General features: G+C 49.4%; 8 protein-coding genes and 1 pseudogene across 38 annotated transcripts; 7 read left to right on the top strand and 2 right to left on the bottom strand.

The window, feature by feature from the left end:
* The first annotated feature begins 16626 nt into the window (after positions 1-16626).
* On the top strand, positions 16627-20584 carry dact2 (dishevelled-binding antagonist of beta-catenin 2). The gene is made up of 4 exons (XM_056435582.1): positions 16627-17084; positions 17978-18110; positions 18193-18474; positions 18591-20584. Exons 1-4 carry the CDS (start codon positions 16641-16643, stop codon positions 20279-20281), a joined length of 2550 nt encoding a protein of 849 aa, XP_056291557.1. The 5' UTR covers positions 16627-16640; the 3' UTR covers positions 20282-20584.
* Positions 20585-41896: 21312 nt separating this feature from the next.
* lrrfip2 (leucine rich repeat (in FLII) interacting protein 2) lies at positions 41897-73503 on the top strand. Of its 31 annotated transcripts, none has more exons than XM_056434917.1 (27): positions 41899-42120; positions 43663-43792; positions 53543-53629; positions 54353-54412; positions 54931-54990; positions 55088-55126; positions 55240-55311; positions 55942-55989; positions 56074-56142; positions 56293-56382; positions 56920-57012; positions 60538-60585; positions 60694-60741; positions 61489-61587; positions 61884-61997; positions 62485-62526; positions 62778-62909; positions 63140-63211; positions 63764-63934; positions 64009-64101; positions 64312-64404; positions 65490-65579; positions 66046-66178; positions 68776-68943; positions 69028-69107; positions 71218-71322; positions 72900-73503. In XM_056434917.1, exons 2-27 carry the CDS (start codon positions 43703-43705, stop codon positions 73008-73010), a joined length of 2307 nt encoding a protein of 768 aa, XP_056290892.1. In that variant the 5' UTR covers positions 41899-42120; positions 43663-43702; the 3' UTR covers positions 73011-73503. The 31 variants fall into 31 exon arrangements, with proteins under 31 accessions (XP_056290904.1, XP_056290903.1, XP_056290907.1 ...); XM_056434919.1 differs by having other exon boundaries at positions 41901-42120; positions 56956-57012; XM_056434918.1 differs by having other exon boundaries at positions 41901-42120; positions 61516-61587.
* Positions 73504-74412: 909 nt separating this feature from the next.
* mlh1 (mutL homolog 1, colon cancer, nonpolyposis type 2 (E. coli)) lies at positions 74413-82106 on the bottom strand. The gene is made up of 19 exons (XM_056434951.1): positions 81732-82106; positions 81408-81498; positions 80845-80943; positions 80687-80760; positions 78935-79007; positions 78768-78859; positions 78637-78679; positions 78467-78555; positions 78286-78398; positions 78112-78205; positions 77878-78031; positions 77184-77494; positions 76535-76662; positions 76329-76437; positions 75693-75756; positions 75456-75620; positions 75304-75396; positions 75130-75234; positions 74413-75061 (listed from the first exon to the last, which is right to left on the bottom strand). Exons 1-19 carry the CDS (start codon positions 81836-81838, stop codon positions 74906-74908), a joined length of 2160 nt encoding a protein of 719 aa, XP_056290926.1. The 5' UTR covers positions 81839-82106; the 3' UTR covers positions 74413-74905.
* A 7327-nt stretch (positions 82107-89433) lies between these two features.
* fam83ha (family with sequence similarity 83 member Ha) lies at positions 89434-101755 on the top strand. The gene is made up of 7 exons (XM_056435747.1): positions 89434-91145; positions 93693-94144; positions 94226-94390; positions 96019-96143; positions 96254-99347; positions 99961-100884; positions 100977-101755. Exons 2-7 carry the CDS (start codon positions 93701-93703, stop codon positions 100986-100988), a joined length of 4764 nt encoding a protein of 1587 aa, XP_056291722.1. The 5' UTR covers positions 89434-91145; positions 93693-93700; the 3' UTR covers positions 100989-101755.
* A 3163-nt stretch (positions 101756-104918) lies between these two features.
* Positions 104919-106482, top strand: LOC130207155 (androgen-dependent TFPI-regulating protein). Its single transcript, XM_056435631.1, has 5 exons — positions 104919-105144; positions 105244-105369; positions 105429-105530; positions 105603-105691; positions 106275-106482. Exons 1-5 carry the CDS (start codon positions 104992-104994, stop codon positions 106480-106482), a joined length of 678 nt encoding a protein of 225 aa, XP_056291606.1. The 5' UTR covers positions 104919-104991.
* Positions 106483-113982: 7500 nt separating this feature from the next.
* On the top strand, positions 113983-122400 carry herc4 (HECT and RLD domain containing E3 ubiquitin protein ligase 4). The gene is made up of 23 exons (XM_056435859.1): positions 113983-114537; positions 114869-115028; positions 115189-115265; positions 115367-115588; positions 115705-115796; positions 116139-116269; positions 116369-116514; positions 117340-117416; positions 117621-117745; positions 117825-117884; positions 118440-118551; positions 118839-119028; positions 119107-119279; positions 119366-119485; positions 119554-119652; positions 119730-119897; positions 120320-120463; positions 120569-120735; positions 120807-120873; positions 120947-121029; positions 121216-121399; positions 121550-121652; positions 121725-122400. The coding sequence occupies exons 1-23, from the start codon at positions 114312-114314 to the stop codon at positions 121931-121933; spliced, it is 3135 nt and encodes a 1044-aa protein (XP_056291834.1). The 5' UTR covers positions 113983-114311; the 3' UTR covers positions 121934-122400.
* Positions 122401-122650: 250 nt separating this feature from the next.
* LOC130207670 (5S ribosomal RNA) lies at positions 122651-122759 on the top strand (annotated as a pseudogene).
* A 2541-nt stretch (positions 122760-125300) lies between these two features.
* Positions 125301-136414, bottom strand: ttl (tubulin tyrosine ligase). The gene is made up of 7 exons (XM_056434844.1): positions 135753-136414; positions 135157-135235; positions 134816-135048; positions 134513-134648; positions 131965-132234; positions 131483-131626; positions 125301-127734 (listed from the first exon to the last, which is right to left on the bottom strand). The coding sequence occupies exons 1-7, from the start codon at positions 135919-135921 to the stop codon at positions 127527-127529; spliced, it is 1239 nt and encodes a 412-aa protein (XP_056290819.1). The 5' UTR covers positions 135922-136414; the 3' UTR covers positions 125301-127526.
* Positions 136415-136702: 288 nt separating this feature from the next.
* fignl1 (fidgetin-like 1) lies at positions 136703-139721 on the top strand. The gene is made up of 3 exons (XM_056434837.1): positions 136703-136809; positions 137084-137237; positions 137710-139721. The coding sequence occupies exon 3, from the start codon at positions 137727-137729 to the stop codon at positions 139575-139577; it is 1851 nt and encodes a 616-aa protein (XP_056290812.1). The 5' UTR covers positions 136703-136809; positions 137084-137237; positions 137710-137726; the 3' UTR covers positions 139578-139721.
* The last annotated feature ends 2334 nt before the right edge of the window (positions 139722-142055 follow it).

Raw genomic sequence — 142055 nt, 5'->3', positions numbered from 1 at the left:
CACACATTTGCTGCACATTATCTCACAAAGCCTCCTCTTCCTCACCGCCTGATGATGAAGATGACTCCTCGGGGAGAGACGCATTGCCATGTTTCTCTCATTGCGCCGAGCCCGTTGCCAGATGTGTTGTACCTTACACGTCGACTTGTTGCTCTGGTCTGTGAGTTGAAATCAGGGAGAAGTTGTCGTGTTCTGGTGCTGAGTGACGGGCTCCAGAGGTTCTGGTGAAACACCTCGACCCAAAGGGCCGGCGCCGCTCCCACGCTCTCTCTGTTTGTGCAGAATCAAACTTCAATCTGCAGCTCGTGACAGATGAAGCCTTTGTTTCAAATGTTTATGAGAAGACCAACAACAGTCCTGTGTGGTCCGCCTCCACCAACACTCACACCGGCCCCGGGGCCACATCACTGCAGCACACTGTCACGAGCAGGAGGAAGAGGAGCAGGAGCAGGAGGAAGAGCATGAGCAAGAGCATGAGGAAGAGCATGAGGAAAAGCACGAGGAAGAGCATGAGGAAGAGCATGAGGAAAAGCATGAGGAAGAGCATGAGGAAAAGCATGAGGAAGAGCATGAGGAAAAGCACGAGGAAGAGCATTAGGAAGAGCATGAGGAAGAGGAAGGGGAAGAGGAAGAGCATGAAGAGGAGGAAGAGCATGAGGAAGAGGAAGAGCATGAGGAGGAGCATGAGGAAGAGCAGGAGGAAGAGGAAGAGTGGGAGGAAGAGCATTAGAAAGACCATGAGGAAGAGCATTAGGAAGAGCAGGAGGAAGAGTAAGAGGAAGAGCATTAGAAAGAGGAAGATTAAGAGGAAGAGCAAGAGCATAAGCGTGATGAAGAGCAGGTCCTCCTCCTCCTCCTCAGGGCCCTGCCAGCTGTGTGGTGCTGTCGGGCTCATTGCGCTCCGGTCCGTCTCCTCTGGGTCACATGACCTCGTGGAGGCTTCAGGAGGATTAGCGCAGCAGAGGAGGGCGAAGGGTTCAGGGAAAGTGTCCAGAGGTCGCCAGAGGTCACCAGAGGTCACACAGCTGACCTCCTCCCAACTACCTCAATGTGCTCTGATGTCTCACTGTGACCCGCGGGCCTCCAGCCATCAGGACTCACCCCGGGGTGCTCATCAGGGAGAGACCCCCTCCTCCTCTGAACTATGAAGGGGGGAGGAGGAAGGGAGAGGGGGAGGGAGAGTGGGAGGCACATTTGGCCCCCCACCGGTGGGACCTCTTCAGGTGATCCTGCAGAGACAGAGTCCTCTTGAAGGTGAGACCTGCACCTGTGCAGCCTGGTGACGCTCTGTGAATCCAGACCACAAGAGATCAAGAGGACCTCATGAGACCTCATGAGACCTCAAGAGGACCTAATGAGACCTCAAGAGACCTAATGAGACCTCAAGAGACCTCAAGAGACCTCATGAGACCTCAAGAGGACCTCAAGAGGACCTAATGAAACCTCAAGAGACCTCATGAGACCTCAAGAGGACCTCATGAGACCTCATGAGGACCTCAAGAAGACGTGATGCTGATCAGATGATCCGACATGAGGAAGTTTAGACAGCGCTGGTTCTCCTGCTGCAAGAAGAGACTTGCTCTGTCTTGACGTAGCTGTGGGTGGAGGAGAGGTGGGGTCCTTTTATCTCTCAGCCTCCATCTTGATAAACAGACGTAAACAGTTCCCAGTCTTTAGAGACCAGGTCTAAAGGCCTTTAAAGTCCAGGTCTACAGGCCTTTAGAGACCAGGTCTACGGGACCAGGTCTACAGGCCTTTAGAGACCAGGTCTACGGGACCAGGTCTACGGGACTTTAGAGACCAGGTCTACAGGCCTTTAGAGACCAGGTCTACAGGCCTTTAGAGACCAGGTCTATGGGCCTTTAGAGACCAGGTTTACAGGCCTTTAAAGTCCAGGTCTACAGGCCTTTAGAGACCAGGTCTACGGGACCAGGTCTACAGGCCTTTAGAGACCAGGTCTACGGGACCAGGTCTACGGGACTTTAGAGACCAGGTCTACAGGCCTTTAGAGACCAGGTCTATGGGCCTTTAGAGACCAGGTTTACAGGCCTTTAGAGACCAGGTCTACAGGCATTTAGAGACCAGGTCTACAGGCCTTTAGAGAGCAGGTCTACGGGACCAGGTCTACAGGCCTTTAGAGACCAGGTCTACGGGCCTTTAGAGACCAGGTCTACGGGCCTTTAGAGACCAGGTCTACGGGCCTTTAGAGACCAGGTCTACAGGCCTTTAGAGACCAGGTCTACGGGCCTTTAGAGACCAGGTCTACGGGCATTTAGAGACCAGGTCTACGGGCCTTTAGAGACCAGGATGGATGTCTCCTCTATGCCTTCACCAAGTACAAGACGTCTTTCAGACCAGGTTCTCGTGGTTCTGTGGTTCCCGATCAGACCCGTGTATAGACCACATCTCACCCCCTGACGTCCTAGTGGTGGCAGCAGGTAATACACATAAACATGATGAGCATCTCCACGGTTCCCCCTGAGCGGACCTCGAGGCCTCACTCGGGGGAAAGAACATTTTCCAGCCCGCTCCCCCAAGAGGTATGGACTAATTAAAGTCTGGCCCCCATGGGACCTGCATTCATAGGACCCCCATGGGACCTGCATTCATAGGACCCCCATGGGACCTGCATTCATAGGACCCCTAAACCACTTCATCCAGACTGCAGCAGCTCCTCGCTGAGTCAACACTCGTTTGTTCTGCTCAAATAAAATTTTATGAGGAGATAATTTTGCGAGCGTACAGCATAAAGGTCTCAGTCATGTGGACCCGCCGAGCCCCCAAGGAGTCTGAGGGGGGAGTCCAGCACCGGGGGGACACCATGGAGGAGGACAGGCCTCCTTATAACAGGACCAGGACCTGGAATGTTCTGGTCCTTAAGACAGGACCAGAACATCTCTGACTCCTTCAGACCGGACCTGGCTGACCCGTCTCATGAGCAGCGACTCGTCGTGTTCTCGTCTCTGACTTTGAAACAAGTGAATTTTCTGGTCTAGTGTTCCGGACTCTTGGACCAGGTCTTGCCGGTGGAGTGTTCTGGATTAGACTCGGGGCTTCAGACGCAAGTCTACGGTTTCAAAACACCAGAACCGCAGAGAGACGTCCTCCTGCACCCAGGGATTTATGAGCTGCAGATGAAGAACAGATGCAGCAGAACCTCAGAACCCGACTTCATCGTCTCACGGGCTCCGGGACATGTCCTCCTGGGCTCCTGTACCTGAGGACATGTCCCTCCTGTACCTGAGGGCATGTCCTCCTGGGCTCCTGTACCTGAGGACATGTCCCTCCTGGGCTCCTGTACCTGAGGACATGTCCCTCCTGGGCTCCTGTACCTGAGGACATGTCCCTCCTGGGCTCCTGTACCTGAGGACATGTCCCTCCTGGGCTCCTGTACCTGGAGCATCACTGAGCTGAGACACTTTGATCTCATCGTGTTGATGCAGAAGACCTGAGAGGGCCTCAATCAGGAGCCTGCATGGGAATCCCCTGACATACACACACGCACACACACACACACACACACACCCACACACACACCCACACACACACACACACACCCACACACACACACACACACACACACACACACACACACCACACACACACACCACACACACACACACACACACACACACACCCACACACACACCCACACACACACACACACACACCTCTGTAAAATCAGGCAGCATAACAAAAAAATCTATTAAATTAATATCTATTCCATTTATCAAATTTTCATTTTTCTTTAGCTAGTTTTTTTTTACTTTGTGGGAGGGTCGTTCTAGCATTCACAAACTGTGGGGCCCATTCTCACACACATTTACATAAGGTTTTTATATCTTTCAAGGTTTTATATCTTTGGCCCCGCATTTCTCATTTATATATCTTAGCAAGACACATTAATACTATCTGGAAGCAACCATGTTATCCATTGTTTTCCTTGCTTACCAAAGGCATGTAGCAGGACTAACCAGAGTGACTCTTAGATAGACAAGGCATTAACATTGTATTCATAGAATTACCTTATGCTCAACACTTTAAGCCATGAAACCTTCTCCAAATCGATTGAGCAGGTTTTTAACACACACATGAACAAACGTCTATTGGTACATGTTAACAAACATATTTAACAGAAAACTTAATTAGGACAAAGAAAACATGAACATGTGTCTATTGACACGTTAACCAACATGTTGTCGTCGAAAGACATAACTTGGGAGCACTTTATACAGTACACACTACACATTAGTAAAGCATGAACAATCACTGATTAATCATTTATAAAGCATTATTCAACATGAATCCTCATTAGTAACTCATTAGTATGCAATTCATAAACAGTTATAAATGTTTCATTCTTGTTTAATAAGATTGGGGTTGCATTCTTTATAAATGATGGATTCATTTGTAAATTAAAGTAAGGGCAAAGTGAGTAAATGATTTAAAAAGCAGCAATTCAAAATTAATTCAGGTAGTTACTCGTTAGTAAAGTATTAGTTAAGTATGTTCTGTGATCTAATCCAAAGTGAAGACTATCTATGCTTTGCAAAGCATTTCTAAGCAGTGCCTCAAAGCTAGCAGAACTCTTATATTTTCAACAGAAAAGGGAGATACACACAAGACAAAGTGATAAAAACATTAATATGATGGTGCTGGGAGGTCATGCCCGTCCGTGGCACAAGTGTTCCATAGTGTGTTTGCACATAGCTACAAACTCACCAGCTAGCAAGCTTGTCACTGGTCCAGAGAGGCACTGGCACCTCGGTTGTCAGTAGACCAATCCAGGTGATAGCGAGATACTCATTATCAATAATTTTACCAGCAGACTGATGTGCATATCGGTAGCGAAGGACCCGCTGTGTCCCATAGTGCCTGATCAAAATAAATCTGGCCAGATGATGGGCCTGAGACTTTCTGAACAGGCAACGTGGGACTCATCGGGTCTCCTAGAGTGCACGTGTGGACTAGTGCCGAACAGTTGATGTTAGCTGATGCACATCAGTAGCATGTTTCATAGTTTGTGACTCTCAAATGATTGATGAGTATCTCGCCATCACCTTTGGCCTACTGCAGAACTAAGGTGGCGCCGTGCCTCTCTGGACCAGTGTGTTATTTCATTCTGGGGAGCTAGCAGGCTAGCCAGAACTGGCGGGCCAGCTAGCATAATCAATAAGTAGCTATGTGCCAACAAACTATGGAACACTGTGCCACTGACGGCATGGCATCCCAGCACCATCATATTTACGTAATATGTGAATGCATATTCACATATTTGTCTTGTGTCTATTTCCTTTTCTGTTAAGAAGATAACAGACTTATGCTGGCTTTGAGACTGCTTATAAGTGCTTTAAAGCATAAATAGTCTTCACTTTAGAAATTAGTCCACAGAACATGCTTAACTATAATGGTAACTACCTGAATTAATCATGTGCTGCTTTTAAAAATTTACTAACACTTTACAAATTATTTCGTAATCATCTATAAGTCATACTATACTATAAATGACAGCCGATCCATCATTTATAAAGTGTGAAACCCCTTATTAATCAAGAATTAAACATTTATAACTGAATGAATGAATTGCATACCGAGTTACTAATGAGGATTCATGTTTGAATAATCTTTATAAATGATGAACTCAATGTGTATCTTTATAATGTTAAATAGTGTATTATAAAGTGCCACCAACTTTAATAGGTTCCTCAAAGAAAATATCAACATTAGTCTACTTTTCACTTTTACAACATTTTGTTTTCAGAGATGTTATTCTATTTTTAATGAAATACTTGACTGCTCTCCAGTCTCTGTCTCCAGGGCTTGAGGCTCGGCTGAATGCAGCGCTGACAGTCCATTTTCCCAGGAACTTTGTTAAGTAATAAATCTCCTTGAATGTCGCTCAACAGCTTCAACAGCTGTGGTCTCCAGTTTCTTTTTACAGCAGTGGGGTTCTAAAGTAGGCACAAAAAAGTTTATATAGGTCAAGAATACATCTTAATTAGAGCTGAAACACTATTGCATCGAAACAAAGATTATCCAATGGAGTACTGACATCGTTCAGAGAACATAAAAGACTCCCACAGTCACTGAGAAATATAAATAGTATTATTCTCACAACAGTTTTTGTTTAAACTTAATACATTCTCAACAGCATATTATGGCTTGCAAATGGGGCATGTTCAAATTCTTTGAAAATGAGTATAGCCTATTAAGTATACATTTATACCTCATATTAACTTGAGGTTAGATCCAAAGTGTTTTGTTAAAATTATATTAAGTCACTTATAGTTCAAAATAAAACGCCAAAACCAGGGCCCCACAAGGATAGGAAAGCAAGGATGTGTGTGAGGTTGTTTTGTCTCAACAGCAGACAGGCTCATAAATGGGTATGTTCAAAAAATTCTTTGAAAATGAATATTGGGCATACATTTATACCTGTATTAATTTGAGGTTAGATCCAAAGTGTTTTAAAATATTATAAGTCTTATAGTTCAAATAAAATGCAGGGGTCCTACAAGGCGAAGAAAAAAGGTGATGTGTGTGGTTGTGTTTTGTCTCAACAGTATATGGCCTGCAAAAAATGGAGCATGTTCAAACTTTGAAAAAATGAGGAGTCACAGCGTACATTTATATTACCTGTATTAACGAGGTTAGATCCTAAAGTGTTTTGTTAAAAATTATATTAAGTCACTTATTTATAGTTCAAAAAAAATCAGGGCCCCCCAAGGATAGGAAAGCAAAATGTAGGTTGAGTGTGTTTTTGTCTCAACAGCATATTATATTTCACAAAATGGAATGGATAAATACCTCTTTGAAAATGAGGACAGCTCATTATATATATATTTACATATATATCTAGTGTTGCAGCCAGAGAGACAGTTAATTACACACACACACATGTTTGTTTTAGTCCATCCTGGGGGGCTGGGGGTTGGTCTAAACTATAAGTGACTTTATATCTTTTGAAGAAAACATTTTAGATCTAACCTCGTTAATACTTGTTTTAACTTGTTTTAGATTAAGAAAACCCTCAATCTGAAGTCCATCGAATAACTCCATGAGTTAGCTGATGCATTTGAGAGCCTGGAAGTCATATCTGATGATTGTTGACCACTTTATTTGAAAACAGTTTCTTAAGGCACATAACTTAAAGCAGAGTGCATGGCATGCTCTAGAGGTCCAACAAGAACAAATAGGGAGCTGCACTGGTCCATATTCAAGATATACTTTAAAACATATAACAGCTCAGAGTATAACAATATATGCATGTAATAACCTGAGGTTAGATGCTGAAATGTGTTGTACAAATGATGTGAAGTCACTCAAAGTGTGAATGAGACGAGAGGGCCCTATAAAACAAGAAAAAAGTGTGTGTGCATGTGTGTTAACCATGAAATCAGTTTTATATGAGATAGAAATCCTAGGACCCCATAAGGATGGACCAGAAACAAATGTGTGTGTGTGAGGTTAACTGTCTCTCTGGCTGCAACTAGAGATATAATGAGTCTAGATTAAGGCGAAACCCTCAATCTGAAGTTCATCGAATAACTCCATGAGTAAGCTGACTGACATGCTGCATCAGAAAAGCAATGAGAACACATCCCTATCTTGATAGAGCTACATCGTGTACATATATAGAGACATCAGTGTTTACACTCCTTACCTGGTCTGTCGAGTATTTGGTTACATCCAAAGCCAGAGGTAGTCCAGTCTAAATCGTCTCCGTGTCCACCTGCCACAGCAGCTTGAGAGACATTCAACGCGGGAAGTCAGTCTGAAAGAGTTGTCCACCATCATAGCAGCAGCCTGATTGTTGGTCACCTGGGATTCAGATTGAAAAAAGACTGCATTTAGAACTTATAGTAATGATGCATGTTGAGATACTACGTTACCAAAATGACTTTATTTGAAACACAGTTTATTCAACGAAGCAATTAGTTGCATGATGCATATTCTAGAGTCCAACAAGAACATATAGGCTGCACTGGTCCATATTCAAGATACTTTACAACATATAACAGCTCAGAGTATAACAGTATATGCATGTAATAACCTGAGGATACAACCTGAAATGTGCTGTACAAATGATGTGAAGTCACTCAAAGTGTGAATGAGATGACAGGGCCCTATAAGGATAAACAAGAAAAGTGTGTGTGTGTGAGGTTAACCATGAAATCAGTTTATGTGAGATAGAAATCCAGGGCCGGGCCCCATGAACTATGAACACACATACCATGTGAGGTTTATCTTTTTATATGTATATTACATGCTACAATGAGCATAAGGATCAGACAAATGTGTATTCAGGTCAATACTGAATAACTCCATGAGTTAGCTGACTGACATGCTGCATCAGAAAAGCAATGAGAACACATCCCTATCTTGATAGAGCTACATCGTGTACAGGTCAACATATATAGAGACAACAGTGTTTACAATACTCCCTTACCTGACTGTAGCTCTATTTGGGTCACATCCATCAGAGGTAGTCCAGTCTAAATGCCGTGTCCACTGCCACAGCAGGAGCCTGATTGTGTGTCACTTGGAATTCAGATTGAAAAAAAGACTGCATTTAGAAATTATAGTTATGATGTTTGTTGAGATACTCACAAGTTAGCGAATTGACTTTATTTGAAAGTCTACAATGGCAAATAACTTAAAGCAGTGTGCATGGCCTATTCTAAGTCTAACAATAACATATAGGAGGCTACACTGATTCATATTCAAAATACACTTTAAAACCTAAAACAGCTCACAAAGTAGAACTATATATATATAATAACCGGAGGTTTAATGCTAAAATGTGTTGTACAAATGATGTGAAGTCACTTAAAGCGAGAATGAGATGACAGGGCCCCATAAGGATACACTAGAAAAGTGTGTGTGTGTGAGGTTAAATATGAATCCTTTAAAGTGAGAGATAGATCCAGGGCGGGCCCCATAAGGATGGACTATGAACTGTGTGTGTGAGGTTGTTATCTTTTAACAACATATTACGGCCTGCAATGGAGCATGTTCAAAATACCTCTGACAAATACAACAGCTCATTAAGTATACATTTACACCTGTTTTAACTTGAGGTTAGATCCTGAAATGTTTTGTCGAAATGATATAAAGTCACTTATAGTTTGACTAAAATACCAGAGCTACATAAGGATAGACTAGTTCAGACTAGTGTATATTCTTTAACACAGGTCAATGTATAGTACTGAGAAATGCAATTGAGTAAAACACTGGCCTTAAGACCTGAAACTAGCCGCTTTGTTGATATCAATGAAGCTGTCAATCGCTATATGGCTTAGGTTCTTGGCGATGCGTGTATGTGAAATTAACTGTCTCTGGCTGCAACACTAGATATATATGCGTTTTAGATTAAGACTCATCCCTGAATCTGAAGTCCATCGAATAACTCCATGAGTAAGCTGACTGACATGCTGCATCAGAAAAGCAATGAGAACACATCCCTATCTTGATAGAGCTACATCGTGTACAGGTCAACATATATAGAGACAACAGTGTTTACAATACTCCTTACCTGACTGTAGCTCTATTTTCCACATCCATCATAGCTAGTCCAGTCTAAAGGCGTCTGTCCACTGCCACAGCAGGAGCCTGATTGTGTGTCACCTGGAATTCAGATTGAAAAAGACTGCATTTAGAAATTATAGTTATGATGTATGTTGAGATACGTTAACAAAGTGACATTATTTGAAAAGTCTATTAAATGTTTATTCAATGGCAAAATAACTTAAACGGTGTGCTGCCTATTTCTAAAGTCTAACAAGAGAACATGTAGAGGCTGCACTGATTCATATTCAAAATACACTTTAAAACCTAAAACAGCTCACAAAGTAGAACTATATATATATAATAACCGGAGTTATATTGCTAAATATGTTGTACAAATGATGTGAAGTCACTTAAAGCGAGAATGAGATGACAGGGCCCCATAAGGATACACTAGAAAAGTGTGTGTGTGTGAGGTCAAATATGAAATCCTTTAAAGTAGAAATCAGGGCGGGCCCCATAAGGATGGACTATGAACTGTGTGTGTGAGGTTGTTATCTTTTAACATATTACGGCCTACAACAATATTACGGCAACATGGAGCATGTTCAAAATACCTCTACAAATACAACAGCTCATTAAGTATACATTTACCGGTTTTAACTTGAGGTTAGATCCTGAAATGTTTTGTTGAAATGGTATATAGTCACTTATAGTTTGACATAAATACCAGAGCTGCATAAGGATAGACTAGTTCAGACTAGTGTATATTCTTTAAAAACAAGTCAATGTATAGTACTGAGAAATGCAATTGAGTAAAACACTGGCCCTTAAGGGACCTGAAACCCCCATACCTTTGTTGATATCAATGAAGCTTTCAATCAACTATGGCTTGGCTTAGGGTTACAAACGATGTCTCTGGCTGCAACACTAGATATATATGCGTTTAGATTAAGACTCATCCCTGAATCTGAAGTCCATCAAATAACTCCATGAGTAAGCTGACTGACATGCTGCATCAGAAAAGCAATGAGAACACATCGCTATCTTGATAGAGCTACATCGTGTACAGGTCAACATATATAGAGACAACTGTGTTTACAATACTCCCTTACCTGACTGTAGCTCTATTTGGGTCACATCCATCATAGCTAGTCCAGTCTAAAAGGCGTCTCCGGCGCCTGTCCACTGCCACAGCAGGAGCCTGATTGTGTCACCTGGAATTCAGATTGAAAAAGACTGCATTGAGAAATTATAGTTATGATGTATGTTGAGATACTCACAAGTTCACAAATTGACTTTATTTGAAAAGACTATTAAATGTTTATTCAATGGCAAATAACTTAAAGCAGTGTGCATGGCCTATTCTAAAGTCTAACAAGAACATATAGGGGCTGCACTGATTCATATTCAAAATACACTTTAAAACCTAAAACAGCTCACAAAGTAGAACTATATATATATATAGTGAAATTTCAAAAATCACAGCAGCGGTGCACATCAGAGCATTAATTTATAAAACACAAAACTAAATACTAAAAACTAAATACTAATAGTGTTGAGTTTGCCATGATCTCCGAAGGAAGGACTTGTGGTTCCTCTCCTCAGACACGGGAGGAATCAGCCGGTGGCTGAAGGAGCTGCAGAGCTGCGAGAGTGTCCTGCATGGGGTGGGAGGTTCATCAGAGACGAGAGCTTTGCCATCATCCTCCCGTCCCCCACCTCCACAGCATCCACAGGACACCCAGCACAAAGTCTGCTCTGTCCCTTTTTATAGAGTGTGTGTGCGTGAGTTTGTTGTTCAGGTGAACTTTTACAATCCTCAATGTCCAGTCCCTGGATGCTCACTGGTACCGGAGGAGCATTTACCACGGTGAGTCCACCACCAGCTCCTTGGTCTTGGCACCATTCAAAGTCCTGGTTCAGTTCTCTGGGAGTTGAGATGGTGAAGAATGGAGCCAGAGCGGTTCCTTGTGGAGCCCCCGTGCTGCAGGAATCCATGGTGAGGTGGTGGTCACGGACTGCTCCAGCTGGTCCTCAGAAGCAAAGGCTGGATGGTGTTGAAGGCACTGGAGAAGAACATGACTCTCACAGTGTTTCCAGCCTCTTCCGGCATCGCTGCAGCAGGAAGATGAGGCGTCATCCACGATGCCAGGTGGGTCCAGCGATGAGCTCACCAGAGGCGGCTGGACAAGGACAACCTCTCCATCAGGTGTGATGTTAATGCCACGGCCTGAAGCTATTGAGGTCCTTGGGCAGCGGGGTCTTGATACTGGTACAGGAGGTCTTCCAGCTGGTATTTCCGCAACCTCAAGCTCAAGTTGAAGTGCTTCACCATCCTGGTCTGCACAGGATTTGAGGAGCCTTGAGCTGATGCCGTCTGGACCGTATATATATATATATATATATAATTAGATGCTAAAATGTGTTATACAAATGATGTGAAGTCACTTAAAGTGAGAATGAGATGACTTTAAATGTCTCTCTGGCTGCAACACTAGACATATATGCGTTTTAGATTAAGACTCATCCTGAATCTGAAGTCCATGACTGACATGCTGCATCAGAAAAGCAATGAGAACACATCCCTATCTTGATAGAGCTACATGGTGTACAGGTCAACATATATAGAGACAACAGTGTTTACAATAACATCCATCATATGTAGTCCTGCCACAGCAGGAGCCTGATTGTGTGTCACCTGGAATGCAGATTGAAAAAAACTGCATTTAGAAATTATAGTAATGATGTTTGTTGAGAAAAGTGACTTTATTTGAAAAGTCTATTAAACGTTTATTAAATGGCAAATAACTTACAGCAGTGTGCATGGCCTATTCTAAGTCTAACAAGAACATATAGGGGCACTGATTCATATTCAAAATACACTTTAAAACCTCTGAACCCCAGCTTTAGATCACATAATTCTAAGCATAAATAAGGTTCCTTTCATAGCGTATAGTAATCACAGTGACTGTAAGACAACTAGTGAATCACTGAATATATGCTAAAATATTGTGATATATTGTTCCATTACCCCAAGTCTATTTACATTGTGAGTTACAGCTGAACAAATAAGGCTAAAATGCTGTCAGACCAGCAACAGATTATTTTAATGAGAATACTCACGATCAGCACACACTGCTCATTCAATGACTTCAACTCAAAACAACAGACTAACTGCATGAGAAGGATGACCAGCCTCTTAGTGTATTCACGATTTAGACATAGAATATAGTGTTACACTAGCTTATTTGAGTCATGTTAGCTGGGAAACATCACGGCACGTTTAGCGTCACGTGCTCTTTGTTTACATCTCGCAACTCAAACCGAATAGAGACACGGAAACAGAGCGATATAACCGCAATTAAAACGGGTAACGCGTGAACAACACACAGCTTGAAGGTTTGGGACGCGAGTCAGCTCGTTATATCCGCTCTTCTTCGGCGATCTCAAACCGGAAGTCAAATGCCGCCGGAAGACAGCGGCAGTTATGTAAACAGAGCTAGTTTCAGATACAACCCGCCGAATTAAAACGGGTAACGCGTTAACAACACACAGCTTTCTTACGTGCTGTCAGAAGGTTTGGGACGCAGTCAGCTCGTGATATCCGCTCTTTCTCGAGCTCAACCCGAGTAAATTCCGTGAGACCGCAGCAGAGTTACATAAACAGAGCTAGTTTCTGAATGCAACCGCCGACATAAAACGGAAACACGTGACTTTCACGTGTATCATCGCGGAGGTTTGGGGACACGAGGAGCTTCTGATCTGCGTCGTGCATGGGACAGCCGAGAGCTCAACTGATAGCTACTATAGCTAGCATGCTAACGTGGCTGTGATCTTGTCTTATAAAGTAGTACCATCTGAATAACGGAGAAACGGTTTTTGCTACAGTTGCAACCCACGTGTGTTTAGGTAAAACACATATAATGAACTAAGTCATATTTAATAAGTAAACCTACCTTGGAGAAGAAGTTCATGAGTTAGACAGATCCACACGGCTTTGGGGAATCAGATCCAGATCTCGAACCACTGCATGGGACTTTACCTTACATCTCAGATTCGTGGACACATGGCGATCTCAGGCAAATCAGAGTTATTACACACACACTGCGGGTGTGTATACCGCACCCAGCACCATTCAAACATAGGGCACACACATTACACACTTTCCAGTTTTGTTACTTTATGGGACTTTAGTTAAAGCAACAGGAGTATCAGGAGGCTTCTGAGCCCATATACATCAGGGCCTGATTTTAGGGCCCCACGAGGCATAATTTATGCGCTGGTGCTCCTGTTAATAAGTGAGAATGCACACACACACACACACACACACACACACACATACACACACACACCACACACACACACACACACACACACACACCCACACACACACACACACACCACACACACACACACACACACACACACACACACACACCCACACACCCACACACACACACACACACACCCACACACACACACACACACACACACACACACACACACACACACCCACACACACACACACACACACCCACACACACACCCACACACACACACACACACACACACACCCACACACACAGGGAAGTACAGCTCAACATCAGCACATCTCAGGAGCCCTGTTTCCCTCGTCTCTGTGTGATATCAGATGTGACTCCTTTGAAGTCGTAAGCTCATGATGCCGACAGGTGAAACGTTCAGGTTACACACACACCTACACACACACTCTCTCTCACACACACACACACACACACACTCGCTCAGGCCCACATATGACAGCATGTTTACCCTCTGACTTCCATCCCACGCGTTTTGTTTGTTCCCAGGTGCAAACGCTCTGACTCTCTGACTCTCTGACTCTATGACTCTTAGACTCTCAGACTCTTAGACTCTCTGACTCTTAGACTCTCTCTGACTCTCAGACTCTTTGACTCTCAGACTCTTTCCACTGCAGCTGGTGTTCAAGAAGTAGCGTGGACACAATAAAGGATCTTTTGTGTTATTTCATTCTGGGGGTCACACATAACCTAGAGCTACACGTTGACAAAGAGGAGACACCTTCTTGAGCCCTGCTGATGTCACCCTGAGGAAGGGCTTTGAAGGGGATGAGGCACCCATTTACAATGCATCTTTGTGGCTCATTCTGGGGGGTCCGCAACCTGAAACTACACATTTGACAAGAGACACCTTCTTGAGCCCTGCTGATGTCACCCTGAGGAAAGGGCACAGAGGATGAGGGCACCATTTACAATGCAGCGCTGTGTTATAGGCCGCATGGGGAGGGACATGACGTCATCATGAGAGGAGCCCGCTCACAATGAGCTGTGTGCAGCCGCATCAGGAGGACATGATGTCATCATGAGAGGACTGGGCTCACCATGAGAGGACTGGGCTCACCATGAGCTGCGGGTGAGAGGAGCTTCAGAGGGGTCATGGGTCGTTCAGTCGCCAGGGTTAGTGTACAGTGAACACACCTGTGGTCGGCTGCGTGGTGAACAGGTGAAGAAGCTTCTCGGGTCATTTAAATGTACAGACTATATGAAAGTCATGAAAAAACCTCACAAGACTGAGAAGTAGTGTGACACTGCCCTCTAGTGGCGGGAGAGGAGTGGTTTTACATTCATATGATATCAATCAGCGTGTCACACACCTGTGATGCCCTGCAGCCTTTACCTGCTGCCTCCTCACCTGTGACCTGTGACCTGTGGTTATGTATCATCACATTGTGAACAAGAGCTTCCTTCATCAGGTGCGTGAGGCAATACGCTTGTCCTGTGAGTCATGTAGTCAGATGTAAAAATGTGTTAAATGAGGACAGTTGTGTGATTTCATGACTGAATATATATATATATATATATATATATATATTTACATATATATAATATGAATATATAAATATATTTACATGTATATATATATTCATATATACATGTAAATATATATATATATATATATAATATATATATATATATATATTTAAATATGAATAGAGTCTTTATTACAGAACCTCAATCAATGAATGTCTTGACACTTACCTTCATTCATTGAGCAAACCTGCACACAAGCTCAGGTCCAGGCGGTGTTGTCTGCGGGCGGGGCTATGGGCGGGGCTGTCTGAGGAGGAGCCGGAAGTGGGAGGAGCCTGTCTTGATAACACCTACATAGTGAGATTGAGTGCAGTTGAGGACCATCTCGTGTTACCTGCAGCTGGTTTTCTAGTGAAAAGTGAGTTTCTTGACTTCTTCTTGGTACATGTGTGTAACACCTACGTGTGTGTGTGTGTCGTATGTTAGACTACACTCACTGAAGATATGCACAATATATAACGTTGGTCTCAGTCATTTACATGTATTTATTTAGTTTGCACAATTCAAACAATAAAATAAAACTCACAACCGAGATAAATAAATATCACAGTGCAGGACGAGCCTTCAGGTTTCCCCCTGGATGTAGTATTCAAATGTTATATGTATATATATGTAAATATATACACATTTATATATATGTATATATTTACGTGTGTGTGTGTATATAATATACATACATAGTTCTTTTTACTTTAAAGCTATAAGTGCTTTAAATACTGTCGTGTGATCTCCTCCCAGAGTCTGTAAACGCATGTGATGTAGTTGTGTTTAGTTTGGATCCATAAGTTCTGTAACTCTGTTCCTTCATCTTTTGTTCAACTTTAACATCTCACGCAGTGACCCGGTGGACGTGCATCATTACAGTGTAGTACTCTGTCTCACCACCGGGGGGCGTCATGTATCTATCACTCTGCCACCACCTTCTACGTTCAAGTGAAAATTAAAAAAACTACAAAGAAATGAGTGGTTACACCTTTAAACCAAACTTCTATGAAACAAAATAAAGATTTAAATGGCCTCTATTTGTTTAAAGACGAATCAAACGTGTGGAATATCTTCTTCATGAGGACTCTGATGTTTTTCCGGTGACTAGTTTTAGGTTTTGAGTGATGAGAGAAACATGTAGAAGTTTATCCCCTGAAATGACCTCCAGTAGCAGCGGAGAGATCACAACACACACCGCTGCATGCCCGGGCAGCTCCACCAGGCCCGAATGGAGAGGATTACAACCAGATGTTCATTGGGACTCCGCGGCAGCCAATGGGAGGAGGCCGTTTGGTGTGTGGGAGGAGCTCCGCTGCTCCTCTGAGCTGGAGCTTTATTCTAACAGGTAGTTTAAAAAGCAAACAGGTCAGCAGCAGCCGGAGAGAGGACGCGTCTGGGTCTGGATCAGGATCAGGGTCTACGGCCAGCATGCTGAGCAGGAAGGGGTCTAGTGCCGGGATGAAGGGGTCTAGTCCGGGGATGGTGGGGTCTAGTCCGGTCATGGGCGCCGGGGCGGACCGCAGCCGGGTCGGGGAGCGGCTCCGGGCCGCCCTGGCCGGGCTGCAGGAGCTGCATCTGCTGAAGGACCGGCAGGGCGACATGGTGAGCTGGGCCCTGAGGATGGACCGCGAGGAGCCGGTCTCTGCTGGCCTCCCGGACCCGACCGGGGCCGAGGAGCAGCGGCTGGAGGCGACCCTGACGACCCTGAAGCAACAGCTGGTAGGAAGCCGTGAAGTCCTGTGTGTTCACCTGTTTATGAGAGTTACTCTTCTTCACCGTGGGAGCTCGGTCACTTTCTACCTCTTATTGTCGTGGGAATGAAATGTTCCGTCAGGTGACGTCATCCCGTCTTCAATTATTAGCAGACACACTTTCATGGCTCAGCAGGGGGCCGGAAGTAGGAGAGGTGTCATAAATCAAGGTTCACCGCAGGACCAAGAGGACGTGTGTCTCTGTCTCTGTGCGTGTGGTTGTGTGTGTGTGTGTGTGTGTGTGTGTGTGTTGACGCGCGCGCACTGCAGGGGGTCCATAACCCAATCATTAACCTCTAATGCAGCACAAGGAAAACACGGTGTGTGTTTAATGTGCTGTGGTGTGAGCCTGAGCGTTCCCATGAGCAGCTGGTCCCAGGTCAGTTCTGAACCCTCACAGGAAGCAGCCTGAGGCGTCATGGACAGCTCATGGTTCACATCGTGATCACAGGGTTACATATTTAAATACACATCTACACGGAGACGTAAAGGTCCAGAAACTGTTTCAAAAGACCAACTGGACGCTCTGGGAGAAGAGGACTTTAACTCAGCGGAGCCGCCTCCCTGCTCCTCCTCATCCTCCTCCTCCTCTGACTGTAACAGTACAGCCGAGCCCTCCAGCCCAACCCCCACGCTCTCCTCTGGCCGTTGACACAATGGCCCTCGCTGTGGGGGAGCAATGAGTTACCCACCACCGGCTCCTTTATGCTCCCTTGTGCTGCGGGGGTTAATCATCAGCCACAGCTGAGCGCCTTTGTGTTCCTGATGGCCGTACATTAGAGCCTCTTCATCCCCACCACCGGCCTCGTCTTCGTGACATTAAATGCGCCGGTCGGTAAGTCTCCGCTCCGTGTGTTTCAGTCTCGGCTCCGGAAGCAGGACGTGGGCCTGAAGTCTCACCTGCAGCAGCTGGACCAGCAGATCAGCGAGCTGAAGCTGGACGTGAGCAAAGCCTCCGCGGAGCAGCCGGAGAGCGACAGCCGGCCGAGCTCCGGTGAGCGGGCGGCAGAGCGCCTCGCCGTCACGTCCTCCGCGCCGGCGTCACGCGGCGGGCCTCACTGTTCTTCTCTCTGCAGGGTTCTACGAGCTCAGCGACGGCGGCTCCTGCTCGTTGTCCACCTCCTGGACCTCCGTGTACAGCGAGTGTCTGTCGTCCTCTCAGACGAGCCTCCTCCTCTCCCCCACCAGCCCGGCTCACGCCCACGTGGCGCCGCCGGCACAGGGAGACATCTGCCGCCGGCGCTCCGCCGATGAGAGCTCGGCCCAGACCAACCCGCCGCGGGCCGGCGGCCTCCATCTGGGCAGCAGCAGGATCCGAGCCGGCACCGAAAAGGCTCGGCCCAGACCCGTGTCCGCAGGTAAGCCGGTCCCTCCGGGTCTGACTCCAGGCGGCGCCGTGAGAGCCGGGTGGCGCTGTTGCTCGGCAACACGCCGTCGGTGATCTAAAGGTTCCTCTGTGTTCTGTGCTCATCAGGGGATCTGGACCGCATGATGGCTCAAGGGCCGAGTCACTACAAGCCTGTGGATGCAAAGAAACCGTCGGCGTGCTCCACCCTGAGGACCACCGCGGTGGACCCCAAGTTCCACAGCAACCTGGTGTCCCGCTACCCGAGCCCCCTGCACGCCGTCGCCCTGCAGAGCCCCATCTTCTCCCACGGGGGAGACCCGGCCACACCTGGACCTCTAGAGGGGCAAGGACCCCTCGCAGGGGGCGGGTCCGACTCCAAGAGCCTCGGTTACATCGACAAGCTCCTCCTGCGCAGCTTGAGCAGAATCCAGAGTGAGACCGGCCCGGAGACCCTGCAGAGGTACCACAGGAGGCCCAGCGAGGCCCCTCAGAGGGCCCCGTGGGCGCTGCAGCCGCTTGCAGACGTCCCTCCGCTGCAGAGCCAGAAGAGACGCAGCCCCGAGCCGGCCGATAAGGCCGAGCAGCATCCGTCAGCCAGAGCCCCGGAGGGCTCCCAGCGGTACTCCTACCCTGCGGCCACGAGGGATTACAATGTTGATGAGGTCACCGCCTTATCTCCGAGGAGGAATGATAGACCACCGGGAGAACACGCTCGGGTAGCGAGAGGCCATCCAGAGGCCGCGCCCCAAGAGAGAAAGGCCTCCAGGCAGAGGGCTGGGCCGGCCCTCAGCTCCGGCACCGAGAGTCAGAGCGTCGAGGTCTACACGACCTCCCCGGAGTTCGTCCATGCCCGGTTCGTCCCCGCTGGCTCTCAGAGGGTCAAGGTGAGGCAGGCAGACCGTAAAACCAAAGCCCTGAAACTGAGAAGGAAAAGCGGCGAGAAGCCTCGAGCGACGAGGCAGCACCACGGATCCTCCTCGGGGGAAAGGACCCGAGAGGCCGGCGGGGGAACCAAGGGGGAACCGAGAAGACCGGGGAAAGGACAAACGAGCCACAAGCTGACCGGCGGTCACTCAGAGGAGCGCAGACAGGGCTCAGGATCCGACTGCAGCCACTGCAGCCCGGGCCTCATGTGCTCCCACCAGGTCCCCCCGAGGCCACAGCCCACCCCGGCCGGCGCCAAGTCCAGCAGGAGCCGCCGGCCGCAGTGCGCCGGGTACGAGCCGCCGCCGGCCGAGCCGAGGAAGAGGAGGCCGGGCGCTGCCCGATGGCCGTCCGACGGGGAGATGTTCCACGCCCCGTGTGCCCCTCGGCGTGTTCAGGCACCGGGGGTCATGCAGCTGGTCCGCGAGCCCAAGTGGACCGGACCTCCTCGCTCCTTCCAGTCCGCCAACCCTTTCCTCCACAGCCTCAATGCCAGGTACCCCGCAGCAGCCTTCAGCAGCGCCGGCCTCTACCCCCCTAAGTGCGAGTCCGAGTACTCTGCCGAATGCGCCTCCCTGTTCCACTCCACCATCGCGGAGAGCAGCGAGGGCGAGATGAGCGACAACACCACCAACCGCTTCGGGGACAGCGAGTCCAGCCAGAGCGGCCGGTCCTCTGACTCTGAGGGCAGCCTGTCCCCGGACGAGGAGGACCAGGCGGACCGCCAGGAGGAGAGGGGTCTGGTGTGGGCCCAGGCTGCTCTGGGCCCCACCGCAGCTGGACAGCCCCCCCGCCCCGAGCCACCGGCCTGCCGCATCAAAGCCTCCCGAGCCCTGAAGAAGAAGATCCGTCGGTTCCAGCCGGCCTCCCTGAAGGTCATGACCCTGGTGTAGTGGTTCGCCCTGGGCAGTGAGACCTGTTGGGAGGACTCTGAGAAAAGCTTTCAAAGGGCTTTGAAACCTGGTGACCTTTGACCTCCACACTCTGAATCATCACTGTCGCTTCAATTAAACTGTTTGCTGATTACTTTGTTAAAATAATTTACAATTGAACATGAAACTAGACGAAGCTGCACTGTAGAACACAATTACACTTACTCTGTAGATATTGATTGTGTAATCCGGGTTGTCGTGTCTTACATGTCTGACGTTACTTGTATGTACCTGAGAAATAAAACACTCTTTTTACTTATTGCTCATACTCGTGTGTTTTCTGTACATTGGTTAAAACATCCATGTGTTCTTCTGATGAACTCAGTTAATCTATATTGTTTTAGTCTGAGTGTTCATCAATTCCTCATGTTTTTATCTTTTAGAGCCTGAGGTAGCACTCGATCTGGCGTTATTTGCACTTTTCTGCATCAGTAATTGTGCAAAGTTTACACATTTAACCTGCTAACGTCTCCTGAGAACTCATCAGACATGTTAGTTTGTTTTTTAATCGACAGATAGCGCTAATGCTAACGACTCCTCTGGTTCCTGTCCAGCTGCATCACGACTGTCAGTTTTAATGAGAGAAAGTTATCAGTCGGTCATTTAAATTTGCGTCAACACCCTAAAACACTCCCACATGCAGGTGGCTGCAGAGGAGCAGGTCTTTGAGGAGGTGTGCAGCAGTAAAGGAGCAGGTCTTTGAGGAGGTGTGCAGCAGTCGAGGAGCAGGTCTTTGAGGAGGTGTGCAGCAGTAAAGGAGCAGGTCTTTGAGGAGGTGTGCAGCAGTCGAGGAGCAGGTCTTTGAGGAGGTGTGCAGCAGTCGAGGAGCAGGTCTTTGAGGAGGTGTGCAGCAGTCGAGGAGCAGGTCTTTGAGGAGGTGTGCAGCAGTAGAGGAGCAGGTCTTTGAGGAGGTGTGCAGCAGTAGAGGAGCAGGTCTTTGAGGAGGTGTGCAGCAGTCGAGGAGCAGGTCTTTGAGGAGGTGTGCAGCAGTAGAGGAGCAGGTCTTTGAGGAGGTGTGCAGCAGTAGAGGAGCAGGTCTTTGAGGAGGTGTGCAGCAGTCGAGGAGCAGGTCTTTGAGGAGGTGTGCAGCAGTAGAGGAGCAGGTCTTTGAGGAGGTGTGCAGCAGTCGAGGAGCAGGTCTTTGAGGTGTGCAGCAGTAGAGGAGCAGGTCTTTGAGGAGGTGTGCAGCAGTAGAGGAGCAGGTCTTTGAGGAGGTGTGCAGCAGTAGAGGAGCAGGTCTTTGAGGAGGTGTGCAGCAGTCGAGGAGCAGGTCTTTGAGGAGGTGTGCAGCAGTAGAGGAGCAGGTCTTTGAGGAGGTGTGCAGCAGTAGAGGAGCAGGTCTTTGAGGATCAGGGTTTAGAAGGACTGAACCACAGGGGGCTCATTTCTCATCTGAGGAGATTAAACTGAGTTGCCCAATCATCTCATTTCTAAAAGCTGCCTCTGGATCCTTCCATTGAACTCCTGAAAGACGAGGTGAGCTCATGGAGGAGAGCAGGAGACTCACAGGTCCTGAGAGTCCACCACCAAGAAGATTAGAGACACCAACATGTCATCAGGTGTTACTTTGAACTTCGGCTCCAAACAGATTCAAACCCAGTGAAGACCATCGTGGATCCTCCATGGAGGAGTCATGAAGGAGAAGAGGCTAAAGGGTTACCTCTGTCCTCCATGGATCCTCCTCTCCTTGGAGGAGAAGAGGCAAAAAGGGTTACCTCTGTCCTCCATGGATCCTCCTCTCCTTGGAGAAGAGGAGTCATGAAGGAGAAGAGGCTAAAGGGTTACCTCTGTCCTCCATGGATCATCCTCTCCTTAGAGAAGAGGAGTCATGAAGGAGAAGAGGCTAAAGGGTTACCTCTGTCCTCCATTCATCGATCACGAGACGGTCTGAAGGGCCCAGACATCAAAGAGCATCTTTAGTTCGGAGAGTTGCTACAAGTGAATCCATTTATTAGGAGTGTGTACATCCAGCTGACCTTTGACCTCTGGGTGGGATTAGTGCTGCGGCTCAGAAGGAGCTGGACTTGTCTTTGATGTTGGGGCCATGTGGGCTGGCCAGCTGGAGGCGGCTCCCTGCTCCTGAAGAGAGGTCAGAGTTCACCTCCAGTCAAGACATTGGAGGATTGGGGCAGAAGCAGCACCTCAACTCCAGGATGTAATTGGATGAGGACTGAAGCTGATTGGTCGGGGTCGCCGCGGCAGCAGGATGCTGTACAACAGGTGCACACCTGGAAAAACATCTGGTGGTACTTTAGAGGAAGCTGAGCGTACTGAACTTTCTCCCTCTGGACGGCCGCCAAGTCCTCTGAAGGACTCCAGATGTCACGAGGGATCTGATTACTCACAGCCTCTGACATCACAGGAGAACACGTGGCATCCAATCAGGACCCTTCAGCTGACACCACAGGAGAACACGTGGCATCCAATCAGGATCCTTCAGCTGACATCACAGGAGAACACGTGGCATCCAATCAGGACCCTTCAGCTGACATCACAGGAGAACACGTGGCATCCAATCAGGATCCTTCAGCTGACACCACAGCTGCTGCTGGAGGTCTGAAGGTCTTTCAAGCAGAACACAGCCATGACGACTTGTCTGGCTCCATGAGAACTGACACCTGTTGTATACCTGTATACTACACCATGTTGTATACCTGTATAGTACACCATGTTGTATACCTGTATACTACACCATGTTGTATACCTGTATAGTACACCATGTTGTATACCTGTATACTACACCATGTTGTATACCTGTATAGTACACCATGTTGTATACCTGTATACTACACCATGTTGTATACCTGTATAGTACACCATGTTGTATACCTGTATACTACACCATGTTGTATACCTGTATACTACACCATGTTGTATACCTGTTTACTACACCATGTTGTATACCTGAATAGTACACCATGTTGTATACCTGTATACTACACCATGCTGTATACCTGTATAGTACACCATGTTGTATACCTGTATAGTACACCATGTTGTATACCTGAATAGTACACCATGTTGTATACCTGTATACTACACCATGTTGTATACCTGTATACCACACCATGTTGTATACCTGTATATTACACCATGTTGTATACCTGTATACTACACCATGTTGTATACCTGTATAGTACACCATGTTGTATACCTGATTAGTACACCATGTTGTATACCTGTATAGTACACCATGTTGTATACCTGATTAGTACACCATGTTGTATACCTGTATAGTACACCATGTTGTATACCTGTATAGTACACCATGTTGTATACCTGTATACTACACCATGTTGTATACCTGTATACTACACCATGTTGTATACCTGAATAGTACACCATGTTGTATACCTGTATACTACACCATGTTGTATACCTGTATACTACACCATGTTGTATACCTGAATAGTACACCATGTTGTATACCTGTATACTACACCATGTTGTATACCTGTATACTACACCATGTTGTATACCTGTATACTACACCATGTTGTATACCTGTATAGTACACCATGTTGTATACCTGTATACTACACCATGTTGTATACCTGTATACTACACCATGTTGTATACCTGTATACTACACCATGTTGTATACCTGAATAGTACACCATGTTGTATACCTGTATACTACACCATGTTTTATACCTGTATAGTACACCATGTTGTATACCTGAATAGTACACCATGTTGTATACCTGTATAGTACACCATGTTGTATACCTGTATAGTACACCATGTTGTATACCTGTATACTACACCATGTTGTATACCTGTATAGTACACCATGTTGTATACCTGTATACTACACCATGTTGTATACCTGTATAGTACACCATGTTGTATACCTGTATAGTACACCATGTTGTATACCTGTATACTACACCATGTTGTATACCTGAATAGTACACCATGTTGTATACCTGTATACTACACCATGTTGTATACCTGTATACTACACCATGTTGTATACCTGAATAGTACACCATGTTGTATACCTGTATATACCTGTATACACGTTGTTGTATACCTGTAGTACACCATGTTGTATACCTGTATACTACACCATGTTGTATACCTGTATAGTACACCATGTTGTATACCTGTATACTACACCATGTTGTATACCTGTATACTACACCATGTTGTATACCTGTATACTACACCATGTTGTATACCTGTATACTACATTTGTATGTTATATACCTGTATATACCTGTATACACCATGTTGTATACGTGTATACTACACCATGTTGTATACCTGTATACTACACCATGTTGTATACCTGAATAGTACACCATGTTGTATACCTGTATACTACACCATGTTGTATACCTGTATAGTACACCATGTTGTATACCTGTATACTGCACCATGTTGTATACCTGTATACTACACCATGTTGTATACCTGTATAGTACACCATGTTGTATACCTGTATACTACACCATGTTGTATACCTGTATACTACACCATGTTGTATACCTGTATAGTACACCATGTTGTATACCTGTATAGTACACCATGTTGTATACCTGTATAGTACACCATGTTGTATACCTGTATACTACACCATGTTGTATACCTGTATAGTACACCATGTTGTATACCTGAATAGTACACCATGTTGTATACCTGTATAGTACACCATGTTGTATACTACACCATGTTGTATACCTGTATAGTACACCATGTTGTATACCTGAATAGTACACCATGTTGTATACCTGTATACTACACCATGTTGTATACCTGTATATTACACCATGTTGTATACCTGTATAGTACACCATGTTGTATACCTGTATAGTACACCATGTTGTATACCTGTATACTACACCATGTTGTATACCTGTATAGTACACCATGTTGTATACCTGTATACTACACCATGTTGTATACCTGTATAGTACACCATGTTGTATACCTGTATACTACACCATGTTGTATACCTGTATACTACACCATGTTGTATACCTGTATAGTACACCATGTTGTATACCTGTATACTACACCATGTTGTATACCTGTATACTACACCATGTTGTATACCTGTATAGTACACCATGTTGTATACCTGTATACTACACCATGTTGTATACCTGTATACTACACCATGTTGTATAACTGTATACTACACCATGTTGTATACGTGTATAGTACACCATGTTGTATACCTGTATACTACACCATGTTGTATACCTGTATAGTACACCATGTTGTATACCTGTATACTACACCATGTTGTATACCTGTATACTACACCATGTTGTATACCTGTATAGTACACTATGTTGGCCTTGGGATCGCCTCAAAGACGAGCTCTGTGTACAGGGTGGAAGAGGTGATGACCTCTACAGTCACGGTGACCTCTGTGAGGCTCGACTGTTCATATTTACTTTGAGGTCCATCTCCATGTCGTCCGTGTAACTTCCCCTGTTGTCATTAATTTGTCCCTCTGGCTGCTCTTCAGGCTGTGTTGTAGAAGCTGAGGAGAGGATGTGAGATGTGGATTCACTCTGTTGACATGTAGGAGCTCAGGAACTCATTACCACCCCGATAAGAGAAGCTTTACTACCCACAATGCACCCCTGGAAACAGATGCAAAGGAGCTCCTGATCTTCAGTTGGACATGTTGAACATCTGCACCAACTCAGATCTACAAAGAAGACTTGAAGTCTCAGAGAGGACCTCAGTCCACCAGGGCAGCACTAGACTCACTGTGAGGGGGGGGGGCAGCTGACTGTACATATGAATGGACCCATGTCCACCAGGGCAGCACTAGACTCACTGTGAGGGGTGGGGGGGGCAGCTGACTGAACATATGAATGGACCCATGTCCACCAGGGCAGCACTAGACTCACTGTGAGGGGAGGGGGGGGTGCAGCTGACTGTACATATGAATGGACCCATGTCCACCAGGGCAGCACTAGACTCACTGTGAAGGGGGGGGGGGCAGCTGACTGCACATATGAATGGACCCAAGTCCACCCAGGCAACACCAGACTCACTGTGAGGGAGGGGGGCAGCTGACTGAACATATGAATGGACCCATGTCCACCAGGGCAGCACTAGACTCACTGTGAAGGGGGGCAGCTGACTGTACATATGAATGGACCCATGTCCACCAGGGCAGCACTAGACTCACTGTGAGGGGGGCAGCTGACTGTACATATGAATGGACCCATGTCCACCAGGGCAGCACTAGACTCACTGTGAGGGGGGGGCAGCTGACTGAACATATGAATGGACCCATGTCCACCAGGGCAGCACTAGACTCACTGTGAAGGGGGGCAGCTGACTGTACATATGAATGGACCCATGTCCACCAGGGCAGCACTAGACTCACTGTGAGGGGGCAGCTGACTGTACATATGAATGGACCCATGTCCATCAGGGCAGCACTAGACTCACTGTGAGGGGGGGGGGGGCCAGCTGACTGAACATATGAATGGACCCATGTCCACCAGGGCAGCACTAGACTCACTGTGAGGGGGGGGGGCAGCTGACTGTACATATGAATGGACCCATGTCCACCAGGGCAGCACTAGACTCACTGTGAGGGGGGGGGGGCAGCTGACTGTACATATGAATGGACCCATGTCCACGCTCATGAATGTCAATCGTCCGAGGCCGGAGTTAAAGAGCAGGATCCTCTGGTTGGAGAGGACAATAGAGAACGGAGAGATAGAAATAGAAGGAAGCGAGCTCAAGAGACGAGCTCCCACACAACACAGTGAAAGACTGAGAGCAATGGAGTCATGAAGATGAGCAACAGGAAGTAGAGCACCGTGAGGACAGAGGGTCCTCCTCCGCCTCCACCTGCCCCTCGTGAAGCACATCCTGTCTTTAATGGCTAATCCCTTCATTCTCTTCATCCTCTGTGTTACTGGCCATTGTCTCTTCCAGCTGTGGTCAGGAGCTGGTTCAAGAGTTCGCTCTCACAGTGACGCAGTGCATTGTGGGTGTTCTCCTGCCAGGCAATGAGGCAAGAGAAGGAGCCTTTGGGCTTCTGAGGCCTCCATCCGGTGCTACCATGGTTACACGAGCTTATTAGCAACATGGGAGTCGCACCAAAGCATTACAGTTTGAGCTTTGATCTCCATGTTAATGTAGTTATTCTAGTTATGACAGTTATTACAGTTAATACAGTTATTAAATCCATCCGGAGGAAGACTAACGTGTGTCACAATCCATTCAGTAGATATGGATCAGAGGATCATGACAGACGGATGTTCCTCCCTGAAGCATGGCGTACATCTCTTCACGTTTCTCCTGAGTTGTTTATGATGCTCACAACGAGAGAAATAAATGTTCCTACAACTAAAAACCTTTGAGCCACCAGATTAAACACGAGTGATCTGAGCAGAAGAACAGGAGTCACCCGGTAATCCTCAAGATGTTGGTGAAACAGTCTGCAGCTCATGGGCTTCAGTCCAATGAGACGGCGCTCACAGTGATGGGGAGGAGGCTTCAGGAGAAGACTGAGTTCCTCTGACCTCAGTGAGGGTGAGGAGGTGTTCCTCTGACCTCTCAGTGAGGGTGAGGAGCTGTTCCTCTGACCTCAGTGAGGGTGAGGAGCTGTTCCTCTGACCTCAGTGAGGGTGAGGAGGTGTTCTTCTGACCTCAGTGAGGGTGAGGAGGTGTTCCTCTGACCTCAGTGAGCGTGAGGAGGTGTTCTTCTGACCTCAGTGAGGGTGAGGAGGTGTTCCTCTGAGCTCAGTGAGGGTGAGGAGCTGTTCCTCTGACCTCAGTGAGGGTGAGGAGGTGTTCTTCTGACCTCAGTGAGGGTGAGGAGGTGTTCCTCTGAGCTCAGTGAGGGTGAGGAGCTGTTCCTCTGACCTCAGTGAGGGTGAGGAGGTGTTCTTCTGACCTCAGTGAGGGTGAGGAGGTGTTCCTCTGAGCTCAGTGAGGGTGAGGAGCTGTTCCTCTGACCTCAGTGAGGGTGAGGAGGTGTTCCTCTGACCTCAGTGAGGGTGAGGAGGTGTTCCTCTGACCTCTCAGTGAGGGTGAGGAGCTGTTCCTCTGACCTCTCAGTGAGGGTGAGGAGCTGTTCCTCTGACCTCAGTGAGGGTGAGGAGGTGTTCTTCTGACCTCAGTGAGGGTGAGGAGGTGTTCCTCTGAGCTCAGTGAGGGTGAGGAGCTGTTCCTCTGACCTCAGTGAGGGTGAGGAGGTGTTCTTCTGACCTCAGTGAGGGTGAGGAGCTGTTCCTCTGAGCTCAGTGAGGGTGAGGAGCTGTTCCTCTGACCTCAGTGAGGGTGAGGAGGTGTTCTTCTGACCTCAGTGAGGGTGAGGAGCTGTTCCTCTGACCTCAGTGAGGGTGAGGAGGTGTTCTTCTGACCTCAGTGAGGGTGAGGAGCTGTTCCTCTGACCTCAGTGAGGGTGAGGAGGTGTTCCTCTGACCTCTCAGTGAGGGTGAGGAGCTGTTCCTCTGACCTCAGTGAGGGTGAGGAGGTGTTCCTCTGACCTCTCAGTGAGGGTGAGGAGCTGTTCCTCTGACCTCAGTGAGGGTGAGGAGGTGTTCTTCTGACCTCAGTGAGGGTGAGGAGGTGTTCCTCTGAGCTCAGTGAGGGTGAGGAGCTGTTCCTCTGACCTCAGTGAGGGTGAGGAGGTGTTCTTCTGACCTCAGTGAGGGTGAGGAGGTGTTCCTCTGAGCTCAGTGAGGGTGAGGAGCTGTTCCTCTGACCTCAGTGAGGGTGAGGAGGTGTTCTTCTGACCTCAGTGAGGGTGAGGAGCTGTTCCTCTGACCTCAGTGAGGGTGAGGAGGTGTTCTTCTGACCTCAGTGAGGGTGAGGAGGTGTTCCTCTGAGCTCAGTGAGCGTGAGGAGCTGTTCCTCTGGATCAGAGTCTCTGAGGACGTCCTGGTGTGTATTTGCAGGACGTCCTGTGTGAGCTGGACTTCCTCTCTTTGTGGAGCCTCAGGCTCTAAACTCTTAAAGCCTCCCCACATCTCCTCTGAGAGCTCCAGCTACCTTCATCCTGAAGTTCTTCCTCAGTGAAGCTGGAGAACAGTGAGCTGGGACATCAAAGGAGAGCAGAGTGACAGCTGGTCCTCCTCTGGGCCCCCTGATAAGATTAGAGTGACAGGAGAACACGGGGCCCCCCAGGTACCCCCCCCCCCCGCTCCCATCTGGCCCCTCACCGGTCCCCAGCCAATCAGCACGTAGCTCCCCTCGGCCTCCTAAAGCTGGAGCAGCGTTGTGTTTATTGCCTTCTCTCTTTCTTTTCGAGCTCTCTCTACTTATCACCTCTAGTATATGTGTGTGTCCTTCATGAGAGCACAGAGGTCGTAAACAGAGACCCTCAGGCCTTCAGCGCTGGGCCTAATGGACTCAGACCCTGTAAAACATCCGGTTCATTCCTGTAGCTGAGGCTCAGCCGGCGGCTCTGAGAGGTCAATGCTATCTTCACTTTATGGGCCCCGTGGGGCCGGCTCAGCTTTATGGATGCTTCCCCTCTTTCACTTCCATGTTGTTGTTTTTAAATCTTTAATTGCTTCATCGTGATGCGAGGAACACATAAATACTCAGTGTGGACATTGTGAAAAACAATTAAATGCACACTTTCTTTTTTCCACGGAGCTGTTGTTGATGAGGGGCCGAGGGCCGCTCCTCCTTGGGGGGGTCAGTGTCCTCGTCTCCCAGGTATCGTTAGCGGAGCTCCCGCCATGGGCAGGTCCCAGCTCGCCGAGGAGGGATCCACCGCTGAGGAAGGAGGGTAATAAGGCTCCTTCCTCATGTCTCCTTTCCTTCCTGTTGTTTTTGTCTCGGGCCCTCAGCTGTTGTGTTGTTGTTGTTTTTACATGTCGAGGCAGAAAGAAAGCAAACAAACATGAAACTGCCGCGCCGGCAAATGTATCTGCAGCCGGCTCCACGAGCACATGGAGGGGCCCCCTGAGGTCTTATCTCCACCCAGGGGTCAGAGGTCATGAGGGGGCCTGATCCTCCATCAGGGTCCTGCTTTAAACAGCTGTCCCCGGGAGGCAGGGGCCTCATAACCGGTACAGAAACACACTGATAAGACGTCTACACATGCTCATGGACACTGGTGAGCAGGTTCTACAGCAGTGTGTCCACAGATCCCTAAGTCCACAGGTCCACAGGGCCTCAGGTCTACAGGTCCACAGGTCTACAGGTCTACAGGTCCACAGGTCCACAGGTCCACAAGTCCACAGGTCCACAGGTCCACAGGTCCACAGGTCCACAGGTCCACAAGTCCACAGGTCCACAAGTCCACAGGTCCACAGGTCCACAGGTCCACAGGTCCACAGGTCCACAGGTCCACAGGTCCACAGGTCCACAGGTCTACAGGTCCACAGGTCCTCAGGTCTACAGGTCCTCAGGTCTACAGGTCCTCAGGTCCACAGGTCCACAGGTCCTCAGGTCCTCAGGTCTACAGGTCCTCAGGTCCTCTGGTCCTCAGGTCTACAGGTCCTCAGGTCCTCAGGTCTACAGGTCCTCAGGTCCTCTGGTCCTCTGGTCCATGAGACATGAGAAATGATCACTTCAGGCTGGAGAGGCCAAACGTCTGAAATGATGTTATTCTCATTTGTGTATGTTATCCTGACGAATGGCTCTTTGAAACATGACACGGTAGCGGGGGAGTGTGTGTGTGTGTGTGTGTGTGTGTGTGGATATCAGGGCTTTAGACACAGGACATGGATCTGTTGTGAGTCTGTGTGGAGACGTTATTAAGAAGGATTCATGTGAGGAGAGTTTGGTAAACAATCCACACGCAACATGTTGTTGTGTTGCAATGAAACATAAAAGAGTTAAAGAGACAAAGAGTTAAAGAGTTAAAGAGACAAAGAGTTAAAGATACAAAGAGTTAAAGAGTTAAAGAGACAAAGAGTTAAAGATACAAAGAGTTAAAGAGTTAAAGAGACAAAGAGTTAAAGAGTTAAAGAGTCAAAGAGTTAAAGAGTTAAAGATACAAAGAATTAAAGAGTCAAAGAGACAAAGAGTTAAAGAGTCAAAGAGACAAAGAGTTAAAGAGTCAAAGAGTTAAAGAGACAAAGAGTTAAAGTGTCCCCACAGTGTCCCCACAGTGTCTCTACAGTGTCCCCACAGTGTCTCCACAGTGTCCCCACAGTGTCTCCACAGTGTCCCCACAGTGTCCCCACAGTGTCTCTACAGTGTCCCCACAGTGTCTCCACAGTGTCCCCACAGTGTCCCCACAGTGTCTCTACAGTGTCCCCACAGTGTCTCTACAGTGTCTCTACAGTGTCTCCACAGTGTCCCCACAGTGTCCCCACAGTGTCTCTACAGTGTCCCCACAGTGTCTCTACAGTGTCTCTACAGTGTCTCCACAGTGTCTCTACAGTGTCCCCACAGTGTCCCCACAGTGTCCCCACAGTGTCCCTACAGTGTCTCTACAGTGTCCCCACAGTGTCTCCACAGTGTCTCTACAGTGTCTCTACAGTGTCCCCACAGTGTCTCTACAGTGTCCCTACAGTGTCCCCACAGTGTCTCTACAGTGTCTCTACAGTGTCCCCACAGTGTCTCTACAGTGTCTCCACAGTGTCTCTACAGTGTCCCCACAGTGTCCCCACAGTGTCCCTACAGTGTCTCTACAGTGTCCCCACAGTGTCTCCACAGTGTCTCTACAGTGTCTCTACAGTGTCCCCACAGTGTCTCTACAGTGTCCCTACAGTGTCCCTACAGTGTCTCTACAGTGTCCCCACAGTGTCCCCACAGTGTCTCCACAGTGTCCCTACAGTGTCCCCACAGTGTCTCTACAGTGTCTCCACAGTGTCTCCACAGTGTCTCTACAGTGTCCCCACAGTGTCTCCACAGTGGCCCCACAGTGTCTCCACAGTGTCTCTACAGTGTCCCTATAGTGGCCCCACAGTGTCTCTACAGTGTCCCCACAGTGTCCCCACAGTGGCCCCACAGGGGGTCCTAAGTCCCCATATGGCCAGCCTTCCTGTATCTGCTGCTGGCTGTTAGCTTCCTGGCATAAACATGTGAGCAGGGTGGCAAGTGAACTTCTCTTTACGGCTCTGAAGACAAACATTCACACCTGACGGTGAACGTGCTCCAGATGAACCGGACTGGAGCTCCAGTGTCAGAGACGAAGAGACATCTGAAGACATCGAGCCGCCGCTTATGTTTCAACGTGTTAGCGGCCGGCAGAGAAATGGATAACTCTCAGGACGGGCCCCTCCCTGAGGCCCGGCGATGGCATGTGGAGGACATGTTTATATGAGCTGTGTACCGAGGCCGTGAAACACCAGGCCGGCAGTGGGAGGAGACGAGTCTCTCTGGGCCACATGTGTTCTCACAGGGGGGGGGGGGGCTTAGTTTGGGGAGAGCCTGCCACTTTGAAGGAGGACGACCTGCAGCGTTGACCCCCAGCTCCTTTGAACTGGACAGCAGGGTGACACTGCGGCCCGTGTGTGGAGGGATTTACACATGAAGGGCCAGGATCTCCCCGACGGCCTGAGACCCGCCGTGTCAACAGTGAAGTGGAACCAGATGAGGCTCACATGCGCCGCAAGAGGATCCTCTGAGGGAGAGGAGTGTTCACTGCTCACCGATGAGCTGAAGAAGAGGTTCATTCATAGAATCAGTCGCTTCGTGACGATAGAAACTGTTCAATTTATATTAAAATATGTTTTGATCAAAGCAGCATCTCAAGCATATGAAGTGTCCCTGAAGGCATCTCTCAGTAGGCTGGTGTTTCTCGTCATGCTAAGCTAAGCGTGTTGTTCTCAGTACAAACCAACAATTACTAGAACTCTCCGTGGGAACTCTGCAGCGTACGGACTCAGTGAGGATTACACACGCAACCTCATGGCGCCACTTACCCAATGCCATAAGCATTAAATACACACAAGATGGCGGGTGACACAGGCCTCAGACCGTCAGGCTGCCGCTCCCCCAGTGCAGGCCGACTCCATCGCGGCTCCACAGCCAATCGATTCTATTGATCACGCTGCTGCTTCAGTGGGATCGATGCCCTTTCACTGCTGTTTACGACCTGCACCGAGAGCACCTCCTCCCTCAGAGAGATCGATGTAGCGAAGACATCGGCTGCCGGACGGGCGTATGGAGTTCATTGAAGCTATTAAAGCAAAATAAAAAGAGATGGAAAGAGAGAGAGAAGGACGAGGGAGCGACAGAACGGCTTTGATGTGGATCTGGCGTCCAGATGACCTGCGCGAGCACAGCAGATTAGTCCTGGCAGTGTTTCTGGAGAGCTGGGGGGGGACCGGTCTGGAGATCCTCCTCGGCAGATGCACTGTCAGGACGGCACAGAGCAGTCCTCCTTATCTCAGGATGCAGTGTAAAGGCTGTGCAGCAGATTAGGGTGTTTACATTGAGCTTAGATGTGTATCCTGACATTCCTTCAGCATTAGGCCTGCTGTGCAGCCCAGAGTTCACGTCTCATGGATTCTGTATCCTGAGCTGAAGCCCGGAGGTTACTGCGTGGCCAGATCTCAGTGTGCATCCACCCCACAAACACTGGGCTCGGCAGGAGATCCTCTGTGTGTTGTCATGGCAGTCCTCCAACACAGTGGGATGTGTTTAGGGCCTTTGTGTTTCCTGTGTTTACCGAGCGTCTTGGGCAATCCTGCAGGGAGGCACAGGATGCTGCTCTGCACAATGGCAGCAGGGAAGTCTTTGGTTCCTCCACGAGCAACAACACTCACAGGCAGAGGAGATCATCTGAGACGGCAATAGTGTGCAAGGACTGAGCTGTTATGTCACTTCATAGTGGCTAGAATGAGTCGGCCGGACTCAACATTTGGCGCATGAGTCAGAGGTTAAGACATCTCTCAGTCGTCTGACCTGTTCTGGACATCAGATCAAACAGACAACAGCTCTCTGGACTTCACAAACACTTCTCCTTACGCCGAGCACACATCTTCTCCAGTAATGGCCGCCTGTAAATCTTTAATGCACTATTGAGTTATTGAGTGGTGACGAGGGAACACTTGTCATGAATCACCTCTTGTTGACGTCAGCTCAACGTCTGCTAGTTCTTAGTGGAATTAAAAACCTGCTCATTTGTTGATGAAAAGACCTTCATGGGAGGCATTTAGGTGAAAAACCAGTCAATATAGAAATCATTATCATAGGTCAGATATTAATGTCTCTCTTATTGTGTAAATACAACAATACATTTTCAACTGCAAAGATTTCTAATGAATTTGAACATTTTAGTACAATAATGTTTTCTCATGTAAAAATCTTCAGTTTTTTAGGTTAGCTTCATATTTTTGCAAAATTGGGAACATGATTTTAATGTTGATGACTGGCATTGGACTGGTATATTTACCACTGACTTTCATCTGTTGACACACTTTGAGAACATTAACACCTCAAAGAGCTGGAAGACCGACCCGAGTGACATGTTGGAGCCTTGCTAGCCAAGCTAGCAGCGTAGCTCCAGGGACGGCTGGTCGATGAGACACTCAAGGCCGAAGGCGAAGGGATTTGTTGTTTGCATCAACGATAAACATTAAACCTGCTAAACATTAAACCTGCTAAACATTAAACATGCTAAACATCATGCTAGCATTGTTGTGAGTATGTTAGCATGCTATGTTAGCGGTTAGCTCCACCGGCCTCAGGCTCACAGGTGAGCTAGAGGCGGCGTTGATAACTTCCAGTTGTCAGACACAACTGAAGCATCACATAAGAGGAGGGATGTGTGAAACCCCCACAATGCATTACTCTGAACATGTATTGGTATGAACAATTCAAACTAAACGTCAAATGAGTTAGAATAGAAGTCAGATGAGGAAAACAAAGACAAGCGACCTGGAGAGAAAGGAGTCCGCTGACTTGTCCTTGACTCCACATCCCTGCAGCTCTGCCCTCCAGCAGTCTGACCCCTGCAGAGCTCCTCATGAGGAGCTTACATTCTCCACTTCACTGTCCAGCCGGCCTCTCTGCTCCTCTTTGTACTTGACTGGTCAAAGAGGAGCCGCTCTACCCTCAGAGGTCGTCATTATAAACGGAGTATTGTTGAGGAGAACTTCAGGAGCCTCCGGCCATCACAGCGCCGCTGAGTCTGATGCTACATGCTGTCAGTGGGCAAGAGGAGGACCGTGTTTCACTATATCATCATCAAAATGAATTCATACAGTAAATGGACATTTGCCATCATACTGTAGATGTATTGCAGGTTTCTCACATCATATGTAGAAAATAGGCAGATATTAGAATATTGAAAACCTCAAATCAACCAAAGTTATCCGAAAGAACGCTTTTATTTAATTGTATTACCGAAATATATACGACCTATTTCTTATACTTTGTAAGTTTAACACTTAAACAAACTGACCTGCACAATTCCACCCGTAGTGTATTAAAGTAATTACAGGTTATTAATGTAATGAGCCGGTGCTGTTAGTGAAACTACAGGTCCCAAATATCAACACGCAGTTACAGCCATGACAACGACCACAAGAAGGAAGGAGGCTAATTTTTAACACTAAAATAGCTGCCATCCATCAGCAACTGACCCCTCATACGTCCTGTTGTCCTTCTACTTTTATTCCGCCCCCCCTCTCTATACCTCTATCCTGCTTCCAACTCCCCTCTGCCATCGTTTTATCAAAACTCATCCAGACTTCCAAGCCATCCACCTGCCAACTCGACCCCCTCCCATCCTCCCTGGTCATAACCTCCCTCCCCTCTGTGCTCCCCCTGATGACAGCCCTCATCCACTCCTCCCTCACCTCTGGTTCTGTCCCATCACCTCTCAAATCTGCTGCTGTTACTCCAAAACTCAAGAAACCCAACATTTTCAATAACCTCCGTCCCATTTCCAACCTACCATTTCTCTCTAAAATCCTAGAAAAAACAGTGGCATCTCAGATTCAGACTCACCTCTCCAACAATAACCTCTATGAACAGTTCCAGTCCGGTTTTCGCCCCCGTCACAGCACAGAAACAGCCCTCAGCAAAATCTCAAATGACCTCCTCATGGCAGCGGACTCTGGACTATTATCAATCCTCATCCTCCTCGATCTGAGCGCCGCCTTCGACACCATCTCCCACTCCATCCTCCTTGATCGACTAGCCTCCATTGGAATTTCAGACACACCCCTTTCATGGTTTCACTCATATCTCTCTGGCCGTACTCAGTTCATTCAGTTAAAATCATTCACATCACATCCCTCCCCCCTCTCCTCCGGTGTTCCCCAGGGCTCTGTCCTTGGTCCTATCCTGTTTATCATCTACCTCCTCCCACTTGGACTCATTTTCCGCAAACATAACATTCAATTCCACTGTTACGCGGACGACACCCAACTCTATGTTTCCTCCAAACCCTCTTCCACGTTCCCGCCCCCCTCTGTGCCTGTTTACAGGAAATCAAAGACTGGTTCACCTCAAACTTCCTCAAATTGAACAGCAATAAAACCGAGGTTGTCCTCATTGGCTCCAAGTCCACTCTCACCAAGCATCCCAGTTTCACCCTTACAATAGACAACTCCTCGGTCTCCCCCTCTCCTCAGGCGAAGAGTCTGGGTGTCGTCCTCGACTGCACACTGTCATTCCACACTCACATCAACACCACCATCCGGTCTGCCTACTTCCACCTCCGAAATATCAACCGCCTCCGTCCTTCACTCACACCCAACAGCACCGCAATCCTGGTCCACTCTCTTGTCACCTCCCGCTTGGATTATTGCAATTCCCTCCTCTTTGGTCTCCCCCAGAAACTCCTCCATAAGCTCCAACTGGTCCAGAACACTGCTGCCCGCATCATCACCAAAACCCCTTCCATCTGTCACATCACCCCTGTTCTACAACAACTCCACTGGCTTCCCATCAAACACCGCATTGACTTTAAGATCCTGCTCCATGCATTCAAGGCCATCCACAACCTCGCCCCTCCATACCTGTCTCACCTCCTCCAAATCAACATCCCCACCCGGTCTCTCAGGTCTGCTTCCTCCATCAACCTGACTGTCCCCCCAGCTCGTTTGTCCACCATGGGGTCACGAGCCTTCAGCCGCTCTGCCCCTCGCCTATGGAACTCTCTCCCCCCTGACATCAGAAACATTGACTCTATCACTTTATTCAAAACTCACCTCAAAACTCACCTTTTCAGGCAGGCCTATGGCTGACCTGTTCCCCTCTTGGTTGCTCTGCTGCAGACTGTTCTGCTTTTTAACTGTTTTGCTTTTTAACTGTTCTGCTTTTTAATTGTGTCCATTTTTAAATATGTTGTACGGCGACCTTGAGTGCCTTGAAAGGCGCCTTATAAAATGAATGTATTATTATTATTATTATTATTATTAATTGGTTCTTTACTTCCATGTACAGGTTTTAAAGGTCCCGGCTGCCCCCCCTCACACACTTCACCCCCTCACACACTTCACCCCTCAGCAGCGGTGGGACGAGCTCCTCTCGACACACACACACAATGTGTGAGGTGGTTTCGGCGTGAGCTGCTACCTCCTGGTGTGAGGGGCTTTTCTTCAGCTGACACCCTTTCACCAAATGTCAATTGGCAAATAAGCCCCCCCTCCCCCCCCCCCCCCCCAAGAAGAGGCCCGGGATGCTAAATGTTGGCAAATAAAGAATTATAGACCTTTAATTAGTTGCCACGTCAAATAAAACTAATCATTTAAAATCCTTCAAAGACACAGACGAAGACACATAGACACTCAAACATGACAATTGTCTTATTGCCCACAATATGACCACAACATGACCACAATATGACCACAACATGACCACAATATGACCACAATATGACCACAACATGACCACAATATGACCACAACATGACCACAACATGACCACAATATGATCACAATATGACCACAATATGACCACAATATGACCACAACATGACCACAATATGACCACAACATGACCACAATATGACCACAATATGACCACATTATGACCACAACATGACCACAATATGACCACATTATGACCACAACATGACCACAATATGACCACAACATGACCACAATATGATCACAATATGACCACAATATGACCACAATATGACCACAACATGACCACAATATGACCACAATATGACCACAACATGACCACAATATGATCACAATATGACCACAATATGACCACAATATGACCACAACATGACCACAACATGACCACAATATGACCACAATATGACCACAATATGACCACAACATGACCACAACATGACCACAACATGACCACAATATGACCACAATATGACCACAATATGACCACAACATGACCAAAATATGACCACAACATGACCACAATATGACCACAATATGACCAAAATATGACCACAACATGACCACAATATGACCACAATATGACCACATTATGACCACAACATGACCACAATATGACCACAACATGACCACAATATGACCACAATATGACCACAACATGACCACAACATGACCACAATATGACCACAATATGACCACAACATGACCACAACATGACCACAATATGACCACAATATGACCACAATATGACCACAACATGACCACAACATGACCACAACATGACCACAATATGATCACAATATGACCACAATATGACCACAACATGACCACAACATGACCACAATATGACCACAATATGACCACAACATGACCACAACATCACCACAATATGACCACAACATGACCACAATATGACCACAACATGACCACAATATGACCACAATATGACCACAACATGACCACAACATGACCACAACATCACCACAACATGACCACAACATGACCACAATATGATCACAATATGACCACAATATGACCACAATATGACCACAACATGACCACAACATGACCACAACATCACCACAACATGACCACAATATGACCACAACATGACCACAATATGACCACTCCAGGACTCCAGAGACCACGTCCACGTCAGGAGACCCTCGAGGACCCCTCCTCTGGCCTCATTGCTCAGAGGAGCATCCCTAACGGTCTGTTGACGTCTCACTGTGTTCTCAAACAGAGAGATTGGTCTTTGTGTTTTGGTGTGCACTGTGGACGTGTTTGATGAACTTCTTCACAGAGTTTACAGCAGAATTATTTAACGTGTCGTCGTCCCATCAAGAGGTTCTGTTTCATCTGTTGTGCCTTGGCCCGTCAAATGTTTACCACCAGGTAGAGAGGCACAGACGGGGAAGGAGGACGGCCTCCTGGATGTGGTATTAAATGGCGGGCGTATTCATGTGAGACACATGCACAGACACGGTGTGTTCATGGAGAACATGCACAGAGGAAAAGCTTCATGTCTTCACTTTGTGGGTCTAATGAACTGAACCAGGTGCATCCTCATGCCCCCCCCCCCCCCCCGCTGACATCCTCCTCATCGCTGTTAGTTGGATGAAATCCTGCAGCCTCAGAACTTCTCTGATGAGTTCATCCTCACTCAGCTCAACGGAGCCAACCAGAGAAACAATGCACAGCCATGTTTACATCTCATTAGAGTCCGAGGCTCCGGCCCCTCCCCCATACAGCTGCACAGCCCCCCCCCCCCTTCTGCATACTGCTGGAACACCGAAAAGAAGTAATCAATGAGTCATGTGTCCTGATTGCAACCCGCTCCCTATGGGGCGCCTTCAAAGACGGGGAGAGGGAGCGCGGCCCTCCATGGGGTCATTACAGGAGTTCTACTGGAGGCTGAAGGCAGACCGGGTCACAATGGAATCGGTCCTGTTCGCGCCGTGGGAGGTGCTTCCAACCGACATGGTGCCTAACATCCAACAGCACAGCGCTCCACCTCGTGCTCATGCAGAGCTGTGAGAGGGGGGGTCACTGAGGCTCACAGAGAGGAGAGAGACCTGCAGACAGCTGAGGACACCAGCCCCACGTTTATGAGCGTCGAGCCATAAACCTGCACAAACACTGAGGCGGCCTGCGGGCCTCGGCCTCCTGTTCTCCTCCAGCAGGCCAATGAAAAGCTGCTTGAGCTTCAGACAGCTGAACATCACACGCTTGTTTATCTGGCCATCCTGTTGCAGTGGAACACAGAGGCAGGTCTGAGCAGAGCAGCAGGACCAGTTCCATGTGACCTTTATTTAACCAAGTGATGCTGATAGAATATTGATTTCTATATCTGTTCAGCTGCAACTGAACTGTAATGACTGTTATTACAGTTTGATGAGCAGCGGCATGACGCAATCCAGTGTTGTGCATTGAGATGAGATCTTTTCTCATTATGACCTGTGAACAATGGTTAATTAGAGCTTAAAGTGATGACTACATGGAAAGTTTAGCAGCAGTGGAGACAGCGTGGCTGATGGTGTCTTTGGGTTAAGACTCGGTAAACGCCGTCTGCACGACAGCACACGGAAAGACAAACAGTCATTAGCTGCATGTGATGAGGGGGAATAATGCGCCACAAGTGTGTGTGTGAGAGTGTGTGTGTGATTGTGTGTGATTGTGTGGATGTAACCTGTGTTATGGTGTCAATCTGGGGTTCCCATGCCTGCAGGTCTTCCTATGAAAGACCGTACAGCTGCTGTATGCTACACACAGTGTAATGTGTGTAGTGCTTGTATTGTAATGCTGCTGTGTTGCACTCATACATGTTGTCTTATGTGTCAAATACAATACACACAACGTTATTATGCTATTTTTATCCTGCTGTGATATCAGACTGTAATTCCTTACTTTGCCACACTACTCTATAGAACAGATTACTTTAAACATCTTAACTTTAATACAGTAAAAAATAATTACGTGCTTTATTTTGGTGGTTGATCATAATTCTATTTGTGGGCATATCCATTTCCTTGAGGCGTAACTGCGTTCTTTAAATAAAGTGGACCAAGAATCATCAACGATCCGCTACCGCCCTCTGGTGGACACTTTGGAATTACATCGCTTTGTCTCCTCTTGTGATTTAGTGTCAAAGGTTTATGGATATTTTATAAACAATATTAGTTGGTCAGCAATATAGAATATTTAAGCGTTGTACAATACAACAGGTGATACGATAATTGATTAACTAGGCACATTTTGCAGAGTTTAAAATTGTGTTTTGTTTGTGATTGCATGCAATTAAAAATGATGCAAAAGTGATGTGTGTTATAATAAATTATATTATTTATAATGAGTATAAGTCTATTATATTTTACATACCTATGCCTTACTTGGTAAAAATTCAAACGTAAAGAATGGGTAATGTATTGATATATATATATAGATATATATACATATATCTATATATATATAACATTAGATTGAAATAAAATAAAAAATAAGAAATAAATCTCACATAGTATGAACCCAAATGTCAGTTTAGTGGTTTATTTTGACCATTTTCATATGTAGACCCATAAACATTGGTTAACAGTTATTGATTAGATTTGAAGTTATTAAGGCTTAAACCCATAAATTAATACAGACTATATTTCTTGTTAAAACAAATCCAATGTTATCTACCAGGAGGAAGAATCACGTGGTCTATTTACAGTAACAATAACAGCAGCAGTCATTACTGAATCTATTTCCATGCTGTCAGCCCCTTAACGTCAACCCCTGGAGGGCCGTTAGCATGTTGCTATAGCAGAGCTATTCATCGCCTCTCTCTCCCAGTAGAACACTGGGCATTACGACGCGTCTGGCGGGCCGTGAAGGCAGCATCACACCCCAACATCCGGGACCTTTGGATCTAACCACTGGGCAGTGGAAGGCGCTGGAAAGGCGGACTGATGACAGCTGTCAGTGTGGACTAAAACACGACCGATCTCTGAAGAGCAGCCAATGGCTCTCCCCTGAACCTCCGGGAGAAAGGGACAACACCTGGGCAGGTGTCGCGGGTTATTTGAAGGTGTCGTGAAGGTAACGTTATATATTTAGGGGGGTGGAGTGTGCCAGCTCGGCTATCCAGGCTAGCTTCCCAGCTAAACGGGGCAGCTAGCCTGGCGTTGGCTCCCGGGGAAGAGTGCTCCCTGCCGGGGTCACTGCTGGGGGAAGTACGGGTGTGGGTAGTTCTCCTGTTTGTAAAGCGCTTACTTTAACAAATAAGCGCAGAGATAAGTAAAAAATCTAACGCTCGCCAACTGTTTAAGGAGAATTCCGAGAGGGCGAAATGCTAATCAGCGCTAGCAATCACGTTAGCTTCCAGTCGAGCGAACGTGAGAATAGTTAGTTAAGACTCACAGGGTAGACCAGTGACGTCACTTCAACTAGTTACGGTTCTCACTAGCGATACCCCTTATCACACAGGCGGTGGTTTAGGACATACAATGTGTGTGGTTGGAAAACTGAATGTTCCAGTAAGCTAGCTGAAGATGTTTAACGTCGGCTAGCAGTCACACATGTCTCACTGTGTATCGACCGTGAAGTGAGATGGATGTGTTCGTGAAACTGTTTGAGTTATGACGACCTCTTCAAGGTGCTCATGTGGGTCCTCTGACTCGGCTGGTCCCGGGCGAGGCGTGTTCCTCCTCCACCACCTCCTCCTCCTCCTCCTCCTCCAGCAGCTCCTCGTGACTGATCTCACTGATCCTGTCAAGATGTCATTAAGTAAATCATCATGTCGGAGATGAGGACGAGAACACCAGCTGATGCAACACTCATCAGTCAACACCACATGAGGAAGAAGAAGGGAAAGAGGAAGAGCAGGAGGAGGAGGAAGAGCAGGAGGAAGAGCATGAGGAGGAGGAAGAGCGTTAGGAAGAGCAGGAGGAAGAGCATTAGAAAGAACATGAGGAAGAAGAAGGGGAAGAGCATGAGGAGGAGGAAGAGCAGGAGGAAGAGCGTTAGGAAGAGCAGGAGGAAGAGCATTAGAAAGAACATGAGGAAGAAGAAGGGGAAGAGCATGAGGAGGAGGAAGAGCAGGAGGAAGAGCATTAGGAAGAGCAGGGTGAGGAAGAGCATTAGGAAGAGCAGGAGGAGGAGGAAGAGCATTAGAAAGAACATGAGGAAGAAGGGGAAGAGCATTAGGAGGAGGAAGAGCATTAGGAAGAGCATGAGGAGGAGGAAGATCATTAGGAAGAGCAGGAGGAAGAGCATGAGAAAGACCAAGAGGAAGAGCATGCAAAGGAGGAAGAGCATGAGGAGGAGGAAGAGCAAGAGGAAGAACATTAGGAAGAGCAGGAGGAAGGGGAAGGGCAAGAGGAATAGGAAGAGTGGGAGGAGGAGGAAGAGCATTGGAAAGACCAAGAGGAAGAGCCTCCTTCTCAACACGCCTGGCTGTGCATGCTAAACGATGAGGTGGTTGTTCCCGTTGAAGCGGCTTCGTGTGAGCGGATGAACATGAGTTGCTCAACATCCCACCTCATGAAGTGTAGTTGAAACTGAAGCCTGCTCATCGCATGCCTCCCACATGTGTGTTTGTTTACAGCTGGATCACATGTGTTGTGCCTCTTCCTCCTGCAGCTGTTGGCAGTCAGAGGCTCTTGTGGCGCTCCGGAGCAGCATGGGCACTCAGGGCTCTGGGAGGAAGCGAGCGCCCCTGAAGGACCGCTTCTCCGCAGAGGACGAGGCTCTGAGTAGCATCGCTCGGGAGGTCAGTCCATCGCAGACGCCCGTGTTTCTATTCTGGGTCACAGTGGAATGCATCGTGGCTATATTCTCCTCACATTGCTCCATTCATGCTTTGTTTCATATGATTTAATCCAGACAATGGGCTTTAGTGTGTGCACCGTTGTATTTAATATACGGGACCATGACTCGACGGGGGGAACCACGATATGCATTCAGGATCGTTAGAGCTGCAGAGGAAACGGATCCTGAAAGCTAAATGTCACGTGTTGCCAAGCTAGAAGGATGTTATTGATTAATACAGGCTATTGTCAGCGTCATCAACTCCACACAATGCTCTGGTCATCTTCTAAATGTGTTTCTATTGTGTAATACCTTTCTAAAAAAACTAAAGTACCAATGGGGAAATTGACTCGGAAACAAAACATAGATTTAGATTTTTAACCTGTTGAGTTTGTGGCAGATTCTTTAATATATTTTTTGTCTATACTTATCTGGTAATTTGTTTTTATGAAGATTGGATAAATTATTCAACTATATTTGTATCCCGTAAACATTAGTGGATCATAATTACTTTTTTGTGACCTTCAGAAAAGTAAAGACTCCTTATTCCACCATGTGGAGACTAGCAAGGAGCAGAAGCCTCAACAGAAGTCGTCCTGATCTGAACTTCTCTTCATTGTCTTAAGAACTGCCTTGAAATCTGGAAAGATTTCTAGAACGTTGGGAACAACTTCAGATCAAACATTTCAATAAGCTGTCCCTGAGTGTCTCTTCCTGGCGTCTCCGTTCAGCCCTCGGTGTGCGACGTGAAACCTGGAGGTCAGAGTCGCCTCGTGTGACTCATCGTCTTCAACCTGGATGTTCCGGTTCTGCCGGTTAATGCGCCGCCGCTCCGGTGGAGACGCCGGTTTGGACCGCGGAGACGTCGGCTGCTGGCGTTCTCCTTTTGGGGGGAACTCGGCGAGGAGACGAGCCGCCTCGCCTGTAGCGACTTGTTCTGGATTAGTCCATTCTGCTGCACGGCGGGGCCGCCATTCCTTTAGGGAAGACGACACGGAGAGATCCGTTTCACCGTCTTGATGTCTTTGTGTCAACCGGAAGGGGGAAAGACCCATTATCTTGTTTTAGTCTTTACGGTCACGCCGTGTTTACAGGTATACGTGTCACCCTGGATAAATGGTCTCTTCTTAACTCTTTGCCCATTTAAGAACACGCTGTCATGGTGGGGGCGAAGCTCGGGGCGGCGGCTCTTTGTAGTCCTGCAGGCCGCTCATAGCAACATGAGTCACCCTGCACCTCCATGTGGAGCCCTTTGTGCAGCACAGCTCGGTGGTGGGGGGGGGGGTCAGCGTCGAGCGCCCCACCTCCCAAACTGAAGTCCTCGACGCTGCAGCGCCGGCCTCGTGCGGTCGGTGGCCGGTTCACCAGAGTCACGGCTGACCACGGTGAATCTGAGCCGACGGCCTCCAGCTCACGTCTGAGGCCTCGAACGCCTCACACACGTGACGAGCCAAGTGTGTGGGTGTGTGTTGTGATTGCACAATGTGTGTGTGTGTGTGTGTTGTGATTGCACTATGTATGTGTGTGTTGTGAGTTTTTTTGTATTGGAAGCAACACATGAATGTTTCCAGGGCTGGTCTGACGTCATGTTTAATGTTTGTAGTCGTCTCCATGAGATCGAGCTGGTGCAGCTGGAGTGACTGAAGAGCCCCAGAAGTCTTTTTTTAAACTAAATCAACAGTCCAAAACATCTAAATATTCATTTTTCATATGATTAGCGGTGCCATGAGAGCAGTGAGTCCCTCCCGCGGCGCTAGCGCGCGGTGAGCTCACGGCTCCTCCGTGCTGGCGGCGCTCCAGACCATCTGACTGCCCAGATTGCTGAAGGTGTGTCTGATGGAGGACTCTGCCGATCCGGTTTCCAGCCTCATGGTATCGCCGTCAGAGAGCCGGGGCTAAAGATAGGCCCGGCCCGAGCTCAGCTGGGCCGCGCTGCATAGCGGCTCAGACGGCCACGGCAGGTGCAGCTCCATGCCCACGAATGCACTTCCTGTTTCACCGGGGGCCACGGCGACGTGGGGGGCGGCGGTTTGACGTTGCATTCAGGGAGATTATCACTACAACTATGGGGGTCAGGGTCCGCACACTCGAGGAAAAGGAATGGCATTTTAAAATGGTTACTTCCAGGCCTGGAAGACTCACATACATGTGTTTATATTCATATGTGAATTCACACGCTGTTTGCTGTACGCTCTGCACTTCTCATCGTTAGTTTAAATACAACATTTTCTCACTTTTCATGTCTGCACCCGGGATTTAACAAAATGTTTGTTCATGTAAGTTTGGTTTAAAGACCTGGAAGCCCATTGGTCACATGTGGATGAACCTGCAGGTCTCTCCCCGGATATTTAATAACAGCCACAGGTGTCCTGAACTCTCACAGGTTTGAGTTTAAACGAGCTGAATTAGTGCGGCTCTTCACCTGATAAAACGTGTTTGTTCACTCTGCTGGTGGGAGACGCCCCGGGCTTCTGCTCCGAGATAAGAGCCGGAATGTCTGTGCTGGATTATGGTCTGTCTTTAGGAACAGACACTGCCCACCTCCAGGTGTTTATGGTCTTTAGGAACAGACACTGCCCACCTCCAGGTGTTTATGGTCTCTAGGAACAGACACTGCCCACCTCCAGGTGTTTATGGTCTTTAGGAACAGACACTGCCCACCTCCAGGTGTTTATGGTCTCTAGGAACAGACACTGCCCACCTCCAGGTGTTTATGGTCTTTAGGAACAGACACTGCCCACCTCCAGGTGTTTATGGTCTTTAGGAACAGACACTGCCCACCTCCAGGTGTTTATGGTCTCTAGGAACAGACACTGCCCACCTCCAGGTGTTTATGGTCTTTAGGAACAGACACTGCCCACCTCCAGGTGTTTATGGTCTTTAGGAACAGACACTGCCCACCTCCAGGTGTTTATGGTCTCTAGGAACAGACACTGCCCACCTCCAGGTGTTTATGGTCTTTAGGAACAGACACTGCCCACCTCCAGGTGTTTATGGTCTTTAGGAACAGACACTACCCACCTCCAGGTGTTTATGGTCTTTAGGAACAGACACTGCCCACCTCCAGGTGTTTATGGTCTCTAGGAACAGACACTACCCACCTCCAGGTGTTTATGGTCTCTAGGAACAGACACTGCCCACCTCCAGGTGTTTATGGTCTTTAGGAACAGACACTACGAGCTCAGTCGCACCTGGATGGAACCGGTGTCTCTGTGAGAGTCACTTTCTTTGACTTCTCCAGTGCATTTAACACCATCCAGCCACTGCTGCTGAGTGAGAAGCTGCGGGTGGCCGGTGTGGACGCGTCCACCATCTCCTGGATCACTGACTACCTCACAGGCAGACCACAGTTTGTCAGAATGGGGCGTGTGCTGTCTGGAACGGTGGTCAGTGATGTTGGAGCCCCACAGGGAACTGTTCTGTCTCCCTTCCTCTTCACCCTGTACACCAGTGACTTCCAGTACAACACGGAGTCATGCCATCTGCAGAAGTACTCTGATGATTCTGCAGTGGTCGGGTGTATTAGGGATGGACGGGAGGAGTACAGGGCAGTGGTGAGTGACTTTGTAAAGTGGGCCGATGAGAACCACCTGCGGCTGAACGTGGCCAAGACCAGAGAGATGGTGGTGGACTTCAGGAGGAAGGCGACAGCTCCTACACCTCTGAGTGTCCTGGGAGTGGACGTGGACATGGTGGAGGAGTACAAGTACCTGGGCGTCTCCATCGACAGCCGACTGAACTGGAAGGCCAACATCAACGCTGTGTACAAGAAGGGATGAGTCGACTCTTTTCCTGAGGAAGCTTGATCCTTCAACGTGTGCAGCAAGATGCTGGAGTTATTCTACCAGTCGGTTGTGGCCAGTGTGCTGCACTTTGCCATTGTCTGCTGGGGAGCAGCATCGAGCCGGTGACACCAGCCGTCTTAACAAACTGGTTAGGAAGGCTGGCTCCATCATCGGCTGCCAGCTGGAGCACCTGGAACAGGTGGTGGAGAGGAGGACGTTGAAGAAACTGGTGTCCATATTGGACAACCCGGACCACCCTCTCCACCACCTCCTACAGGGACAGAGGAGTACTTTCTCCAGACGTCTCCTCACGCTCCGCTGCCACAAGGAGAGATACAGGAGAACATTCCTGCCGACGGCTATGAGGCTCTACAACAGTTCACCTCTTGCCAGATCACCCTAACCCTTCTTATATTTGTGTTTTTTTTTTTTTTTTTTTTTATTCTTGTGTGTTGCTGCTACTGGCTCGACAAATTTCCCCTTGGGGATTAATAAAGTATATATCTATCTATCTATCTACCCACCTCCAGGTGTTTATGGTCTCTAGGAATAGACACTACCCACCTCCAGGTGTGTATGGTCTTTAGGAACAGACACTACCCACCTCCAGGTGTTTATGGTCTTTAGGAACAGACACTACCCACCTCCAGGTGTTTATGGTCTCTAGGAACAGACACTACCCACCTCCAGGTGTTTATGGTCTCTAGGAACAGACACTACCCACCTCCAGGTGTTTATGGTCTCTAGGAACAGACACCGCCCACCTCCAGGTGTTTATGGTCTTTAGGAACAGACACTACACACCTCCAGGTGTTTATGGTCTTTAGGAACAGACACTACCCACCTCCAGGTGTTTATGGTCTGTAGGAACAGACACTGCCCACCTCCAGGTGTTTATGGTCTCTAGGAACAGACACTACTCACCTCCAGGTGTTTATGGTCTCTAGGAACAGACACTGCCCACCTCCAGGTGTTTATGGTCTTTAGGAACAGACACTACCCACCTCCAGGTGTTTATGGTCTTTAGGAACAGACACTACCCACCTCCAGGTGTTTATGGTCTGTAGGAACAGACACTGCCCACCTCCAGGTGTTTATGGTCTTTAGGAACAGACACTACCCACCTCCAGGTGTTTATGGTCTCTAGGAACAGACACTGCCCACCTCCAGGTGTTTATGGTCTCTAGGAACAGACACTACCCACCTCCAGGTGTTTATGGTCTTTAGGAACAGACACTGCCCACCTCCAGGTGTTTATGGTCTTTAGGAACAGACACTACCCACCTCCAGGTGTTTATGGTCTGTAGGAACAGACACTGCCCACCTCCAGGTGTTTATGGTCTCTAGGAACAGACACTGCCCACCTCCAGGTGTTTATGGTCTCTAGGAACAGACACTACCCACCTCCAGGTGTTTATGGTCTTTAGGAACAGACACTACCCACCTCCAGGTGTTTATGGTCTCTAGGAACAGACACTGCCCACCTCCAGGTGTTTATGGTCTTTAGGAACAGACACTACCCACCTCCAGGTGTTTATGGTCTCTAGGAACAGACACTGCCCACCTCCAGGTGTTTATGGTCTTTAGGAACAGACACTACCCACCTCCAGGTGTTTATGGTATCTAGGAACAGACACTACTCACCTCCAGGTGTTTATGGTCTCTAGGAACAGACACTGCCCACCTCCAGGTGTTTATGGTCTTTAGGAACAGACACTACCCACCTCCAGGTGTTTATGGTCTCTAGGAACAGACACTGCCCACCTCCAGGTGTTTATGGTCTCTAGGAACAGACACTACCCACCTCCAGGTGTTTATGGTCTGTAGGAACAGACACTGCCCACCTCCAGGTGTTTATGGTCTTTAGGAACAGACACTACCCACCTCCAGGTGTTTATGGTCTCTAGGAACAGACACTGCCCACCTCCAGGTGTTTATGGTCTTTAGGAACAGACACTACCCACCTCCAGGTGTTTGTGGTCTCTAGGAACAGACACTACTCACCTCCAGGTGTTTATGGTCTCTAGGAACAGACACTGCCCACCTCCAGGTGTTTATGGTCTTTAGGAACAGACACTACCCACCTCCAGGTGTTTATGGTCTCTAGGAACAGACACTACTCACCTCCAGGTGTTTATGGTCTCTAGGAACAGACACTACTCACCTCCAGGTGTTTATGGTCTCTAGGAACAGACACTGCCCACCTCCAGGTGTTTATGGTCTTTAGGAACAGACACTACCCACCTCCAGGTGTTTATGGTCTCTAGGAACAGACACTGCCCACCTCCAGGTGTTTATGGTCTCTAGGAACAGACACTACCCACCTCCAGGTGTTTATGGTCTGTAGGAACAGACACTGCCCACCTCCAGGTGTTTATGGTCTTTAGGAACAGACACTACCCACCTCCAGGTGTTTATGGTCTGTAGGAACAGACACTGCCCACCTCCAGGTGTTTATGGTCTCTAGGAACAGACACTACCCACCTCCAGGTGTTTATGGTCTTTAGGAACAGACACTACCCACCTCCAGGTGTTTATGGTCTCTAGGAACAGACACTGCCCACCTCCAGGTGTTTATGGTCTTTAGGAACAGACACTACCCACCTCCAGGTGTTTATGGTCTCTAGGAACAGACACTGCCCACCTCCAGGTGTTTATGGTCTTTAGGAACAGACACTACCCACCTCCAGGTGTTTATGGTATCTAGGAACAGACACTACTCACCTCCAGGTGTTTATGGTCTCTAGGAACAGACACTGCCCACCTCCAGGTGTTTATGGTCTTTAGGAACAGACACTACCCACCTCCAGGTGTTTATGGTCTCTAGGAACAGACACTACCCACCTCCAGGTGTTTATGGTCTGTAGGAACAGACACTGCCCACCTCCAGGTGTTTATGGTCTTTAGGAACAGACACTACCCACCTCCAGGTGTTTATGGTCTTTAGGAACAGACACTACCCACCTCCAGGTGTTTATGGTCTCTAGGAACAGACACTGCCCACCTCCAGGTGTTTATGGTCTTTAGGAACAGACACTACCCACCTCCAGGTGTTTGTGGTCTCTAGGAACAGACACTACTCACCTCCAGGTGTTTATGGTCTCTAGGAACAGACACTGCCCACCTCCAGGTGTTTATGGTCTTTAGGAACAGACACTACCCACCTCCAGGTGTTTATGGTCTCTAGGAACAGACACTACTCACCTCCAGGTGTTTATGGTCTCTAGGAACAGACACTACTCACCTCCAGGTGTTTATGGTCTCTAGGAACAGACACTGCCCACCTCCAGGTGTTTATGGTCTTTAGGAACAGACACTACCCACCTCCAGGTGTTTATGGTCTCTAGGAACAGACACTGCCCACCTCCAGGTGTTTATGGTCTCTAGGAACAGACACTACCCACCTCCAGGTGTTTATGATCTCTAGGAACAGACACTACCCACCTCCAGGTGTTTATGGTCTGTAGGAACAGACACTGCCCACCTCCAGGTGTTTATGGTCTTTAGGAACAGACACTACCCACCTCCAGGTGTTTATGGTCTGTAGGAACAGACACTGCCCACCTCCAGGTGTTTATGGTCTCTAGGAACAGACACTACCCACCTCCAGGTGTTTATGGTCTTTAGGAACAGACACTACTCACCTCCAGGTGTTTATGGTCTCTAGGAACAGACACTGCCCACCTCCAGGTGTTTATGGTCTTTAGGAACAGACACTACCCACCTCCAGGTGTTTATGGTCTCTAGGAACAGACACTACTCACCTCCAGGTGTTTATGGTCTCTAGGAACAGACACTGCCCACCTCCAGGTGTTTATGGTCTTTAGGAACAGACACTACCCACCTCCAGGTGTTTATGGTCTCTAGGAACAGACACTACTCACCTCCAGGTGTTTATGGTCTCTAGGAACAGACACTGCCCACCTCCAGGTGTTTATGGTCTTTAGGAACAGACACTACCCACCTCCAGGTGTTTATGGTCTCTAGGAACAGACACTACCCACCTCCAGGTGTTTATGATCTCTAGGAACAGACACTACCCACCACCAGGTGTTTATGGTCTCTAGGAACAGACACTACCCACCTCCAGGTGTTTATGGTCTCTAGGAACAGACACTACCCACCTCCAGGTGTTTATGGTCTCTAGGAACAGACACTACCCACCTCCAGGTGTTTATGGTCTTTAGGAACAGACACTACCCACCTCCAGGTGTTTATGGTCTCTAGGAACAGACACTGCCCACCTCCAGGTGTTTATGGTCTCTAGGAACAGACACTACCCACCTCCAGGTGTTTATGGTCTTTAGGAACAGACACTACCCACCTCCAGGTGTTTATGGTCTCTAGGAACAGACACTACTCACCTCCAGGTGTTTATGGTCTCTAGGAACAGACATTACCCACCTCCAGGTGTTTATGGTCTGTAGGAACACACTACTCACCTCCAGGTGTTTATGGTCTCTAGGAACAGACACTACCCACCTCCAGGTGTTTATGGTCTTTAGGAACAGACACTACCCACCTCCAGGTGTTTATGGTCTCCAGGAACAGACACTACTCACCTCCAGGTGTTTATGGTCTCTAGGAACAGACACTACCCACCTCCAGGTGTTTATGGTCTTTAGGAACAGACACTACTCACCTCCAGGTGTTTATGGTCTCTAGGAACAGACACTGCCCACCTCCAGGTGTTTATGGTCTTTAGGAACAGACACTACCCACCTCCAGGTGTTTATGGTCTTTAGGAACAGACACTACCCACCTCCAGGTGTTTATGGTCTCTAGGAACAGACACTACTCACCTCCAGGTGTTTATGGTCTCTAGGAACAGACACTGCCCACCTCCAGGTGTTTATGGTCTCTAGGAACAGACACTGCCCACCTCCAGGTGTTTATGGTCTTTAGGAACAGACACTACCCACCTCCAGGTGTTTATGGTCTCTAGGAACAGACACTGCCCACCTCCAGGTGTTTATGGTCTCTAGGAACAGACACTACCCACCTCCAGGTGTTTATGATCTCTAGGAACAGACACTACCCACCACCAGGTGTTTATGGTCTCTAGGAACAGACACTACCCACCTCCAGGTGTTTATGGTCTCTAGGAACAGACACTACCCACCTCCAGGTGTTTATGGTCTCTAGGAACAGACACTACCCACCTCCAGGTGTTTATGGTCTTTAGGAACAGACACTACCCACCTCCAGGTGTTTATGGTCTCTAGGAACAGACACTGCCCACCTCCAGGTGTTTATGGTCTGTAGGAACACACTACTCACCTCCAGGTGTTTATGGTCTCTAGGAACAGACACTACCCACCTCCAGGTGTTTATGGTCTGTAGGAACACACTACTCACCTCCAGGTGTTTATGGTCTTTAGGAACAGACACTACTCACCTCCAGGTGTTTATGGTCTCTAGGAACAGACACTACCCACCTCCAGGTGTTTATGGTCTCTAGCAACAGACACTACCCACCTCCAGGTGTTTATGGTCTCTAGCAACAGACACTACCCACCTCCAGGTGTTTATGGTCTCTAGCAACAGACACTACCCACCTCCAGGTGTTTATGGTCTTTAGGAACAGACACTCTATATATATATCTATTCATTCATATATATATATATATATATATATATAAATATGAGAAAACAAAGCAGATCAGCTTCTTTTTTAAATTTATTTGATTGGATTTGTTGTTATATATCTAAACAATAACTCGCACTGTTGTAAATCTGCATTTCACAGTCAACCTAATTATCAAAATCTATGTGATGTATTTTCCAGCTGATCCACCACACCTCACTAGCAGGGAGCGAGTGAGGTTAAATAATAGTTAAATTAACCTTGTGTCTCTTCTCTCACTGGTGTGTATTTGACTGTGTGGCTTTTAAGCTGTCCCTTCATTGTTGTTGTTGTCTTCCAGGCGGAGGCGAGGCTCGCAGCCAAGAGGGCGGCCCGGGCCGAGGCCCGAGACATCCGGATGAGGGAACTGGAGCGGCAGCAGAAAGAGGTAAAACACGACCTGGACCTCCACCGCCAGACCCCACTGGAGATGTGCTCTCTATTTATAGTGATGTGTTTATAATGACCACATGGGACCACATGGGACCACATGGGACCACATGGGACCACATTGGACCACATGGGACCACATTGGACCACATTGGACCACACGGGACCACACGGGACCACATGGGACCACATGGGACCACATTGGACCACATGGGACCACATTGGACCACATGGGACCACATGGGACCACACGGGACCACATTGGACCACACGGGACCACATTGGACCACACGGGACCACATTGGACCACATGGGACCACATTGGACCACACGGGACCACATTGGACCACGTGGGACCACATGGGACCACATGGGACCACATGGGACCACATGGGACCACATTGGACCACATTGGACCACATGGGACCACACGGGACCACACGGGACCACATTGGACCACACGGGACCACATGGGACCACATTGGACCACATTGGACCACATGGGACCACATGGGACCAAATGGGGACCACGTGGGACCACACCTCAGTGTTGACCAGTGGGTCCTCATGGGGCTGAAGAGCTGCTGGTCAACACATCACCCACAGAGGAGAGGACTCTGTCCTGGACTCTGTCCTGGTCTCTGTCCTGGTCCCTGGTCTCTGTCCTGGTCTCTGCTCTCAGCTCTCAGTGAAGTGTGTGTGTGTGTTTCTCCTGGTGCAGCGCTCGTACCTCTCCTCCAGCGGGAGCAACAGGAAGTGGGGTCAGATCCACCAGTGGATGGTAGGGGACCGGAGGCCGCCTCCCACTAACAGCCTGTTGTGTGGCGCCGCACTCGACCCCCACGCTGACCCCTCGCCGTCCGAGGAAGCCTCAGTGTGTGTTTGGAGGTGCTGTCGCCTGGCTGAGCGTGACTTGCATGGTGTGGCTGAGTCTGCAGGAGGAGCAGCACCTCCTTTCAGCTCCAGCAGGAGGTGCCGGTGGGCGGCTGCTGCATGGAGTCTGTGTTGGTGCTCAGAGGAGCAGAGGCTTTCACGAGACGTGTTCAGCATTAACCGGCGTGGCGTTCCACTCACCGTCGCGCTGCGCTCTGATGGAGATGACCTGTGTTCATCCGCCTGGTGCTCTGCCTGTCGCGGTCTTTGTTTGGCGACTGAGCACTGCAGTGACCTCGGCCCGTTGACCTCGGCCCGTTGACCTCTGCCCGTTGACCTCTGCCCGTTGACCTCGGCCCGTTGACCTCGGCCGGTTGACCTCTTCTCTCTGTAATCCCTCCCAACCTTCCTTCCTTCCTCCTCCAGGCCGACTCGGACAAGGCCAGAGGCTCTAGTAGTGGTAGTGTGACCAGCCGCCATCGCCGGGTCTGTATCTCTGCACTCGTTCCTCTCGGTTCTCGTCCTGCAGCTCATGTTCCTCTCTGTCTGCTTTCTGCTGTGACTCCGTGTTTCCACTCCACAGGGGCTGGAGGATGATGTCATGTCAGCCTGCAGCTACAGGGTGCGTGAAGCAGAGTAGACCCACAGAGTTCTTCATGGAGCCCTCACAGGGTCTCACTCATGGGGGGGGGTGCAGTAGATTTCTCCTGATGTTTGTTTCTCTTCACTCTGAAGTCGACCTCGTCGTCAGCGGCTCGAGACGCCGGCTCCACGAGTCGCTCCAGCACCCGCAGAAAGGATGTGTTGGTGCGTTGTGAGTGCACCGTGTGTGTGTGTGTGTTGTGAGTGCACCGTGTGTGTGTGTTGTGAGTGCACAGTGTGTGTGTGTGTGTGTGCGTTGTGAGTGCACAGTGTGTGTGTGTGTGTGTGTGTTCAGCATGTAACGAGTTCATAACTAACTTTATTGAGCAGTCAGTAGTTTCTCTGAAGCTGTTTTCAGACTTCTTAGTATTTCCACTTTCTTTATTCTCGTGAGCTTCTGCTCCCGTTCCACTCGTCTCTTCTCGGAGGGTCACACCTGGCGAGGTTCACACCTGACAGACTGGTGATGCAGAGAGTCACAGACACTTCATTTCTACATTGAATTCCTCTCTGTATATTTGGATGCTCTGCTTGTGACACCTGAACAGCCAGTGTCGTGATCCCCAGACTGAACACTGATCGCACAGGTAGCGTCTGCTTGAGCACCTGTTGATAAAACAAACTTCAGGATGGTGTCACATGACCTTCTTAAAGGGCCACGCACCAATGTGGTTGGTTCCTTCCCCGTAGATGGCATGTGTGTGTGCTTCATGTGTTGGTTAGTGAGACGTGTTCGCGCCTCCCAGCGTCTCAGGTGTGTAACTGTCATCATTCTTGTGACTCCGCCCCCTCCAGTCTGACGGCCTCTCCTCTAGCTCCACCCTCAAGACCTCCCGCTCCTCTGTACGTATGTGATGTTCGTCGTCTACGCTCTTCCTCTCAGTTTTTCTTCTTCACTTCATGTTTGTTCTGCTCCGGGTTGAACAGAGTTCTGTGTACAGCGACCTGCTGGGCCACAGACGCTCCTCCTCCAGCGCCTCCAGGAAGGACCTGCTGGTCAGTGCTGCTCCTAGGGGCCTTCAGCTGGAGGCCTGTGGCTCATGAAGCCGCCGGCCCTGTTGCATGAGTCTGAATACGATGGTAGACCCTCGTCATGTTGGTATTTGTTTGAGGTCCTTTATGTTACTGCCCCCCCCCCCCCCCCAGACTGGACTGTACCACGATCAAAGGAACTACAGCAGCCTCACGAAGACCAAAGCCACGCCTCCTACCTCCACCTCCACCTATCGGCCTCGGGTCGGTCGACAGCACTTTGATATCTGCATGGTGTGGCGTGTTGGACATAAGAGACGTGGGGGGTCACTAAGCACGTTCTGGTTTATGCAGTTTTATACACATATTTATTTATATATATATAAATATAGATATTCACACAGACGAGATTCATTAGTCCAGTACTACACAGTACTACTGGACCTTTACTACTGGACCCTCACTACTGGACCTTTACTTCTCACTCATTGTCTGAGTTAAATTCAGCCTAAACTATGATCTGAACTCTGGTTACCTCCCCGACTATTGAGCTAATCTTCAGCATCTAGTGTCCTTCCCTTTTAAAATGTGTTGGCAGTACCTGGGTTTGACACGTTAGGTGTTTAATGATGTCGTCTGTGGTGATAGTCTGCTGGTACTGAAACATGACCGTCTGGAGCCACGGGAGGATCATGGTTCTGAAGCATAGTGTGATCATGTGAATTCACTGCCTGATGGAGACGGTTCTCCTCCAGCATGAACACCTCCCAACACCTCCTCTAGTCTCTCCTCCCTCTACAGCTTTCCTCTAAACGTTTCCTGGCTCCTCTCCTCCAGGCGACCACTGCCTCGTCCTCCAGCGTGGGCCCAGCACTGCCTCGCAGCTACAGCATGGTCAGTCATGCTCTGCATGCCTCATGTTGCCTTCAGGAGGTTCCCTCATTTTGCCTTCAGGAGGTTCCCTCGTGTTGCCTTCAGGACGGTCCCTCGTGTTGCCTTCAGGAGGGTCCCTCGTGTTGCCTTCAGGAGGGTCCCTCGTGTTGCCTTCAGGAGGTTCCCTCGTGTTGCCTTCAGGAGGGTCCCTCGTGTTGCCTTCAGGAGGTTCCCTCGTGTTGCCTTCAGGAGGTTCCCTCGTGTTGCCTTCAGGAGGTTCCCTCGTGTTGCCTTCAGGAGGTTCCCTCGTGTTGCCTTCAGGAGGGTCCCTCGTGTTGCCTTCAGGAGGTTCCCTCGTGTTGCCTTCAGGAGGGTCCCTCGTGTTGCCTTCAGGAGGGTCCCTCGTGTTGCCTTCAGGAGGTTCCCTCGTGTTGCCTTCATGAGGAAGGTTCCCTCGTGTTGCCTTCATGAGGAAGGTTCCCTCGTGTTGCCTTCAGGAGGAAGGTTCCCTCGTGTTGCCTTCAGGAGGGTCCCTCGTGTTGCCTTCATGAGGAAGGTTCCCTCGTGTTGCCTTCAGGAGGTTCCCTCGTGTTGCCTTCATGAGGAAGGTTCCCTCGTGTTGCCTTCAGGAGGAAGGTTCCCTCGTGTTGCCTTCAGGAGGAAGGTTCCCTCGTGTTGCCTTCAGGAGGTTCCCTCGTGTTGCCTTCAGGAGGGTCCCTCGTGTTGCCTTCAGGAGGTTCCCTCGTGTTGCCTTCATGAGGAAGGTTCCCTCGTGTTGCCTTCAGGAGGAAGGTTCCCTCGTGTTGCCTTCAGGAGGGTCCCTCGTGTTGCCTTCAGGAGGTTCCCTCGTGTTGCCTTCATGAGGAAGGTTCCCTCGTGTTGCCTTCATGAGGAAGGTTCCCTCGTGTTGCCTTCAGCAGGGTCCCTCGTGTTGCCTTCAGGAGGTTCCCTCGTGTTGCCTTCAGGAGGTTCCCTCGTGTTGCCTTCGGAAGGGTCCCTCGTGTTGCCTTCAGGAGGTTCCCTCGTGTTGCCTTCAGGAGGTTCCCTCGTGTTGCCTTCAGGAGGGTCCCTCGTGTTGCCTTCAGGAGGTTCCCTCGTGTTGCCTTCAGGAGGGTCCCTCGTGTTGCCTTCAGGAGGTTCCCTCGTGTTGCCTTCAGGAGGGTCCCTCGTGTTGCCTTCAGGAGGTTCCCTCGTGTTGCCTTCATGAGGAAGGTTCCCTCGTGTTGCCTTCATGAGGAAGGTTCCCTCGTGTTGCCTTCAGGAGGAAGGTTCCCTCGTGTTGCCTTCAGGAGGGTCCCTCGTGTTGCCTTCATGAGGAAGGTTCCCTCGTGTTGCCTTCAGGAGGTTCCCTCGTGTTGCCTTCATGAGGAAGGTTCCCTCGTGTTGCCTTCAGGAGGAAGGTTCCCTCGTGTTGCCTTCAGGAGGAAGGTTCCCTCGTGTTGCCTTCAGGAGGTTCCCTCGTGTTGCCTTCAGGAGGGTCCCTCGTGTTGCCTTCAGGAGGTTCCCTCGTGTTGCCTTCATGAGGAAGGTTCCCTCGTGTTGCCTTCAGGAGGAAGGTTCCCTCGTGTTGCCTTCAGGAGGTTCCCTCGTGTTGCCTTCATGAGGAAGGTTCCCTCGTGTTGCCTTCATGAGGAAGGTTCCCTCGTGTTGCCTTCATGAGGAAGGGTCCCTCGTGTTGCCTTCAGGAGGGTCCCTCGTGTTGCCTTCAGGAGATTCCCTCGTGTTGCCTTCAGGAGGGTCCCTCGTGTTGCCTTCAGGAGGTTCCCTCGTGTTGCCTTCATGAGGTTCCCTCGTTTTGCCTTCAGGAGGTTCCCTCGTGTTGCCTTCATAAGGTTCCCTCGTGTTGCCTTCAGGAGGTTCCCTCATGGCCTCATGTGTCCGCTGGTTTATATTTAGTCCGGACACTCAGAGCCTGGTGCTTCACTCAGATAAGATGATAAGATGATACCCTGAAGCCAGAGCTTCAGTTGGAAAGATTGTCTGTGACCAGAGAAGGTCTATCCTACCTCCTAGTGGGTAAGGACTCATGCTCCCTACCTCCTAGTGGGTAAGGACTCATGCTCCCTACCTCCTAGTGGGTAAGGACTCATGCTCCCTACCTCCTAGTGGGTAAGGACTCATGCTCCCTACCTCCTAGTGGGTGAGGACTCATGCTCCCTACCTCCTAGTGGGTGAGGACTCATGCTCCCTACCTCCTAGTGGGTAAGGACTCATGCTCCCTACCTCCTAGTGGGTAAGGACTCATGCTCCCTACCTCCTAATGGGTAATGACTCATGCTCCCTACCTCCTAGTGGGTAAGGACTCATGATCCCTACCTCCTAGTGGGTAAGGACTCATGCTCCCTACCTCCTAGTGGGTAAGGACTCATGCTCTCTACCTCCTAGTGGGTAAGGACTCATGCTCCCTACCTCCTAGTGGGTAAGGACTCATGCTCCCTACCTCCTAGTGGGTAAGGACTCATGCTCCCTACCTCCTAGTGGGTAAGGACTCATGCTCCCTACCTCCTAGTGGGTAAGGACTCATGCTCCCTACCTCCTAGTGGGTAAGGACTCATGCTCCCTACTTCCTAGTGGGTAAGGACTCATGATCCCTACCTCCTAGTGGGTGAGGACTCATGCTCCCTACCTCGTAGTGGGTAAGGACTCATGCTCCCTACCTCCTAGTGGGTGAGGACTCATGCTCCCTACCTCCTAGTGGGTGAGGACTCATGCTCCCTACCTCCTAGTGGGTAAGGACTCATGCTCCCTACCTCCTAATGGGTAATGACTCATGCTCCCTACCTCCTAGTGGGTAAGGACTCATGATCCCTACCTCCTAGTGGGTAAGGACTCATGCTCCCTACCTCCTAGTGGGTAAGGACTCATGCTCCCTACCTCCTAGTGGGTAAGGACTCATGCTCCCTACCTCCTAGTGGGTAAGGACTCATGCTCCCTACCTCCTAGTGGGTAAGGACTCATGCTCCCTACCTCCTAGTGGGTAAGGACTCATGTTCCCCTACCTCCTAGTGGGTAAGGACTCATGCTCCCTACCTCCTAGTGGGTAAGGACTCATGCTCCCTACCTCCTAGTGGGTAAGGACTCATGCTCCCTACCTCCTAGTGGGTAAGGACTCATGCTCCCTACCTCCTAGTGGGTAAGGACTCATGCTCCCTACCTCCTAGTGGGTAAGGACTCATGCTCCCCTACCTCCTAGTGGGTAAGGACTCATGCTCCCTACCTCCTAGTGGGTAAGGACTCATGCTCCCTACTTCCTAGTGGGTGAGGACTCATGATCCCTACCTCCTAGTGGGTGAGGACTCATGCTCCCTACCTCCTAGTGGGTAAGGACTCATGCTCCCTACCTCCTAGTGGGTAAGGACTCATGCTCCCTACTTCCTAGTGGGTGAGGACTCATGCTCCCTACCTCGTAGTGGGTGAGGACTCATGCTCCCTACCTCCTAGTGGGTGAGGACTCATGATCCCTACCTCCTAGTGGGTAAGGACTCATGCTCCCTACCTCCTAGGAGGTGAGGACTCATGTCCCGTGCGTCCCACATGTGTCCTCAGGCCTCGGTGTACGAGGACGCCGGTCTCTTGGGCTCCAGTTCCAGGCCTGTAAGTCTTCTTGTCGACGGCGTGAAACAAAGTCACCACAGCAGCTCAGTGTGCTGCATGTGACCTCCACGTTGACCCCTGACCTCTCCTCCTGCCCCCCCCCCACAGCCCTCTGCCCTCAGCTGGTACTCCAGCTCCACCCGCAGCAGCCCTGTGGTGAGCACCCTAAACCCCCAGCACCCCGCACGACTACACACGCCCCCTATAACCCCTGTGTGTGTGTGTGTGTGTGTGTGTGTGTGTGTGTGTGTGTGTGTGTGTGTGTGTGTGTGTGTGTGTGTGTGTGTGTGTGTGTGTGTGTGTGTGTGTGTGTGTGTGTGTGTGTGTGTGTGTGTGTGTGTGTGTGTGTCTCTCACTGACTCAGCATCATGTGAGACTCTCTGGTGTCAGAGTTTCATTCAGAGACAAACTGAATGCTATGGAGTGCTGGTTGTAGCAAGTCTTCCTCCATCACTGACTCATGTTCCTCAGTCTTCATCACTGACTCATGTTCCTCAGTCTTCATCACTGACTCATGTTCCTCAGTCTTCATCACTGACTCATGTTCCTCAGTCTTCATCACTGACTCATGTTCCTCAGTCTTCATCACTGACTCATGTTCCTCAGTCTTCATCACTGACTCATGTTCCTCAGTCTTCATCACTGACTCATGTTCCTCAGTCTTCATCACTGACTCATGTTCCTCAGTCTTCCTCACTCACTCATGTTCCTCAGTCTTCCTCACTGACTCATGTTCCTCAGTCTTCATCACTGACTCATGTTCCTCAGTCTTCATCACTGACTCATGTTCCTCAGTCTTCATCACTGACTCATGTTCCTCAGTCTTCCTCACTGACTCATGTTCCTCAGTCTTCCTCACTGACTCATGTTCCTCAGTCTTCCTCACTGACTCATGTTCCTCAGTCTTCATCACTGACTCATGTTCCTCAGTCTTCCTCTGATGATGACACGGTCAGCAGTGTTTCCCAGGAACGTTTCGGTCGCGGCCGCAGAGACAGTGTGGTGAGCTGCAGCTCAACATCTGGACTGATGTTTTATTTATTTACTGGACATGAGCCGTTTAAAGTTATTCTTTCTCCTTTACACCTCCTCTTCCTCTGTTATTCTTTCTCCTCTTCCTCTGTTATTCCTCCTCCTCTACACCTCTCTTCTCTCACTTTTTCCTCCTCTACCTCTACATCTCTCTCCTCCTCTACCTCTACACCTCTCTTCTCTTCCTCTCTCCTCTTCCTCTGTTATTCCTCCTCCTCTACACCTCTCCTCCTCCTGCTCTTCCTCTTCCTCTGCGTGGCGTGAAGTCGTCTGACTTCTCTGACATCAGTGAGTCGGCAGCTGATTATTTCAGCCGTACCAGCCGCAGAGGAAGCATCGTGTCCGACGTGGATGACGTGGTCATCCCGGAGCTGGACGCTGTGAGTCTGGGCGACGCTGCACGCCGTTCAGCACGCTGGTCCATGACTGAGATACAGATGTTCTGTAACGCGTGGTGTGACTCACTGAGCGCCCCCCCCACGGGGTGCCATGTGGCCTTCAGGTTCCACAGCATGGAGATGTTCTGTAACGCGTGGTGTGACTCACTGAGCGCCCCCCCCACGGGGTGCCATGTGGCCTTCAGGTTCCACAGCATGGAGATGTTCTGTAACGCGTTGTGTGACTCACTGAGCGCCCCCCCCCCCCCCCCCCCACGGGGTGCCATGTGGCCTTCAGGTTCCGCAGCATGGAGATGTTCTTCAACGCGTGGTGTGACTCACTGAGCGGTTCCTCTGCTCGTCAACTCTCTGAATGTGCAGAACCTGAGACTCACTGGACTAACTCCTCTTCACAAACGAAGAGGCCTCCGGCACGACGCCGCAGGGACTCAGTGTGACGCGTTTGAAGGTTTCTTCTCTTTTCTTTCAGCTGGATGAGAAATGTGACAAGCAGTTTACAGACTTCAGTCGGGTGAGTGCGTCTCATCTGTCCACTTCTTCACTGATCCTCACAGGCGGAGCAGGAGTCAGTTCATGTAGTCTCACGCTGACGATGAGTAGATGTGTATGCACACACACACACACACCGCGTGTTGTGTGGAGACTTCAGCTGGTTAGACGAGTTATTCAAATACACGTCAGTGCCTTCAGCCCCTCAGGTGCACTGGGCAGCCCTCGTGAGGTCATCAGGTGTTGCCTAACCTGTGTGTTGTGTGTCCTCAGCCGTCCTCCCGCTGTGCCACCCCCAGCCTGTCGCCGGCCACGCTGGCGTCTCTGGGAGGAAGCTCGTCCCGACGGGGCAGCGCCGACGCCGGCAGCGCCTACGACCCCGACAGCAGTCTGAGTGAACTCAGGGTAAACGACGCTCACTGCAACACGCTTCACACGGATTAAAGATGTCCGCCGTCACGTTGTCGTGGTCAATGACTCGGCAGGTCTCCCGCAGCGTTTCCTCCGTGTGCGTCCTGCTGCTCTGGCGTCTGCTTCTCTTCCTGTGACGTGTTCCTCTTCGTCTGGTCGGGTGTCTGCAGCTCTCTCCTTGAACTCCTCATCCTCTCTGACCCGTTCCCTCCGTTCCTCTGCAGGATATCTATGAACTAAAGGACCAGATTCAGGATGTAGAAGGGCGGTACATGCAAGGGCTTAAAGAGCTGAAGGTAGAGGGTCGCAGCATGCCTTCTCTGGGGGCAGTATAGCGTCACTAACCCTCCCCCCCCCCAGCTCCTAATCCACAGTCTTTGCATGCTTTGCATCCGACGGTCGGTCTCTTGCATGATCTTCCCTCACTTCCTGTTTCGTGGCCTGGAATGAAGACTATCCCACAATGCACCTGGATTCTCTCGGGAGAAGAGTTCAAAGTGCTCCCCCTGCTGACGGGTAACGGTTCTGAGGCCCTCCACCCAGCACCCTGAGGGGCCTCCAGCTGCTCCTCGCTCCATGTGTCATTGATGGAGTCGTTTGAACGAAAGTCTCCTGTTCGTTCTCCTTCACATCTCTTGTCTCACCATTCCCTTGTCTCATGGCCTCACGACTCACGAGCACCGCACAGTAGTTACATGTGTTTACACAAGGTGGTGAAGAACCTTTCCTTAATGTCAGATAAAGTACTGTGTGTGTGTGTGTGTTTAAACCAGCTGGATGCATGTGAGCTGAGCTTGAAAGCAGCTTGTCTGTTTATTGACGTGCTCCCCCCCCCCCCCCCCCATCAGGAGTCACTTGCGGAGGTGGAGGAGAAGTATAAGAAAGCCATGGTGTCGAACGCACAGCTGGACAACGACAAAGGGAACCTCATCTACCAGGTGGACACGCTCAAGGACGTCATCGAGGAGATGGAGGAGCACACGGCCGAGACGAGGAGGGAGCTGGAGGACAAGGCGAAGGTGAGGACGGGTTCTGGAGGAGGAGACCGCTTGTCATCATTTCAATGCCTGAAATGTTCTGCTGGTGCTTTCAGGAACTAGAAAGACAGAAGCACACGTGTACAGTGCTGCAGCATAAACAGGAAGAGCTGAAGGAGGGGATCCGCCAGAGGGACGAGCTCATCGAGGTAAGGCTGCCTCGGAGGAGGAGGAGGACCACAGCTTCTGCTCCTGTTGGTGCCGCCTCACTGTCCTCTGACTCTGGACATCCTCCATGTCCTCCTCACCTTCGTCTCTTCTCCCCGTGTTTCATGTTCCTATCCCTCATTCCTGTGTACTCTCTGTTCCATGACTCCTCTTCTGTTCCCCCCGTGCCGTGGACCTCCTCACTACTCCAGGAGAGCCAGCGAACGCAGACTAAGTTAGACGGCCTCACCCGAGAGGTGTTTGACCTGCAGGAGACCATAAACTGGAAGGACAAAAAGATCGGGGTAGGAGCCCACAGGGTGCTGCGACCGCATGGGAGGCAAGAGATTAAGGTGGAGGTCCTCCTGGTGCCTTTAGGGGGAGGTCCTCCTGGTGCCTTAGGGTGGAGGTCCTCCTGGTGCCTTTAGGTGGAGGTCCTCCTGGTGCCTTTAGGTGGAGGTCCTCCTGGTGCCTTTAGGGGGAGGTCCTCCTGGTGCCTTAGGGTGGAGGTCCTCCTGGTGCCTTTAGGGTGGAGGTCCTCCTGGTGCCTTTAGGTGGAGGTCCTCCCGGTGCCTTTAGGGTGGAGGTCCTCCTGGTGCCTTTAGGGTGGAGGTCCTCCCGGTGCCTTTAGGTGGAGGTCCTCCTGGTGCCTTTAGGTGGAGGTCCTCCCGGTGCCTTTAGGGTGGAGGTCCTCCTGGTGCCTTTAGGTGGAGGTCCTCCCGGTGCCTTTAGGGTGGAGGTCCTCCTGGTGCCTTTAGGTGGAGGTCCTCCCGGTGCCTTTAGGGTGGAGGTCCTCTCGGTGCCTTTAGGTGGAGGTCCTCCTGTTGCCTTTAGGTGGAGGTCCTCCCGGTGCCTTTAGGGTGGAGGTCCTCTCGGTGCCTTTAGGTGGAGGTCCTCCTGTTGCCTTTAGGTGGAGGTCCTCCCGTTGCCTTTAGGGTGGAGGTCCTCTCGGTGCCTTTAGGTGGAGGTACTCCTGGTGCCTTTAGGGTGGAGGTCCTCCCGGTGCCTTTAGGGTGGAGGGCCTCCCATGCTGTCTGCATGTGGAGGCCTCTGGTCACAGGCTGCATGTGTTCTCTCCTAACAGAGCCAGAGCCCCGTGGTGTGTTCAGGGTCGGCCTGTGAGGAGGTTCTTTGGGTTCTAGCATGTCGTGCTCCCCGAGGATCGTTGTGATGTCATGAAGTCAGACTCGTGTTCGTAGTCACATGACCAGGAGAAGTTCCTCCTCACCCTTGACCTTCACTGTGTGTGACGTGTGTTTCCTTCACGTGCACAGTTAGTGCATGAGAGTGCACGTTGGTGCATGAGAGTGCATGTGAGACGCCTTGCTGTTGCACGTGTGTCCCCAGTGGATCACTCTCTCCTCCTCCTCCTCTCTTCTCCTCCCGTCAGGCCCTAGAGAGGCAGAAAGAATACTTTGATTGCATTAGGAGTGAAAGAGACGAGCTGAGAGACGATCTGGCGGCCATGAAGCAGACAGAGGTACGCCCCCTGGAGGAGACGCCTGGAACTGACACTCTGTGGACTTCCATAAGCCGTGTGTTACATGTGTTACCATGACGACAGTGTTCATATCATGTTCTTAGTCCTAAGCTGTACATGTGTGTGGTCACACACGAGGTCGTCTACAAACCCATCTTTAGAACAACGGCTTTATGTTATGAACGTTAGGTATTGGTTAATGCTACGTGAGGCTATGCTACGTGAGGCTAAGCTACGTGAGGCTAAGCTACGTTCTTCATCAGTGTGTCCTCGTCATGTAGCAGCTGCTCTCGGGTGGAGGACACGCTGGTGGAGGAGGGGCTGAGCAGCTGGTTCATAACGATGGTCACGTGGTCCAGATCCACGTCATGGACCAGAGCACCTGTTGGTGTGTGAGGTCCCTGAGTGAGGGGCCAGGTCCCCCGGTGAGGCCCCGTGTTCAGCAGCCTGTGTCCTCTCGCCTCAGAAACACGGGCTGGTCATCATCCCAGACGGGACTCCCAATGGAGACGTCAACCACGAGCCTCTGACCTCCGGGATCACCGTGGTCTCCCAGGAGGCCGCCCAGGTGCTGGAGTCTGCAGGAGAGGGTCCTCTGGGTGAGTCTGGACCTGACCTGACCTCATGAAGGTGTCCCATGGAACACCTCTGACCTCATGAAGGTGTCCCATGGAACACCTCTGACCCCATGAAGGTGTCCCATGGAACACCTCTGACCTCATGGTGTCCCATGGAACACCTCTGACCTCATGGTGTCCCATGGAACACCTCTGACCCCATGAAGGTGTCCCATGGAACACCTCTGACCTCATGGTGTCCCATGGAACACCTCTGACCTCTGACCCCATGAAGGTGTCCCATGGAACACCTCTGACCTCATGGTGTCCCATGGAACACCTCTGACCTCTGACCCCATGAAGGTGTCCCATGGAACACCTCTGACCTCATGAAGGTGTCCCATGGAACACCTCTGACCTCATGGTGTCCCATGGAACACCTCTGACCTCTGACCCCATGAAGGTGTCCCATGGAACACCTCTGACCTCATTGATTGATTGATTGATTGATATATTTATTTGTCGTTTGCCAGAGTACAGGTACAAAAGCATCGAAATTACAAGAAAGGGTGGATGAAAGATTACAGCATAACATGAGGGAAGAAGGCGAGAAAAAACACCAACCCCCCGACTATGCCCCGAGAGGGGTACAGTGTGGGAGCAGGAAAAAAACACCTGAGCACATAAGCACATACATTTTAGACATGACTTGCAACGAGTAGGAAGGGGAGGAGGTAATCCAACAACTGGGTGATCTAAGCCCATCCATTGGGGGCAGAAGGTAACCAGCACCGACAAGCAGCCAGCCGGTCCGGCGCCAACACAGCAGCGCCAGCCACAGCCCCGTCCGGTCCCACTGGGGGTAAAAAGCAGGCGAAGGCGTGGGATGGGGGGAGGGGGGTAGTGAATGCAATCAGTATTATTGAAAGTTCGTGTGCGTGTTCTGGTATGTCTCCCTCCCCCAGGCCACAACAGACAGAGTTCTCAGTCCGCAAGATGGTCGTTGCCATGGAGATAGCCTTGAAAGGTCCTGGGAGAAAACAACCACAGGTGTCTGTGGATAGGGGGAAGGGAATGAGAGAGGTTCTCACTTCAGCGATCTTCAGGGGAGTTGTTGTTCCAGTAACGGCCTTGGCCAAGGCACCGTTCTGGTTGAGGGAGCCGAAAGCAGATAAGATTGGGATTGTTTGGTCTGCCAGCAGCTACATCCAATTTGCGCACCTGCTATTCCACCACTTTCCTCCCATTTTTCAAATCGATCCAATTCCGTCGGGCAGCCTTAGGGGGCTTTTAACGGCTGTCACCGTTTCCTTAATTTTCCGATAAACCAGGGCAACGCCAAATCCAAACAGCAGAAATCCTGTAATCATAGTTCAATAGGTAGATGTCATCTACGCCCTCCACGGAAAGGCTGCTAGGCACACGACACGCCCATCGTGTAACCAGCTGCAACGCCCCGGCAGGACGGGCAGGTTCCCCGACCCAAGCTTCTCGTCGAGAAGACGGTGTCAATTGCGTTGAGAGACCAGTTGATCAGATGATCAGTTGATCGGTCCATGGTTTTTAGTTCGAAGAGCGATGAGGAGAGAGTCTCTCAAGTATAAAACAAGACAAAACATGACGAGAGAAGCCAAGCAGGGAAGGGAAGGTCATGGGGAGGAGAGGGAGAGAAAATGCGACCGCCTTCGAAGAGAGCCAAAGAGAAGGTGTCCCATGGAACACCTCTGACCTCTGACCTCATGAAGGTGTCCCATGGAACACCTCTGACCTCATGGTGTCCCATGGAACACCTCTGACCTCTGACCCCATGAAGGTGTCCCATGGAACACCTCTGACCTCATGAAGATGTCCCATGGAACACCTCTGACCTCATGGTGTCCCATGGAACACCTCTGACCTCATGAAGGTGTCCCATGGAACACCTCTGACCTCTGACCCCATGAAGGTGTCCCATGGAACACCTCTGACCTCATGAAGGTGTCCCATGCAACGCCTCTGACCTCTGACCCCATGAAGGTGTCCCATGGAACACCTCTGACCTCATGGTGTCCCATGGAACACCTCTGACCTCATGAAGGTGTCCCATGGAACACCTCTGACCTCATGAAGATGTCCAATGGAACGCCTCTGACCCCATGAAGGTGTCCCATGGAACACCTCTGACCTCATGAAGGTGTCCAATGGAACGCCTCTGACCCCATGAAGGTGTCCCATGGAACACCTCTGACCTCATGAAGGTGTCCCATGGAACACCTCTGACCTCATGAAGGTGTCCCATGGAACACCTCTGACCTCATGAAGATGTCCAATGGAACGCCTCTGACCTCATGAAGGTGTCCAATGGAACGCCTCTGACCCCATGAAGGTGTCCCATGGAACACCTCTGACCTCATGAAGGTGTCCCATGGAACACTTCTGACCTCATGAAGATGTCCAATGGAACGCCTCTGACCCCATGAAGGTGTCCCATGGAACACCTCTGACCTCATGAAGGTGTCCCATGGAACACCTCTGACCTCATGGTGTCCCATGGAACACCTCTGACCTCATGAAGGTGTCCCATGCAACGCCTCTGACCTCTGACCCCATGAAGGTGTCCCATGCAACACCTCTGACCTCTGTTCCGTCCCCTCATGTAGACGTCAGGCTACGGAAGCTGGCCGAGGAGAAGGACGAGCTGCTGTCTCAGATCAGGAAGCTGAAGGCTCAGCTGGAGGATGAGCGGCAGAAACACAGCAAGACGGAGGCGTTCACGGACGGGGAGCGGGCGGAGAACGGGACGGACCTGCACGCCATCGAGATGCAGCGTGAGTCATCAGATATACTTTGTTATTGTATATATATATTATATACGGTCACAGTCCTTCTCACTGGCTGTTTCTGCCTCTCAGGAGACGCCAACAGACAGATTAGTGAATACAAATTCAAGATCTCAAAGGCGGAGCAGGAGATGGGAACAATGGAACAGAACGTAAGTGAAGAACGTGACCTGTGACCTGTGGGACGTGACCTGTGGGACATGACCTGTGACCTGTGGGACGTTACCTGTGGGACATGACCTGTGGCCTGTGGGACGTTACCTGTGGGACATGACCTGTGACCTGTGGGACGTTACCTGTGGGACATGACCTGTGACCTGTGGGACGTTACCTGTGGGACATGACCTGTGGGACGTGACCTGTGGGACGTGACCTGTGGGACGTGACCTGTGGGACGTGACCTGTGGGACGTGTCCTGTGAGACGTGACCTGTGGGACGTGTCCTGTGAGACGTGACCTGTGGGACGTGACCTGTGGGACGTGTCCTGTGAGACGTGTCCTGTGAGACGTGACCTGTGGGACGTGTCCTGTGAGACGTGACCTGTGGGACGTGACCTGTGAAAAATGACCTGTGGGACATGACCTGTGACCTGTGGGACATGACCTGTGACCTGTGGGACGTGTCCTGTGAGACGTGACCTGTGGGACGTTACCTGTGGGACATGACCTGTGAAAAATGACCTGTGGGACATGACCTGTGACCTGTGGGACGTGACCTGTGAAAAATGACCTGTGGGACATGACCTGTGACCTGTGGGACGTTACCTGTGGGACATGACCTGTGAAAAATGACCTGTGGGACATGACCTGTGACCTGTGGGACGTGTCCTGTGAGACGTTACCTGTGGGACGTGACCTGTGACCTGTGGGACGTGACCTGTGGGACGTGACCTGTGGGACGTGACCTGTGAGACGTGACCTGTGGGACGTGACCTGTGGGACGTTACCTGTGGGACGTGACCTGTGAAAAATGACCTGTGGGACGTGACCTGTGAGACGTGACCTGTGGGACGTGTCCTGTGAGACGTTACCTGTGGGACGTGACCTGTGGGACGTGACCTGTGAGACGTGACCTGTGGGACGTGACCTGTGGGACGTGACCTGTGGGACGTGACCTGTGGGACGTGTCCTGTGGGACGTGACCTGTGGGACGTGACCTGTGGGACGTGACCTGTGGGACGTTACCTGTGGGACGTGACCTGTGGGACGTTACCTGTGGGACGTTACCTGTGGGACATGACCTGTGAAAAATGACCTGTGGGACGTGACCTGTGACCTGTGAAAAATGACCTGTGGGACGTGACCTGTGGGACGTGACCTGTGGGGCGTGACCTGTGGGGCGTGACCTGTGGGACGTGACCTGTGGGGCGTGACCTGTGGGACGTGACCTGTGGGACGTGACCTGTGGGACGTGACCTGTGGGACGTGACTTGTGAAAAATGACCTGTGGGACGTGACCTGTGGGACATGACCTGTGGGACATGACCTGTGGGGCGTGACCTGTGGGGCGTGACCTGTGGGACGTGACCTGTGGGACGTGACCTGTGGGACGTGACCTGTGGGACATGACCTGTGGGACGTGACTTGTGAAAAATGACCTGTGGGACGTGACCTGTGAAAAATGACCTGTGGGGCGTGGCCTGTGAAAAATGACCTGTGGGGCGTGACCTGTGGGACGTGACCTGTGGGGCGTGGCCTGTGGGACGTGGCCTGTGGGACGTGACCTGTGGGACGTGACCTGTGAGGCGTGACCTGTGGGACGTGACCTGTGGGACGTGACCTGTGGGACATGACCTGTGGGACGTGGCCTGTGGGACGTGACCTGTGGGACATGACCTGTGACCTGTGGGACGTGACCTGTGGGACGTTACCTGTGACCTGTGGGACGTGACCTGTGGGACGTTACCTGTGACCTGTGGGACGTTACCTGTGGGACGTGACCTGTGGGACATGACCTGTGGGACATGACCTGTGACCTGTGGGACATGACCTGTGGGACGTGACCTGTGGGACGTGACCTGTGAGACGTGACCTGTGGGACGTGACCTGTGAGACGTGACCTGTGGGACGTGACCTGTGAGACGTGACCTGTGGGACGTGACCTGTGAGACGTGACCTGTGGGACGTGACCTGTGAGACGTGACCTGTGGGACGTGACCTGTGGGACGTGACCTGTGGGACGTGACCTGTGAGACGTGACCTGTGGGACGTGACCTGTGTGTCGGGGCTCGAGTCACCGGCTTGCTCTCCTCTGGTCTGCAGATCAACCGACTCGAAGGCCAAGTGAGCCGCTACAAGTCCTCAGCAGACAACTCTGAGAAAGTAGAGGACGAGCTCAAAGTGGAGAAACGGAAACTTCAGAGAGAGGTAAGACTTTAACTTTAAAAGAAGAGACGCCGGTAAATCTGATATTATATTTATAATATTTATATATAAATATTATATAATTTATATATATTTTGTATACAGGACTGTCTCAGAAAATTAGAATATTGTGATAAAGTTCTTTATTTTCTGTAATGCAATTAAAAAAACAAAAATGTCATGCATTCTGGATTCATTACAAATCAACTGAAATATTGCAAGCCTTTTATTCTTTTAATATTGCTGATTACTTACAGCTTAAAACTCTAAAATCCTATCTCATAAAATTAGAATATTTCAGACCGTTAAAAAGATTTATAACAGCAAAACTTAATCAAACATTTGAAAATGTCCATTAATGCACTCAGTACTTGGTTGGGAATCCTTTTGCATGGATTACTGCATCAATGCGGCGTGGCATGGAGGCACTCAGCCTGTGGCATTGCTGAGGTGTTATGGATGTCCAGGATGCTCCAATAGCGCTTTAGCTCATTTGCATTGTTGTCTGGCTTCAGCTTCTTCATAGCCCACAAATTCTCTATGGGGTTCAGGTCAGAATTGGCAGGCAATCGAGACAGACCATGGTCAGTACACCAGTTACTGGTGGTTTTGGCACTGTGGGCAGGTGCCAGATCATGCTGGAGCTCTATGGAGATGAGGATTTCATTTTCCAGCATGATCTGGCACCTGCCCACAGTGCCAAAACCACCAGTAACTGGTGTACTGACCATGGCATTACTGTCCTCGATTGGCCTGCCAATTCCCCTGACCTGAACCCCATAGAGAATTTGTGGGGTATTATGAAGAAGAAGCTGAAAGACACCAGACCCAACAATGCAAATGAGCTAAAGGCCGCTATTGAAGCATCCTGGGCATCCATAAACCCTCAGCAATGCCACAGGCTGATTGCCTCCATGCCACGCCGCATTGATGCAGTAATCCGTGCAAAAGGATTCCCAACCAAGTACTGAGTGCATTAATGGACATTTTCAAATGTTTGATTTAGTTTTGCTGTTATAAATCTTTTTTTTTACTTGGTCTGAGGAAATATTCTAATTTTATGAGATAGGATTTTAGAGTTTTCTTAAGCTGTAAGCCATAATCAGCAATATTAAAAGAATAAAAGGCTTGCAATATTTCAGTTGATTTGTAATGAATCCAGAATGCATGACATTTTTGTTTTTTTAATTGCATTACAGAAAATAAAGAACTTTATCACAATATTCTAATTCTCTGAGACAGTCCTGTATATATTTATATAAATTTTGTATATAATATTTATATATATTTTGTATATAATATTTATATATATATATTAAAGAAGCCCCCCTAAAATAGGCCTAACGACGACCCAGGAAACAGAGACTCCTGAGTTGCTTGTCGTTATATCAAAACTAGAGAATATTTCGTCATTGAAAAAGGAAAGAAGAAGCAAGAGTTTGATAGAGTTGGGGAGGTGTGTGTGCGCCTCTTGTCCTGGTTACGGTGTTACCCATCGCGTCCACTAGGGGGCGGAGCCTGCATAGCCATCCAATGGGTGCTCCAGACTTCATGAAGGCACAACCTGTGTTCCTCCTCAGCTGCGCACGGCTCTGGATAAGATCGAGGAGATGGAGATGACCAACAACCATCTGGTGAAGCGCCTCGAGAAGATGAAGGCCAACAGGAACGCCCTCCTGTCGCAGCAGTGAGGTCCCCACAGACGACCTCTGACCTCGGACTGCCATATTGTGTCTGGAGCACATTTCCATTTTTAGCTGTCACACTTTAAGAATCGTAGCTAACCAAAAACACTGAGGAGAAGCTGTCGCACAGAACACGCTGCGTTTGTTCTTTTATCGAAGCGTTGGGGATTTGGGGGATGACTCGTAATAAAGTGTAACGCTGTGGGAGGAGCCTCCGAGGAACCTCCTGGAGCCGCCGTCATGCTCTCCACGAGACGTCCTCTGGCTCTGTGGGTTTTCACAAGCTGCATGAATGAGTGTCAAGATGCTTTTAACCGATTGGCCCTCAGTGAAGTGCCTTCTCACCACCACAATGTTTTTAACCGGTACAGAAAGATGGAAAGAAAAGAAAAAAAAGTGCATTCTTGATTTGGAAGACATGTCAAACTGTTTGCTGCAGTTTCATTGAACTTTTTCAAATGTTTAAAATATTTCTTGAAAATAAATGTAATTTACAGAAGTGTGTAAACAATCTGAATCTTTGACTACATCGGTGTCATTAGTAGGGTTGGGTACCGAAACCCGGTGCCAATATGGTACCGGTTCCAATACAACCGGTATTACCCGGACCGAAACGCAACGCACATTTCAGTGCTTCTTTCCGGTGCCTGAGCTGATTGAAATTTGAAAAAAACTATTGTTGTGAACTTCTCAGGTGACTCCGCCCTGTCAGCAGGTGACTCCGCCCTGTCAGCAGGTGACTCCGCCCTGTCAGCAGGTTGAGCCTCTCATATGTAACTCTGAGAGGAGGCGTGGCCTGTGTGACTGTGAGCCCGTGTGGAGCACACCAGCGTCAGGCTGGACGCATGAGGAGGCCGTCACCGGTCCCCCTGAACACGGGGAGACCGATGATGACGAGCAGCCGGAACTCAGATTAGTACCGTAACGTTGATTGCAAGTCTTGCATTCATAAAAGTAGCCCAAAAAAATCATAAATTAGCCATTATAACCATGTTTAAGCTAGCTCGTAGCTCGCGCTAGCTACGAGCTACGAGCGTGACAGTCTGCTAGCAGATGTGTTGGTGTCCAGCGGTCCCGGCTGTTTACCCGGTGTTACCGGGAATATAATGACGGAGGAATAAAGACCGTGGGGCGTCACTTTGTTTGTGTAACTCTCGCTGTCAGAAGCAACACTTTATTTGTCACGTGTCATCTTCAGTCCCTCTGATTGGTTGTTCTCTTTGCCCATCAACACAGTGACAGGATTAACCCTATAAAGTCTGCACATGACGATACATATCACATCATATCATGGAGAACATTGTGAATGTTAACAGTCTGATATCCGTTGTTTGTCAGTGCTCCATGATAACGGCTTCTACAGGGAATATGGCCAAAGAGGTTTTTAATGTCCTCATTGTGCGTTAAAAAAAAGAAGTATCGGTTCAGGCACCGGTATCGTTTTAAAAGTACCGGTTTAGCACCGGTATCGGAAAAAACCCAAACGATACCCATCCCTAGTCATTAGTCATGACTTATTACAGCGTTAGTGTTATTACAGCATTACTATGTTAGTGTTATTCACATGTATGCTGGTTTCTGAGATGCAGCTTGGAATCAGCCGTCTGGTTCACTTTATTCCTGGTTTGAGTTTGTCACATGAATAAAGACAAAGACGTTTTTACTTTACATAAGTCGTGGGAACAAATGAGCTGTTCCTTCTCCCCACATGCTGCTCGTGCTTAACTTGTAAAGTCCGTCATGGAAACATTCATTTACAGAGCTCGTGTTCCTCGTGTTCCAGCTGGAACAGAAAGTGCTGGAACATTTGGATTTCCTGGCAGCGTTCCGGCTCCTCCTCATGAAGCTCGCCGAAGCCTCGCGGTCTTTATTCACCGGAGAGTAAACGGGTCTGAGCCGGTTCAGCACCTCTCGAACACTTTGTAGAGGTCCGGTAAGTTGGCGATCTGCAGCACGGCGCCGTCCTCGCTGAAGCTCCTCGGGGGACTCAGGAGGGTCCGGAAGGCCTTGAAGAGGACGTGCTCCACGCTCCACCGCCACGACTTCCCCTCGGCCTCCTGAAACGAGTCGGTTCTATGTGAGCGGCGTGCAGCGAGCGGGAAGCGAGGCGCGCGACGCTCCTCACCGGCTGCTCGCCGGCCTCCAGGACGTACTGCTTCCTCACGGAGTAGAACATGCCGCACTCCCGGCTCAGGTCCCTGAAGCACTCCTTCTCGTTGTCCCAGTTCACCTGCAGGACGAGCCCAACGTGAGACGCTCCCAGGGCGGCGCGAGGAGGAGGGGGCGGCGGGGAGCTCACCTCGGTGGCCAGGCGCAGGACGAACATGGGCAGCCCCTCCATGAGCGGCGTGTACCGGTCCAGCAGCAGCGGCAGGCCGGTCAGGTTCCCGTCCTGCGGAGCACAAACGTCAGGGTGACGGGGAGGAGCCTCCAACGTGTCGAACCACGCACCTGGTCGATCTCCACGGAGAAGTAGTCCTCCAGCATCTCGGTCTTCTTCTTCAGGAAGTCCACGATGTACCGAGCCAGACCTTCTTTGGGCCCGTCCTCCTCCGTCCAGCCGCTCTCCTCTGAGTCCAGGGCCAGCATGGCGAGGTCGTAGAGTGGAGCCGGGGTCTAAACACCATCGTTCATTTTAATCACCGTCGGCGCCGCTGAGCGAGAACCTCCATCGGCGCCTGGACTCACCGACAGTCTGAGGACGCCCAGGTTCCCGAAGTCGTAGATGACGATCTGCTGGAAGAGCTCCTGGCTGCAGCAGAGACACGGCGGTGAGCGGCGGAGCCACGAGGGGCCCAGAGCCACGAGGGGCCCGGAGCCACGAGGGGCCCGGAGCCACGAGGGGCCCGGAGCCACGAGGGGCCCAGAGCCACGAGAGCCCAGAGCCACGGGGGGCCCAGAGCCACGGGGGGCCCAGAGCCACGAGGGGCCCAGAGCCACGGGGGGCCCTGAGCCACGAGGGGGCCGGAGCCACGAGGGGGCCGGAGCCACGAGGGGCCCGGAGCCACGAGGGGCCCAGAGCCACGAGGGGCCCAGAGCCACGAGGGGCCCAGAGCCACGAGGGGCCCAGAGCCACGAGGGGCCCAGAGCCACGAGGGGCCCAGAGCCACGGGGGGCCCAGAGCCACGAGGGGCCCAGAGCCACGAGGGCCCCAGAGCCACGAGGGGGCCAGAGCCACGAGGGCCCCAGAGCCACGGGGCCCTAGAGCTACGGGGCCCTAGAGCCACGAGGGCCCCAGAGCCGAGGGGCCCAGAGCCACGAGGGCCCCAGAGCCACGAGGGCCCAGAGCCACGGGGGCCCCTGAGGCTGTTTCTGGTCCCTCACCTCAGCTTGGTGCAGTTGAGCAGGTACAGCTTGGTGCGGTGCTGGATCAGGGTCCACTGGGGGGTCACGCAGCCCACGAAGGAGTGGGCCTGCAGCATCTCCTGAAGCCCTGGAGGGAATCGGGAGAATCCTTTAAAAAGCTTCTTCGATGTCGGTGAAGCCAACGAGATGATGACGGACGTAGGAACAGGAAGTAGCCGCGTCACCTCGGTGACAGTTCTCCGTCGTCTCCGCTCGGAGCTCCTTGATGCTGCTCAGCTTGATGACTCGCCTCTTCGTCTCGGCAGCCGGCGGCTCCTCGTCTTCGTCCTGCGGCTCCTTCCTGAGTCGCTTCCTAACACACACACAATGAGAGAAGCTTGACAATGTGACTGTCATGCTTTTCTTCAGCCACTAGGGGGCAGAGGAAATCCACCAGCTGATGACTATCTTTTTATTAAAACTTGTAAAGACCAGTCAGAGTTCCAGAAGCTCCTCCTGAGTGACCTCCGGCTGCTCTCCACCTGCCTCGTCAAAACCTTTGTAGAGCAACTGGATCACCGACGAACAACGAGCTGAAGGAAGCTGCAGCGCTGACCTCCAATGCCTATTGGTGGAGCTACAAGCAGCCGGTGTGAGCGTCACCCTGATGACGTCACCCTGATGACACGCTGCCAGCTTCCTGCCGTCTTACTCGACCGCCACCGGTCAATGTTCAGATTTGCTGACTTTGCAGATTAATCACACACACACACCCCGCGTGAACACACACACACCCCGCGTGGACACACACACACACCCCGCGTGGACACACACACACCCCGCGTGGACACACACACACCCCGCGTGGACACACACACACCCCGCCCGACGCACCTGTGAGCGCCGTCAGCATCGCCTTCGTTGACCTTTGACCCCTCCGCTTCCTGCTCGGCCACGGCCCTGAGCATGTCCTCGTCGTCCGCCTCCTCCATCTCGTCGCTGGCGGCGTTGGTCGCGGCGCCCCCGCCGCTGGGACCGGCTGCTTCTGGGTCGGGCTTCTCTTTGGGCCGGAGGAAGGCGTCCAGCTTCTGCGCCCGGCAGTCGGTCCTCACCATCTGGCGAGCGGAGACCTGATGGCCGGACTCGGCGCCGGGGGACTTGACCTCAGCGCCGCCGCCGGCCGCCGCCAGGCCCGGCAGCAACGTCTGCACGGAGAAAACATAACGGAGACAGAGGTCACAGGTCAGATAACTAGAGACAGAGGTCACATGACTAAACTCAGGTCAGATAACTAGAGACAGAGGTCACATGACTAAACTCAGAGGTCACATGACTAAACTCAGAGGTCACATGACTAAACTCAGGTCAGATAACTAGAGACAGGTCACATGACTAAACTCAGAGGTCACATGACTAAACTCAGAGGTCACATGACTAAACTCAGAGGTCAGATAACTAGAGACAGGTCACATGACTAAACTCAGAGGTCACATGACTAAACTCAGAGGTCACATGACTAAACTCAGGTCAGATAACTAGAGACAGGTCACATGACTAAACTCAGAGGTCACAGGTCAGCGATGGTCACCTGAGTGAAGTAGGTGCGTGACGAGTTGGAGCCGAGCAGTTTGCTCTCCACGTGTTTCTGGACGCTCTCGATGACGCCGTCTTCGTGCAGGAAGTGCACCTCGTGCTTCGTGGGATGGACGTTCACGTCGACGTTCTGCGGAGCGATCTCCAAACTGCGGCGAGGAGAAAGCAGAAGGGGGCGTGGCCAAGGAACTCAGAGGGGGCATGGCCGAGGAACCTTGACCGGAGTTACCTGAGGTAGAGGAACGGGTGCGTGTTCTTGGGCAGGTAGGCGGCGTAGACCGTCTCGATGGCTTTCTTCAGCGCGCTCGACTCCACCAGACGATCTGAGGCGAGCGCAGACCTCAGGTCAGTTCCCCGGAGCCCCGACCGCGCGGCCGCTCCGGGGGTCTGCCGCCGTACTCACGGTTGATGAAGAGCACCAGGACGCACTTCTTCACCGAGTAGTTGGCGTTGGAGACGTATCCGTCCATCTTGTAGGCGAGCTTCTGATCCTCGCAGCCGACGTGGATCAGCTCCCTGTGAACGACGGCGGGCCGGTGAGCGGGGACCTCGCGGCAGGCTCGGCTCCTCTCGGAGCGTCGTACCTGCTGACCGCGTTCCCGAACACCGCTCGGATGTTGTCGACCACGGAGGCGTTGGGCAGCGTCCTCACGTCGGCCGCCGTCTCTCCTTGCTGCAGCAGAAGAAGAAGAAGAAGCCGTGAACAAGGTTCCCCACGGAGGCCAGAGGAGGCGTCACTCAAACATCGCCTCACCTTTTTCACGGAGAAACTTTTCCCAGAGTTGTGAATGGCGTACCTTCGAGGACAACGTGACACAGTAAGTTAGCCCCACACAATGGTATTCATTAAACAGGTCAAAGGTCACGAGAGGCCAGACGACGGACCTGCTGACCACCTCCACGATCCTGGAGTACTCATCACCGGGGCTCTTCAGAGCTTTCCTCCTGGTGGACACGTTGTAGAAGAGGTCCTCCACCTGCAGGGAGAGCAAAGCATTGTGGGTCTCTAAACCTCCTCCGACTTCATTTGGTCAACGTTGTCCACAACTCACCAGAATCTGTGTTCCCTGGTTGCCGGCACACGGCTTGGGAAGACCTTTGGGTTTACCGTCGCTGTAGTTGGCTCTGCAGAGAAGAGCCCCGCCCCCTGGTGGTCACTGAAGGTACCTCTACCACTGAAGGTACCTCTACCACTGAAGGTACCTCTACCACTGAAGGTACCTCCTACCACTGACGGTACCTCTACCACTGACGGTACCTCTACCACTGAAGGTAGCTCCTATCACTGAAGGTACCTCTACCACTGAAGGTACCTCCTACCACTGAAGGTACCTCCTACCACTGAAGGTACCTCTACCACTGAAGGTACCTCTACCACTGACGGTACCTCTACCACTGAAGGTACCTCCTACCACTGAAGGTACCTCTACCACTGAAGGTACCTCTACCACTGACGGTACCTCTACCACTGACGGTACCTCCTATCACTGACGGTACCTCTACCACTGAAGGTACCTCCTACCACTGAAGGTACCTCTACCACTGACGGTACCTCTACCACTGACGGTACCTCCTACCACTGAAGGTACCTCTACCACTGAAGGTACCTCCTACCACTGAAGGTACCTCTACCACTGAAGGTACCTCTATCACTGAAGGTACCTCCTACCACTGAAGGTACCTCTACCACTGAAGGTACCTCTATCACTGAAGGTACCTCTACCACTGAAGGTACCTCTACCACTGACGGTACCTCTATCACTGAAGGTACCTCCTACCACTGAAGGTACCTCCTACCACTGACGGTACCTCTACCACTGAAGGTACCTCCTACCACTGAAGGTACCTCCTACCACTGAAGGTACCTCTACCACTGAAGGTACCTCTACCACTGAAGGTACCTCTATCACTGAAGGTACCTCTACCACTGAAGGTACCTCTATCACTGAAGGTACCTCTACCACTGAAGGTACCTCTACCACTGAAGGTACCTCTACCACTGAAGGTACCTCTATCACTGAAGGTACCTCTACCACTGAAGGTACCTCTATCACTGAAGGTACCTCCTACCACTGACGGTACCTCTACCACTGAAGGTACCTCTATCACTGAAGGTACCTCTACCACTGAAGGTACCTCTATCACTGAAGGTACCTCTATCACTGAAGGTACCTCCTACCACTGAAGGTACCTCTACCACTGAAGGTACCTCTATCACTGAAGGTACCTCTATCACTGAAGGTACCTCTACCACTGAAGGTACCTCTATCACTGAAGGTACCTCTATCACTGAAGGTACCTCTACCACTGAAGGTACCTCTATCACTGAAGGTACCTCCTACCACTGAAGGTACCTCTATCACTGAAGGTACCTCCTACCACTGAAGGTACCTCCTATCACTGAAGGTACCTCCTACCACTGAAGGTACCTCCTACCACTGAAGGTACCTCTACCACTGAAGGTACCTCCTACCACTGAAGGTACCTCTATCACTGAAGGTACCTCCTACCACTGAAGGTACCTCTACCACTGAAGGTACCTCCTACCACTGAAGGTACCTCTACCACTGAAGGTACCTCTATCACTGAAGGTACCTCTATCACTGAAGGTACCTCTACCACTGAAGGTACCTCTATCACTGAAGGTACCGCTATCACTGAAGGTACCTCCTACCACTGAAGGTACCTCTATCACTGAAGGTACCTCTATCACTGAAGGTACCTCTATCACTGAAGGTACCTCTACCACTGAAGGTACCTCCTACCACGGCCATGTGATGTAGAGCACCATCTTGTTGGCCTACCTGTAGGCGCACTGGGCATCGGCTGTTTTCGTGGTGATGGTCACATGGGCGACGTGGCTCACGCTGGCCAGGGCCTGAGACAGAGAACACACGAGACCTCATGAGACCTCTCCCACCACACCGTGATGTCATCACGCAACAACCTGCTGCTCCTCTACCTCGCCTCTGAAGCCATAGGTGGAGATCGCCGAGAGGTCCTCAAAGGTCTGGAGTTTACTGGTGGTGAACCTCTCGCAGACGATGTCCATGTCTTCTCTCTGCCTCCGAGAGGGAAGAGACGGCTTGATGAGAACATTACGGACAACACAACACTCATTTGGACTAATGGGGGTCAGAGAGGACCAGAGAGGACCAGAGGGGACTATAGAAGACCAGAGAGGACCAGAGGAGACTATAGAGGACCAGAGGAGACTATAGAGGACCAGAGGGGACTATAGAGGACCAGACTGCCTACTGGACTGGATGCTGCACATCTTCTGCGCTCGGGTCCTTGCTGTTGTGTCTTCTCTAATACTCTAAGAGTTATCAAAGGGGAATTCATTGCATGGCACCAGTTTCATTCTGAAGGACACTTTTACAACAAGACTTCCCGGAGGACCACCCTGAGGACCCCCTCACACCCACCCTGAGCACCCCCTGAGGACCCCTCACACCCACCCTGAGCACCCCCTGAGGACCCCTCACACCCACCCTGAGGACCCCGAGGACCCCCCACACCCACCCTGATGCCGGTGCCGTTGTCCTGGATCTGGAGCAGCTTCAGCCCGCCGTCTTTCACCGTCACCTGGATGTTGGTGGACTTTGCGTCCAAGCTGCAACATACATGAAGTGTGATGTTACGTCACCATGCTGCATTTAGAGTTGAAGCATCAGCTCCCATAGTCACGTGACTGTCGCTATGACGTCACCGCGCGGCTCTGCCTCACACTTGATGCAGCTAAACAACGCGTCTCCTGCCACATTGTCGCCTTGTATCGGCCCCACTGCGGGTTACTTAACCCCCCAGTCACCTGACACGAGCCCACGGTTTTAATGTGTCCGTTACCAGTTTTCAATCAGCTCCTTGACTGCGTTGGCGGGACGCTGGATGACTTCTCCTGCGGCGATGCGGTTCACAACAGTCTCGTGAAGCCTCCGGATGACTCCCGCCATGTTGACGGTGGTGCAACGGCAGGGATTACCGGTGAAACACAGTTAGTTACGGAGAAAACAAGGATGTATGTATGGTTTAATGTAGCATCACAACGCGTACAAGAAACCGAGCGTGGATAGGATCAAAGATTTTTTTTAATAAGACGAACTCTCACTCTGCCTTAAAATGTCAGTACAGTGAAAGGCGCCGTACTTTCTGTAGTATCTTGACTTCCGGTTCAAGGAAGTGTCGCTTGTGGATGATGTCATCCTGGTCAGGGTTGAGATCAGGGTAATAAAGATGGACGCATACTGCGCCGTATACGAACACACGAGTACCGAGTGTTTTACTTAGACAATTAAATGTCAGTACACACACATAAATATTACACTTTCATCATAACTTGTCTTAGAATAAATAAATATAATCACTTCCCTGAAACGGCAAAGCCGACACTAACATTGTATGTAATTCGTGGCTGCTGATAGAACCAGATTGTTTCAGCTACACTTTTCTGGTAATCAAGTGATTCATCTTCTCAAGTATAGACAATCTTTGACGACACTGCGCGGGGATCGAGAGGTCGTCTTCTTCTCTGGTAGAAATGATGGCACACTGGAGGGTGGAAGTGTAGACAGCGCCATGGCCTGTGGTGGTGATTATACAGTATTTACTTCTTATTTACATTGAAAATAGGATATTAAATAGGAAAGTAGGATATTTTTAATATGTGCTCATCTTATGTTACAAGAGCAAATCAAGTGGCCTTTTAAAAAATAAATTAAAACTTTTTCATTTCATTTGTTTGCAGTAACTGACTACATTTCAAGTATTACCCAAGTATATGATACCGTATATAAGACGGTGTACCAAGGAATCTGTTTGTCTTTGCACTTAGTGGGCGACCCCATGGAGTGATGTTCATTGTGCACAACCACGTATAATATGTATTTATTTTATAGCGTGCTAATGTTAAATGAATGCTGCATAACGTTACAACCAATGTTTTTGTGACTTATCTGGAGTCAACGCATACGTCACACTGTGAAGCTTTTTGCTCCACTAACTCATTTATAACTGGCTTCACCTCCACTGATTAAATCAGACTCGACTATATAACCATAGGTGTGTTTTTCAGCACCAGATTTAGTAATTTGGGCCCCGAGTCAAAGATTATTCTGCTTTACTTTTCACGATTTTGTTTGACTGTTTTGCTGGTAGAAGAAGAACTGAAGAACATCCTCAAGTTGAACTATGAGCTCGTAAACGCCTTAATACCTCACAGTGAAAGCTTCAGGTGAAGTGTGAAAGAGGCATTATCAGCACAAGGTACTTAAACTTCCACAACCTCTAAAGCTTCAATTCTAACGAGCTGCTGGATGGTTCCATGAACCACAGCGTGTCGTAGTTTAATTGTTATACTTTGTGACTAAAATCTGAATCTGCACTGTAACCAGTGACTTTGATCTGTGAATGTGCGACTACAATGTTTACCTCTAAAGAAGAAGAACACACTGATAAACACATACACTGATACACTGATAAACACACACACACACAGACAGGTGGTGGGTCTGGAATGTACTTTAATGTAAAGTAATAACATTTAGTCCACGGCCTCCCTGGGGAAGGATCTTTTGCTCTATAAAGGTCAAGGGTCATAAAAGTGACTTAACTTGTGTACTTGAGTTTTCTTTGACCGACGTCATCAATGTTGAACTTTATCTCCTAATTGTGAAATCCTGAAGTATTCTGTGTACAACGCAACGACAAGTCTAAACTCCAGCTCCACTAATCTACACTGTGTGCATCCTCTCCTAATCTGTTGAGGGGATTCTCGCCCAGTTTAACCCATCAAGGTAAATATATCGTGTTCTTTATCTAAAGCGCAGAAACTAATAAACATGACATCTTCTTAAATGTCACTTTATGTTTGCAAAACATGAACAACTCAGATATGTTGAACGGTTTAACTTCCTGAGCACATGAGGTCACTGAGACCACTGAGGTCTCCATGTTCCACTGGACACCACCTCACTGCTGTGGTGGAGAGACGCTATGAGACACTATGAGACGTTATGAGACGCTATGAGACACTATGAGACGTTATGAAATGCTATCAGACGTTTTGAGACGCTATGAGACGTTTTGAGACTGAGACACTATGAGACGCTATGAGACACTATGAGACATTTTGAGACTGAGACACTATGAGACGTTATGAGACACTATGAGACGTTATGAAACGCTATCAGATGTTTTGAGACACTATGAGACGTTTTGAGACTGAGACACTATGAGATGCTATGAGACTGAGACACTATGAGACGTTTTGAGACACTATGAGACGTTTTGAGACTGAGACACTATGAGATGCTATGAGACTGAGACACTATGAGACGTTTTGAGACTGAGACACTATGAGACGCTATGAGACATTTTGAGACAGACGCTATGAGACACTATGAGACGTTTTGAGACTGAGACGTTTTGAGACTGACACTATGAGACGTTATGAGACATTATAAGATGCTATGAGATGTTATGAGACATTATAAGATGCTATGAGACGTTATGAGACATAAGACACTGAGACATTATAAGATGTTATGAGACATTATAAGATGCTATGAGACGTTATGAGACATTATAAGATGTTATGAGACATTATAAGATGCTATGAGACGTTATGAGACATTATAAGATGTTATGAGACATTGTAAGACGCTATGAGACGTTATGAGACATTATAAGACGCCATGAGATGTTATGAGACATTATAAGATGTTATGAGACATTATAAGACGCTATGAGACGTTATGAGACATTATAAGACGCTATGAGACGTTATGAGACATTATAAGATGCTATGAGATGTTATGAGACATTATAAGACGCTATGAGATGTTATGAGACATTCTAAGATGTTATGAGACATTATAAGATGCTATGAGACATTATAAGACGCTATGAGACGTTATGAGACATTATAAGATGCTATGAGATGTTATGAGACATTATAAGACGCTATGAGATGTTATGAGACATAGTGAGACGTTATGAGACATTATGAGACATGAGACTATGAGATGTTATGAGACATTATAAGACGCTATGAGACGTTATGAGATGTTATGAGACATTATGAGATAAGATAAAATAATCCTTTATTAGTCCCACAGTTTGAGACTTAATGAGACGCTATGAAACATTATGAGACTTTATGAGATGTTATGATACGCTATGAGACATTATGAGATGTTTTGAGACATAAGACGCTATGAGACGCTATGAGACATTATGAGATGTTTTGAGACATAAGACGGTATGAGACGGTATGAGATATTATGAGACGTTATGAGACTAAGAGACTTTATGAGACTTTATGAGACATTATGAGACTCTATGAGACGGTATGAGACTTATTAAATGAATCTAAGCTCTTAATATCCTCGTGACTCTTACAGTAGCTTCCTAAACTAAACTATGTTGCTAGGCAACTCGCCGTCGGCCTCAGGCTGATGAGCTCACTGGAGTGAAATGCTGCCAGCTGTCAGGACCAATCAGATCTTCTCAATGCAGTCAGACCTGAACTCACAAATACCTGCTGCAGGAAAACATGTCAGCTGAGACCAGGTGCTGAAAAACATGGTTCAGTTATATAGCTATATTTAAGAATGAAAGAGAACATAATATATGGGTTATATAGGTGATATTGGTTGTATAGGTACTATAGGTTGTATAGGTGACATTGGTTGTATAGGTAATATTGGTTGTATAGGTGATATTGGTTGTATAGGTACTATAGGTTGTATAGGTGACATTGGTTGTATAGGTAATATTGGTTGTATAGGTGATATTGGTTGTATAGGTACTATAGGTTGTATAGGTGATATTGGTTGTATAGGTACTATAGGTTGTATAGGTACTATAGGTTGTATTGGTTGTATAGGTGATATTGGTTGTATAGGTGATATTGGTTGTATAGGTACTATAGGTTGTATAGGTGATATTGGTTGTATAGGTGATATTGGTTGTATAGGTGATATTGGTTGTATAGGTACTATAGGTTGTATAGGTACTATAGGTTGTATTGGTAATATTGGTTGTATAGGTGATATTGGTTGTATAGGTACTATAGGTTGTATAGGTGATATTGGTTGTATAGGTGATATTGGTTGTATAGGTGATATTGGTTGTATAGGTACTATAGGTTGTATAGGTGATATTGGTTGTATAGGTGATATTGGTTGTATAGGTACTATAGGTTGTATAGGTGACATTGGTTGTATAGGTGATATTGGTTGTATAGGTGATATTGGTTGTATAGGTACTGTAGGTTGTATAGGTGATATTGGTTGTATAGGTGATATTGGTTGTATAGGTGATATTGGTTGTATAGGTACTATAGGTTGTATAGGTGATATTGGTTGTATAGGTGATATTGGTTGTATAGGTACTATAGGTTGTATAGGTTGTATAGGTACTATAGATTGTATAGGTACTATAGGTTGTATAGGTGATATTGGTTGTATAGGTACTATAGGTTGTATAGGTGATATTGGTTGTATAGGTGATATTGGTTGTATAAATTACTATAGGTTGTATAGGTGATATTGGTTGTATAGGTGATATTGGTTGTATAGGTACTATAGGTTGTATAGGTTGTATAGGTACTATAGGTTGTATAGGTGATATTGGTTGTATAGGTGATATTGGTTGTATAGGTACTATAGGTTGTATAGGTTGTATAGGTACTATAGGTTGTATAGGTGATATTGGTTGTATAGGTACTATAGGTTGTATAGGTACTATAGGTTGTATAGGTGATATTGGTTGTATAGGTACTATAGGTTGTATAGGTACTATAGGTTGTATAGGTGATATTGGTTGTATAGGTGATATTGGTTGTATAGGTACTATAGGTTGTATAGGTGATATTGGTTGTATAGGTACTATAGGTTGTATTGAGAGCTCTCTCCTTTGTGATCGTCTGTTCAGGGCTGCACCCGAATGTAAAACTCTCTGTAACCACATTTGATTCATAAGTACGAGCCTATAAAAGTGTACTGCTCTCCAGACAGGTGTGACAGCTCACCTGGCACGGGGAGGTCGTTCAGTAGCTTTGTGAGTCGCTGCCAACACAAAGACATGAAAGAGCTCAACCTGAAATGTCCCCGAGTGGGAAAGAGACTCCGGTCGGAGCAGACGGACGAGTGGCAGAGACGTCACGATGTGAAGCACACCTTCACACGCAGACGACAGGCCTCCAGGGCCACAGGGCCTCAGGGCCACAGGCCTCCAGGGCCACAGGGCCACAGGCCCTCAGGGTCACAGGCCTCAGGGCCACAGGGCCACAGGGCCTCCCCCTCGGAGGGGACGCCGGAGCCACTGGGCTGTCTGTCATGATGTGGATCCTAAGACTGAGCTGTATGGGGAGGACATGATGTCTGAGACTTGATGCAGGACGTGAGCCGGTGCAGCAGGAAGTGCCACAGGATACGAGACAATAGAACTGTAATGAGTGGCAGGAGGCAGGAGGCAGGAGGCAGGAGGCAGGGTGCTGCCAGTGCTTCAGTTCTTTTGTCTCGCAGCATGGATGAGGTCACTGTATTCATATCTGCTGTGTACATTTGGTCTGTGAAGCTGTAAACAGTGTTGTACCCAGCTGGGTGGGTCAGGCTCAAAGTGCAGCGCTGCCCACGGTGACCTGAGACTACAGGAGGACTACAAGAGGCCTACAAGAGGACTACAGGAGGCCTACAGGAGGCTGAGACTACAGGAGGACTACAAGAGGCCTACAAGAGGACTACAGGAGGCCTACAGGAGGCTGAGACTACAGGAGGACTAAGGAGGACTACAGGAGGCTGAGACTACAGGAGGCCTACAGGAGGCCTACAGGAGGCTGAGACTACAGGAGGACTACAGGAGGCTGAGACTACAGGAGGCCTACAGGAGGACTACAGGAGGCTGAGACTACAGGAGGACGACAGGAGGCTGAGACTAGTCAGGCTGTGAGGGCGAGATGTGGCTGAGGAGGATTAAAACATGATAAATCTCTCAGGACGTGTTTCCTGTTCACACTCCTAAACCTCAGGAACCGTGTCGACAAGCCGAGGCAACGAAATGACATGCAAATGAGCACCTGCTGCTCAGGGCGCGCCCCGTGTGGGCGAGGTCAGAGAGGTCACGCCCCGTGTGGGCGAGGTCAGAGAGGTCACGCCCTGTGTGGGCGAGGTCAGAGGGGTCACGCCCTGTGTGGGCGAGGTCAGAGAGGTCATGCCCCGTGTGGGCGAGGTCAGAGAGGTCACGCCCTGTGTGGGCCGAGGTCAGAGAGGTCATGCCCTTTGTGGGCGAGGTCAGAGAGGTCATGCCCCGTGTGGGCGAGGTCAGAGAGGTCACGCCCTGTGTGGGGCGAGGTCACGCCCTGTGTGGGGCGAGGTCAGAGAGGTCACTTCCTGTTGCTCCTTCAAGTAGCTTGAACCACCCAATGAACACGGGGCCTGAACCTTCTGCCTCACACAGCCCGGTGACTCTGGTGTCTCCGGGCTCGACCCCCCAGAGTCACTTCCTGTTGGCGGGAAGAGTCACTTCCCGCCAACAGGAAGTGACTCTGGGGGAACTTCCTGTTCACTCGATGCAAAGAGTTCTGCAGCTGCTGCTCGTCCTTTTGTCTTCCTCCTCCTCCTCCTCCTCCTGCTCCTCCTTATCAGCCGGCCAGAGGCCTCGAGCTGCAGTCTCAACAAGCTGCAGCTGAATGCTCACATCAGGCTGAAGAAGACGTGGCCCTGCTCCACAACCTCCTACAGCTGGGCCTCTTACATCAGTTCCATGGTTCTGCTCATGGCCCACGGGCCGGTCCAGAGGCCCCGTGGGCTCAGCTGTCTTTACACCGTGCATGAGGCACCGCGCTCAGCCTTCAGCTCGATGTACTGTTGATGCTGTAAACTGACCCCAGGTCAGTCAAACAGGCGCTATGAGCTGTATCTCTTGGTGCTTTCACACGACAGGCTCAGGATGAGTTATCATATAAATCATATCAGTCACGTGGTGTGAGTCACACATTCCTGGAGCTGTTTGTGGAGGATTCACAGATTTAATAACCGAAGGCAGGTCAGCAGCGTGTCTTTAGCTGTTTGAGACTGCAGGGGGGGGGGGGGGGGGCTGTGGTATGCAGTGGACGTCTCTTCCGGCTGCTCCTCTGTGTGTTCTGGGCGGCGCCCAAAAGAAACAATGAGGACGTCTTCAAGTCTTCACTCGATGAGCCATTGCATCACTTCCTCTTCTCTCTTTTCTCCGCTCGCTGCATTTCATCCTCGACGCTATTTTTAAAGTCTCAGAGCGGAGCAGAGACTTTATTTGGTGTGTTTATGTCTCGCTCTCCTTTCAGGGTCTCAAACATGAGACGTCCTCAGACCGACCGCCTCACGAGCCCTGGACCGCCTCGCGGCCCAGAGCCCTGGGTCGCTTCACGGGCCGCTGAGGTCAGGCGTCTCCGGTCTGTGAAGATATGAAATGTAGAGGAGGTGTTCATGGCCATGTAGAGTGTTCTCCTCCTGTGCTCCTCTCTCTGGGTACAGAACACACCTTCAGCCTCAGAACACTCAGCAGCTCCATTGTTGTTCATTTCCTCATCTCACTGAATACCTGAAGCTCACCGGGAGCAGCTGTTGCTCTGCAGCTGTTGCTCTGTTGCTCTTCAGCTGTTGCTCTGCAGCTGTTGCTCTGTTGCTCTGCGGCTGTTGCTCTGTTGCTCTGAGGCTGTTGCTCTGCGGCTGTTGCTCTGCGGCTGTTGCTCTGCAGCTGTTGCTCTGCGGCTGTTGCTCTGCAGCTGTTGCTCTGCGGCTGTGGAGCCTCTCGTAGGCCCTGCTCTCTGTGGTTCACACTCCTGATTTAAAGGCTGTTAGCCATCAATGAGTCTATGAGCCCTGTGATGTCATCGTTAATGGTAATAAATAGGATTAAATCAAGAGACTCATTTTAGAAGTTACCTGTTTTCTTTACTGTTAGTTATTCATTTATTATTAACTATTATTTCCTCACGATTTAATTGTAATCATCTTCTGATTAACAACATCTAACTCTTAGAAAGTGTGATTTCTGTTTATTAAAGGCTCCGCCCTCTTTCCTCACACCATAAGTCAACATCACAGCTGATGCGTTGGCCTTAAATCCACCTCGAGCCCTGAAGTCGACCTCCATGTTTAATACAGCGTCCATCAGCTGGAGCTGAAATGTCTTCAGATAAAGATTCATGCAAACAACATATTCACTGACATGATGAAGGGCTCCAAACTACAAGAAGGGACTCCTTTCAGTTCATAGTGTACTACACATTATTATTATTATTACACAATTAGTCAAACTACCTCAAAGATGTCACCATGTAACTGGAGGCGATGAGCCCTTCTGGGGCCCCATGGGGCATTAGAACAATATAACATTCTAACAATATAACATTAAAACAATATAACATTATAACAATTGAATATTAGAACAATAAAACAGTATAACAATAGAACATTATGACAATATAACAGAACAATATAACATTCTAACAATAACACATTAAAAACAATAACACATTAGAACAATATAACATTATAACAATAGAAAACGCGCCCTACAACCTGTTGCTGGTATCATGTAATGGCTTCATTCATGACTTTTCATAATCTGGTAACCCAAGTTGTTCTTATTAATAGATAATAATAGAAAAGCATTAGTAAATTATTCATAAACCTATTAATGAAGCCATTATACATCTTTTGAATCCAGTTAGAAAGTGGAAGCCCTGTGGCTCTGTTTATAATTGTTATTATTGTTATTATTATTGTTATTATTGTGATGTCTCTTTTTAGTGTGACTAAAGGATGACTCCGGCCTGATGTCACGCAGTGACTCGTTTGAAGAGGCGGAACCAGAGGAGCTCTGAGTTATGAGGTCATGGACCTCTGAGACGTGGTGAGTCCACAGCAGCCCGGAGACTCGGTCCGTAACAGAGTCCAGAGTTCAGGTCCAGAGTTCAGGTCCGGGTCTAGGATCCAGACTGCAGGGACCCAGCAGAGCCCGGAGAGGAGCTTGGAGGCGGGGCGCCGCCGAGTCACCGTTGGGCCCTCCGCGTCCTCCGCATGCCTGGAGCGTGACGGGGAACTGGTTCAGCTGGTGGCGCGCGGAGCGCGGTGCGCGGGACCGACATCAAACGGAAGAGTGTCGCCACCGGGACGAGGAGCAGCTCGCGGCGGGGAGGAAAACATGGCGCAGCGGAGCCGACCGGCAGCTGCGCGTTAACCACCGGGAGCTGGACGAGGAACACGGACCACTGAGGTGAGTCTACCGGCCCGGGGCTCACGGTGGGACCGGGGCTCACGGTGCGGCGGGTTGTTGGAGCACTTTGTGCCGCGTTTGATGTCCGCGGCGTCGGTGATGAGTCCAGCCGGCGGAGAGGGGCGAAAACAAGTCAGTAAATCTTCCAGAAAGAGTCTTTTACACTTCAGGGGACCAGCAGCCGGGACCGGGAAGTCACATTAACTCCGTCGTGTGTTCTATTTGTTACTTTTTAACTTTATTACTTTGTTACTTTTAGTATGTTTTTGACATGAAAACTTGCAAATGGAGACTTTGGCCAGAGGGAGGAGCCGCACCCAAAACTCTCCCCGGTGAGAGCTACAGCCTCTCCCCCCGGTGTCTACAGCCTCTCTCCCCCCGGTGTCTACAGCCTCTCCCCCCGGTGTCTACAGCCTCTCCCCCCGGTGGCTACAGCCTCTCCCCCCGGTGTCTACAGCCTCTCTCCCGGTGTACAGCCTCTCGGTGTCTACAGCCTCTCCCCCCGGTGTCTACAGCCTCTCCCCCCGGTGTCTACAGCCTCTCCCCCCGGTGTCTACAGCCTCTCTCCCCCCGGTGTCTACAGCCTCTCTCCCCGGTGTCTACAGCCTCTCCCCCCGGTGGCTACAGCCTCTCCCCGGTGTCTACAGCCTCTCCCCCCGGTGTGTACAGCCTCTCCCCCCGGTGTCTACAGCCTCTCTCCCCGGTGGCTACAGCCTCTCTCCCCGGTGTGTACAGCCTCTCCCCCCGGTGTGTACAGCCTCTCCCCCCGGTGTCTACAGCCTCTCCCCGGTGTGTACAGCCTCTCCCCCCGGTGTGTACAGCCTCTCCCCCCGGTGTCTACAGCCTCTCCCCCCGGTGGCTACAGCCTCTCTCCCGTGTGTCTACAGCCTCTCTCCCGTGTCTACAGCCTCTCCCGGTGTCTACAGCCTCTCCCCGGTGTCTACAGCCTCTCTCCCGGTGTTACAGCCTCTCTCCCGGTGTCTACAGCCTCTCCCCGGTGTCTACAGCCTCTCCCCCCGGTGGCTACAGCCTCTCTCCCCGGTGTCTACAGCCTCTCCCCCCGGTGTCTACAGCCTCTCCCCCCGGTGGCTACAGCCTCTCTCCCGGTGTCTACAGCCTCTCTCCCCGGTGGCTACAGCCTCTCTCCCCCGATGTCTACAGCCTCTCCCCCCGGTGTGTACAGCCTCTCTCCCCCGTGTCTTCAGCCTCTCTCCCCGTGTCTACAGCCTCTCTCCCGGTGTCTACAGCCTCTCCCCGTGTACAGCCTCTCTCCCGGTGTCTACAGCCTCTCCCCTCGGTGTCTACAGCCTCTCCCCCCCGTGGCTACAGCCTCTCCCCGGTGTCTACAGCCTCTCTCCCCGGTGTCTACAGCCTCTCTCCCCGGTGTCTACAGCCTCTCCCCCCGGTGTCTACAGCCTCTCTCCCCGGTGTCTACAGCCTCTCTCCCCGGTGTCTACAGCCTCTCTCCCCGGTGTCTACAGCCTCTCTCCCCGGTGTCTACAGCCTCTCTCCCCGGTGTCTACAGCCTCTCTCCCCGGTGTGTACAGCCTCTCCCCCCCGTGTCTACAGCCTCTCTCCCGGTGGCTACAGCCTCTCCCCGGTGTCTACAGCCTCTCTCCCGGTGTCTTCAGCCTCTCTCCCGGTGTCTACAGCCTCTCTCCCCGGTGTCTACAGCCTCTCTCCCCGGTGTCTACAGCCTCTCCCCCCGGTGTCTACAGCCTCTCCCCCCGGTGTCTACAGCCTCTCCCCCCGGTGTCTACAGCCTCTCTCCCCGGTGTCTACAGCCTCTCCCCCCGGTGGCTACAGCCTCTCCCCCCGGTGTCTACAGCCTCTCCCCGGTGTCTACAGCCTCTCCCCCCGGTGTCTTCAGCCTCTCCCCCCGGTGTCTACAGCCTCTCTCCCCGGTGTCTACAGCCTCTCCCCCCGGTGTCTACAGCCTCTCCCCCCGGTGTCTACAGCCTCTCCCCCCGGTGGCTACAGCCTCTCTCCCCGGTGTCTACAGCCTCTCTCCCCGGTGGCTACAGCTTTCTGTGGGCTGACTGTGAGAGGGACACCTCCTCTTTCTGGAGCTCTAAGCAGAACCGGGATGTAAAGTATCTCCAGGGCTGGTGGGAATAAAAGTCCTGATGGTAAATGGATTTAAACCAGTCCACATATGAAGTCGTGGATATGATGCACAATACAATAGTTGATGGAGCATTATGGTGTCAGTAGGTATTCAGTGTTATAACATGTCAACAGGATGTGATCATCTCAAAATATAATAGATCTCAAAGACGATAAACATTGATCTAAGATGACGGGCTGCAGCTCAGGATCATTCTCCCTGCTGGGCAGGTGATTATTTTGATCACTTTCCATCACAAGAAGTGTTGTAAATGTGCAGCAGAGGAAACGCTCTTCTCCTTGAGCAGCTGCAGGAACCTGGAGATCTTTGTTGAAACGTGATTCTGAAGTTAATGATCAGACGAGTTCATTTGGATTGTTTCCGCTCTCTGAAAGGATGTTTCAGGTGTTCATGCTCTTAATCACATGACTTCTCTTCAGATTGCAGAATGGCACATCGCTCCCAGTGCTCCTCTGGGGGGGATAACCCCCTGGACCCCAACTACCTGCCCCCCCACTACCGGGAGGAGTACCGCCTGAGTATTGACGCTCTGATTGAGGAGGACTTGGATGGATACTACCAGTTCCTCCAGAAAGCAGACGTGGTGGACTTCCTGTCTTTGCCTGAAATCCAGTACATCCAGAACTCGGTGCAGGTCCCTCAGCAGAGCTACAGCCATGAGCAGCAGTACCTGGAGCCCGGAGGAGACGGCTCCTCGGACACCTACTGGCCCCTGCACTCGGACCTGGACGCCCCGGGCTTGGACCTGGGCTGGCCTCAGCTGCACTCCTTCATCGGGCCCACGGAGGTCACCACGCTGGTCAACCCCCCCGAGCCCGAGATGCCGAGCATCAAGGAGCAGGCCCGGAGACTCATCAAGAACGCCCAGCAGGTAGACGTCTCCATGGAGGGGGGGGACCGTCTGCTGGGGGTCTGGTTCTCACCTGGTCTTGTTTGTGGATTCCTCCTCCAGGTGATCGGGGTAGTGATGGACATGTTCACGGACGTCGACATGTTCGCGGACATCCTGGACGCGGCCACGAGGAACGTGGCCGTCTACGTGATCCTGGACAAGGAGAACGCTCATCACTTCGTGAACATGGTGTCCAACTGCAGGGTCAACCTGCAGAGCATCCAGGTGAGTCCAGGGGCTTGAAGAGGAACAGCCATGTTCCTTTAGTCTCTGCTCCATCACACGTCTTTTAAGAAGGTTTTTAAAAAGTTAAGAATCTGAAATACTAATAAAGTAGTTAGTAAATAAGTTAATATATTTAGAGAATGTTGTAGTGATCTCCTTATTTTAAAAACAAGTAAAGAAAGTGAGACAACTAATGTTCACAAATGTTCATCTGGAAAACATGAAATACAATGTTAGAGCATTTATTTTCAATTCTTAAAGGTTATTAATCTGTCTTTTCTGACTATCAACCAATCTAGTACATACATAGTAGATACATTGATCCTAGGAACAAGCACTGGCTGAGTACCTGAAGTTTGATATAGCTTATATTATACTATATTATATTAGCTGTGCCGTGGAGCTTTTTGCACTGGGTCTCATGTTCTCCTCTAATCTGATTACCATGGAGGTGACTTTGAGTCACTGCTTCTGTAAATACTCACCCGAGCACCACATGTGTAAAAGTCCACCACTAACCACGCCCCTGAGTCCTGATTGGTTAACACAGACTCAAGACTACAATGTGAAGCTATACGTCTTCATTCATTGTAAAGAGTTCCCTCTTCAGGAGGAAGGGATGGCCTGAGAGCCGCAGACAGAGAAGTCACAAAGATTTGAGGATTCATGGATCAGAACTTCTCCTCCAGTCTTTCTTCATGTTAACGTGTGACGAGAAGCAGAAGTCCAGCTAGCAGCTGTTGCTAGGGGCAACTCGGTAAAACAAACAACGAAAAAAGTCATTCCATTCCAAACATCTTGTGGCTGGGTTGAGTAATATGTCATCAGAACTGCATCACACTTTTATTTGGAAGCTACAGTCATCGAAATATGTAAAAACATCTCACATCTCAGCTTCTCCTGCTTGTGTTGCTTCTGGTCTCCAGTGTTTTGTCCTTGTTAATCATTTCTTAACATGCTGAGTATTACACGTTTGTTGACTGTCCAGGAGCTATGTGCCTCTGGTGTTTGTAACGCTATGACTTATGTCATTGGTGTACATTAAATATAGACATGTTCCTATGGATAGAAATCATAATTTCATACGACGATAAAAGGGTCTTGAAGTGCAGCCCGTCTATACTCTGTCGGGATTTAGGGAGACCAATGCTACCACCTAGCTTGTTAGATCAACGCTAACACCTAGCGTGTTACATCAATGCTACCGCCTAGCGTGTTAGTTCAATGCTACCACCTAGCTTGTTAGAACAATTATCCCGCCTAGCTTTCTACATCAATGCTAACACCTAGCGTTTTAGTTCAATGCTAACACCTTGCTTGTTAGTTCAACGCTACCACCTAGCTTGTTACATCAATGCTACCAGCTTGTTACATCAATGCTACCACCTAGCTTGTTAGTTCAATGCTACCACCTAGCTTGTTACATCAATGCTACCAGCTTGTTACATCAATGCTACCACCTAGCTTGTTAGATCAATGCTACCACCTAGCTTGTTACATCAATGCTACCACCTAGCTTGTTACATCAATGCTACCACCTAGCTTCGATTGCAATTGAGACATTGATATGACCATCTGTACGACTTCTGCTTAATATTAATTGTTGGGTGTTTGATGCGTTCTTGCAGCTCTTACGCGTGAGAACCGTGTCCGGCATCACGTATCACTGTCGCTCAGGGAAATCCTTCAAAGGTCAGATGATGGACCGCTTCCTGTTGACAGACTGCAGGGCCGTGCTGAGCGGGAACTACAGGTGAACATGTTTAAAAGTGCTCTATAAATATAGCTCCACGCTCAGTGTGTATCTGTTTGCATGCAGAGCAGATGTAAGTCCGCTCATTCTGACTTGTTGTCTCTGTCCAGCTTCATGTGGTCTTTTGAGAAGCTCCACCGCTGCATGGCTCACCTGTTCCTTGGACAGCTCGTGTCTACCTTTGATGAGGAGTTTCGGATTCTGTACGCTCAGTCCCATCCGCTGATGATTGAAGATTTCAGCCCGATGGAAGGGTTAAGCCTTTCGAAGAAGAGGCAATATCCAAGTGATAGGACACTATATAGTGAGCCGAAGAAATTTCCGTCAATGGACCCTCTTCATCCAGAGGAATGGCCGAGACGCTCCCCTGATGAGCGCATGGACTGGAGGATGATGCCCTCTAGAAAGGAGGCCATGCCCGGCCCGACAGACGTGTACGGGAGATTTATATCCCAGCAACCTCGCATGGATCCGTCTTTTGATCCGGGCCCCTCCAAGATGCCCATGATGGAAAACCTCGGCTTCAAACGCCACGGTTATGTCGAAGTCGCTCCTGGTAGACACTCTTATCCATTCTTGCAGCAGGGAATGCCAGAGCCGGAGAACCAGGGAAGGCCGCCCCACAGGGGGCTGCAGCCGGGACCGGGACCAGGCATAGAAGCAGATTACAGCGGCTCTAACAAGTTCTGGAACCAAGACTTTTATTCGTCAGTTCAGGACTCTGAACCTGGTTTACCACAAGAAATGGAACCACTTGATAATTTTGACCCTGTGCTTAACTATTTATCATCTACCACAAATGCAGACTTTGACCAGGGCTCCGATAAATTACTCCTTGCATCAGATTTATCGTTTGGGTCATCTCACACTCGAAGATTGAACGTCGGCCAGCCGCATGCTTGTCAAACATCTCCCAGCCCCTCAAATGCAAGTGAGCAGGACCCGAATGTGGAGCGCAGGGATCTGCAGGTGAAACAGGGGCTAAGGAACTGGAGGATTAGTTCATACCTCAGTGCATATGATAATCCAGCAGAGGAAGGCTTGCCGTCAGAACCACTTGATGGACCAGATGCTTTTGAAGAGCCCTCTAACCCCATACAGCAAACACCAGGCATAAATATATATGTTCCTAAAATCCCCAATGTGAGAGAGTTTAGGGTTCCTGCGATCCCTAGGGCAAGTCAAATGCCAAGTTATGCCAAAACCAGTGTACAAGAACAGCCGAGTCAATTACCTGATGAGCCTATTGCACTACAAACTACACCCACACCTTCAGAATCATCATCATCGACTACCGACATGGAAAAGATGGAGGAGGGAGAGCTAAAGGAACCCAAAACGTCTGCGCTTCGAAGGGAGGAGTCGTTCCGTAGGAAATACAACGTAGTTGTCCCAAGGAGCTCGAGGTTAAGATCCTCGATGATATTCAGCTCACTGGACCAGCAGCATTCTTTTCAAGATACCAAGACTGCTCTCGACCAACCCGACGAGGACGCTGACAAAACTGAGGCTGAGCAGATAAAAGCACCTTTTGCTTTGGGACAACGGAGGCTGACAGCCAGGGAACCGATTGAATGGAGCCGCTTCATGAAGTCATCCACTTTGGATGGGAACAGTAAACACGGCGATAAAGATTCCCCAAAGGACGACAAGTCAAAGGATCCTTCAGAGGCACAAGAACCACTGAAGCCAGCAGCTGAAGAGCCATGCATACCCCAATCCAAGCCCAGGACTTTTCAGTCAGAACAGCCACCCGGATATTTGCTCAGCACCCCATTATACATGGATATGAGTGATCCTGATAACAGGCTCATGTTCTTCAAAGAGTTGGCAGCGAAACGTAAAGCCAGCATGGCGGCAGGAGCTGAGAAGAGCAACGAGAAAGCTCCGATGAAACCACCAACTGAACTCAAAGACAACACTGCTGTTAAAAATGTTGATCCTATACCAAAAGACAGCTCTGAAAAGATTGCTGACAGTTCAATAGCAGAGAGGTTATTAGATAAGAATGTTCCTGCAGAGGATTCAGGGGAAACGGTACCCACAGTCAGTCCATCTGTAGATGCCTGTGATAACAAGCAGAGCAGTCAGGTCAAGACTGGTTCCAATACCCCACAACGCTGTCATCAAGAACAAACAAGAGTTTCAGCTCATTCAGAGGAGATAGAGCTGAAGAACCAATCAGCAGCAACTTTGCCTGTTTCTGCACAAACAGAAGCAACTCAGAGCAAACAGCCAGAGGAGCCAGGCCTGGCAACTGCTGCTGTGAGAGAGAGTAGCTCCAGTCCTCCACCTGCACCACCACAGATACACAGCACACCTCCACATGCGACTCCTCCCAGTGCTTCTGTTGCACAAGGTCCCGATGGAAGTGAAACCAGTGCTGCTTCTGTTGCACAAGGTACTGATGGAAGTGAAACGCCGTGCCTGGTTTCAGACTCAAAGAAGGGTGGTTCACTCACTCCCAGTTCAGTGGAGGAACCAGCGCTGTCTGGATGTGCACATACTGATTCAGTTCAGTTAGAAACCAGCATTTCCTTTCCTCCTCCTCCTCCTCTGCTACCTGAACAAGACAATGGATCAGAACCCAGCTCTTCTGACCCAGCAGGCCCAGACTGCTCCACTCATAACATTGTGCCAGGATCTGGTTCACGGATCGATCCGAGTCCTTCAGCCTCTAGCTGTGCTCTTCGGTCCTCTCCAGCAGAGACCGTCTCCTCTCATGTTACCACAGAAGGTTCAAGCTCAACACCACCCTCCAGCACACTGTCCCTACATGCACAGGACTCTGCCAGCCCCTCAGCATCAGAACCCTCCCAATTGACATCATCTGAGAACCTTTCGGCAGCTGACCCTCCACACCTGGGATCTGATGTTTCTCCTGCCGCTGGTTTAGAGGCCAACACATCCTCATCACAGTCCAGGAAAGAGACCGACTCTGAACCATCTGGTAGTCCTACGCCTTCAAAACAAGATGTTCCTGAGTCAGAAGACGTCTCTGCTCCAAAGGGTGTTGGAGAGATGTCTCCGGATCTAGGACCATCAAAGAATGTGAAAGCTGGGAGCACACCTCCTCGCCTCAGCCCGTCACTGCCTGAATCATCTTTACAGAATGTGTCTGAGCTGGAGAGTAAATCTATACCTGCTCCAAATGACACTATTACTTCTCCCCCCTCCACAGCAGACACTCCACCCAAGCTTAGTGCAGAAGACACAACAAGCTCTCCTGCCCTCCCAGTTACTCCTCATGCCCCCCAGTCAGGAACAACAAGTTCTCCTGCCCTCCCAGTTACTCCTCATGCCCCCCAGTCAGGAACAACAAGTTCTCCTGCCCTCCCAGTTACTCCTCATGCCCCCCAGTCAGGAACAACAAGTTCTCCTGCCCTCCCAGTTACTCCTCATGCCCCCCAGTCAGGAACAACAAGTTCTCCTGTCCTCCCAGTTACTCCTCATGCCCCCCAGTCAGGAACAACAAGCTCTCCTGTCCTCCCAGTTACTCCTCATGCCCCCCAGTCAGGAACAACAAGCTCTCCTGCCCTCCCAGTTACTCCTCATGCCCCCCAGTCAGGAACAACAAGTTCTCCTGCCCTCCCAGTTACTCCTTATGCCCCCAGTCAGGAACAACAAGCTCTCCTGCCTCCCAGTTACTCCTCATGCCCCCCAGTCAGGAACAACAAGCTCTCCTGCCCTCCCAGTTACTCCTCATGCCCCCCAGTCAGGAACAACAAGCTCTCCTGCCCTCCCAGTTACTCCTCATGCCACCCAGTCAGGAACAACAAGTTCTCCTGCCCTCCCAGTTACTCCTCATGCCCCCCAGTCAGGAACAACAAGCTCTCCTGCCCTCCCAGTTACTCCTCCTGCTCCCCAGTCAGAGAAACCAGCGACCCCTCCCTCCGAACCTGAACCGACAGTCTCTCCCACTCCTGTTGAAACAGTGTCATGTTCTCCTCCTCTGGTGGAGACAGTTGGAGCCGTTTTGTCCGCTGAGGCTGAGACAATATTGACTGCGTTGCACAGCCCCTCAGACACGGCATGTGTCCTGAAGCAGGTTGCAACAGACTCAACGGAAGCTTCAAAGCTTCCAGCAACAGAAACGTTGAGTCCAACTGAGCCGACCTCAAAAGTCCCAACAGAACCCGCCCTGCCCGGCAAAACACCTGAATGTGTGACTCCTGAACCCCCCCCTGCAGACCCACCTGTATCTGCTGAACACGTTAACATGGACAGGCAGAGGGAAGTGAACAAAGAGCCTGAGAGGCCGGACCCTGGTGAGATAGAAACGGGTGATACAGAGGCCGCCAAAGAGGTCAATAAAACCACGGCACAGGAGTCCGTCTGCAATGACAAGACAAATGAACACGAAGGGAAGAAACCTCCAGAGGTCCCGTCAGGTGACGTAGTTCCTGCAGCGCCACAGTCCAAGCAGCCAAAGTCGAGTCAGTCTCGCTACGAATCCTCCACGGCCAACGTGCTCTCCAGCAGCAACCTGCGAGACGACACCAAGCTGCTCCTGGGCCAGATCTCGGCCAACAGCCAGAGCCGGATCGAAGCTGCTAAAGAGTCTCCGGTCACCGACGACGAGAAGGAAGACGAAGCAGACAAGAACGCCAAGAGGGAGAAAGAAAGAGGCATCCGGTCACTGAACAGAGGGACGACGCCCAAGACCAGCCAGGAGCGGGAGAAGCTCCTGGAGAAGATCCAGACCATGAGGAAGGACCGGAAGGTTTACAGCCGATTCGAGGTATGAACTCATGAACTCCACATGTGGCCCATTTAAAGGCACTTTGAGTTTCCCTTGTTGTAACTCATTGTTTGTCTGCATTGTTTCCACAGATGGCTCCTTAGATCCAAACACATTGCAAAGTCAAGTGGATCCTGAAGGATGACCAAGACCATTTCTCACCAAAGACATTGAACATAAATGGATTTATCTGCTTGTTCTGAAGCAGGGGGCGTACCGGTGGCACTGAGACCACCGGCAACACAAGCCTGACGCCATGATGCCATGATGTCATGACGTCATGGAGTCATGATGTCATGATACCATGAAGTCATGACGCCATGATGCTATGATGTCTTGATGTCATGAAGTCATGATACCATGAAGTCATGATGCTATGATGTCTTGATATCATGATACCATGATGTCATGGTATCATGATGCTATGATGTCATGACATCATGGTATCATGAAGTCATGATGTCATGATGTCATGTGCCTCGACCATCATTGGGCTTCTCCCCGGGGGTGTCACTGAGTCTCCGTGGTGTCAGTGTGAGGATGACATATTTCTGAGCTCACGGTGCCATGTTTGACGGGTTGTGCTGAACGTGCCTTTTCCACAGCGATGACAGCATTATGTTAATGTTCTGTTTTTAAGACCCAGTGTGATGTCAGAGTGTAACAGATCATCTAGTAGTCTAAGTTTGTGTAACTGTAATATACTGTTTGTTTATACTGTCGAGCGTCACCGCCACGTCAAACACATCTCTTAATCACACGTGCAGGTGAATCTATTTACATTATTATGCATGGTGTTGTTCTCGTGGACTAAACTGTCTCTGTCATCTAAATCAAATGTGTAATTGAAAAAAAAATGAACAAACCTGAACATAGTTTCAGAAAATGTGATGATTTGTGAAACAAACAAACAAACATGTTTATTTGTAAGTGTTTAAAGCCAGCAGCCACCTGATTGGCTGTGCGGGTAACTGACTGGTCAATGAAAGCAGGTGGACCAGGTGCTCAGGCGGACCAGTAGTTAGCCGTGTGACCAGCTCCATGAGCGACAGCCATCTTTAAAGACCTTCTCTTTGATCCCTCCTGGTTCTTCTTCTTGAAGCTCCGCTCTCGACTTCCTGGAGCTGCTGTTTGTTTTGATGAGGTGATGAAAACCAGTTATTCAAAGTGGATCCATGGACAGGTGTTCCATTCAGCTCCATGACAACAGGACTTACATCCCATAATGACTGTGACTCGGCACAGTGACCTCTAGTGGTGACGTGTGAGATCTGACACTCCAGTCAGAACTTGTTTATAACTTTTAATAATGGGACAAGAAAACATACAAAATACATCAAACACAGAATATACATGTTATCTATGAGATACCTAATATTCATTCAACATTGCCTCCACAGCTTAGTGTCTATCTTACTAATACACCAACATACAAGCTGTATTCATAAACATTATGACAAGCTGATCTGTGTAACCATATTACATGTTACATAATCACTATTTCTACTGGCTCATGCGGCTCCCTCAACAGAAACAACTTAACATGGTAATTATCAGGTTATTACGCTGCTCCTCAGCCAGCATGACAGCAGACAGGCACAAGAACCTCTGAAAACATGTCCAAAAGTGATGTCATAAAGTTATGTTCACAGAGCGCGAGGACAACTGAACACATGTCGTAAAGTTATGTCATAAAGATGATTCTGATTCTGATAAAGTGATGTCAGCAGAGCCGGAGCAACACACAGAGGATGCTCTGTGTAACAGTTTAGCTCCACGCCTTCCTTTTTGAAATAGTTGTTTTCATCCTGTCACCCCATCTCGTCAATCCAACTCCCCTCACCTGCCTCTGATCACCTCGTGAGTCCCTCATTCCCTTCACCTGGTCCTCACGCCCTTCTCACCTGCAGCCCCTCCCCTCGTTAGTCCCTCATTCCCTTCACCTGGTCCTCACGCCCTTCTCACCTGCAGCCCCTCCCCTCGTTAGTCCCTCATTCCCTTCACCTGGTCCTCACGCCTTCTCACCTGCAGCCCCTCCCTCATTAGTCCCTCATTCCCTTCACCTGGTCCTCACGCCCTTCTCACCTGCAGCCCCTCCCCTCGTTAGTCCCTCATTCCCTTCACCTGGTCCTCACGCCCTTCTCACCTGCAGCCCCTCCCATCGTTAGTCCCTCATTCCCTTCACCTGGTCCTCACGCCCTTCTCACCTGCAGCCCCTCCCTCGTTAGTCCCTCATTCCCTTCACCTGGTCCTCACGCCCTTCTCACCTGCAGCCCCTCCCCTCGTTAGTCCCTCATTCCCTTCACCTGGTCCTCACGCCCTTCTCACCTGCAGCCCATCCCCTCGTTAGTCCCTCACTATTTAGCTCCCTCACTTCCACTTGTCCTCTGCCAGATTGTCTTGTGTTTTCGTGCCAAGTTCTCCAGCGTTATGAGAGTATATTCCTGACCTGTCTGCCCTGACCTCTGATTCTCTGCCCCGCCCCTTTTTGGACTTGTTTGCTTCTTCGATTGATCTCCCGGTTTTGACCCAGCCTGTTCTCAACCAAATACAGTATTCTTTGTTACTCCTGTCTGGGTTGTGCTTTTGGGTCCACTCTAATAGCGGCGTGACACTGTTTTAAAGCTCTGCACGTCAAATACACATCATTGACACTGAACTAACATGTCTTCATGTCTCCATGTCTTCATGTCTCCATGTCTTCATGTCTCTGTGTCTTCATGTCTCCATGTCTTCGTGTCTCCGTGTCTTCATGTCTCCATGTCTTCGTGTCTCCATGTCTTCAGGTCTCCATGTCTCTATGTCTTCATGTCTCTGTGTCTTCATGTCTCCATGTCATCGTGTCTCCGTGTCTTCATGTCTCTGTGTCTTCGTGTCTCTGTGTCTTCATGTCATCATGTCTTCGTGTCTCCATGTCTTCATGTCTCCGTGTCTTCATGTCTCTGTCTTCATGTCTCTGTCTTCATGTCTCTGTCCTCATGTCTCTGTCCTCATGTCTCTGTCTTCATGTCTCTGTCCTCATGTCTCTGTCTTCATGTCTCTGTCTTCATGTCTCTGTCCTCATGTCTCTGTCTTCATGTCTCTATGTCTTCAGGTCTCTATGTCTTCATGTCTCTATGTCTCCATGTCTCTATGTCTTCAGGTCTCTATGTCCTCATGTCTCTATGTCTTCATGTCTCCATGTCTTCATGTCTTCAGGTCTCTATGTCTTCATGTCCTCATGTCTCTATGTCTTCATGTCGTTATGTCTCCATGTCCTCATGTCTCTATGTCTTCATGTCTCTATGTATTCATGTCGTTATGTCTCTGTCGTTATGTCTCCATGTCTCCATGTCCTCATGTCTCCATGTCCATGTCTTCATGTGTCCATGTCTTCAGGTCTCCATGTCCTCATGTCTTCAGGTCTTCATGTCTCCATGTCCTCATGTCTCTATGTCTTCATGTCGTTATGTCTCCATGTCTCTATGTCTTCATGTAGGAACATGAGAGGAGCGCCCCCTGCTGGCCAATCACTTGAAGCCACAGACGTGTCATGAGCACGTGCTCATCCTTCAAAACTTTCATACTCGACTGAAGCTAAATAACAACTGAGCCTCTCTGGGACCTCAAAGCTTTAATCTATCATCTATTGTTATCTCAACTTTAGTCTATTTTCCATCCGTCAATCGACACATCTTGTATTCGTACCGTGACACTTCATAAGTCATGGCTGTCCTTTTTATGAATTCCACCGTTTCGATAAATAAAAGGAGGTCAGAGGTCACGGTCATTTCTAAACCTCCTGATGCTGCGGCAGGTTTAGAATGCAGCTCAACTGGATATGTGAGGCCTCAGAATCAATGTTTCACAACCCTGAACACGCTGCACACCTTCTCCTCTACTCATGACTTACATAACCGGAACTGATCTGCTTACTGAACGTGGAACAACTTCTCCCTGTGAATTAAAGTCACATGCTCCCCGCGTCGGTTCTGGAGCTGGTTGTGACTCCTGTGAGGAACAGTGGGCCTCTTGTCCCGCCGCTGCGTCTCTAATCTGGTTCTGAGGGGCTGTAATCCTCAGAGGGGCTTCACTGTGGTGGAGGAGCTCCAGAGAAGCTGCCTCAGCATGCCCTCCGCCCTGAGCAGAGCGCTCCACGCCGCGGCGTTCTGCTGGTACGCGCTGGTGGTGAAGAGCCTGATGGAGAAGGACGGGGAGCAGCTGCCGGCCGGGATCTTCGTCTACGGAGGGCCGTGGAAGTACCTGACCTTCCTGAACCTCGTGAGTGCATCGACGCATGACATCACAGTCGTCTACGATAGTTTAGACTAGAATTACAAATGGATAATGGAGGATAACGATGTTGCGTAATATTTACAGTTAATGCAAATGTCCTTTTTTGGCCTGGCGACCCTGAATGACCTCCGAGCTGCGAAGCACCCCGAGAGTCCCCTGAGCCGGGGCACTGACCTGCTCTTCTCTGTGTTCGTGTTCCCCGTCGGCATGGTGAGGAGCATCACCTCTCTCCTCTTTCAATAACAACGTGACGCTAACTCCGTGTTCAGTTTGTGGTTCTGCTCTTCTGGACGATCTTCGCCTACAACAGAGAGTTAGTCTACCCGGCTTCTATCGACAGCTTCTTCCCTCCCTGGATAAACCACGCGATGGTCTGTACTCATGCATCCAGCACATGCCCCCCCCCCCCCCTCTCCTCTCTGAAGCATCCCTCCTGTCTCCAGCACAGCGGCGTCCTCCCCGTGCTGCAGCCTCACCGCTTCCCCCCCACCCGACACGCGCTGGCCGCTGTCGGCTCGGCTTACCTGAGTTGGTACGTGATGAGAAGTAAAGTACAAGCAGAGCAACGTCGTCACGGCTTTATTTCACTTTTATGACCCAAACATCACAGCATTCTGAAACGGTTACTTTGAAACTAACGGGAGCTTTCACCTGTTTTTGGGATCAAATTAATAAAATAATGAGAACGGGAGATGAATAAATACTAAGCATCAGTAAAAGTGCCGCAGTAAATAGTTTGCATCAGGACCAATCATAAGATGGATGAGGAGGACACGCAGCTTCACATTTATTTAGATATAAAACTGAAAGATGACTGACTTTAAAAAAAAGCCCAAATGGGAAAAACATTGACATAAAGAATACGAGAGTAATGAATAAAGTTAAACTGAGACCAATCACAGAAGCCGATGAAGCACAGGAGTGGACATGTGTCCGCTCACTAGTCCAGTTCACAAACCGCTTGAGAACAACAACTTCCTGTTGACCCTGAACAGCTCAGAGGCTATAGTGTGATGATGATGAAGATGAAGATGACTCTATCCTCTGGTAGAGCTCTGATCCTCCTGGAGGCAGCATCACTGATGCTGTTTGCTCATTCTGATCTGGTTCTGCAGGATTGTGTGGGTCTACCTGTCCGTGGGGGTCTGGGTCTACCCCCTCATGGCCCACTTCAGCTCCGCGGGCCTGGCGGGCTTCTTCCTCGTGAACATGTCGGCGGTGGCGTCGCTCTACGTGCTCGGAGAGCAGCTGAACGGCCGCGTGTGGAGTGAGGAGCTTTGCATTGACCCGGGGGCGACCTCACCGAGGGGCTCATGTTCATGAGGGGCTCACTCTGCTGTCTCCCTCCTCCAGGTCGGGACAACGGGACAACGGGACAACAGGACAGATAGGGTCAAGCATCTGAGCCCATGAGGCCTGTGAGGGAGGAGCAGCACAAGGCACCGCGCTGACGGCGTGACTAGAGATGAGTTCTTATTCAACGAGTTACTTTTTATCTTTCAGTTAAAATCCATCGATCACGTTTTCCACCACCGTCACGCCGTGTTGACTCATGTTGCGTCGCTTTAGTTTCACTTGAAGGTGAATCTGTCACTCTTACACTGAGATGTACATGTTCATTAGCTCATCGTGGGAGGTTTAACACTTGAATCATGGAACGCAAAAAATAAAACAAAGCGTAAAGCAACTGGCGACCACACAGCCGTCCTGTTTCTATGGTATTATTAATATTATTATAATATTAATTTCAAGCTGTTCCTGATTTTAAAAGGCAGATTTAATTAAATCCTCTTTTCCTTAAACTACGAGAAGACAGGAAGCAGTCCGGGTTGATGATGTCGGGTAACTTATCAATATTCAGAACTATTGAGTCTCCCTCTTCACGAGGGGGATTCATTACCATATATATATATATATAAATATTAATATATATAAATATATATATATATATATTTATATATAGCCTATATATATATCATGGACCTGGATAAAGTGTGTGTTGTTCTGCCGGCTGCAGGAGTAGAGCGACTGACTCCAGAGCGCCCTGCAGAGCCGGTTCTGACCCGGTTGGTTTCATTGTGTTGGGGTCCTTCATTTCAATCAGGCAGTGCGTAGGTCCCTGTAGCATTTGAGGTGGTGGAGGTAGTTTGGATCTGCGTCCACCAACCCGATGGACAGGATGTTGGCCAACAAGTGGACGTCTTCCTCCGTCAGCTCCTTCTGTTGGAGACACAGTGTGAGCCGTGTTCTGAGCGGCTGCTCCGGGGCGCGGCCCCCAGGAGACTCACCTTCCTGCTGCCGCCGGACGCTTCGGGCACTTGTAGTTTCTGAGGCTTCATTCCCTGCCAAGGAAAGTAGATGAGATCACACCTTGTTTCCTCCTTCCTCTCCTCCTTCACTTCCTGGAGCAGCCGGCTCTGTTTTAAGATATTTAACTTCATGTGAAGGACAGAGTCAACTCACCTCTTTGAGTCCTTTGGAAAAACACACGATGATGAAGAGGAGGCCAGCGACGACCTGAGAGGAAGACAAGCAGGTCAACACAACAGGAAGTACTATGTGTAGTACGAATGAAGTACAGCCGGAAGTACTAGTGAAGTACAGCATGAAGTACTAGTGAAGTACTAGTGAAGTACAGCATGAAGTACTACATGAAGTAGTACATGAAGTACTACATGAATTACTAGTGAAGACAACACTTGGCGTTATCTTTGATCGGGACTTGTCCTTTAACTCCCACGTAAAGCAAATCTCAAGGACTGCATTCTTTCATCTACGTAATATTTCAAAAATCAGGCACATCTTGTCTCAAAAAGATGCAGAAAAATTGGTTCACGCGTTCGTTACTTCGAGACTGGATTACTGCAACTCCTTATTAGCAGGCTGCTCTAATAAATCTCTTAGGTCCCTCCAGTTGATCCAGAATGCTGCAGCTCGTGTTCTCACTAAAACTAAGAAAAGAGATCACATCACTCCTGCACTAGCTGCTCTGCACTGGCTCCCAGTAAAATCAAGAATCACTTTTAAAATTCTTCTCTTAACGTACAAAGCCTTGATTGGTGATGCACCATCATATCTTAAGGAGCTTGTAGTACCATATTGCCCCACTAGAGAGCTACGCTCACTAAATGCGGGACTACTTGTAGTTCCTAGAGTCTTAAAAAGTAGAATGGGAGCCAGAGCCTTTAGTTATCAAGCTCCTCTTTATGGAACCAGCTTCCAATTTCAGTCCGGGAGGCAGACACAGTCACCTCGTTAAGAGTAGACTTAAGACCTTCCTCTTTGACAGAGCTTATAGTTAGGGCTGAATCAGGTTTGCCCTGGTCCAGCCCCTTGATATGCTGCTATAGGCTTATAGCTGCCGGGGGACGTTTTAGGATGCACTGAGTACCTATCTCCTCTTTTTCTCTCCTTAAGGATGAATTTTCATCTCTCAATCACACGTTACTAACTCTGCTTTCTTCCCGGAAGTCCTTTTGACTTTACGTCTCATGGGGTCATCGGACCCTATGAGACGGCATAGATCCTATCTGCCTGATGGATCGTCTGGGTCGTGGAATTCCTGCTCATGACTACGCCACTGTCCTGTTGAGACTCCGCCCACTCCTCCTCCCCACCGCCATCTGCCTGATGGATCGTGGAGGTCTCCATCGTGGAATATGCCTACTATGAACTATTCATACACTCTGTCATATTCATTGAATGTATTTTAACTCTAAATCTGTCCTTCTGTACACATTACATCTATTGCATCTGTCCATCCTAGGAGAGGGATCCTCCTCTGTTGCTCTCCTTCAGGTTTCTTCCCTTTTTTTCCCCCTGAAGGGTTATTTGGGAGTTTTTCCTGGTCCGATGTGAGGTTTTGGGGCAGGGATGTCTATGTGTACAGATTGTAAAGCACTCCGAGACAAATTTGTAATTTGTGAAATTGGGCTATACAAATAAACTGAATTGAATTGAATTGAACATGAAGTACAGCATGAAGTACTACATGAAGTACTAGTGAAGACAACATGAAGTACTAGTGAAGTACAGCATGAAGTACTACATGAAGTACAACATGAAGTACTAGTGAAGACAACATGAAGTACAACATGAAGTACTAGTGAAGACAACATGAAGTACTAGTGAAGTACAGCATGAAGTACTACATGAAGTACTAGTGAAGACAACATGAAGTACTAGTGAAGTACTAGTGAAGACAACATGAAGTACTAGTGAAGTACTAGTGAAGACAACATGAAGTACTAGTGAAGTACAACATGAAGTACAACATGAAGTACAACATGAAGTACAACATGAAGTACTACATGAAGTACTACATGAAGTACTAGTGAAGTACAGCATGTAGTACAACATGAAGTACTAGTGAAGACAACATGAAGTACAACATGAAGTACTAGTGAAGTACAACATGAAGTACTAGTGAAGTACAGCATGAAGTACTACATGAAGTACTAGTGAAGTACTAGGGAAGACAACATGAAGTACTAGTGAAGTACAGCATGAAGTACTACATGAAGTACTAGTGAAGACAACATGAAGTACTAGTGAAGTACAGCATGAAGTACTAGTGAAGTACAGCATGAAGTACTAGTGAAGTACAGCATGTAGTACTACATGAAGACAACATTGAGTACAACATGAAGTACAACATGAAGTACTAGTGAAGACAACATGAAGTACTAGTGAAGTACAGCATGAAGTACAACATGAAGTACTACATGAAGTACTACATGAAGTACTAGTGAAGTACAACATGTAGTACAACATGAAGTACAACATGAAGTACTACATGAAGTACAGCGTGAATTACAAATGAAGTACTACATGAAGTACAACATGAAGTACTAGTGAAGTACAACATGAAGTACTAGTGAAGTACAGCATGTAGTACAACATGAAGTACTAGTGAAGTACAACATGAAGTACAACATGAAGTACTAGTGAAGTACAACATGAAGTACTAGTGAAGTACAGCATGTAGTACAACATGAAGTACTAGTGAAGTACAACATGAAGTACAACATGAAGTACTAGTGAAGTACAACATGAAGTACTAGTGAAGTACAGCATGTAGTACAACATGAAGTACTAGTGAAGTACAACATGAAGTACAACATGAAGTACAACATGAAGTACTACATGAAGTACTAGTGAAGTACAGCATGTAGTACAACATGAAGTACAACATGAAGTACTAGTGAAGACAACATGAAGTACAACATGAAGTACTAGTGAAGTACAACATGAAGTACAACATGAAGTACAACATGAAGTACAACATGAAGTACAACATGAAGTACAACGTGGTGTAGTAAAACATGAAGTACAGCATTAACAAACAAACAGGTCAACACAACATGAAGTCCCTCGTTGGACGAACAGATAGATTAGTGTCCAGCAGTCATTAGGATAATGTATATATATATATATATAAGGTGTACTTACTCCCAGCAGGTGCCACATGTCTGCGTTCTGTCCTTTAACTCGTGTGGAACGAGTTCCTGCTGCTGAGACTCAGAGCGTCACGAGGTCAAACCTCCAGAAGCTGCAGCGCAGGAACAACCGGATCAGCCAGAGGACTCAGGTGGGCGGCCACCAGAGGACGTCACACCAGGGCTATTGTCAGGAACCGAGGGCTATTGTTAGGGACCGAGGGCTATTGTTAGGGAACCAGGGCTATTTTTAGGGAAAGAGGGCTATTATTGTCCCCAAGTGAGGACGCAGTCTGGAGTTAGGACGTTAAGAAAAGAGTTACGACCGACGCTGTGGAACACCTGCATGAGAAAACCCCACCTGGCACCACCCGTCCCCACTATAACCTGTGGACGCGTATACGTTATTATTATTTTTGTACAATTATTATTTTCAATTTATTTATTTTTAATAATTTTCTTTCTTCTTTTATTTTTTTTAAATGTATCTTTTCACCAATTATTTTTTTAATTAATCTTTTAGAATGTATCTTTGAAAAGTACTTTTTTAAAATGAATCAGAGGGCCAGCATGAGGTGACAACACCTGAGCTACCTGGTATACTAACACACTTTAAGTATAATATCATCTCTTTTGAACTACAGACTGTAACTTCACTATTCTGTGGGTCCTTTAAGCCTCTTGGAATATACTATGTGTTATATTGTCTTTTCTTTTCTATTGGCATTGACATATTGTGTTTTTCAGAAATAGTTGATATAAATATGAGCTTCCCAAACTTATTACACTTGTACTTTTAGTTCCTTTAAGTCGCACACACCTGTCACCTGTCCACCTGCCGATACACGTTCATTCATGTCGATGTGCAGGGGACACGGATACGCATGCGCGTGTGCGCCCCATCGAGAATCGCGACATATCTTCACCTCCACAAAGTAAAGCGTGTACTTCCGGTTAAATGAGTATGCCTTCAAAATAAAAGACAACACATTTACACGTCAGACGATCAGATAACGCTGACAAGTGTCGCTCTGTGTGTACAACAGGAGTTTTACACCTGAAAGAAGAAACGGGCATTCACAGTCTGGTGCAGATCACCTTTTGGGTTGATTCCTCCAGTCAGAACGAGAATAACGTTACTTCCGTTTTGAACATTACATCACTGAGTCTAAGAATAAACATGGTAGTTATTCATTTGTATTGTTACTTATAACTTTGTCACGGGTTACATTTTATTTCCCGATACAAATATAAGTCGTAGCTCCAGGCACGTGCACAGGTAGAGCCCTAGTGGTGCTCAAGCACCAGCCCTTTTGCCCTGGATGAGTAAAGTGCCTTTTTTGCTGGAGACACATTTTTTTTATTCATCCGTATTTAAGAATAAAAGTTGCTCTCTCTGTCATCAAGTCAGATGTGTTTTAATATCCGACGGGGCATTTATTTGAGTTATTGTGAGAATTTCGCCCCGACATGCTCCGCGGCGCTCACGAGCCTCCCCTCCTCTCCCTCCCCCCCCGCGCCCCTCCCTCCTCCACTTCCTCCTCCACTTGGTGCTCGCGCAGTGCTCCTCGCGCCACCAAGCGGCTGCACCTCCTTCTCCTTTGACGCGCAGCACCAGACAAACAGGTCCTGACGGTGTTTGTCCCCTGACGTTGTTTTGTGATAAATCAACCACAACATTAGCGCTGCTGAAAACATGACGTCACAACTGGTCCGACGTTTCCTAAACAAATAAACAAACAAAAACTTCGTGATTTCAAAGCCTCGTCCAGCTGTTTACTGACGTTAGTTATGTTTCTAGAATAGAGAGAGGGAGAGAGAAGAGAGAGAAGAGAGAGAGAGAATAGAGAAAAGAGAGAGAGAGAGAAAAGAGAGAGAGGGAGAATTCTTAGGTTAGGAAGGCTGGCTCCATCATCGGCTGCAAGCTGGAGCACCTGGAACAGGTGGTGGAGAGGAGGACGTTGAAGAAACTGCTGTCCATATTGGACAACCCGGACCACCCTCTCCACCACCTCCTACAGGGACAGAGGAGTACTTTCTCCAGACGTCTCCTCACGCTCCGCTGCCACAAGGAGAGATACAGGAGAACATTCCTGCCGGCGGCTATGAGGCTCTACAACAGATCACCTCTTGCCAGATCATAGTGCAATAACTACACACATTCCATTTATTTACACTACACACATACACACACATTTCATTTACACTACACACATACACACACTTTGTATTTTGCACACTGTCTATATTTAATATTTTTATATTTAATTTAATTTGTCATTAGTATTGTGTATTGTGTATGCATATATGTTGGATATATACATTTATATTTTACTTTGTATACTTCTTGTATATATCTATATCTTTCATCCCTGTTTTTTATATTTTGTTTTATATTTTATTTTGTATTCTTGTGTGTTTAGTTTATTGGTGCTGCTACTGCTACGACAAATTTCCCCTTGGGGATTAATAAAGTATATATCTATCTATCTATCTATCTTATTTCGTTCTATTTAACAGGGGCTAGTCTAGGATTTGCGTGGCCAGACTGAAAAAAAAATCATAAGATAGATATATACTTTTATTAATCCCCAAGGGGAAATTAGTTAGTTCATGAGGCCTCTCTTGTTCAGAGGGCCGGGCCAAATGTGGAGGCGGGCCGTATCCGGCCCGCGGGCCTTAGTTTGAGGACCACTGCTCTTGGCTGTTGATGTCTATCAATATCGCTCATTTTGAAAATGACGTAAGAGGGCAATACGGATCCGTATCAGACCGGCGAGGAGGGCGATACGTGGCTGGCATGACGACCCATTAGCCAATCAGAACGCTTGTACTGTTGTTGCTATATATTGGGGCGGCTTTAGCTCAGTGGGGTAAGAGGGCCGTCCTGCAACCGCAGGGTTGTGGGTTCGATCCCCGCTCTCCCCATTAGTTGCAAGTCGAAGTGTCCTTGAGCAAGGCACTGAACCCCCAGTTGCTTCCCGGGCGCTTCACCGCAGCCCACTGCTCCTTAATAACTAAGGATGGGTTAAATGCAGAGAACTAATTTCCCCTTGGGGATTAATAAAAGTGTATATTCATTCATAATAATTCATCTTTATTCATAAAGAAAATGTAAGATAGCTGTCTGATGCTGCCAGAGGAAACGCAGGTCGAGGACAGCATCATCAGTGTATTGCTGCTTATGCTTCAACTCTGTCAGAATTTTTTTTTGACATTGGGTGCCCTTTTTTTTGGTTTGAGCACCTGCCCCCCAAAATGTCTGTGCACGTGCCTGCGTAGCTCCATATTTCCAAACATGTTTTGACGTGCACTTTTATTTTGAAATTAAAGGCGCCCAAACCGGAAGTAGTTATTGTATAATTTAGCGAACCTAACGTAACCGTGAACGTAGCCGTAGCTCCTCGGCTAATCTGTTTACATGTTACCCGGCTACCGGCTCGTTGGTACGGGGTGGGTCCAGTCGGTAAGTCCCGAAGAACGCGAGCGGGACGCCACGCGCGCGAGCATTGAACGCGCGCTCGCGACCATGTCAGTTAGCCGCCGCGTCATTTGGCTAACGTCCCCTCGCTAGGTGAGCCCAGGTGTCAGACATGGGTGTATCTGGAGCTCTGTGAGACCGGGACCCCGCTAGACCCGGGACCCCCGCTAGACCCGGGACCCCCGCTAGACCCGGGACCCCCGCTAGACCCGGGACCCCGCTGAGGAGCCGCCATGCTGTGCTGGGGCAACGCCTCCGACGGACAGCTGGGCCTGGGTGGGATCGACGAGGAGATCGTGGTTGAGCCGCGACGATGTGAATTCTTCCACGGGAAGCAGGTGTGCGACGTGGGGTGCGGCCTCCGACACACCGCCTTCCTGCTGGAGGACGGGACGGTGTACACCTGTGGCTGCAACGACCTGGGCCAGCTGGGCCACGAGAAGGCCAGGAAGAGACCAGGTTGCACACACACACACATACATAGTTCTTGATTTTTTAAAATGATTTATTATTATTTATTAATTAATTATATATTATTATTTGTTATGAATAATTATAATGTATTTTTTATTTTGTATTATTATTATGTATTATTAATAGTGAGTGGAGGTCCTCCTCTGTCTTCTCAGGTGTATTTACTCACCTGTCAACGTGCCTCACACTAAAGTTTGACCTGAAAGGATGGAGATTATATTCAACTTCTGAAATAATGACGTTGAAATGTCACTCAAGATGTCAGAGAAGAGAACGACACACACACACTCTCATCCCAGTCCTCTTCCTCTCCCAGAGCAGGTCGTGGCCCTGGAGGCTCAGATCGTCCTGGCCGTCTCCTGTGGCGAGTCCCACACGCTGGCCCTGAATGACAAGGGCCAGGTGTTCTCGTGGGGTCGGGGCTCCGACGGCCAGCTGGGCCTGCACAACTTTGAGGAGTGTGTGCGCGTGCCCAGGTACATGTGGACTCACGACTCTCTGCTCTCGGTTGTGTGATGACGTCGTCTACGTGTGTGAGCGTGTCTAGACGTCAGTCGTGCTCCTCCTGGTGCTTCTTCGAACATTTAATTCATAAACATGTTGGTAAACTAACGATGATGGACGTTGTTCCTCCAGGAACATCAGGAGCCTGTCCGAGGTGCAGGTGGCTCAGGTGGCCTGTGGCTACTGGCACTCCCACGCCCTCTCCAGAGGTGAGGGCCTTCCTCTCGCTCACCTGGTTGAGTGTTCTGTGTTCTGTGCTCCATGTTCTGTGTTCCATGTTCCATGTTCTGTGCTCTGTGTTCTCGTCCAGGGGGCCAGGTCTTCTCCTGGGGGCAGAACCGGTACGGGCAGCTGGGCCTGGGCTCTCGCGGCCCGGGCGTCTCCTCTCCCACGCTGCTGCGCTCCCTGCAGAGCGTCCCCTTCGCCCAGCTGGCGGCCGGCGGCGCTCACAGCTTCGCGCTCACGCTCTCGGGAGCCGCCTTCGGCTGGGGCCGCAACCACTTCGGTCAGCTGGGGCTCAGCGACTGCAACGGTGGGTGGGCCCCCGAAAGTACTACGAGTACTAGTACTACTAGTACTACTTCTAGTACCACCTCTACCTCTAAGCGCTGGACCCGTGAGTCTTTATGACCGTCGAGTTGCTTTCAGATCGTTTTTCTCCGTCGTTGCTGAAGTCCCTGAGATCTCAGAGAGTGATCCACATCTCCTGTGGAGAAGATCACACGGCCGCTCTCACCAAGGTAAATTACTCCACGTGTGTGTGAGAGAGAGAGATAGTGAGAGAGAGATAGTGAGAGTGTGTGTGTGAGAGAGAGAGAGAGAGAGAGTGTGGAAGTGAGATAGTGTGAGAGAGGGAGATAGTGAGTGTGAGAGAGAGAGAGAGACCACCTGCAACATGTGTTTCATCTTTAGTGGGCCGGTTGGAGGAGATAGTTTCTCTGATCCTCTGATGTCATTAACCCCGTCATGGCGTCCTCCATGCTCCTCTGTGACTCGCCTCCACTCATAGTCTGGTTCTAGTGGTCTGGTTCTCGTCGTCCGGTTCTCTGAGGAACCTAAACATCGGTTCTTTCCTCCTACAGGAAGGAGGCGTGTTCACGTTCGGCGCCGGAGGATACGGCCAGCTGGGACACAACTCCACCCACCACGAGGTCAACCCCAGGAAGGTGTTCGAGCTCATGGGCAACGTCGTCACGCAGATCTCCTGTGGCAGGTGAGGTGCACCATGGGTATTTACACATGGAGCTCGTATGCTGGTCCGTGATTGGTGGAAATAAATCAAGTGTAACTGAATAAACATCCCCGCCTGAAGGCAGCACACGCTGGCCTTCACGCCCTCCTGTGGGAAGATGGACTCCTTCGGGCTGGCGGGCAACGGGCAGCTGGGGACTCGCTCCACCTGCAACAGGAAGAGCCCGGCCACGGTCAGCGGGCCCTGGGCGGCCTCCAGGGACCCAGGTGAGACCCTCAGGACCGCAATGACTCACACCAGCAGAGAAACACAAGCACACCGTGTAATTCAATATGTGATACCATCGACATGACATCATCGACATGACACCATCAGCATGACATCAACAACATGACATCATCAACATGACACCAATATGACATCATCAACATGACGTCATCAGCATGACATCAACATGACGTCATCAACATGACGTCATCAGCATGACATCATCAACATGACATCATCAACATGATGTCATCAGCATGACATCAACATGACATCATCAACATGGCATCATCAACATGACACCAATATGACATCATCAACATGACACCAATATGACATCATCAGCATGACATCAACATGACATCATCAACATGACATCATCAACATGACACCAATATGACATCATCAACATGACGTCATCAGCATGACATCATCAGCATGGCATCAACACAACATCATCAACATGACACCAATATGACATCATCAACATGACGTCATCAGCATGACATCATCAGCATGGCATCATCAACACAACATCAACATGACATCATCAGCATGACATCAACATGACATCATCAACATGACATCATCAACATGACGTCATCAACATGACACCATCGTTACGGCTCTGTCTGTAGAGACGAGCTGATGAAGATTATAACAGGAAGTGGATGTTATTCCTGGTTTGAGTCTAGAGGAACATTCTGTGGAGGCAGATCATGTTTTATATGATCCATGTGTGTAGAAGGTCTACTGGGTGAGACACACACACACCTCTTCCTCCTCCTCCTCTTCATCCCTGTGTATATTGCGTAACCTTTCAGACTCTGAGCCGTGCTGCTACGTCAGGAGGATTTACGCCGGAGGAGACCAGAGCTTTGCTCACTACTGCTCCACCAACGTGAGGAGCCTTCAATAAGACTGTCTTATTGTTCTATAAGTTCTCATAGTTTCATATCAACGTGAGTTGTTATGGGGTTAGGGATGAAGTACTTCTACTCTGGAGTTTCTCCATGTCTTTTATATTCTTCTCTATTTGTTAAACATTGGAGAGCTGAAGTTCTACCTCTTATCTTTAAGTTCTTTGACCCGTTTCTCTTCACAGAAAGCCCAGAGCATGGAGGACGTGAGGAACCAAGACCCCCACAGGAAGATCTGCACCCTGAACCAGGAGATCATCCACAAGTGGTGTAGCTACAGCCCAGGAAGACTCCCGCTGGACATCTCCAAGTAGAGCATGTTCCTGACGCTGCTCTGTGTGACGCTCTGTGGGTGGAAACACTGACTTCTTGTTTCTCGGTTCCTTTAGTGAGATCGACCTCGTGTTCTCCTCCGCAAGCTGCCTCAACGGGTCCTTTCTGTCCACCAGGTAACCGCCAACTATATATGTGTGACGCTCTGTGTGACGCTCTGTGTGACGCTCTATGTGAGGCTCTGTGAGGCTCTGTGTGACGCTCTGTGAGGCTCTGTGTGACGCTCTGTGAGGCTCTGTGTGACGCTCTGTGACTCTCTGTGTGAGGCTCTGTGTGACGCTCTGTGTGACGCTCTGTGACGCTCTGTGAGGCTGTGTGACGCTCTGTGTGATGCTCTGTGAGGCTCTGTGTGACGCTCTGTGACTCTCTGTGTGATGCTCTGTGACTGTGTGACGCTCTGTGACGCTCTGTGAGGCTGTGTGACGCTCTGTGTGACGCTCTGTGACGCTCTGTGTGACGCTCTGTGTGATGCTCTGTGACGCTCTGTGTGACTGTGTGAAGCTCTCTGTGACGCTCTGTGACTCTCTGTGTGAAGCTCTGTGTGACGCTCTGTGAGGCTCTGTGTGACTCTCTGTGTGACGCTCTGTGTGAGGCTCTGTGTGAGGCTCTGGGTGACGCTCTGGGTGAGGCTCTGTTCTGGTAATCTAAGTGGGGGTCTTGCTTCTCCTCAGTCACCCGGACCACTACAGCACCAGCAGCCGATGCTCCGGCGTGGACATGACCACGGCTCGCCTCCTGTGGAGCCGCCTGGGCCAACGAGGCCCCCACGAGCTCACCCAGCAGGTCGGTGGGCTCCACCTCCTCCACTAGTTAATGACGTAGCATCAGTCGAGCCTCGTGAATGAGACTCGGACTGTAAACTCTGTGTCTACCATCACGACTCACAGCATCAGTGACCTTCATGCCCTTTATCATCCAGGTCAGAGGTCAACGCTGTGCTTTATGAGACCTCATGGTCTTCTCACACAAGCGTTTCCCAGTCATAGAAGAATCACACAGTTTATTCACTAGGATCCCGAGAGGCAGAGAGCTGGTGACCTCATGACCTCAACTCCTCCCTCTGTCCTCAGATCGCAGCCAGTCTGGAGAAGAACCTGATCCCCAGGCTGAGCCCCTCCCCTCCGGACATCGAGGCCCTGCGGCTCTACCTCACTCTTCCTGAATGCGCTCTCTTCAGGGACCGGAACAACTACGTCACCATCGCCATCCCGTTTGCCAAGGCCCTGCTGAGCCTGAAGGAGGCGCCGCTGAAGGTTCTGGGTAGGATGGAGCCCCCCCCCCCCCCCCCTGCTGCTCAGCTCCTCCCCTCACAGCGTGGTTGGTGTCGTGTTTCACCAGGGAACTGGTGGTCCGCATGCGAGCCCCCCGTGTTCCAGCGGCTGGTGGAGCTGTACAAGGAGGTGGTGGTGTACCTGCTGCAGATGCACAAGATGGGCATCCCCTCGGTGGAGCAGAGGATCTTCACCTGCTTCCTGGACACGTCGCTCCGGCTCCTGGAGGTCCTGCACACGGTGAGAAAAGAGAAAATAACTCCACCTGGCCTCCACCTGGCCTCCTGCGGGCGGAGCGGCTGCTGAGGAATGTTGTGTGTGTCCAGGTGAGCGAGCGGGCCGGTCACATCATCCGCTACGACAGCTTCTACATCCACGAGCTGGACCAGCTCATCGACATCAGACAGGACTACGTCACCTGGGTCCAGAGGCAGATGTACCCGTCGGTGAGTCTCCCGCCGGCGGCGCCCCCTTGTGTCCGTGTTCCCGTGTGACTCCGCCTCCTCCTCCTCAGGGCCACGACGGCGCGGTGACCCTGTGCCAGTTTCCCTTCGTGTTCGACGCCCAGGCGAAGACCACGCTGCTGCAGACCGACGCCGTCATCCAGATGCAGGTGAGAGCCGCTCGCGGGACGCCGCAGGGCGCGTCCCCCGAGGCGTGAACATGTCCGTCCCCCCGTGGCGTTGGCAGATGGCCGTGGACCAGGCGCAGATGCAGAACTTCAGCTCCATGTTCCTGCCGGCGGTGGAGTCCGTCAACCCGTGTCTCATCCTCATCGTTCGGCGGGAGAACATCGTTGGAGACGCCATGGAGGTCCTCAGGAAGTCCAAGAATGTGGACTACAAGAAACCCCTGAAGGTACGGGGGGGGGGGGGGGGGTTTGAGTTGACTCAGCCAAAAGAAAGTCATGTCCATCTCCGTCTGTCATTATCTGATCATTTATTTCCTAAACAAACAAAAAGAACAAACGACATGTTGACGCTGCCTCGGCCGCCCAGGTGCATGCTGGTCCTGAAGCTCCGCACACCTACATGAAACCAGCGTTACAATCAGTGATCCTAAAACTAAATATATTCAAACAACAATCACAATGAACTTAAACTATCATAAGAAAAAAGTCTTCTAACATCAAAATATAACCGAAATAAGCAATGAATAATCAATATTACTTTACAATAGTACAGAGACTCGGCTGACTCCTCCTACTTTATGAGTCAAGCCTGTGATCCAGAGCTGGAGGAGCTCTTCAGACGTGACGGTGTGACGTGGGTCTCGTGCAGGTGGTGTTCGTGGGGGAGGAGGCGGTGGATGCAGGAGGCGTGAGGAAGGAGTTCTTCCTCCTCATCATGAAGGAGCTGCTGGACCCAAAGTACGGGATGTTCCGCTACTACGAGGAGTCGCGGCTCATCTGGTTCTCCAACAAGGTGCTTCCTGTTTGACCCAATGACCTGTGACCTCTGTATACACAGCTCCACTGGGTACCTGCATGTCTAGCTGTGTGTGTGTGTGTGTGTGTGATGGTCCCTCAGACCTTCGAGGACATCGACTTGTTCAACCTCATCGGGGTGGTCTGTGGTCTGGCCATCTACAACCTCACCATCGTGGAGCTCAACTTCCCCGTGGCGCTCTACAAGAAGCTGCTGAAGAGGAAGCCGACGCTCGACGACCTGAAGGAGCTCATGCCGGACGTGGGAAGGTCAGATCCGGAGCGCCGCCTGAGGCCCACCGTGTCGATGAGTGTCTGACCGCTCTGTCCTCGTGCACCAGGAGCCTGCAGCAGCTGCTGGACTACACCGGAGACGACCTGGAGGAGACCTTCTGCCTCAACTTCACAGTAAGACGACTGACAGCCGGCGGTCTGATGAAGAGGAGCGGCGGCGGCGTTGTGACACTGCCTCCATGTACAGATCACAGAGGAGAACTACGGGGCCACGGAGGTCCTGGAGCTGGTCCGGAACGGGGAAGACGTCAACGTCACCAAATCCAACAGGTGCGGTGGTCCTGGAGGAGGTCCAGAAGGAGCCGGAGCCACGGGGCTCCTCATGAAGCCTGGGGGAGGTGGACCGCGTGGCTCCTCCCACCTCTAAAGACCGAGCCCTTAACTCTTCTGTCAGCTCTGTTGTTGTCGGCTGGGTGTCACGTGTCCAGTGTCTCTGAGTGGCCTCTCCTCCTGCAGGCAGGACTTCGTCTCTGCGTACGTGGACCACGTGTTCGACGCGTCCGTGGCGGCGCTGTTCGAGTGCTTCCACGCCGGCTTCCACAAGGTGTGCGGGGGGAAGGTGCTGGAGCTGTTCCAGCCCAACGAGCTGCAGGCCATGGTCATCGGGAACACCGACTACGACTGGACGGAGCTGGAAAAGGTCTCAAAGCAGCATCGCTGGAGACCAGCAGGAAGTGACCTGTGGAAACTGCATTTTCACACCTTTGAAAACCTTAAATCTGGAAGTGTGAATCGATATTGGGTTCCCCAAAACGTGATGAAGTGAAATAACGTGTTTCCCCCCCTCCAGAGCACGGAGTACAAAGGGGAGTACTGGGCGGAGCACCCCACCATCGGGCTCTTCTGGTCCGTGTTCCACCGGCTGCCTCTGGAGGAGAAGAAGCTGTTCCTCTGTAAGCGCTCTGCCGCGGGACTCTGTCGCCTTGTGCGCTCACACACTGACCCCTCGTCTCCTCCCTCCTCAGTGTTCCTCACAGGAAGTGACCGCATTCCCATTTTGGGCATGAAAAGCCTGAAGCTGGTGATCCAGCCCACCGGCGGAGGCGAGCAGTACCTCCCGGTGGCCCACACCTGCTTCAACCTGCTGGACCTGCCCAAGTACAGCAGCGAGGAGACGCTCCGCGAGAAGCTGCTGCAAGCCATCGACTACAACCAGGGCTTCAACCTGGCCTGAGGGCCGACCACACGTGGTTGTGTTCCGCTGTGAGAGACTCTGGGTGGAAAGGGGAAGCCAAATGGCACCAATGGCTCAGAGTTGATGTCTAGACTTTCAGTTATTCTTGACTTTGATTTCTCAGCTTTTCCCCCTCAATGCCGTCGCAGTATTGATGCTGTATTACAAGTTGATCTCTTCTGAGTATGCAGACGGCAACATGAGCTCCTGTAACGCAGCAGCACGACCTCCATGGAGCTGTTTCCGTGACCTTTACTCTGGTCTCAAATGACCTCTGACTGGTTTCGACCCAAATGAACATTATAAGCGCCCCCTGGTGGTGGCGGGTGCGTGCTGTGTGTTACAGGGTGTTGTGTCCCTGCTGTGTGGGTCTCATGTCCACCAGATCCCTTTCTGTTGACTTCTGTTTGCATCCTGATTCTTGGCTGTTGGCCTTAAACGATCTTCAAATTAAAAACTAAAGGACAGCCGGGGAGATGAATGTGAGTTACTTTGGGGATAAATACTGACTTGTTGTCTCTGACTTTTTGAAAGTGTAGTTTTCTGGATTACAGTTATTGCAACATCACAGCAACAAGTTAATGAAGTGTTTCAGAGTTTTATTTAATATCAACTAAAAGTAGTTGCGCTTTAACAAATGTACTCGTCGCGGAGATGTTGATTATCTACAACACGGAGAGGCAGAAGAGGTCGTACCAGGTGCGGATCAGAAGCTTCGCTTACGGCCATCCCACCCTGAAAACGCCCGATCTCGGAAGCTAAGCAGGGTCGGGCCTGGTCAGTACTTGGATGGGAGACCGCATGGGAATACCAGGTGCTGTACGCGTTTTACTCTTGTGGAGCTCAGTTCTCACGCGCTGCCCTGACGGCATGGTGGAACCCACGTGATGCACACGTGACCAGGGTACCCCCACTACTCCACAACGTTGAGTTTCATGCATAACAATTAACTTTTATGGAGTATTTCCTGAACACATGACCCAACAGAAGCATATATAAGCTGAGTATATATAAAATATTTATATATAGATATTTATTAATATAAAGATATTTATATATATAAAAATATTTATATATAAATATGTACATATATAAATATTTATAAATACACATATTTTATTTGATAAATATATATATATAAGAGTGATAGGCCAACAGTTTGTGAAATGAACCACATAAAGTAAAAATGTCAACACGTTTTTGATAATAGTAATGCATTTTTATTCTAGAAATATCCTGTCTGATGAAGACAAATGTTCATGCAAGAGTTTGGATAAAACATCAGCTAACAAAAACACAGCAGACATCCCTCTGAATATGGTCTTTAATTTAGGATCCTGTTGAAAAATGTATGCGATAACATCCAGATTGTTATTGTTATTATTACAGCAACTACAAAACATAATGTGACACTGACAATACAGCTGGGATTGTAATCTTTGGTAAAAGATGAGGAAATCCAGGAGAAATATGAGGGAAATGACATCATTGAATTTAAGAGGTTGTATAATGAATGAGAAAAAAATCACTTCAATACAAACAAATTAAGGTGCATTGTTGGAGATCCATTGTTTCCCAATAAGGCTCCTTTCCCCTTCAAAATGTCCTTAACCCTCATTTTGACCCGAATCAATATTACACCCTCCCCCCGCCTATGGGTCATTTTGACCCGATTCAATGTTTCACCCTCCTGTTACCTTTATATTTACTAACATATTTTACCCTTTGGGTTCAATTTGACGCCAGCAATTAAAACCTCCAGAAAATTATTAGAATTAATATTGTTTACCAAGTTTAAGTGTGAGGCACTTTATGTTTGTTTGTTGACTACCGAAAGAACACCGACATTAAACATTGAATGGGGTCAAATTAATCCTAAGGCGGGGGGAGGGTGTAATATTGATTCGGGTCAAAATGACCCTAAGGCAACACAAGGGTTAAAACAAATACTGACCGTTTGCTTCCGATGATCCAAAAATCATCAAACGGCTGAGACCCAAATTCATCTAAAAAATATAATAATTTGGTCAACGTTGATATTTCTCCTTCACACATCATCTCAGCTACATCGTTGCTCTGCAGTAAACAGAAAAGGATGCAATGATCCCAAAATATCCACACCTGTTGCCAGGGTTACCTGATCTGTAACTCCGTCACTTCCTTTATCTACCAGAACACACCACGATTCAAACCTGCAGCGCGCCGCTGGGTGTTCTTCACTCCCACGTCGTCACGAGGGGAGGAACGGGAAGAAAATATTTATTTATATTTATATACACATATATAATTATATAAGTATTTATATATAAATCTATTAATATATATATACATATATAATTATATATATACATATTTATATATAAATATTCATATATAAATATTCATTAGGGCTGGGCACGTTAATCTTGCGTTAACGCATCAATTAATTAACGCCGACAATTATTTTATCGCGCGTTAACGCAGGTTTTATTATTTATTATTGTAAAAGTTTATTGCTCACAGGCTTTTATTTGGTAAAAGTTTCAAGTTTCAAGTTTCAAGTTTCAAGTTTTTATTGTCACATCCCCTTTTATACAAGTATAATCGGTTCGTGAAATTCTTATGTGCAAAACACCCGACAGCAGTAGCAGACTAAAAACTGATACTGATTGCTGCGGAACCGGAAAAGAAAGTCATTCGCGGTTTAACAAACATGGAGAAGAGTACGGAGATTTTAAATGGCCATTTTCAATTTAAAGTTCTTAAAGACGGCGGAGTCGACAGAAACAAAGTCATATGTAACACTGCCAAGATGAACCACTGGGGATTAACGGGACTACTGTGGAGAGGGTGAGCGGGTATAAATACCTGGGAGTCCACATCACCGAGGATCTGACATGGTCAACAAACACAGACACTCTGGTGAGAAAGGCAAGGCAGCGCCTCTACCACCTCAGGCAGCTGAGGAAATTTAAAGTTTCCCAGAGGATCCTTCAGTCCTTCTACTCTGGAGCTGTAGAGAGCGTCCTGACAGGAAGCATCACAGCCTGGTTTGGCAACTGCTCCGCTCAGGACAGGAAGGCTCTGCAGAGAGTAGTGCGTTCGGCTGAGCGCACTATTGAACTACACTCCCACCCTGCAGGACTTGTACACCAGGAGGTGCAGAACCAGAGCCGGCAGGATCATGAAGGATCCTCACCACCCCAACAACAGACTGTTTCAGCTGCTGCGGTCAGGCAGGCGCCTCCGTAGTCACGCTGCAAGAACAGAGAGACTGAGACGGAGTTTCTTTCCTCAGGCCATCAGGACTGTGAACTCCGACCTCACCAGGACCCCCACATAGACCCACACAACTGCCCCTCTTAGGCACACACACACACACACACACTTACTGTAAATATTGTGTTGTTTTTTATTTGTAAATAGTGTGTACTTGTTGCCCTTGCACATTCCTGCTGAGCATTGCCACTTTCATTTCACTGCACACCCTGTGTGTGTATGTGACAAATAAAACATCTTGAATCTTGAATCTTGAATGAATCGTCTTATCACCGGAGGACTTCCAGTCTTAAATATCATTTAAATGCTAAACACATCGTTGATGCCAGCAAATCATACAACAAACACACAGTGGAGCGAGGCTTCGGCAGACGACGCTGCAGGGAGATCAACCAAGAGAAGAGAACCAACGCCTCAGCGAAGTGGAGAGCTACAGACTGCAGGGAGGAGATCAACCAAGAGAAGAGAACCAACGCCACAGCGAAGTGGAGAGCTACTGCAGGCCGGTTAGGATTGTGGAAGACGTCGGTCTGAGAAACATTTTGAGAATCTCAACAAATGACGGCAGGTATGAGACGCCCTCAAGACACACGTCACACGGAGAATACACCAGTTATATGAAAAGGAGAGGACAGCTTTACAACGTGCACCCTGTTGCTCTCATGGGGACGACTGGACATCACTCAGTGTCTCTGCATCACTGCGTTGGACAATGTCCTGACAGATTTTATGGCACTTTAGTTCATATGGCAGAACATTTAAAATAGAAGTGCGCTATACACTACTTTTGAATTAATTATTGGATTTTGCGTATACAAATGCGATTAATCGTGATTAATCAGGGAAATCATGCGATTAATCGCGATTAAAAAAAAAAAATCGTTGCCCAGCCCTAATTCATATATAAATATTCATATATATAAATAGATTTATATACATATAACTATAAATATTTATTTATATACATATATATAACTATAAATATTTATATACATACATATACACATATACATGACTATAAATATTTATATATAAACATATATTATAAAAGTATTAATATATATATATAAATATATATATACTGCTCTATAACTCCGTCACTTCCTTTATCTACCAGAACACACCACGTTTAAAACCTGCAGCGCGCCGCTGGGTGTTCTTCACTCCCACGTCGTCACGAGGGGAGGAAGAGGAGGTTCTTCCTCACAACTTCACAACGATGATTTCGTTCTGAACGAGCTGGAGTTCAACGCTCAGCCGTCCAACATCCAGGTCCCATGTCTCTATTTACAAAGACATCAAAGGACAAGTGGCGTGAAGCATTTCAACTGAATGAGAATCCAACAGTGCGTGAAGAAGAGCGATGAAGAGCCTCTTCTCTTTGGTGGGGCTCGTCACTCCTCCGTCAGTTCGGCGTCTTCTCAACCTTCATCACGACGGTTCAGATTAATAATCCAGATTTATGGACTCTAATCCTCTTGTTCAGACGGCAGAAGTGAGACAGACATGGGGGGGGCAGCTCTTCTTACAGGAGGTCACATGTTGGGGGGAGGGGCTTAAATGAGGATCCTACTGCATGCTTTCACAAGCACATGCTTCACATGACAAGCACAACCTGAACACACCATCAGCTGGAGGACTTTGTGAGGAGTTCTCTGCAGGGAGAGGTCAGAGGTCAGGGACGAGTGGTACCCTCTGCCGGGAGAGGTCAGAGGTCAGGGACGCGTGGTACCCTCTGCCGGGAGAGGTCAGAGGTCAGGGACGCGTGGTACCCTCTGCCGGGAGAGGTCAGAGGTCAGGGACACGTGGTAGGACATGATTGTCTCAATGCGTCAGAGGAACGTTGATCTCAAGGAAAACCTCCAGTCAGGTTTGTGTTTGAGTCTTTTTAGGTTTTAAACTGTTGACTTCACTAAATGAAACTCCGGGTAACAGATGGCTGCAGACAAGCTGCAATAAAAAACAACAACAATAAAAGAATAATAATAAAATCATATCCGATGAGAAAAACAGCTTTCAGAATTACAAACATTCAGGATGCTCTCAGAAGCCGAGTGTTTGGTTCCGAGGTGACTCCTGTGGACGGGTCGCGACCTCAGGGACCGGCAGCAGTGCAAAGGCTGAAGGGACGAGTCCCGGGGAGCGAGGCCGCACATGTAAGGCACTACAGTCGGCGGTGGACTCTGTCCTCGGGTCGGGGTTCTCCTCGTCGGGGACCTTCGGGACCAGGAGGTCCGTTCTGAGGCTCGGCGACGGCCTGCGGGAAGAAGGACTCGCTCCCCGGCTCCGGACCCCTCGGGTCAGGACCGAGGGCCGAGCGGGACGGAGAAGGCGCTTACAGCCGAGTGAAGGGGCCCACGTTGAGAGGCCCCCTCAGCTTGGGGGAGGAGCAGGAGGAGCTGGTGGTGGTGCTGAAGCTGGAGCTGGAGGACGGGGAGGAAGAGTAAGAGGAAGACGAGGAGGAGGAGGAGTCGCCGCTCAGGGTGAACACGCTGGAGACGGCCACGTCCACGATGCCTTGGCACAGCTCCGGGTACAGCTTCCTGGAGCGGGGGGGGGGGGGGGGGGGTACCGTGACATGTTCACATTGAAAGGTCAAAGGTTCACGAGGATCGAGACTGAAGCAATGAGAATGTTTTCAAAACGATGATATAACAGGAGTTCACACATGTGGACCAATGGCCTGAGTAAGATGATAGTAAGGTCATAGAAAGGTCATATTAAGGCCATAGTGAGGTCATATTAAGGCCATAGTGAGGTCATAGTATGGTCATAGTACGGTCATAGTGAGGTCATAGTACGGTCATAGTGAGGTCATAGTACGGCCATAGTATGGTCATAGTGAGGTCATAGTATGGTCATAGTGAGGTCATAGTACGGTCATAGTGAGGTCATAGTGAGGTCATAGTATGGTCATAGTGAGGCCATAGTACGGCCATAGTATGGTCATAGTGAGGTCATAGTATGGTCATAGTGAGGTCATAGTACGGTCATAGTGAGGTCATAGTACGGTCATAGTGAGGTCATAGTATGGTCATAGTGAGGCCATAGTACGGCCATAGTATGGTCATAGTGAGGTCATAGTATGGTCATAGTGAGGCCATAGTATGGTCATAGTGATGTCATAGTGAGGTCATAGTACGGCCATAGTATGGTCATAGTGAGGTCATAGTATGGTCATAGTGAGGCCATAGTACGGCCATAGTATGGTCATAGTGAGGTCATAGTACGGTCATAGTGAGGTCATAGTACGGTCATAGTGAGGTCATAGTACGGCCATAGTGAGGTCATAGTACGGTCATAGTGAGGTCATAGTACGGTCATAGTGAGGTCATAGTACGGTCATAATAAGGCCATAGTAAGGCCAGTGAGGTCATAATAAGGTCATAGTACGGTCATAGTGAGGTCATAATAAGGTCATATTAAGGCCATAGTGAGGTCATATTAAGGCCATAGTGAGGTCATAATAAGGTCATATTAAGGCCATAGTGAGGTCATAATAAGGTCATATTAAGGCCATAGTGAGGTCATAGTAAGGTCATATTAAGGCCATAGTGAGGTCATAATAAGGCCATAGTGAGGTCATAGTAAGGTCATATTAAAGCCATAGTGAGGTCATAATAATGTCATATTAAGGCCAGTGAGGTCATAATAAGGCCATAGTGAGGTCATAGTAAGGTCATATTAAGGTCATAATAAGGTCATATTAAGGCCATAGTGAGGTCGTAGTATGGTCATAGTGAGGTCATAATAAGGCCATAGTGAGGTCATAGTACGGTCATAGTGAGGTCATAATAAGGTCATATTAAGGCCATAGTGAGGTCATAATAAGGCCATAGTGAGGTCATAATAAGGTCATATTAAGGCCATAGTGAGGTCATAATAAGGTCATATTAAAGCCACAGTGAGGTCATAATAAGGTCATATTAAGGCCATAGTGAGGTCATAATAAGGCCATAGTGAGGTCATAGTAAGGTCATATTAAGGTCATATTAAGGCCATAGTGAGGTCATAGTAAGGTCATATTAAGGCCATAGTGAGGTCATAATAAGGTCATATTAAGGCCATAGTGAGGTCATAATAAGGCCATAGTGAGGTCATAATAAGGTCATAATAAGGCCATAATAAGGTCATATTAAGGCCATAGTGAGGTCATATTAAGGCCATAGTGAGGTCATATTAAGGCCATAGTGAGGTCATAATAAGGCCATAGTGAGGTCATAGTAAGGTCATATTAAGGCCATAGTGAGGTCATAATAAGGCCATAGTGAGGTCATAGTAAGGTCATATTAAGGCAGGGCTCCAGACTGCGACCAAATGGTCGCATTTTGCGCCTAAAATTAGACACAGTGCGAGTAAATTTTTCATCAACTCGCGCATGCGCGACCAGTAAATTAGCAGATTTCTTTTTTTTGTTATTAAATATTTTTGTTGTTTACAAACTTGTTCTACACTTCAGCCCACTATAGTTAGCGGTAATGCCTGAATGACTGGTTTGCTAACCGACATTAACTCCAGAAGAAGAAGAAAGGAGACGAAAACCGAAGAAGAAGAAGGCTGGCCTGTGTGTGAGAGGGGGGGGGGCTAATGTGTGAAAAGAGGCGCACCGCAACGGAGACACAACGAGGGCGAGGGCCGCAGAGTGAGAGGTCAGAGGTCAGAGGGGATCCTCACCACCGAGCGGCGTCCCCGTCCCCCGAGTTGAATCTCTGGGTCGACTCAGCCGACTCTCACATGTCTGCCCCTACAGACTGATGCTCACGGTAAACGCATTCGATCGGGAGCGCGCGAGGATTTTGATAACGTTAGCGGAAGGATTTAAGTGACAACATCCGGTTTTGCAAAGTTAGCGGAAAGAACCACGTGAAACAACATCCGTTTATCAAAATAAGATGTCGACAAATCATACACTAACATATAAAAGTAAACAATGAACTGATGTTGTATCTTTATAGATAGTTTCTGAGATTTAGCTTAAATTATGCTAACATTAAAAATGTTTACTGTACCAAGGAAGAGTTTATAAAATTAGTCAGTCTTTTGTATGTTAAGAAAAGTCCTGTATATAGATTTCCAAGAGTTCCAGGAAATGAATGATGCAGATGTGTTCCATACATATCTGAAATCCTACAACAGCAATCAAACAATTTTAATGTATCAATTAGGAAATTTTTCAAAGTAAAGTTCTAAATGTTTAAAGAAATCGGTAATTTCTTTAATGTTTGAGTTGCTTTATATATGTATTTCCTCATAGTCCTAGGCAATAATGCTACACAATAAATAGAATGCTTCAATCAACACCGTGATCGGTGATTGGTATTATCGGATCGGCAGATACTGATTTCAGTGATCGGTGATCGGTATTATCGGTGATCGCAGATACTGATTTCAGTGATCGGTGATCGCACCAAAACCTGATCGGTGCATCTCTAGAAACCAACAAATGTTTTGATTGGCTACATCAAGTGCAACATGCACATGCTCAAGGTATGTTTTCTTCAAATATGTTTAAACTCAATACAGTAACTTCTGAAGAGTTCTCTGTTGTGAATGTTTTGCAGTTCATGAAGGCAAACAGGCATAAGATTGTATATTGTCAAATTATTTATCAGTAATACAGTAAAAATGATGGGAAAACTTTGCAAGTCGATTTATAGTGTGTCAGGGTTTTTCCTGCAGAGAAAATTTGGGCGCGCGCCTAAGCCGTTTGCCCGAGCGCCTATGACAAATCCCGAGCGCCTAAGGCAAACAAAAGTCAGCGTTGAAAAAACAAAACAACTGTGTTCATCAGGTTCATGTCAGCGAATATGTTCTCAATAGTATGTTTCAAGGAGGTGTGCTCACCTGTGTGCGCGTATCACGGCAGAGCGGCCAGCTGCTGATCACGCACTCAATAGCTCGACTGCATGAATAGAAGGTGCGCACGTAGCGCGCAAAAAAAATTTTTGGGACCACCCAAGACCCATTTTGACCCAGGAAAAAGTGCGCCCCTAAATTTTCTGCTTGCGCCCCTAACATTTTAAGTTAGGAGCGACTGTGCTCCTAGTTAAAAAAGTTAGTCTGGAGCCCTGTAAGGCCATAGTGAGGTCATAGTACGGCCATATTAAGGCCATAGTGAGGTCATAGTATGGTCATTGTACGGTCATAGTGAGGTCATAATAAGGTCATATTAAGTCCATAGTGAGGTCATAGTACGGCCATAGAAAGGAGCCTGAGCTCAGGCTGTGAGGCTCCTGAGTGAAACACAGGAGCTGAAGGGTAACCTCAGGCGAGCCGCTGGGCGGTACTCACTGAGCGCAGGCCGGAGCTCCGTTGATCTCGATCAGCCAGACTTTGAAGCTCTCGTCCACCATGAAGTCGAAGCCGAAGAGTTGGAAGCTCTGGTAGGACAGGTGCTTGGTGCTGATCGTGGACTCAATGCAGGACAGACAGCTCCTGTGAAACGCAGAAGGAAGAAACATCTCCTGACCCCTGCTGGACAAACAGCTCAACTACATCTTAGAACACAGCCGCGAGAAGCTTCATTCTCACTCAGATTGCAGATTAAGACAAAGAGAATATCTCCAGGCACACACCGCTAGAGATAAAATAAGATTTCACATCCAGGACAGATTTGACTTGACACTGTTCAGTGTAGAGTTTGGGGACAGACAGATGTGCTAGTAGTTAGAGTACGATGACCAGGAAGAGACGTTAAGTATTCCATGTTTCACTGCGATTCTTTCTGTTGCATCAGATCGATATCCGGGGCAGCGAGACCCAGGAGGACCTACTTTATGATGTGCTTGATCTGCGGCAGCACGGAGGCCTCCAGCGTGACGTTGTGAGTGTTCAGCAGGTACAGCCGGAACTCGTCGAAGAACATCTCGTTGCCGTCCTCGTAGCGGCCGTAGTTGTGCGAGTGCTCCTTCTGGATGCAGTGGTTGGTCAGGTGGCTGGTCATGTCCTGCAGGTCGGAGCTGTCGTAGGGCTCGGAGGACGTCCGCAGAACGCCCTCCCGGTACAAGTAGATGTTGTACTGATGGTCCACGAGCACCCAGCTCCTAAGAGGCATCGCATAATAACATATTAACATGATAACATAATAACATGATAACAGCGTCAGGCAGCAGTGGAAACACACCGGGGCAAAGCTGCCCCGAAGAAATGTAATGTTGCCCCTGATGTCACGAGGAGGGGCAACACATGCCCCTCAACTCCCTCTAGAACTATGATAATGTTATGTTGTTTTGTTGTTGTTGTTCTTTGTTGTGTGTGTACTGCCTGTACTAGGAAGGTACACACTAAATATATGAGAATATATTTTACAGACTTTCACATCTAGGAGATTGTAATTGACATTTTTCAGTCGTAGAGTTTGGAGAGACAGACAAAAATATGAAATATAATATATTTATATTAAATATAATAATCATATTTCACTGACTTGAAATATTATTTAAATAAATATAATTTTGAGTTATAAAAAAAAGTTAGAATTGTTAGTTGTTCAAAAAAAATGGAATAAAAATAAATAACCACAAAGAAATCAGATTAAATTGAATATGATAATCTGATTTATGTTTTGTTTGTTTTTTGTTCATGAAATCTAAGAAACACTTTGAATCTGTAGACTAGTGTCTAATGGTCTTATTATTGTCTAATAGTCTTATTATTGTCTAATAGTCTTATTATTGCCATTTTTATGACAGTTGCTTCAAGAGATCCACTATTGTCCCTGTGCCCAAGAATGCTTCTCCAGCATGTATGAATGACTACCGACCGGTGGCCCTCACCTCGGTGGTCATGAAATGCTTTGAGAGGCTGATAAAGGACTACATCTGCGCCTTCCTCCCTTCCTCCATGGACCCGCTGCAGTTTGCTTATCGCCCAAACAGATCCACGGATGATGCTGTCTCCCAGGTACTGCACACCACACTCTCTCATCTGGACAGCCAGAGGGGGCTATGTGAGACTGCTGTTCATTGATTATAGTTCAGCTTTCAACACCATAGTCCCTCCAGACTGGCCGGCAAGCTGACTGAGCTGGGACTGAACTCACCCCTGTGTGCTTGGATCCTGGACTTCCTGACCGCCAGGCCACAGGTGGTCAGGGTGGGCAGACACACCTCCAAATCCCTCACCCTGAACACAGGATCCCCCAGGGTTGCGTCCTCAGCCCCTACTGTACTCCCTGTACACACATGACTGTGTGGCCAGGTTCAGCTCAACACCATCATCAAGTTTGCGGATGACACAGTGGTGGTGGGCCTGATCTCCGACAACGACGAGAAGGCCTACCTGGAGGAAGTTGCTGATCTGTCACTCTGGTGCCAGGACAACAGCCTCATCATGAATGTCACCAAAACTAAGGAGCTGATTGTGGACTTTAGGAGGGCACAACAACAGAGGACGTACTCACCACTGGGGATTAACGGGACTACTGTGGAGAGGGTGAGCGGGTATAAATACCTGGGAGTCCACATCACCGAGGATCTGACATGGTCAACAAACACAGACACTCTGGTGAGAAAGGCAAGGCAGCGCCTCTACCACCTCAGGCTGCTGAGGAAATTTAAAGTTTCCCAGAGGATCCTTCAGTCCTTCTACTCTGGAGCTGTAGAGAGCGTCCTGACAGGAAGCATCACAGCCTGGTTTGGCAACTGCTCCGCTCAGGACAGGAAGGCTCTGCAGAGAGTAGTGCGTTCGGCTGAACGCACTATTGGAACTACACTCCCCACCCTGCAGGACTTGTACACCAGGAGGTGCAGAACCAGAGCCGGCAGGATCATGAAGGATCCTCACCACCCCAACAACAGACTGTTTCAGCTGCTGCGGTCAGGCAGGCGCCTCCGTAGTCACGCTGCAAGAACAGAGAGACTGAGACGGAGTTTCTTTCCTCAGGCCATCAGGATTGTGAACTCCGACCTCACCAGGACCCCCACATAGACCCACACAACTGCCCCTCTTAGGCACACACACACACACACACACACACACTTACTGTAAATATTGTGTTGTTTTTATTTGTAAATAGTGTGTACTTGTTGCCCTTGCACATTCCTGCTGAGCATTGCCACTTTCATTTCACTGCACACCCTGTGTGTGTATGTGACAAATAAAACATCTTGAATCTTGAATCTTGAATCTTGAATACTGTGAGCATAAATAAGTATATTTATTATTTTCTTAACAAAGGTTAAATGTTATTTCACAGGTTTCAAAAAGTGCCCCCATGTATTTTTAGATGCCCTGGAGTCAGCGGGGGAACTGCCCCCTGGACATCAGTACGCGTCTCCCTGGTATGAAGGCAGAGACGTTGTCCTCCTCGTGGAGACTTGCCTGATGTCAAACTTGCGCTGCCCCGGCTGCAGCAGCAGCGGCTTCTCCAGGTACTTCTGGATGACGTGCACCTGCCCCTGGTTATCGATGTACTCCAGCAGCTGAGTGGCGCTGTGGGATATCAAGATCCCAGCACCTGTAGCCAGGAGGAACTCACATTACAGCTGCCACACGGAGGTCGTGTAAAGGGAGTTTTTCACAGTACGTTATCCATTCGATTGAAGGTAGTATCATTTAGGACGACGCAAAAGTGTAAATAGCTTTTAGATTGATCACAATGATACGTGGGTGGCAGGTGTTCACCTTTAGCTCCGGCTGAAGACTTGGCGATCCACACGGTGCCCTCCCCGCTCTCCCTCTTCGAGTGGTAGGAGGCCAGGAAGACTTCCCGCTCGTCCGTCTTGGGGTGGCTCTTCAGGTGGCCGATGCCGTTTGCAGCCGGGGCCACGGGGGTCTTGAGGTTCGTGGGGTAGATGATGTAGGACTCTGGGAACCAGTTGCAGGAGTCGGACAGCTCGGGGCTGGTCTTTATGAGCCTGAGGGCAGGGATACGGTCAGCTGACGGAAAGCCACTTTAAATAATGAATGCACATGAAGTGACAGCTGCAGACACAGAGGTGTCGGTTAAAGAAGACAACACGCACTTCACCAGGGAGGCCTTCCTGCAGAGCTTGTCTGCTCCTCGGTAGTAGTTCACCAGCTGCACCAGTCCCGGTTCATGACCTGTTGACATGGATTAAACATGGATTAGACATGCATTAAACATGGATTAAACATGCTTTAAACATGGAATAAACATGCTTTAAACATGGAATAAACATGCATTAAACATAGAATAAACATGCTTTAAACATGGGTTAAACATGCTATAACATGCTTTAAACATGGGTTGAACATGCTTTAAACATGGATTAAACATGAAATAAACATGCTTTAAACATGAAATAAACATGGAATAAACATGGATTAAACATGAAATAAACATGGAATAAACATGCTTTAAACATGAAATAAACATGCTTTAAACATGAAATAAACATGCTTTAAACATGGGTTGAACATGAAATAAACATGGGTTGAACATGGGTTGAACATGCTTTAAACATGGGTTGAACATGGGTTGAACATGCTTTAAACATGGGTTGAACATGCTTTAAACATGGGTTGAACATGGGTTGAACATGCTTTAAACATGGGTCTCATCGGACGTGTCTCGGGTCCCGGGCCATGAGGCTCGTACCCAGGCGACCGAAGGGCAGTCGGTTGCGCTCGCCGAGCATCAGGTTGAACCGAGGGTTGTCTCTCTTCAGCCGCTTCCATTGGCCGGTCGAGAGGAGGATTTTGGAGACTTCCGCGTAAACGGAGCTGTTGTCGTCGCGCGTGACGAACGTGAACATCGGGCTGTTCATGGCTCCCGGGGGACGCGGTGTGACGTCAGAGTACCGGACTCGGCGCGAGGCTGCCCGGCTGACAGACAGTTCGGGGTTATCTCCTCCGGCCGCACCATGCCGATGAGTCGGTCATATCCACGAGCCGTTAGCCCCTCCGTCTGGGGTGCGCTTGAATTACACACCGTCGCACACGTGGCGCACAGCGACGTAAGGTTGCTGCGCAGACCGGGTCCTCTCCCCCCAGACAAGGGTGTGACTAGCCGGCTCCCAGGGCTGGTCCCGTCCGGTCTCCGGTTGAGCTTTTGGCTAACGAACCACGACGAATAACTGTTCGGCAAACTTTTCCGGTATCTCCCGTCAAACCCGAGATAGTGATATCAAATAGTGAAACATATGAACTAGCTCCCCGACGTTAGCTAGCCACACTGAGGCACAAACGCATCTGTTTTCCCCGCCGGCGGCGTATTCTGTGATCCTCCGGAGCTCAGCCGCCGCTGTCATCCGCCGTCGACCGCGGCAACAAAAAGCTCCGCGTTTGTGGGAAGTGTAGTTCACCCGAACACTACTAACAAGAGTAATACATCTTGTAATCGGTCGTTTACGCCGTATAAGTAAATAAAACATTATCCTAAATGTAATGTATCTAAAGCTATCCTTTAAAAATATATATATTTCGTTGAAAGTCAGGTGCCTAAGAGTTTCAATAAAGCTGGTACTACATTTCCCAGCATGCATCACAATAAAGCGACAATCGTTATGATAAGCGCGTTGTGGGTTCGGCCACAAGATGGCGTCGTGGACCTTTACTACGAGTCAGCGGGATGGACCCTTGTGTTGAACCTACATCGTCTCTGGTAGATACCGGAGAATAAAGTTAATCCCTCGACAGAAAGCTTCTCACTCCGGGTAAGACTGTAACGTCGTATATAATGTATGGAAGTGTTGTGTGGAAAGTGAAGCAAGCGGCATATTAACACATTTAACAGCTCTCGGGCGGAGCTGGGGGATAAATGCAGCGCTCCCGAGTTGTGACAAGTTACAGGCACCGTTCCGACATTAAAAAAAGTTATTTGCCTCAGCGTAGCTCTTTATTATTGTCATAATGTCATCATAAATAAATGTGTTGTAAATCCAAAGCGGATAAAATGTATTTAACCGTGTCTGCTGTTTTCTACTTGAGGTGAAAACGATTCTGAAACGGACGTTTAAGTTTTCCCGAGAGCGAATTGGGACGCAACCGGAAGTCGTTCAGCTGAAGCAGAAACAAGTGGCGGGAACAAGTAAACAGCAGCTTAACCGGGATGAAACCTGTCGAGCCTCAGAGGACCCCGATAGTAAGTGTTACTCAGTACCGTGGTCCGCTGCAGGTTTTTCCGTAGTTTGGACCCGTTTATAACCGCGTGTCATGCGCACTGAGAGCTCGGTCCCTGTCGGTTAAATGACATCACATCAGGGAACGTCAGAGTTACAGCGAGCCACGTACATGAGATGAGATCCGTTCTCACGGTTAAAGGGCGTTGGACATGTTTACACTGTGTCGTGCTGTCCATCACGTGACTGAGGCTCTCTGTGGCTCCTGGAGAAGCTCGGTGCAGAAACCCCCGTTTCATGTTCAGGTTAAATACAACCGGCCTTGTGTCGTTGTGGATTTTAAAAGCTGTGGCCCTCGTGTGCAGGACTAACGCCATGGCTGCCTGTACCTATAACACGATATCATTTATTAGATGCTGTTCCGTGTCGGGATCAGTGATGATGTACTTTTACTGAGCTCATGTATTTTTAATGCTCGTGTCCCCTCTCCTTCAGGCTGCAGCAGGCCAGGCATGAGCGGAGCACACCTGGACGAGTGGCAGCGGAGGTCCTTTGACATTTCCTCTGGCAGCCGTACACCCGAGCAGACGGCCGAGGCCTACCGGGCCCACGTCCTCTCCATTCAGTATGCATGGGCGAGCGCCCGGCTCTCTCCGGCCGGCGCGGCCCGGCTGCTCGCCACCTACGCGGAGCGCTACGCCTCGGTGCTGGACTCGGACGACCCCCAAACGGGCCTCAACAACTACGCGGAGGGCGCGCTGCACCTGGCCCGCAGCCAGAGGAACCACAGCGACCGCTGGGAGTCGGCGCTCACCGCCCAGAGCGCGGCGGCGCTGCCCGGCGTGCGGGAGATGCTCCGGGCGGGCGGCGGGGGGGGGGGAGGCGCCCTCGTGGCTCCGGGAGACGCCGACATATCTGTGGGGCCGGAGGGCCCGGAGGCCGCGCTGTTCAACCCCACATGTGCAGCCGGGGTCGGCCACGGCGCCGGTTACCCTGACGTGGCTTTAGAGAGGAGGAGGCCGGGTCATCCTCCGGCCCGACCGCAGGCCGGGGGCCACCCGTCTGCTTCAGGTGCTCTGCAGCAGCACCCTGGTCCTTCAGGGGCCACGCACAGCCCTCAGTCCTCCTCCGCCTCCAACCCGTCTAAGAGGAAGAACTTTTACAGCTCCGATGGCGTGGATGGAGGCAGGGGTCAACACGGAGGTCAAGCCGGCCCTGACCCGCGAGCTGGAAGCGCCTTTAAGACGGCTCACCAGCAGCTCATCGTGGATAAACATAAACAACAGTCCCAGCAGCCCCACAGGGGGCCGGCCCCGGGGATGGCGGCGACTTTGAAGAAGTCTCTGGGCGCCAACCGGCCCCGCGGGACCTTCTCAAAGTTCGTGTCACCGATCCCACGCCAGGAGGAGGAGGAGGACGAGGGGCGGAGCTCCGGGCCGGAGCCCCGCCTCCCGGACGAGCGTCTGAAGAACTTTGAGCCGAGGATCGTGGAGCTGATCATGAGCGAGATCATGGACCACGGGCCGCAGGTCTCCTGGGACGACATCGCCGGCCTGGACTTCGCCAAGAGCATCATCAAGGAGATCGTGGTGTGGCCCATGCTGCGGCCCGACATCTTCACGGGGCTCCGCGGCCCCCCCAGAGGCATCCTGCTGTTCGGGCCCCCGGGCACCGGCAAGACGCTGATCGGCAAATGCATCGCGTGCCAGTCGGGCGCCACTTTCTTCAGCATCAGCGCCTCGTCGCTCACCTCCAAGTGGGTGGGCGAGGGCGAGAAGATGGTGCGCGCCCTGTTCGCCGTCGCCCGCTGCCACCAGCCCGCCGTCATCTTCATCGACGAGATCGACTCGCTGCTGTCTCAGCGGACGGACGGCGAGCACGACTCGTCGCGCCGCATCAAGACCGAGTTCCTGGTGCAGCTGGACGGGGCGGCCACGGTGGCCGAGGAGCGCCTCCTGGTGGTGGGCGCCACCAACCGGCCGCAGGAGATCGACGAGGCGGCGCGGCGGCGCCTGGCCAAGCGGCTGTACGTCCCGCTGCCGGAGGCGGCGGCGCGGCGGCAGATCGTGGTGCGCCTCGTGGCGCAGGAGAAGAACCGGCTGGAGGAGCGGCAGCTGGACCTCGTGGTGGGCGCCACCGAGGGCTTCTCCGGCGCCGACATGACGCAGCTGTGCCGGGAGGCGGCGCTCGGGCCGATCCGCAGCATCCGGCTCGGCGACATTGCCACCATCGCCGCCGAGCAGGTCAGGCCCATCCTCTACGAGGACTTCCAGGAGGCCCTGAAGGCCGTGAGGCCCACCGTGTCCCCCAAGGACCTGGAGCTGTACGAGGACTGGAACAACACCTTCGGCTGCGGCCGCTGAGGCCGGAGCCACACCTGACGGGTGGAGCCTCTTCTGGGTTCACAGGTTGTATTTGAGTTCTTCTGGTGTCGCCGCCATGTTGTGTTCAACTGAGTCTGTTTGAGTTGATTCTTCTGTTTCCCTAATAAATTTAAATGCTCTCCAGTGAACTGTCATCACTCCATCCTCCCCTTCTGATCCACAGAGGGCCACTTGAGTTTATAGATGCCGTCTCCAAGTGGACTCTGGTCCACAGAGGTGCTGAGCCGTGTGACACACACACATACACACACATACAGGCATACACACATACACACACATACAGGCATACACACACACACAGACACACACATACAGGCACACACATAACAGGCATACACAGACACACACACATGAGGACCGTTATAGACACACACATGAAATCAAATCTGAAACCTGGAAGCTGTTAAAAGAAAACTCACTTATTTTTCATCTTTTTGTGAAGACCCTGATAAATATTTCAGACGTGTGTCTGGCGGCCATGACACTTTGTTCAAGTAGCCAGCAGTGAGCGACACACACACACACATACATACATGCACACACACACATACATACACTACCGTTCAAAAGTTTGGGATCACCCAGACAATTTCGTGTCTTCCATGAAAAATCACACTTATTTATCAAATGAATATAAAATATAGTCAAGACATTGACAAGGTTAGAAATAATGATTAATATTTGAAGTATTAATTGTGTTCTACAAACTTCAAGCTCAAAGGAAGGCCAGTTGTATAGCTTATATCACCAGCATAACCGTTTTCAGCTGTGCTAACATAATTGCACGGGTTTTCTAATCAGACATTAGTCTTCTAAGGCGATGATCAAACACAAAGTACCATCAGAACACTGGAGTGATAGTTGATGGAAATGGGCCTCTATACACCTCTGGAGATATTTCATTAGAAACCAGACACTTCCACCTCGAATAGTCATTTACCACATTAACAATGTATAGAGGGTATTTATGATTAATGTTATCTTTATTAAAAAAAACAGTGCTTTTCTTTGAAAAATAAAGTCATTTCTAAGTGATCCCAAACTTTTGAACGGTAGTGTACATACATGCACACACACACAAACACACACATACATACATGCAACACACACATACATACATGCACACACAAACACACACATACATGCAACACACACATACATGCAGCACACACAAACACACACATACATACATGCACACACACATGCACACATACATACATGCAACACACACATACATACATGCACACACACACAAACACATACATACATGCAACACACACATACATGCACACACACACAAACACATACATACATGCAACACACACATACATGCAGCACACAAACACACACATACATACATGCACACACACATGCACAGGCATTACACATACACACACTCGCATATGCACACATGCACACACACACACAGCTGGACCAGATCAGTGGTGACAGAACCTTGACTGAAGGAACCCGTCTGGAGAACAATGTAAATATACTTCATGTATGAATAAGACAATAGAGGATCAGATGAGGAGCCTTCCTCCTGATGAAGAGGAGGCTTTGATCTTCTCTTCTTCGCTACACATGGAGGCGAGTCTGGAAGGGAATCGTACTCGCAACTCTTGAGTACTGACCCCTAAGGACTGACCCCTGAGTATTGACCCCCGAGTACTGACCCTGAGGACTGACCCCTGAGTACTGACCCCCGAGTACTGACCCTGAGGACTGACCCTGAGGACTGACCCCCGAGTACTGACCCTGAGTACTGACCCCTGAGGACTGACCCCTGAGGACTGACCCCTGAGTACTGACCCTGAGGACTGACCCCTGAGTACTGACCCTGAGTACTGACCCTGAGTACTGACCCCTGAGGACTGACCCTGAGTACTGACCCCCGAGTACTGACCCTGAGGACTGACCCTGAGGACTGACCCTGAGGACTGACCCCTGAGGACTGACCCCTGAGTACTGACCCTGAGGACTGACCCCCGAGTACTGACCCTGAGGACTGACCCTGAGGACTGACCCTGAGGACTGACCCTGAGGACTGACCCTGAGGACTGACCCTGAGGACTGACCCCCGAGTACTGACCCTGAGGACTGACCCCTGAGTACTGACCCCTGAGTACTGACCCCTGAGTACTGACCCCTGAGGACTGACCCCTGAGGACTGACCCCTGAGGACTGACCCCTGAGTACTGACCCTGAGGACTGACCCCTGAGTACTGACCCTGAGGACTGACCCCTGAGGACTGACCCCTGAGGACTGACCCCCGAGGACTGACCCCTGAGTACTGACCCCCGAGGACTGACCCCCGAGGACTGACCCTGAGTACTGACCCCTGAGGACTGACCCCTGAGTACTGACCCCCGAGTACTGACCCCCGAGGACTGACCCTGAGGACTGACCCCCGAGTACTGACCCTGAGGACTGACCCCTGAGGACTGACCCCCGAG

This window comes from Pseudoliparis swirei, chromosome 17 (genome assembly GCF_029220125.1).
Source record: "Pseudoliparis swirei isolate HS2019 ecotype Mariana Trench chromosome 17, NWPU_hadal_v1, whole genome shotgun sequence".
NCBI classification, from domain to species: domain Eukaryota; kingdom Metazoa; phylum Chordata; class Actinopteri; order Perciformes; family Liparidae; genus Pseudoliparis; species Pseudoliparis swirei.
This window is presented reverse-complemented; position numbering and strand designations above follow the sequence as displayed.

Bases quoted from the DNA above. Each gene is read 5' to 3' on its own strand.
- ttl (XM_056434844.1), bottom strand. From the start codon at position 135,921: ATGAACAGCCCGATGTTCACGTTCGTCACGCGCGACGACAACAGCTCC. The intron at 132,235-134,512 runs GCAAGTCTCCAC...GATGCCTCTTAG, and splicing joins CAGCGCAAGTTTGACATCAG to GAGCTGGGTGCTCGTGGACC. The intron at 131,627-131,964 runs GTAGGTCCTCCT...TGCGTTTCACAG, and splicing joins CAGATCAAGCACATCATAAA to GAGCTGTCTGTCCTGCATTG.
- dact2 (XM_056435582.1), top strand. From the start codon at position 16,641: ATGGGAGGAGGCCGTTTGGTGTGTGGGAGGAGCTCCGCTGCTCCTCTG. The intron at 17,085-17,977 runs GTAGGAAGCCGT...CGTGTGTTTCAG, and splicing joins CGACCCTGAAGCAACAGCTG to TCTCGGCTCCGGAAGCAGGA. The intron at 18,111-18,192 runs GTGAGCGGGCGG...TTCTCTCTGCAG, and splicing joins CGACAGCCGGCCGAGCTCCG to GGTTCTACGAGCTCAGCGAC.
- mlh1 (XM_056434951.1), bottom strand. From the start codon at position 81,838: ATGGCGGGAGTCATCCGGAGGCTTCACGAGACTGTTGTGAACCGCATC. The intron at 80,944-81,407 runs GTGGGTGTGGGG...TCTCGGAGGCAG, and splicing joins ACAACGGCACCGGCATCAGG to AGAGAAGACATGGACATCGT. The intron at 75,757-76,328 runs GTGAGGGACCAG...TCTCTGCTGCAG, and splicing joins CTCAACTGCACCAAGCTGAG to CCAGGAGCTCTTCCAGCAGA.
- LOC130207155 (XM_056435631.1), top strand. From the start codon at position 104,992: ATGCCCTCCGCCCTGAGCAGAGCGCTCCACGCCGCGGCGTTCTGCTGG. The intron at 105,145-105,243 runs GTGAGTGCATCG...TAATATTTACAG, and splicing joins ACCTGACCTTCCTGAACCTC to TTAATGCAAATGTCCTTTTT. The intron at 105,531-105,602 runs GTCTGTACTCAT...TCCTGTCTCCAG, and splicing joins CCTGGATAAACCACGCGATG to CACAGCGGCGTCCTCCCCGT.
- fam83ha (XM_056435747.1), top strand. From the start codon at position 93,701: ATGGCACATCGCTCCCAGTGCTCCTCTGGGGGGGATAACCCCCTGGAC. The intron at 94,145-94,225 runs GTAGACGTCTCC...TTCCTCCTCCAG, and splicing joins TCATCAAGAACGCCCAGCAG to GTGATCGGGGTAGTGATGGA. The intron at 96,144-96,253 runs GTGAACATGTTT...GTCTCTGTCCAG, and splicing joins GTGCTGAGCGGGAACTACAG to CTTCATGTGGTCTTTTGAGA.
- lrrfip2 (XM_056434917.1), top strand. From the start codon at position 43,703: ATGGGCACTCAGGGCTCTGGGAGGAAGCGAGCGCCCCTGAAGGACCGC. The intron at 55,990-56,073 runs GTACGTATGTGA...CGGGTTGAACAG, and splicing joins TCAAGACCTCCCGCTCCTCT to AGTTCTGTGTACAGCGACCT. The intron at 60,742-61,488 runs GTGAGCACCCTA...CATGTTCCTCAG, and splicing joins CCACCCGCAGCAGCCCTGTG to TCTTCATCACTGACTCATGT.
- fignl1 (XM_056434837.1), top strand. From the start codon at position 137,727: ATGAGCGGAGCACACCTGGACGAGTGGCAGCGGAGGTCCTTTGACATT.
- herc4 (XM_056435859.1), top strand. From the start codon at position 114,312: ATGCTGTGCTGGGGCAACGCCTCCGACGGACAGCTGGGCCTGGGTGGG. The intron at 118,552-118,838 runs GTCGGTGGGCTC...CTCTGTCCTCAG, and splicing joins CCCACGAGCTCACCCAGCAG to ATCGCAGCCAGTCTGGAGAA. The intron at 119,280-119,365 runs GTGAGAAAAGAG...GTGTGTGTCCAG, and splicing joins TCCTGGAGGTCCTGCACACG to GTGAGCGAGCGGGCCGGTCA.